Source organism: Pogona vitticeps, chromosome 6, assembly GCF_051106095.1.
Source record: "Pogona vitticeps strain Pit_001003342236 chromosome 6, PviZW2.1, whole genome shotgun sequence".
In the NCBI taxonomy this organism is placed as follows: Eukaryota; Metazoa; Chordata; class Lepidosauria; order Squamata; family Agamidae; genus Pogona; species Pogona vitticeps.
The window spans coordinates 99452105-99596283 of NC_135788.1; the positions used below are offsets into that span (position 1 = coordinate 99452105).

At 41.9% G+C, this 144179-nt stretch overlaps 5 protein-coding genes across 8 annotated transcripts; all 5 read right to left on the bottom strand.

Annotated features, from left to right (window-relative positions):
- Positions 1-1254: 1254 nt before the first annotated feature.
- LOC110079148 (all-trans-retinol 13,14-reductase) lies at positions 1255-15910 on the bottom strand. The gene is made up of 11 exons (XM_073004380.2): positions 15645-15910; positions 13599-13781; positions 12618-12847; positions 10888-11083; positions 9388-9585; positions 7366-7488; positions 6654-6792; positions 5119-5228; positions 4210-4376; positions 3284-3443; positions 1255-2192 (listed from the first exon to the last, which is right to left on the bottom strand). The coding sequence occupies exons 1-11, from the start codon at positions 15817-15819 to the stop codon at positions 2047-2049; spliced, it is 1827 nt and encodes a 608-aa protein (XP_072860481.2). The 5' UTR covers positions 15820-15910; the 3' UTR covers positions 1255-2046.
- Positions 15911-20304: 4394 nt separating this feature from the next.
- On the bottom strand, positions 20305-35831 carry LOC110079149 (all-trans-retinol 13,14-reductase). The gene is given in 11 exon segments (XM_020793986.3): positions 20305-20797; positions 22446-22605; positions 23059-23225; positions 24080-24189; positions 25653-25791; positions 27249-27371; positions 28310-28507; positions 29676-29871; positions 30297-30523; positions 32057-32239; positions 35026-35831. Coding segments are annotated over 11 exon segments (1809 nt in total). The 5' UTR covers positions 35186-35831; the 3' UTR covers positions 20305-20651.
- Positions 35832-49275: 13444 nt separating this feature from the next.
- Positions 49276-117120, bottom strand: MPP2 (MAGUK p55 scaffold protein 2). Of its 2 annotated transcripts, none has more exons than XM_020794073.3 (13): positions 116920-117120; positions 97219-97333; positions 80690-80790; positions 74481-74633; positions 71296-71445; positions 69034-69261; positions 59814-59945; positions 59546-59651; positions 57877-57945; positions 55271-55432; positions 53125-53327; positions 52738-52866; positions 49276-51101 (listed from the first exon to the last, which is right to left on the bottom strand). In XM_020794073.3, the coding sequence occupies exons 2-13, from the start codon at positions 97247-97249 to the stop codon at positions 50925-50927; spliced, it is 1641 nt and encodes a 546-aa protein (XP_020649732.1). In that variant the 5' UTR covers positions 97250-97333; positions 116920-117120; the 3' UTR covers positions 49276-50924. The 2 variants fall into 2 exon arrangements, with proteins under 2 accessions (XP_020649732.1, XP_020649730.1); XM_020794071.3 differs by having other exon boundaries at positions 80672-80790; positions 116920-117101.
- Positions 117121-121621: 4501 nt separating this feature from the next.
- On the bottom strand, positions 121622-130881 carry LOC140708079 (uncharacterized). 3 transcript variants are annotated; one of them, XM_078377966.1, is made up of 4 exons: positions 130840-130881; positions 129027-129228; positions 127053-127243; positions 121622-122027 (listed from the first exon to the last, which is right to left on the bottom strand). In XM_078377966.1, the coding sequence occupies exons 2-4, from the start codon at positions 129219-129221 to the stop codon at positions 121955-121957; spliced, it is 459 nt and encodes a 152-aa protein (XP_078234092.1). In that variant the 5' UTR covers positions 129222-129228; positions 130840-130881; the 3' UTR covers positions 121622-121954. The 3 variants fall into 3 exon arrangements, 1 of the variants encoding a protein (XP_078234092.1); XR_012088214.2 differs by lacking the exons at positions 129027-129228; positions 130840-130881 and adding an exon at positions 124791-124863 and having other exon boundaries at positions 121851-122027; XR_013537588.1 differs by lacking the exons at positions 121622-122027; positions 129027-129228; positions 130840-130881 and adding an exon at positions 128148-128214 and having other exon boundaries at positions 127104-127243.
- A 7079-nt stretch (positions 130882-137960) lies between these two features.
- Positions 137961-143155, bottom strand: LOC110079175 (peptide YY). Its single transcript, XM_073002923.2, has 4 exons — positions 142998-143155; positions 141550-141737; positions 140033-140131; positions 137961-138499 (listed from the first exon to the last, which is right to left on the bottom strand). The coding sequence occupies exons 2-4, from the start codon at positions 141735-141737 to the stop codon at positions 138475-138477; spliced, it is 312 nt and encodes a 103-aa protein (XP_072859024.2). The 5' UTR covers positions 142998-143155; the 3' UTR covers positions 137961-138474.
- Positions 143156-144179: the final 1024 nt, after the last annotated feature.

Below are 144179 nucleotides of genomic sequence, written 5' to 3' on the forward strand. Positions count from 1 at the left end.
TCATATTTGGGCAGTCTCTGCAGCCAAGTTGCAAGCAATCCCCAGCTTTCTAGTTCTAAACAAGCATCTTTGTCACCCCATCGCTCCTCCTCCAGATTGAGGAGCTGATCTGTTTCCGACAGCCCCGCAGATTAACCGCTATTAGTAGCACCGACCCTGTTCATCTGATAATGCTCCTGGTGCTGTTGGAAGTTGCAAGCAACCTCAGTTACCTCCTGGGGGCAAAAATCTTTTCTTTGCAGGCAAATCTGATGTAGTTGAAGAAGACCAGAGTATGGTCTGCTGCCTTTCCCCTCACTGCCCTGATGGGGCCAAAAAGCCTGCTTTCCGGCTCCCAACTACCTCAGTGCCCAATGGGGCAAGACATGGTACTTTGCTGCTGCCAACTACCTCAGTGCCCGATGCGGCCCCAAAAGCCTGTTTTCCTGCTGCCAAACTCCTTACTTCCATGTATAAGACGACCCTCAATTTTTGGTCTAAAGATTTTAGATAAAAGTATCGTCTAAAAGTATACACAGAAATAAGTTGAGTCTGAGTTGGGTTGCTAGTGTGACTTAAGCTGGGCTCGACAGCGAGTCGTGACTCATCAGTCCCCATTCCTGCAAAACAGAATAGGAACACAACAGGAAACAAACATGTTAAGCCAATTAAAATAGTGCGTAAAAGGGCTTTGCACAGAAACTCCCCTGCACCACCATACATACCCTTATTCTTGGAAAGCGATCATCATGATGTGGAAACAGGAGAACATTCCCCCATATCAGGTCCAGCGCAAAGTTGGAGGGAGTGTGTGGCAAAGTGCCCTCTGGAGGACGCAGTCCTTCTGTCAATGACCTCACTCCTGGAATTCTCTCACAATGGCACCAACACTCAAATGAGGGCTGAAAGTTGTGAAATGAATTTTCCAGAGTGCCTGATGTAGGCTCACATCAGAGCAGTGGGGGACATGAAAATATTGGCTTAGGCATCCAATGTGGGGAGCCTGAATTAGTACTGGTGGCACCAGAGCTCTGAAACTGTCCTATAACACCAAAGGATTACCCCAAGTAAGATTTTTGGAACCGCTAGCTTTTCACCCAAATGCTCATGCCTGAAAACTGAGTGGCAACTTTGGTAGGCAGACTTAAGTGTGAGAAAGCCCAGGTGTGTAGTGGTAAAGAGAGAGATATGAGGCCATGCTGTCATCTTAAAATGTATAAAACAAAACAATCCCTATTTCTCATTTCAAATGAGAAAAGAACAAGAAACACAGTATAGGAAATGAAGTGTTTATTTCTCCATGAGATGCATGGTTAAGCTCTAGAATTTGCCAATACAGTACTAAGATGGCAACCCATGGTTTTCAAAAGAAATAAGACAAATTCATGGAGCATAATGGCTACTAATCAATATGCCCATATATTACCTCCGCAATACTGTATAGAGGCAGAATGCTTTCCATTACCAAATGAATCTGCCAATACCAAGATGGCAAACAATTCAGATGGTTTTCAAAGGAAATAAGACAAATCCATGGACCATAATGGTGACTAATCATTATGACTACCATGTTTCCCTGAAAATAAGACAGGATCTTATAATAATTTTTGCTCCGAAAAACTCATCAGGGCTTATTTTCAGAGAATATTTTGTTTTTTTTCATGTATAACAATCTACATTTATTCAAATACAGTCATGCAGTCTTCTTCTGGTTGCTGCACAATGGCGGAGGGTGGCGTTTCACTTAACTGGGGCTTATTTTTGGAGTAGGGCTTATATTACGATAATCCTGAAAAATCATACTAGGGCTTATTTTCAGGTTAGGTCTTATTTTGGAGAAAACAGGGTATGTATTACCTGCACGATAAAGAGGCTGTGCAGTTCTGAACACCAAATAGTGGAGAAGAACAGCACAGGAGAGCTGTTTCCTCAAGGCCTAACATTGGCTTTCTTAAGGCATCCAATTCTCTACTAGGAGAACCAAGACCATGGACTAGATAGGCCTTGTGTTCCTAGGACCAACGTGTAATAGGTTGGTTTTTGAGAGGGTAGCTCCAGTTGAGATGACTAGGCCTCTTTCTTGTGGTTCAGTGTGTTCAGCTTCCTCTTCAGTTTGAGAAGGTCCAAGTAAATGTTGCGTCCAAGCACAGCAGAGGCACAAAGCAAGCCTCCATTCAGAGCCCCTGCAAGGCCACAGCAGAAGACATCTTGTCCTAGATTGTGGGGATGAAAAGATACACCTCAGAGAAAGTCGCAGGGTGTATTCACACAGATGCTAGTTTCAGTTTACTGAGGCCTTACATGTTCATTAACTCCTGGGCAGTTCCCAGTGAAAGAGGGACTGACATGAGACAGAAACCTGAACACTGATTCCTCTTTACCTGTTCATTCCCAAAGCTATATTTTAAAAGTGATTAATTGTCCCTATTATTGTTTGAAGAAAAAATAGTCATCATTAAAATTATAATTATAGAGAAGTAACTCTTTGCTTTCTCTATTCTTAAAAGGAAGTAAAAATTCCTTCTTGTCAATTTCCAAAAACTAAATAAACAACTGAATGAAACAAAACGGACTCCCTTTCTCCTCCTTTTCTTCCCCCATCAATACGCACAAATCAACAAAAGGCACAGCACAAGGCTGTGCTTGGACTGTGACATTACTGAAAAAAGTAATGAACGCAGTTACAGTTACATCATAAAAGAAGCAGCTACCTACACATTACAGTTGTAATGTAACTGTAGCCCTACTCAGGCATTCTGTCTAAAGGTTATCTAAAGACAAGAGGAAAACAGCGTATTAGCTGTTTTCAGCTTCGAAGCATCATCTCCTGAATATAGAGGCTCTCCACAGTATTCTGAAACCTGATTTTCATGATTAGTTTAGTTAACCATGTGATTGCGTAAATAGGGTTATAATTATAATTGTGTGTCATTGTTTCCAAATTATGGCATTCCCTCAAATGTATTTTTTTTAAAAAAAATTAGAAGTGGTTTACCCTCTTTAAGTCACTGTGCAGCTTACCTAAGGCTGCACAGAGGGTGGTGCATGTAATCCCACTAGCCATATACTTTCCCAGGATTCAAAACTCCTGACCCCTGACTTTGCAGTCAAACACTGCATATGCACTGATGTATACAATCTCTAGGTTATAGTTATACCTCCATTACTGGAAAAAAATGAATTATCTACAACTAACTAGTTAGCTGAAAAATGTAATGAAACAGTTGCAACAGTAACTAGTTATTTCCAGGCTGTGTTCCCCTTTATCTGTTTAAAACATGTAGGGGATGAAAAAGCCACAGACCTGTTAAGTAGAGATTCTGGACAGGAGTCTTGGGTCTCATGGCAGCCATAACCAGTGGATCAAAGCGGCACAGATCATGCTCAGCTCCATACATTTCTCCCAGAGGAGCAGCTAGATAGTACTGGTTGGTGAGTGGAGAAGCAGCTTCCATAAAGTCTATCTAGAAGTAAGAAGAAAATATAAAAAGAAAGGCAATTATTGTTAGGTTTTCAGTTTGGGGAACTGCAGAAATAAGTCCCAAATGTGGGCACTCTAGTAATGGCAGGGAGTATGTTGTAGAGTTGAAATTAGGGTATGATCTACATCTGTTTTGTTGACAGCTGATCTGTCTGTGGTGACACACATCCATTTGCATTACTGTAGTGTACTTTATGTGAGGCTGTTTCTAGAAAGTGTTTGGAAATTTTGATGGGTCCAAGTCTCCAAAATCTTGTGGCCAGATTGCTGACTGGAGCTGGTTAGAGAGGGGATAGAAATACATTGCTACAACAGAGACACTGGCTATTTTTCCAGTCCCAGACACAATTTAGAGTGCTAGTTATGATCTATAAAGTACTACATGTCCTGGATCCAGACTATCTAAAGGACCCTATTTCCTCATCAGAGCCTGTCCAGGTCTCGAGACCTTCATGACAAGCAAGACATTGGCAAGTTTGGCGAGGGCACAAAAAAGGGCCTTCTTGGTGGCTGCTCCCAAGCTGTAGAACTCCCTGATGAGTAAGTTAAGGTTGCAAGAGAAAAAAATGGCATGTCATAGAAATCCTCCCCCAGATGAATCCTGCCTCTAATAAATGTTTTGAGGATTTCTCCTCTTGAAAAAACCTGCTGAAATGATACATCCATTTTGTTATTCCCCCAAAAAAGAGTAGAGGCATTAAAAGACACCTATGCACTGCTCTCCTCAAAGGGTACTGCCAAGGCCTTACCTTGTCACTGAGCTGAGGGAACTTTGCCAGAGCCACATCTAGGAGCTGCTGGGCAATCTCCATCTTAAAGGCATCATATTCAGCCCCTCTGTTCTTCACACGACCTTCAGACCATTCCTCAAACCACTTGTAGTGAGCCATGGTGATAAGGATCATACAAGAGTGACCTATAAGTACCAGTAAATAGTTGCCAGTAACACCAAACAGAGAACTATAAAACAGATTTCCCTCATAGTATCAACAGGCTATACAATGAGTTGTTGTTGGGCTCATTCATTTTTTAATCCATGTTTGTTTTTCCTGCTTTTCAGTGTGCTTGTTCCCTACCATTTTCATATCAATCAGATTGTGAATGACACACACAAAGATAACTATTGCCATTATTTTAATAGACATTTTCACAACATGCTATTGCATCTTTCATTATTCCTCTGTGATGTTCCACGCATTACATATATATTTAATATAAAATGCACTCTTTGGCAGCTAAAACATGCCCTCTTATATCCATTTTGTCATGGTTAGTGTGCTAACAAGTTGAATTCTAAGAAGTGTACAAAATGAATAATTATTCTGCCATTCTGGTCCACGTATTAGTTTTGAGGATTAAACTGGCCACGTTGTTTAAAAATGGTGACTGAGGAAAGCCCTTCATCATTTCTATGATAATTAGACCAAACTAGGGCTTCATAACTGAACATCCCCTGTTTCTCTCTTTCAGTCTTCCTCATTTGTATTTTCCCATGACATTTTTCAGTTTGCAACTCCTTTGAGGTAGGGATCTATCAAACTCAGTCCTTGTCAAATGCCGTATAGATGGTGCTGTCTCTCTCTCTGTCTAAAAATCTAGTAATAACAATGGATGTCGCCTCTTTCCAATTTATTACTTTCTATCAAATAAAAAGATACCTGGGTGCCTTTTTTCATATATAGGATCCTTGGCTGATGGGAATGTGACGTACACCATAGGGAGGTTAGCACTCACTTCTTCTCTAGATAGGGTAGCATATTTTGAAGCACTGTAGATGATGAAAGGAGAAGTGTGAAAGTCCTCTCCGAAAGCAGCAGCAGGAAGCACAGAACAGTCATTGTTGGGATAGAAATTTTCCTGGCATTTGGGGAGAACTAGACCCATCTGGAACACCTGACAAGATTCCGGTGGCAGCTCCCTGTCATGTAGAAGGTTGCCAGAGAACCATCCCTCATCATCTAGTCCAGTGGACTGACAGGCAGATTGTCTCTTCTCTTACCGAAAGGGACAAAGAAAAACTCTGATCTCTAGCACTGCTGAATTTTGAGCTGGCAGCAAATGAAGCACTAGGGCCTACAAAAAGAGTTCATGTGGGCACATGTGGTTTTGGCACTGCATGTCACTCAACCCCGAACTAAGCTGATGGTAGTCGGCCTAGGCCTTTCACAGCTCACCAACACAGGCCTGCAGCTAAGTGTTATTCTTACATACGCCTTCTCCCACCTAGATCTATTCGAGTCACTCACTATAGCCAGGAAAGATGGCTGAGGGGCCTAATGCCGAGAGGGGTTCCAAAAAAAAGAACAAGAAATCGGGCCTTCTCAGCAGTGGCCCCTCAACTTTGGAACAGTTTGCCATCACAGATCTGCCTGGCACCCTTGCTGGGTGTCTTTAAGAGCCAATTAAAGAGCTGGCTCTTTAGGCAGGCCTTCCCTCCTACCAATACTTGAGTTTTACTTTTTTGCTTGGCCTTTTGCTTACTTTTCCATCTTGATTAACATTTATATTGTCGATTTAAATGATTGTTTTAACTGTTTTTATGCATGATTCTGATGTGAGCCGCCCGGAGTAGATGCAGTCTAGAAGGGCGGGATAAAAAAAGCTAATAATAAAATAAAATAAAATAAATAAATAAATAAAATAAATAGATATTCTGTACCAACTAAAGGTAGGCACGAACCACCAGTTTGGAGCTTCATGCTGGTTTGTTTGCTAGCCAAACAGTTGTTCGGTGCTTTCCAGCCCCACCTCCTCTGGCAGCCACCCACTCAGAGGCAGTGCCTGGAGGAGGCCGAGCAGGGAAACCAGGGTGTTGCCTCTTTCCAACCACGTCCCAGAGGAGGCATGGCTGGAAAGTGCCAGACACCTATTTGACAAACAAACTGGCATGAATCGTAGAACTGGCCATCTCTAGTAGCAACTGCTCCAAATAGATCTGAAGGGACAGGCTCAACTGTTCATAGGAACGTAAAAGAATTTCAGCAAAGTTTCTCCTAGTGTTTACAATGGGTTGGATGTACAATGGGCTGGGGCTGGAGGGACAACCCATGAGATGGAAGGGGTCTCCTCATGGAAAAGCAAAATATGGCCAGATCCCATGGCACTATGTGGAAATCTTACATGCATTCCATAAAAATTGGAAGGTGGGGGGGCAGGAAATTAAAATAAAATAGAGAGACCAGTTAATACTTACATGCCATCTAGGTCATTATGTTGATAAATCCAGTAGTTAGACGACTTGATCCCAAGCTCTTCTTTGGTCCCTCGAAGGCCTACAAAGACGATGAAGGACCCCATGCTGTGTTGAACCAAGCCAAGTTGGGACTGGATCTCTGAGTGAATTACAAAAACACATCAATGAAAGGGGCCGACACTAGAATGGATCACAATTACACTTCATTCACGTTCCTCCTGTAGCTTGTCATAAACAAGATATCATATCCAAGACACCGTTTATTTACAGAAGCATTCTGTTACAAGAAAAATGAGGGTAGTGGGAGGAAAACTGCTAAAGAAAAGCACAGAAGATTAATGGCTATCAAATTTAACACACACACACACACACAGCCCACGAAAAAATCATGAAAGGCATAGCTAAGTAAGTATGTTGACTTATTTTGACAGTTGACCTATTCCAGTGACAGTTTGCAGATGGGTTGACTACCTACTTGCAAACTGTCAATAAAAGAAACCATTTAATCTCTCTTGGGGGCAAAAGATATCCCACAAAGGCACTACAACTAAGAAGGCCTTTCCTTCATGTTATCACTTGCACACCTCCTTTGGACGAGGAATTCTTTGTAGACCCTCCAGTGTTGACTGAACTTGATGGGCAGGTTCAGGTAGACTTAGTCTTCCTACTCAGATACCTAGGGTTTTATAACAGACAACAGTGTTCGGTTTACCTGGTTTGCTTCTGATCTGAGGAGGCAGCAACTTCCCAAAAGTATTGAACAGGCCGGCATCGGAGATCACCACAGGAGCATACACTTTTACATCGCCACCATGTTTCTTCTCTATGCTCACTCCTAGAAAAGATTACTGTTCAGTGAGGAGAATGCTGGTGTATAATTTGGTACGTTTTATCTAGGCTGCCATGAGATGGAGACTTAAGACTACAATGATCATGGAAGACATGTGCCAATCAGTTAACAATTGCAGAAGGCCTGGGAAGTGACATACATTTCTTCTTTGACCAAACTTCCTTTTAGCTGGGAGTCCTATTCCTAGACTAGGATGGGAGTCTAATTCTTCAACCCTATGGCAGCAAATATTTGCTTAACTTTTGATCTCCTGGGTTTTCCGTCTCTTCCACTGCACGTTGCTAATTCCTTACATTCTGCTCGTGGGCTCCAGCTTACACCTGCCTATCTGCCTATCTGCCTATCTACCTATCTACCTACCCTTCCATCCATCCATCCATCCATCCATCCATCCATCCATCCATCCATCCATCCATCCATCCATCCATCCATCCATCCATCCATCTATTCATTATTTAAACTATTTTCACCCCACTTTTTTTTCCTTAAGAAGGGCCCAAGGTGGTTTACATCATTAAAAGACAATATTAAAAGCAAAAAATAGTAGGTATACAAATACTAAAAAAGATCAAACAGCTACCACCGCTAAAAGGCAGTTAACAAAAGCAACACGAAAAATGCATCCAAAGCAGTATGTATGTATGTATGTATGTATGTATGTATGTATGTATGTATGTATGTATGTATGTATGTATGTATGTATGTATGTATGTATGTATTTATTTATTTATTTATTTATTTATTTATTTATTTAATTTATATGCTGCCCACTCTACCCAAAGGTCTCTGGGCGGCTTACAACAATTAAAATTCAACACAATAAAATATAAAATGATTAAAATACGATTAAAATACAAATTAAAATTTAAGTTGCCATCATCAAGACCCACAGTTAATGTTATTTCAATTAAAAGCCTTCTGGAACAGGAAGGTTTTGACCTGGCGCCGAAATATCATCAGTGTCGGCGCCAGGCGAATTTCAGTTGGGAGGGCGTTCCATAGTCTGGGGGCAGCTGCCGAGAAGGCCCTTTGTCTACAAGCCATCCCTCTTACCTCCTTGAGGGATGGCTCTTTCAAAAGGGCCCCCTGGCTAGATCTCAATAGCCGGGTAGGCTCATATGTATGTATGTATGTATGTATGGATGTATGTATGGATGTATGTATGGATGGATGGATGGATGGATGGATGGATGGATGGATGGATGGATGGATGGATGGATGGATGGATTTTTATCCCACCCTTTTAGACTATGTCTACTCAGGACGGCTCACAATAAAATTATTCATAAAACAATGAAAAAACCATGAATAAGGTAACCATCTGTTTAAAAACACAACTCACCTACTTGACAAAAGTAAATACGAAACTCATGTAAGTGTGGTCATATCTAACTTTAGGAAAAATGGTCAATGGAAGAGGAAGAGAGACTGGGGGAAGAATTTTGTTTTTGTTTGCTTTTTTACATTAATTTACCAAAATGTGCAACTTCCTTCATCACTGGGATGGACAGAATTTGAGACTATTTTTAAAAAAGAATGAAATATGGGAGAAATAGAAGCCAAAAGATTTATCCACCCAAGCCCAAAGCTTTGAGTGCTTGAGTGCTTAACTTTAGGTTTTGATTCCTTTTACAGGAAATCATGTTGCTTATTGCAGATAGCTGTTCTGTGGTCCTCTCCACCCTGGGAAGGGCTGCGCCTACATAGTCTGACCAGCACAAAGAAGAAGAATGTTGTTTCCATAAGAACTTGGACTTGACAAATTTCTACCTCTTTAGGACAGAAAAAACTTTAAACATCTGAACAAAGAAATACAAAACAAAACCAACAGAGCTTCCTCCATTCCTAAAACATAAACCTTTCCAAATCCCTTCCAAGACCCACCTATAGCAGCACCGCTCTCCGAGAGCAAGATCTCAGTCACGCGGGCCTTCATGAGCACGGTGCCTCCAGATCGCTCAATCATGGGGATCATGTGGAAAGGGATTTCGCTGGGCCCCCCTTTTGGGTACCATGAACCACGTTGATAATGACGGACCAGCAGGCTTGTCATGAGGAAACTGGAATCTTTGGGAGGAACTCCTGTTTAGTGGGAACAAGAGGTTGAAAGAAGGGGGAAAGGATCTCTGATGTCTGAAAGAGAAACATTAGGAACTTCAAAGAGTCTTGTAGCACTTTTAAGATTAACATGGGTTATTTAGCAAGCATTTTCATGGATGCAGGATGCAGCTTTTTTCCTCCAATCCAATTTCTTTTCCTCCACTGCTAGGACTTCTACTCTTTTTTTTGAGAGAGAGAGAGAGAGAGAGAGATTGTAAACATGTTAAGCAGCATTTCTTTGCAGCTTGTTAAGGTAGATCTGCTGTACTCTGGATAGCTACAGCAGACGTTGCCTTACCAAACTCCAAACAAGGGCTAATTTCCTCCCCCCTCTCTCTCCTAACTTCTATGTGATCAGCTAAAGAGAAACCCAGCTTCCAAAGTGCAAATTCACAGCAGATTAATTTGTATTCTCCCTGCTGTGGAGTTGCACCCTACATCCTAAAATGTGTCATGAGACTATGTGTTGTTTTTGCTGCAGCAGACTAACACAGTTACCTCTTTGTAAAGAAGCACTGCATGCAGAAAGCTGGCAGGCCAGCCAGCCAGCCATTGTAGCACATGATACTGCTGAACTACAAACCTCATGGATGGGAAAGGATCCCCTGAATAATCCCCATGAGAACTGAGTTTGCTTGCTGGCCATGGAATGCTGATTGATTCTTGAGGCTGATGGAAGACTGAGGGGGCACACAATGTGTGAAGTGCTAACAAGCAGTATTCTACACTGCAACAATTAGTTGCAGTCTTCATTTCTAGTACATATTATTGGTTACTACCAAGTCATTTACCCTGCACTTGAAAGCACAGAAATCAGGTATGCGAATAATAGGATCAAGGGTGATCCCTACTGCATGTTCACTGAAGCTTAGACACAATACTTTTTGGAGTAAAACGCCCAAACTACTCTAGCCAGTCTGCTGGGTGAGGTATTTTGGGAGGTGTCGCCCTAATACCAAGCTCTTATCGACAACAACTCCAAACTCTGCTGTTCAACAACACACAACCATTTCTAAGGGCCAAAGCACAAGATTTTCATGCTCAACCTGAAGTACCAAGGATTGAACTTGGAACTTCTTCATGCAAATAGATACTTGTCTTGCTGAACTATGGTTCTGATGGGTTTTCTCGCAATCCTCCAATGATGTTAGCAGGAAAAACCCTCCATGGAGGAAAGTGACAGTAAGATAGGCAAATAAGAATATATGTGTTATTGAAAGCATGCCACCTCAGAAAAAAATAACCAGAGACAGGACATACATCCCCATCCCCTTATTTCCTCACCATAGAAGAAGTAGCTGAAGACGGCTCGCAGGTCCTGGCAGGTGGTTAACTGCTCCACAATCTTGCTTTGGCTGGAAGTTGCCAACCTGAAAACAGGTGAGACCAAGTGAACAAGGCCCCATTGGATCAGGAATGCAGACAGCCACATGGGAATCATCTTCAGGATGGCCAGCAAAGGTATATGCCGCCTTACAATCTTTGGGCAAGAGAATGGGAAAACTTAATTTAAAAATTTGTTGCATGCCTATTTGAGCTGAGCTGAGATGGGCTTTAAATCTGTGTTCCTAGGTTGTTTGTCTGTAGTCCTGATGCAGTGCATGGAACTGTAGATTCAAATTAATTTCATTAGACGGTAGTCATGGCCAATAGGAAAATCATGTCACTGTGACCTATAAGTAAAATTTAAAATGCATCCTGTAAAAGTGTTGATGATGAGGAATAAGATATTTTTTCACCTCTTATCATGGTGTCAGGCAGATAATACATATGAGCCTTATTGGTTTGCAATAGGTCCCTGTTCCTTAGGAATGTGGTGGCGCTGTGGGCTAAACCGCAGAAGCCTGTGCTGCAGGGTCAGAAGACCAGCAGTCGTAAGATCGAATCCACACGACGGAGTGAACTCCCGTCGCTTTGTCTCAGCTCCTCGCCAACCTAGCAGTTCGAAAGCATGTAAATGCGAATAGATAAATAGGTACCATCTCGGTGGGAAGGTAAAACGGCGTTCCCTAGTCACGCTGGCCACGCGACAACGGAAAACTGTCTTTGGACAGGCGCTGGCTCTATGGCTTGAAAAGCGGGATGAGGGCCGCCCCCCAAAGTTGGACATGACTGGACTGAAAATGTCAAGGGGAACCTTTACCTTTAGGTCCCTGTTCACTTCAAGAACCAAAATCAATGGCCAGAATCCTAACAAAGTTTATGTGAGGTTTGTGTGACTTGCTAACTGGCTAACTACAGCTACCGTAATTAATGAGTTACTGGAATGTCTCTTAGTCATGTGTCTCATCATGTCCCTGATTGCACAACCAAGATGCACCCTGGCGCCTTGTCAACAAACATCAGCAAGTTACACAACCTTACATAATAGGATTCTGCCCAATGGGTGTGTGTGCGCATATGCATACATATATGTGGGCATGCACCCAAAACACAATGATTGTGGTTCATCTGAATGCATTGAAATCAACTGGAAAATGCCTCTTTGGGGAGACTGAGTCATGTGCTAGAACTTTGACATCATGGAAGGTTATGATGAGTTAGCGAGAATCACAGCAAAACTGATAAGTATAAAGCTGGAGTCGGACATAAAGATGTTGGAAACTGTGTGTTCTGATCTCATTAACTTTCACTGACAGTCTCACTTTTAAAAGCCAGTTAGATACAATGTGTAAATAAATGGTTGTCTTAGAAAGTATAAGTTGCATATGAACTTCAAAGCGGGGAGTTAAAACCAAAATTGGATTTAAAAAAAAAGGGTTGCAAGTTGGATTGGGAGAAAGTGCAACAGAAGTGAGATGGAAACATTTAAAATCCCCTAGTGAATGTAGTAAATAAAATATGTTAAAACATCCCTGTTCCAAACAAAATAAAAGTTAACTTGTGACAGATAGACACGGCCACATGGTCACCTGATCAAACAGCCTTTGCAGTGATCTCCTGTGATGTTGGTCTTGAGCCCCCAAAGCTTTCAGGTACCCCACTTAGGTATAAAAACCAGCATTCTCTCTCACCGAAGACAGCCTCATGAATTTTTCGATGGCCTCCTTTTCCTTTGGGAACTGCCTCTCCAATTCCTCCACGAAGGCCTTCTTCCCAGAGTACAACTCGTAGTCTTTGTTCCCAAGGGTTATAACATCATAGGGATCTTCCAATTGAACCCAATCAAGCTGTCCATTGGTGAGCTGGTCCATGATCATCCTTGTCATGCTGTTTTCATGCACCTCTCCCACATAATGAATGCCTAAGGAAGGTGAGGACCAAAAGTAAGAAAACAGGAGGGGAGTTCTGTAGAGCAGTGGTCCCCAACCTTGGGCCTCCAGATGTTCTTGAACTGCAACTCCCAGAAGCCTTCACCACCACCTCTGCTGGCCAGGATTCTGGGAGCTGAAGTCTCAGAACATCTGGAGGCCCAAGGTTGGGGACCTCTGCTGTAGAGTGAACAATCATTTCAGCAGCCATTGATCCTTCCGTTTTGCCTATGGTTAAAGCCCCGTACATCTCATAACACACTAAGTGCATTATGAAAACAGTGACATTTTGTTCCATCACAGGCATTTTGCGAAGGCACCTTCTACATTTAACTCAAGGTCAAACTCTGTATTACAGATAGTATTCCATTAGAAGCTAACACTGTGTCAATTTTCCAGTAACTTTAAATGCTCTTTAAATGTACACATGCAAACATATTTTTTTTCAAAATATGCCTCTCTTTTTTTAACAGACATCACTTATTTGATCTGAAAACTCTGTCAAAATATTTTGGAACTACGAAGTCTAGTGGATAACTAAATCCCAGTCCAAATGTTCTCTTCTGGGGAGTGGGGGGGGGGGTCAGGTTGGCAAGCACTGGAATGTGTAAAGATTGTGAGTTTGTGAGATTGTAACTCAAGTACTGCTAAATTCTAATGTAAACAAATGCAGCAAGGCCACTAGCAGGGGCCACCTCCTTCTCACCAAATGATCAGCCACTTAATGCTAAGATGAATCCTTACCGACATCAAATTCAAAGCCTTTTTGTTTAAAGGTGTGACAGCATCCTCCGGCCTTGCCATGCTGCTCTAACACCAGAACCCGTTTCCCAGCCTTTGCCAAGACCACGGCCACAGACAGGCCTCCGATGCCACTTCCAATCACTATGGCATCTAGGTTGGATGGCACTGCATCCAGTGAGAAACCTAAGGAGAAAAAGACGATGGAGGAAAAGAAGAAGAGAATCAAAGAGCTACAAGTGAGGTTTTCTGTGGGATAAAATTAGTTCTTTATCAAGCATGAGAAGAACTGAAAGAAGGCATTGAAAAACATTGCATTCCAAAAACTAATTAAAATGAAAGAGGGGGAAAAAGCCCTGCAATTCATTTGAACCTTTGAGCATTTAGAAAACTTTAAAAAGATCTATTTTTATTAAATTATTTTAATAAAAATAGATTATTTGCAGAGTTAATGGGGGCAGCAAAACCCCAAACTGAAAAAAATTGGTGCTTCATTTCATTGTAGCAAAACGGGTTGCGTGAACCGAAGCACAAACCAGCCTAGATTGTGTTTTTTTCCGGTTCGTAGTTTGGTTCAGTCCCATCTCTACTCACTAACCATTATAACAACAATAATCCAGTAAGGTGGACTAGTATGGTGGACTAGTATTCAAAACAGGTGGCATCAATCTGAAACAAAAGGCTTGTTCTGAATGTTTTCATCCCAAGTGGCATGTGAAGAAGAAAACAAGGAGCTACAGAACAGCCATGAGTACAAATAATAATCTATGATATAAAAAGAATGCTTACATACAAGGTAACAGAATGTCACAAACCATTTATATACAGTCAAGATGAGCACTTCTGGACCGTGAACAATGCCAGACAGAATATGTTTGTACATCACTTTCACACATTGATAATTACAGTGTCTGCCATGTGGGTAGTACTGGATAGAATCTTAACAGGTTACGAACAAATGATCTTGCGGATCACAACTGAAGGAAAGTCAAAAGAGTCTGCCAGAAGCGAGCTCTTCATTGACACAGACTGACAAATCAAACATAAACAAACCAAATAGCCAAAATATATGAGCTAGATGTGACTAGTGGTGCTGTTTTGTTGATCTTCATTAGTAAGACAGGTGGCTGCAATCCACACAGCATGTTTTTGCAAATTCTCTTCTAATACCGGAAAAGATTTAGGTAAATAGAAGGCAATAACATGGAACATTAAAAAATGTTAAGGGAACAACAGTACACGGCAATAGGCTTGTACAATAAAGAATGCTGTACACCTTCTGTAAATTCCCGCAAGGGAAACAATATGCATGAAGTTGTGTTGTTATTTCCCTTCCTGGCATTTTCTATCAGCCCTTGTTTTCTTTTTTCTTCAATGTACTCATGAAGGTCCTGAGAGCTTTGTTGTGCTCTGCACACTTTGAACGGAGAAAATTTCAAGTCTCCGGGGCAGCTAAAATGATCAGGTAGCAAGTGAGGTGAAAAATTTAAGAGCCTGAGGTCCTGAAGATCTTCTACCAGATGCAATTAACTGATCAATTTAAAATTCTTACACATTTTTAAAAAATGGAATGAGCCATAGAAAAAAAGAAGAGTGTGTGTGTGTGTGTGTGTGTGTGTGTGTGTGTGTGTGTGTGTGTGTGTGTGTGTGTGTGAGAGAGAGAGAGAGAGAGAGAGAGAGAGAAGACAGATATTTTTCTGTTTTTTTCCCCTGTGTAAATGCAGCAGTTATTCATTTATTTATTATTGAATGAAATCTCAGCTGTCAGATTTCAGACAGTTCCACAGTCCAGGAGTCTCCATTTTCTAACCTTCCAGAAGTATCAGATTGCAGTTCCTAATACCCCCTTCCCTCCAGCAATCATCTGCAAGTCAGAGACTCTGGAAACTGGGAGGCAGCAACATTTGGAGATCTAAAGGCTGAGAATCACTAGTAGTTTTATTTGTTTTTTTAGTCCAGTCACATCATTTGATTCCTGCTCAAAGCTGAGAGTTTGTCTCGCTCAAATCCAGCTCGGTTCACATCTCTCATTCATGAAAGCCCACTTACCTCTCTTGAGGACCTTTTTGCGCACTTCGGGGTCCATAACTACTGGTTCGGGGGAGTGCAGAATCAGCTGGCTAAAGGGGTTCTTCCCTGAACCATGGATAAGATAGAAGTAAATAAAAGTGGGGATCCCAAGAATGACGAGCAGGAGCAGCAGCAGGAGCAGATACAGCCACATGTTTCCCTGCCTTTCTGTGTGTGAGAGTGAAAGAAAGCAGGAAGGAAGCGTTTGATGCTTCCCACACTATAACGCCTGCAACATACCATGTGACCATCCAGGCAATGGGCCAACTGAGAGAAAAGGTATTTACATAACCCTTTACTTAACAGGCCCACTTCACAGCGGTATAGATGGCTGCAGGAATATTTTACAAAGAGTTTTTATGCAATGCATGCTAGCTGATAGATGTTGGGGCTTGTAATGAAAAAAAGTTTTTTTCTGATGATCTCCTCATGGAAAAGGGAAGCAGTCAGAGAAAGCAGAGCCTGCCCACACTGGCATGTAGTTATGATATATAGAACCCTTATGGCACCCTTTGGCATGGGAAAAAAAAGGGACCTTGTCTGTTCGTGTTTCTACTTAGAACAGTCCATCGTTCCCTTTTAAGAGCTGACCCACGTCTTTTTGGCACAAGCACGGGCATGCAATCTTTTTGGCACAATTCATTGAGATGCAAAATAGCTCTTTGTTTAGCCTTCATTTGTTGTGGGGGAAGGAGGAGCACTGCAAATGGCACATCCTCTCCCCACAGCTCACCACACCCTTTTTAGCTGGATCCATCCTGTTCCCAAAATGGCCAGTCTGGACAGGGCTGACATGGCCTAATCACTCTTATTGATGGAGAAAAAACAAGGAAGAAGAATACCAAGCATGCCTCGAGAGGTGTAGTGGGTCCAGGGCTCACAGGGTGGCCACCTGTAGCAATATAGCCCAGGATGATTGTGTGGCCTGGGTAGTAGATCTTAGGGAGAGATGCTCTGACAAGTAACAAGATCTCAACCCATTTACAGCTTTGTAAGTTAGAGTTAGCACTTTGAATCTGGCACAGAAGCAGACAGAAAGCCCATGCAGTCTTGTCAGGATTGGGGAAATATGATTGTATTTAGAAACTCCTGCAATCAATCTGGCAGCTGCCTTCTGCACCTACTACAACTTCCATATTGCCTTCAAAAGTAACCACATACAGAGCACTAAAGTAAATTTTTCGTGAGATTGCCAGTACATGAACAAGTGCATCCTTTCCTAATAATATATCTGGTTTCAATCCACAGTTCTGGTTCATGATTAATTAGTAGAGCAAATCTGTTCTTTATGTGGACTTTAAATTAATCAGAAATTCGTTTAAATTATATTTTGGCACTAGGATTCTTTTAGAACTCTTCTTCTGCTTTACTCTGTCAGAGATATAGTGCAAAGCGGTGAAAGGGTGTTCACCCTACCTGCTGGTGATATCCAAGTCTCTTGGACAAACTGCCCTGTTACCTAATGGTTGGACCACTGTTCCATGGGGTGGTTGGAAAGGGGTAGAAAGGTGCCTAGAATGAGGGGTTGAATGTAATCTCTAATATGAGGCATGAAACATGTGGCAATGGAAAAAGGAACACTCTTTTCTTTTTTTTAAACTTTTAATCTTCACTGCATTTTAAAAAGAAATTATAAAAATAAGTAAATAATTGCCACAATATTAGCACATAGCCAAAATAACTTTCTACTGTCTCTTTCACAAAATACTAAGTCTTTAACATTTTTTACTTCCTTATTTTCCACCAGACATTTATTTTCTTCGCAATCTTAATAATACCTTTCTTAATTCTTATTTTACATCCATATTAACAATCTGCCTTACTTTGTTTTTACTTCTGTTGAGAGCAGTTCTGCTTCTAATTTAAGCCTAAGTCACTTGGTACAGGTTTGGAATCTTTCTTCCATTTCTCTCTGAGATAATTCTTTACTTTCCCCCATTGAGATTTGTGCTCCATTCTAGTCTTTCCTTTCAATGAATCTGTTAGTTTGCCCATTAATATTAGTTCCTCTAATTTTATTAAACAATCCTCCACCAAAGGTTCCTCCTTGTCTTTCCATTGTTTTGCCACTTGAATTCTGGCTGTACCTAATATGTATAAACAATTTTTTTTTCTCTTGTCTCGAGTTTAACTTTACCATATTGAACAAATAAGTTTCAGGTTTCATCTCCATTTTTATTTTTAAATCTATGGTGATTGTTTTTTCTATTTCTTTCCAAAATTTCCTAATAAATTTACAACACCACCACATATGACATAGTGTTCCTTTTATTGTCTTACATCTCCAACATTTAACTTTCTCATTTTTCGTCACCATTGCTAATTTCTCTGGTGTCATATACCATCTATATAATATTTTCATATAATTTTCTTTCAAACCTGTACTTATTAATAGTTTTTGGTTATCATTTCATACTCTAAACCAATCCTCTGTCTGAATTGTTCTACCTAATTCCTGCATCCATTTTATCATATTTTCTTTAATTGCTTCCTGTTCCATATTTCTTTCCAATAATAATTTATACAACTTTGTGATTTGATGATTTTCTTTCCCCCATATTATCTTGTCTAGTTCCGTAGGTTTTTTAACCAATCCAATTGATTTATTATCTATTTTCATTCTTTCTGAAACCACTGGCATATTATTCCTACTTGATTCATTCCTTGTTCTTAATCTTAGTTGTCCATCATCTTCTATGAGTAGATCTTTGTATGTTACCATTTATCATTCTTTATGTCAACTTCCTTTGAGAGAGCTTCGGGGGGGCGGACATCCACATTGCAATTCCACAATAAAATTTCCCTTTATAGTTCTCCCATACTCTTATTAATGATTTTCTTATTATATTATCAAAAGCTTTGTTCACTTTCTTTTTCCCATATCATAAGTATGCATGAAGTCCATATTTTAAATCTTTGCTTTCTAGTATTAATATCTTTTCATCCTCCAGTCTTATCCACTCTCTTAACCATTGTAGTGCTGCCGCCTCATAATATAATTGGAGGTTTGGGAGACCCCATCCTCCTCTTGTCTTGTCGTCTTGCAAGTATTTAAATTATTCTTGGTTTTCTCCCCTGCCAAATAAAATTTGAGAGTTGTTTTCTCCACAAATGAAATGGTTTGTTATTTATTATTGTCGGGGTATTCTGAAATAGAAATACGAATATAGGTCATGCCATCATTTTGATAATTGCTATTCTACCCATCAATGAAAATTTTAAGTGTTTCCATCTCTCTAAATTTTTTTCAATTTCTTTCCCTTTCTTCTCATAATTTTGTTCAAATAAGCCCTTTGTCTTTTTAGTTATTGTTATACTCAGGTATCTTACTTTATTCACTACTTTATAATCTGTTTTAATTTCTAATTCTTTCTCTTCTTTTCCTGTCATATTTTGTCAATATATTAGTTTTTCCTTCATTTATAATTAAACCTGCTCGTTCTCCAAAGTCACTGATTATTTCTTTAAGTTTCGTAATACTACATGATGGGTCTTCCAGAAAGATTACCATATCATCCGCAAAGGCTCTTACTTTAAAGTGTTGCTTCTCAATTTCTAAACCTTTAATTTGTTCCTCTTTTCTTATTTTCCTTAGTAGTACCTCCAATGTTGCTATGAACAACAGGGGTGAGAGTGGACATCCTTGGCGTGTTCCTTTAGAAATCTGACATTGATTAGTTTTCTCTCTGTTTATTATTATTTTTGCATTTTGCTTGCTATACATGCCTTTTATCCATTTTAAAAATTATCGAGAAAGGAACACTCTTTTCAATAGAAGTGGCATCACATTTCTCCAGCTGATTCACTGGTTGGTCTTCAGCTTAGCACTTCTCTTCTTGGCCCTATGAAAGCCATTAGCTGACTTTGGTTCTGAAGTTGTGAATTGGAGATCTCTCCTGTGAAGAGCACTAGATAACTTTGCCCATACAGTTGTAAATGAGAGGTCTCCCCACGTGACCTACTTCCCAGGGTTGTTGTCTGTACCATGGTAGCTGCCTTCAGCACCTGGAGGAAAAAAGATGCTAAGCTTTACCTAGCAAAGGGCAGCCTGAATGTTGCCATCAATTGCAACAGTCAAGATGGTCTACTCTACAGGATATTCTCTTGTGCTCACTACCATTCATACTTGTTGAAAAACAGCTCTGACAATTGCTTTGTGTTTGGGTAAGAAGTAGTTAACTGAAGAAAAAAAGAGTTAGTTTCTGGGATTTTCCCTTGTGTTGCATCACTTTGTAAATGGTAGTGAGTATAAGAGGGTATATTTTAACCATCTTGACTGCTGCCATTGGTATTGTCAACATTCAGGCTGACCTTTTTTATGTAAAGCCTGGCATCTTTTTTTTCCTGCTGCCAATGTGGGAATGATATTGTGCAGCACTACCAGGCCATCTCCTGGTGTTTTGAATTCTGGATACAGAAGCACAATATTCTACATTCATGAGGTTTTTTAAATAATTCAATATTAACAGTTCATGATCAGCACCACAATCTGTTCCTGGTCTAACTTTGGCAGAGAGGATTCAGCTTCTCCATCTCATGCTATGAATTATGTAATCTATTTCCTTTTCTTAAAATGTATAAAATAAAACAAAATGGCCCCTCTACCTATTCCCAAAAGAAAAGAACAAGAAACACTGTATAGGAAATGAAGTGTTTATTTCTCCATGAGACACATGGTTAAGCTCTAGAATTTGCCAATACAGTACTAAGATGGCAACACACGGTTTTCAAAGGAAATAAGACAAATTCATGGAGCATAATGGCTACTAATCAATATGCCCATATATTACCTCCGCAATATAGAGGCAGAATGCTTTCCATTACCAAATGAAACACAGTTGTTTCCTCAAGGCCTGTTGATGGGCTTCCCAGAGGCATCCAGTTATCCACTGGGAGAAATAAGACCCTGGACTAGATAGGCCTTGTGCTCCTAGGACCAAGCTGTAATAGCTCAGTTTTTGTGAGTGTAGTTCCAGCTGAAATAAATTAAGTATCTTTCTTGTGGTTCAATTTGTTCAGTTTCCTCTTCAATTTCACAATGTCTATGTAAACGTTGCGTCCAAGCACAGCTGAGGCACAAAGCAATCCTCCATTTAGAGCACCTGCAAGGCCACATGTGACGATATCTTGTCCTAGATTGCGGAGATGAAAAAATATACCTCAGGGAAAGTTGCAGGGTGTATTCACACAGATGCTAGTCTCACTTTACTGAGGCATTTTGAAGTCTAAAGTTCCTTGACTCCTGGGCAGTTCACAATGAAATATTAACTCATGTGAGGCAGGAACCTGAACACAGACTCTTTACCAGTTCATCCCCAAAACTATATTTAAAAAGTGATTAATTGTCCCCATTATTGTTTGGGGGGAAATAGTCATCATTAAAATTATAATTATAGAAAAGTAACTCTTTGCTTTCCGTATTCTCAAAAGGAAGTAAAAATTCCTTCTTGCCAATTTACAAAAAAAACACCACACACAAAAAAACCCAAATAAACAACTGAATGAAACAAAATGGACTCCCTTCCTCCTCCTTTTCTTTCCCCTGTCAATACACACAAAAGAGCAAGAGCCACAACAGAAGGCCATGCTTGGACTGTGACGTTACTGAAAAAAGTAATGAACACCATTACAGTTACACCATAAAACAAGCAGCCACCTACACATTACAGTTATAATGTAACTGTAGCCCTATTCAGGCATTTTGTCTAAAAGTTAACTAAAGACAAGGGGAAAACAGCGTATTAGCTCTGCCCCTCCACCAGTGTTCTCCTGAGGTGAAAGTGACAACTTGGAGGCACTTGAATATAGAGGCTCTTCACAGTATTCTGAAACCTGATTTTCATGGTTAATTTAGTTAACAATTTGATCGCCCAAAGGAGGCTGTAACTGTAATTATGTGCCATAATTTCCAGCTTATGGCCACCCTCAAAAGTTTCTCAGAAATGGTTTACTCTCTTTTTGAAACTGTGCAGATTGCCTAAGGCTCCACAAATGGTGAGGCATGTACTCCCATTAGTCATGTATTCTCCAAGTGATCCGGTCCTTTCTTAGCAAACCCATCAGGGATTCAGACTTCTGACTTGACAGTTAAATACTGCATACCCACTGATCCATACTATCTCTAGCACATACTTACTGAAAGAAAATACCATATTTTTCCATGTATAAGACTATACTTTTGTCTAAAATCTTTAGACTAAACATTGAGGGTTGTCTTATACACGGAAGTAAGGTGAGAAGAGAACAAACACAAGTGGAGGGGAAAGCAGGGATCAAAGTGATCCTGCAGGGCTTTGATCCCTGCTTTCCTCTCCACTTGCTAAGCCTTAGCAAAAGGAAAGCAGGGATCAAAGCGCTGCAGAATGGCTTTGATCTCTGCTTTCCCCTCTGCTTACTAAATCCCATGGGGCTTAGCAAAAGGAAGGGCAAAATTATCAATGCAATCCCGTGGCTGCATAAAGGGAAAAGGGATCAAAACAATTGTGCAGTGGCAGGATTGCTATGATCCCTTTCCTCCTCCTTTTGCTAAGCCCCGTGGGGTTTGGCATGAAGGGAGAAAGCAGGGATCAAAGTGATCCTGCATTGCTTTGATCCCTTCCTCCCTACACTTGCTAAAACCCACTTAGATTTCTTAATTTTGGGTTAGAAAATTAAGGGGGGGCGTCTTATACATGGAAAAATATGGTAATTAGAAGTAACTTGCTAGTTTTCAATAGTTATTTCCAGGCTGTGTTCCCCTTTATCTGTTTAAAGCATGTAGGAGATGAAAAAGGCACTGACCTGTTAAGTAGAGATTCTGAATGGGAGTCTTGGGTCTCATGGCAGCCATAACCAGTGGATCAAAGCGGCAGAGATCATGCTCAGCTCCATACATTTCACCCACAGGGGCAGCTAGATAGTACTGGTTGCTGAGAGGGGAAGCAGCTTCCATAAATTCTATCTAGAAGTACCAGGAAGATATAAAAAGCAGGCAATAATGAAACTAGTTTTTTTCCAGATAAGACAAAATGTGTTCTTCAGGACAATTTCTAAAGATAAATCAGATGCTTTTGAATAGCAGGTGCTGGACAGAAACTGCAAGAGGGGCCTCTTTTGTTCATGGCTTACTTGCAGGCTTCCTGGAAGCATCCACTCATTTGCTCATTTTGGGAAACAGTTTTCTGAAAAACAGTTTCCTGAGATACCCTGCCTGTGTCCTACGAAGGGAAATGGTTCATCTCCCTCTTACCTGAGAGCAAATGGAGCCTTCACAAGGTCCCTGCACCCCTAAGGAACAGTGGACTTTCTCCTGGAGACAATCATTGAAACACTCTTCACCACCCAGAAAAAGGGTAAAGAAGTGTAGCAATTTGTGCCCAACTTCTTCGAAAAGGGCATTTGTGGAGACCTTTACCTTGTCACTCAGCTGGGGGAACTTTGCCAGAGCCATGTCTAGCAGCTGCTGGGCAATCTCCATCTTGAAGGCGTCATAGTCAGCCCCTCTGTTCCTCGCACGGCCTTCAGACCATTCCTCAAACCACTTGAAGTGAGCCATGCTGATAAGAGCCATGCAAGAGTGACCTGCAGGTAAATCGAGGATTCATAAAATATAGCAATACATTTCTTGTCATCACAATATCCTGTTACAAGTAGGAGTGGCTGGATCTATTTCCCATCGATGTCAGTCCTGTCTGTTTTTCACTTTTAGATATTTCCTTCCATTTCCTCATCAACTGGATTTAAATAAAACACACAAATAAAGAAATTGTCACTATGACCAAACATTTTCACAAAATGTGTGTTTTTGTATCACTGAACAAATTACATATTTTTCTTCATCTATTAACAGAAACTGCATGGTGTGGCATATTTTTCAACGTATAATATGCATCATTAAATCCATTTGTCTGGATATTTTGTGCCAACAACTATATTGACTAATTCTGAGACGTGCAAAGAATTGAACATTGCTTTGCTTCTCTGAGCCACATGTTATCCTAGGAAGTGCTAATGAAGTCAGTTTGCTAATGACTCAACAAAATCCTTGAGAATTGCTGTTATAATTAAGCCAATGTATAGTTTAGGAAGGGATTACCACTCTTGAATTGGCCTCCTCAGCCACACTAGATACTGTTCCAAGACCTCAATTCAGAGCACATTACCATAGTCTTCTGAGACTGAAGGATGCCTGCTAGCTTAGGATGAAATAGTTAAACATCCTTTGTTTGCTTATCTGTTTCCTTCTCCTTCTTTTGCCAATTCCCTGGGTTTATTTTTTTAGTTTATGATCCTCTTGCAACAGGGACCTATCAAGCCTTTCTCTTCTGAATTGGCACATAGATGATGCCGTTTATTTATTTTAAATGCCAGACATAACAGTGTGGAGATTCTTTTTTCCAAACCCTTCCTCTCCAAATGTTGAAAAAAAAAGATACCTGGATACCGTTCTTCATAGGTGGGATCCTTGGCTGAGGGGAATGTGATGTACACCATAGGGAGGTGTGTGCTCACCTTCTCTTTGGGCAGATCCATGTATTTTGTGGTTCTGCACACAAAGAAAAGAGAAATGTGAATTTCCTGTGAAAAAGGTGGCAGCTATCATGGAACATGGGGTATTTAAATAGATCAGCGCTAAACCCATCAGTAGCTTCTGCCAATGTTCCTCTTGCAGTTCTGTGTCACCAAAGCCACTCACTTCTCACAATACTTATGACTGAGACCGAGCTTTTCTGGACTCTGTGCTACTACTGCAGCTTGTAAAAAGCCCTTGCCCACACCACGCGCGAGAACACCCCCCCCCCGTATGTGCACCCTTGCTGCTAGGATTCGTGCAACAAAGTACTTACAAATTGTGACAATGGCACCCTACTTTCTGATTTGTTGCAAATGGTATGATGGGAGCACATGTAAGTACCTGGCTGTCCATTCACCCCATTCCTGCCTTTTTGGTGCTCAGAAGTGCAATGCATGTACAAACCTCTTTGTATTGAACCAGGGAGCCTTGGTGCCAGCTGGGAATGGGTGAAGGTGGGTGCCCAGGATTTAAAGACACTTCACAAACAAAATCAGACCTGGGCAAAATGCGGCCCTCCAGATGTTGCTGAACTGCAAATCCCAACACTCCTCACTATTGGCTGTGTGGGCTAGGATTGCTGGGAGTTGCAGTTCAGCAACATCTGGAGGGCCGCATTTTGCCCAGGTCTGGCTGCAGAATTTTCTCTCTACTTAGTGAGATGAGAAGATAGGAATCCCTTCCTGTCTGCCTCCCTCCCTCCCAAATGCCTGTAGGTCTTATAGAACCAGTTGTATAAGGCAAAACATGTAGTAACTGTTCCATGTGGTTAGCCACTGAGTGTACAAAGTTTAATGTACATTAGGCACAGATTCACTACCCCAAAACCACGGCAAAGATACATGAAATTTTTCACCTCTCGCTTTGCCCTTGAGTTGGTCCCAGTTCTGAAGAACTCTTCCCGGCAAGGCCATAAGGATAGGTTCTAAAGCAGTGGCAGGCAGCCTGCCTTCCAATGGCTGAACAGAGACCTTGACCTAGTTTCAAACCCTGCTTACATCACCTCCTGATTTTTGGCCCAGTCTCTGCTCACTGCCAGCACAGAGGGTCTCCAGTTGTCAGCATATGACCTTTGACACATCCCTGAGGGAATGTGGACCTCAGCAGAAAAATAGTACCCCATCCTTATCCCAAAGGTTTAGTGGCATCTAGATTTAATGGAATCTGTAGAGGGATAGAAGGCCTCCTTCCAGTTTCTGTTCTTCTGTTTTCATTCGCTTCAAGCTATTCTCCATTTCCCCCTAAACACCTAATTATCAAATGCATACCACTGTTAAACTTTGCCATTTCTGCAAGGGTGTGATGCTTTTGTTCAAGACCTGTGAAGTAGTGGGATTCCTCAACTTGTATTTAGACCAAAGTTGCACTTCCTCACTTTTATGTGTACTGAAGAAATACATGTTTTAGAACTAGGTTTTGGGGAAGACCCTACTTACATGCTGTTCAGATCATTATGTGGGTAAAGCCAGTAGTTGCACGACTTGATGCCAAGCTCTTCTTTGGTCCCTCGAAGGCCCACAAAGACTAAGAATGAACCCATGCTGTGATTGACCAAGTTAAGTTGAGACTGGATCGCTGCATAAATTACAGAAGAGGATGAGCAAAAAGGTTCACAAATCCACCGAATAACAAAGTCACAAACTCCTCTCCCAACCACTTACCCATATGCTCTCTGCTTTGATGCAAACAGGATATGCTAGTCCTCACATCATTTATTTTTGTTTCTAAAATCACATTTACATTCCACTTTCCTTCCAATGAGATCAAGGCAGCACACAGGGCTCCCTTCTTCACTACTGAACCCACCCAACAACCCTGTGATGGAGGCCGGACTGAACGTTTATCATGTAAGCTTCACAGCTGAGCAGGAATTTGAATCCAGGTCTCATATGTCCTAGTCTAGCACTCTAACTGCCATGCAACACTACCACTTTTCAGTCCCTTGTTAGAGCTTCTAACACAGTTGGCAACAAAAACGTCAAAATTGAGTTACAAGCAAAAATAAAATAGTCTGCTAAAACAAGGGTGATAAAAACAATAATGTAACTTAATTTTTAAAAAAATCACTAAAAGTCTGCCAAAATAGCTGGTCTTGACTACCTACCTAAAAACCACACACACACAAAAGAGAGGACTGGTTAAACCTCTCGAGGGAGAATTCTACAGGGTGCTGCCACTAAGCAGGCCCTTTTGTGAGTTACCCCAAACTGCATCTTCCTTTGCTGAAGAGGAAAGCAGAACAAGACTTCCACTAATGAATTAATGCCATGAACAGGGTCACATGTGAAGGGGTGGTCCTGATGCCAGACGATTTGGGGCTTTACAAGTAATGACAAACCCCTTGAATTAGGTGCTGAAACAAATCAAAACAAGACTGGTGCAATATCTAACTAACAAATACTGAAAAGCATTCTAGTTGCTGTATTTTACACCAGCTGCAGTCTCAACACAATCTTCAAGTGCAATCCTGCATAAAATGTATTGCAATAATCTAATCTGGGGGAAGGCATCAGAGCTATTAGTTTTTGAAAGGTATCCTCCACACAGCCTAATGGGCAGAAAGACTACCAGTCCCCTCATGCCTTGTAGTTTCAAAAGAGCTTAGTCTCTTCCACCCATTTCCTTGTTGTTCATGTTTAATGGCTGTTGCTGCAGAAAGAAAATTGCCAAGGCACATGTGTGTATACTGAAACGCTTCTGAGCTCCTGGATTTTTTTGGCTAAAGCTACTAAAATTTGGGGGCTAATTCCTGATTAACGTTGGTAGTCATAGTGGGCAGGGACCACAAAGTTCTATGCCTAGTTGAGAACTCCATCAGCTTTTGTGAAGAAATGGCAAAGTAGGCAGAAGCATGCCTGGAAGGGGTGGCAGTGGTAGAGTTTAGGTTATCTTCCTTCTTCATATTGAATAGATCCACTCCTGGTTCACTTTGGAAGCAGAACTACACTAGAGGCTTCCCAGAAACTTTTTGGGTCCATGTGACTTAAGGGCTGGTGGACTTCACTGGGACAGACTAACAGTGTTTGATTTACCTGGTTTGCTTCTGATCTGAGGAGGCAGCAACTTCCCAAAGGTATTGAACAGGCCAGCATCTGAGATCACCACAGGAGCATAAATTTTTACATCGCCACCATGTTTCTTCTCTACGCTCACCCCTAGAAAAAATTACTGTTAAGGAGAATGTTGCATACTGATTTGGTATGTTTTATCTAGGTTGCTATGAGACCATTACTGTACTCAGGACTCCATTGATCATGGAAGGAATGTAACAATCAGCCAACCATTTGATAAGGTCTGGAAAGTGATACAGTATAAGTTTCTTCTGTGTTCACTAATTGGCTTCTAACCCAACCTTCCTTTTAGCTGGGAATCCAACTGGTATCCTGAATTGAGTAGCCTTTGTCTTAAATACTGTGGCCTTCCTAACTTTTCTTCTCAAGGATTTTCCTTCTCTTCTGCCGCAAATTGCTAATTCTTTATATCTTGTTCATGGGCTCCAGTTTACACATACTTGTCAAAAATACACAGGGAACTCCACAAGTGTGGCCATTTTCTAATGCTAGGAGAACTGTCCAATGTAAGAGGAGGAAGGATGAGGGAACGTTTGTTTCAGTTTATTTTTTACATAAACTTTCCAAAAATTGGTACTTCCATTGTATCTGGGGTAGAAATGTCTTGAGATTGAAATATGGGAGAAACTGTAACTAATAGATTCACCTATCCAGGCCCAGAGGCTTGAATGCTTAATTCTTGAACATCTAGCTTTGAATATATTCAGTCATGTTATAGCTGGATAACATGGTTGAACCATGTTACTGCTAGATAATATAGTTTTTCTGACTAGAATCCAGATAAGGCAACACAATCCTCCTCTTCATGCTGCAAATAATTACACCAGTTGGATTTGCCATTGGTAATGGAGAAGAATTTTGTTTTCCTTTCTATGTGAAGAATTTCATGATTTTCCCCCCATATGCAGAAAGGAAAGAATTTGAATTTTTTTTAAAAAAATCTGAATTTGGGGGAAAGCAAAACGTTCAGGTTTCCCCCATCCCTAGAAAGAAGCCATTTCCAAATCCTTTCAGGGACTCACCTATAGCAGCACCGCTCTCCGAGACCAAGATCTCATTCACATGGGCCCTCATGAGCACAGCACCTCCAGATCGCTCGATGATGGGGATCATTTGGAAAGGGATCTCACTGGGGCCCCCTTTCGGGTACCATGAGCCATGTTGATAATGACGGACCAGCAGGCTTGTCATGAGGAAACTGGAATCTTTGGGAGGAACTCCTGGGAATGTGTCAGCAGGGAGGAGAAGGGCAAGGGATGGAAAGGCAGAAAGATTGGTCCTGATGGTTGACACAATAACATAATAGGAGCTCATCAGTTAGATTGCTCCCATCAGCTGAAGATGAAGGGTGGGAGTTATAGCCCAACAATAATTGGAAGGCCATGAGCTGCCCACTCCTGGTAAAGTGCATAATTGGCTCTATTTACTGTAATTGTGTCTGAACAAGTGGATTATAACCCACAAGAGCTCACATTGAATTAAATTGGTTGATCACCATATTGTTTCTGTTTTTATTTATTTATTTAAATACATTTATTTATTGTATTTATTGTCTATAGATCCTGGCAATGTGAACGAAGAGAAACACCAGGATTAGGGGCTTCAGTCTGTTAATCTCTCCGGTTTAACAGCAGCTCTAAAAATTAGGTCATTCAGTTTATAGACAGTAGAGGTCACGACAGGTCAACTGTTTCTCCAATTACCTAGGTTCCATCCTAAGCATAGGTTTCTGGGCAGAATTTATTTCATCCATCGTCTAGCTAGCAGAATCCTATTAGAGAAAGACAGTGAAGGTGATGCAGTTGGGGATGTAGGAATTTGAGGTAATTACGTTATTAGAGTGTACCTAATCGTGTGGTGAGCTTACAGCCATGGATAAATACCTTTGGAGGGTAGTTGTTACAGAAAACTAAAGGGAAATGAAATGCCTGGAAACCACCAGTATTTCACACTGCAACATTTTGTTGCAGCTCCTGATATTTTGGGTTTTGCTGAAAAAATGTAATTTATCACTAACCGGCTGGTTAGAACTCAGGTGTGAATAATAGGCTTAGTCATGCTTCTTGTCCCGTATTCTTAACTACCTGTGCTTCTCCAGCATCAGGGCAAAAGTTTTTCCTAGTCCTCTTACAGGGATCACAAATAGAATTTAGGACCTTCTGAATATGAAGAATATGATCTAGCACTGAACTGAGCTATGACCCCTGTGAAGATATTTCACTTCCCTTAATGATGAATTGAGGTAAATCCCTTCATGGAGGTTCTGTGGTTCAATGAGAGACAGAAAACAACAGGAATGCTGGTGAAACCTGGCTTGTTGTGGAAACAAGGAGAGCAGACAAAGTTGCTTCCTCCCTCCGCCCCCGCCCCCCACAACCTTTTCCTCACCATAGAAGAAATAACTTAAGACGGCTTGCAGATCCTTGTTGGTGGTCAGCTGCTCTACAATTTTGGTTTGGCTGGTAGAAGTCAACCTGAAAATAGGTGAGACCCAGTGAACAAGGCCCGATCGGACGAGGAATTTTGAAAGCCACATGGGAATCATTTTCAGGAAAACAAGCAAAGGCATGTGCTTCAATGTAATCTGCAAGTGAGAGAATGAGAAAGCTTGGTCAAAAAAAAATGGCTGCACGCTCAACTGAACTGAGACTGCCTGTAAATCTGTTTGTGAGGCATCTCTAGTTCTCTCAGAAAGCTAAGCACTGTAGATTCAAATTCATTGCATTAAGTAGGTCCAAGGAAAATGACATTACCAACATTAAGGGGCACTTTGTTACTGTAACTGCCAATAAAACTAACGATCATGAAGAATCAGGTCTCTGTCAACTCTGTGTGTGGGATCCAGTTCATGGCACATGCTATTCTCATTCATTTGCGTGAGTCTCTATTTGTGTGAGCAACTCCATTTGCATGAGCAACTAAACAATCTGCGTGTATGTGTGTGCCCTCCACAAAGAGTATGCAGTTGAGTTCTGCCTTTCAAAATAACTATCCAGCATTCTCTCTCACCGAAGACAGTCTCATGTACTCTCTGATGGCCTTCTTCTCCTCTGGGAACTGCTTCTCCAACTCCTCCACAAAGGCTTTCTCGGAGTAGAGTTTGTATTCCTTCTCCCCAAGGGATATAATATCATAGGGATCCTCCAGCCGAACCCAGTCAAGGTGCCCATCAGTGAGCTGGTCTACGATCATTCACATAATGCCACCCTTGTGCATTTCCCCAATATAATGGATACCTAACAAGTATGACGAACAACAGTAAGAAAGAAGTAAGGACCATTTTGGAGTTGGCGCAAGAAGTTGACTACATTAACTCTAGCCTTCTAGGGTGTGGCCTCTTTCTACAACTGCCAAAACTTCATGTCCTTACGCATAAGATGCTTCAGGCCATGTGTATTATAGCTTTAACTCAGTGATAGCAGGGGTGATTATATCATCCGTATCATCTGCCAATTCCATCAGACTTCACTGTACTCTGTACCAACATTGGCACATTTTCTCATATTCTGATTGGAAAGAATTTGAGAATATAAAAAGATGAATATAGGAAGAAACAGAAACTGACAATTTGACTCACCAAGATCCAGTGCTCTAAGTATTTAACGTTTTAATAGCTGGCTGGGAAAGTCTGTCATGTTAGGGTTTAGAGCGGTGGTTTCCTATATTGGGTCCCCAGATGTTCTTGGGGTACATACAACTCCCAGAATTCCTGGCCAGCACAGCTAGTGGTGAAGGCTTCTGGGAGTTTTAGTCCAAGAACATTTGGGGACCCAAAGTTGGGAATCACTGGTTTAAAAGCTCTTAAGCTTGAACAGCTTCCTGGCAGACAAGCAGAACATGGCCCTCCCTTTCTATGTTAGCAATAGCTGTACCTATTGAATTTGACCAATACAAAAGATGACCATGTTTCTCTTCATTTGTTCTGAAAAAAAAACTGAGCAATGCCCACCATGTCTTCAAACTTTGGATGGCAAGAACCGGGGTTTTAACAAATCAGCTTTGAGGACAAAGCAAATGGACAGCTCTGCTCAAAAGCTTTTGGTCCTACTACCAGCAGGTTCCAGAACTTTTGTAATGGGGCAGGCTCATTCTGACGAAGCACAGTTTTGTAAAAAAAAGGTTGGGATTCAATATTCATTGGGTTTTGTTGCCATTGGATTCAGCAGAAACAGCAGAGACATCTGGGCAAGTTGGCAAAGTGGCCATCTGTGATCTTCCACAATATATAATCTATAATCTTATAACTGCAAAGCTCAAAGTGACTCTATGGATCATCAAGTCCAGCCCCTGTCAAGAAGGCACAGTGGGGAATCGAACTCCCAACCTCTGGCTCCACAGCCAGAAACCTAAACCATTGAGCTATCCAGCTCTCCACTGACCCCAACCTAGTGTTCTTCCAGGTCACAATGACAGAGAATAATCAGAGAATATGTTGCGAAGTAGCCTCTTTTCTAGATGGATAGGTGGGGAGTGAAAAAAAAAGGGGGGGGGAAGCCTGAGAAAAAGTATATTCTGACACATCCCTACACTTTAACTATTAAACATATTTTCTCTCAAACTGCATTTCTAAACACATTTCTCTGAAAATTTGCCTTCACATGAGTTATTTGGATATGCCATTTGTCCAAAGATTCAGAAAGCATAAAACCTGGTAGATGACAAAATTCCAACCCAACTGTAGCAACCCCAAAAACTGCTCTGAATGAATGTAGCTGGCTGGGATCTCCTCTTCAAACAGTGAGGCATTCCAAATTAGTGTCAACTCTTACCGACATCAAATTCAAAGCCCTTCTCCTGAAAAGTGTGACAGCAACCTCCAGCCTGGGTGTGCTGCTCCAACACCAGAACCCGTTTGCCAGCTTTTGCCATGACCACGGCCACGGTCAGACCTCCCATGCCACTTCCAATGACAATTGCATCGAGGTTGGGTGGCACTTTATCTGCGGAGAAACCTGGGGAGAACCAAAGACCTTAATCGGAGCTGTTACGTGGGACAAATCCAATTCTATATCAAACCTAGAAAGGACTCCAAGCAGGCACAGGAAACTGTAGCCTAAAATGCCAAGAACTGCATGGTTAATCTGCTACGAAAGAAAGAAAGAAAGAAAGAAAGAAAGAAAGAAAGAAAGAAAGAAAGAAAGAAAGAAAGAAAGAAAGAAAGAAAGAAAGAAAGAAAGAAAGAAAGAAAGAAAGAAAGGGTAGGTAGGTAGGTAGGTAGGTAGGTAGGTAGGTAGGTAGGTAGGTAGGTAGGTAGGTAGGTAGGTAGGTAGGTAGGTAGGTAGGTAGGTAGGTAGGTAGGTAGGTAGGTAGGTGACAGACAGACAGACAGAGTGGTAACTACACGACATAAGGCTTAGCCCAGAGAAGTTTGGTGGGGAATTGTCTCTTTGTTCAAACGGCACTCATGGGGGGTTTTTTGCTCTAATTTTGCTAGCTTTGCTTTTCTCCACTCTTTGGCCTGCTACCGCCTGAAGAGATAATCATGAGGGACCTCTTCAGGTTTGCAGTTCAGCAATACTGTCCCCGGGCAGAGGAAGAGAGGTTTGAAAAAGAACAAATTACTGTCACCGTTTGCAAGGAAGAATCTTCTCAACAGTTTTGATTTTAGCGCAGCTTGGCTCTCCTTTTGAAAGACACACAGTTCCTTTTACAACCAAATCAAAGGTAAAAATTCAGCAGGTGCCACATGCAGAAATGAGAAATGAATTGATGGTGGAAACTAGAGCTGGTGAAAAACTGTCTGCTGTGAAACTCTGAAAGGCACTGTGTCTTACAGGAATAATATATGCAGTTTCCAAGTCCAGAGACTTTCTGCTTTGCAACAGTCACTGAGATAAGTAGAGGGAGCTGCCTGAAATCAGTGAGATGTCAGTTAATTACTCCTAAACAAAGCTAATCAGAGTACATAACATTTAGGCCACCCAGAATAGACCTTTGGTCTAGATGGGTGGGGTAGAAATCTAATAAAAAATTTAAAAAATAAAATAAAATAGGCTAAAACCAAATCAGGGTGAGCAGCTTGCAACCCTCCAGATTCCAGATGTTCTTAGATGGCAGCTTTTATCACAACTAGTCACCCAAGCAGAGCTTGGAAACACTGCATACCTGGAGGGAAAACATTATAGTAATGGAGGATATGCATTTTCTTTAGTGTGTCTTTTAAACCTTAATACAAACGACCCAGAAAAACTGTCTGATCCAACGAGGATCATTGTACAATCTGTTCATTCAGAGTCAAGCAGAGAAAATGTCCTGCTGCTCACAGAGCCATAAATCAGACTGTGACCCTTGGAACAAATTTAGCAAACAAACATACGTGTTGCTCACTGGCCCCTGCGGGATGGGATTGACAGAAAGGAGTGCCAATGGATTTAAAAACTGCAGAGCAACCCAGGCTACTTCCAGCTTTTGAGACACAATACACACCAAGCTAATGGTAACACGTGTGAACAGAACAAGACCCAAAAGGGAATGAACACTGTTTGCATTGTTTTAAAAAAATCAACAAAAGCTTCTCTAGCCTTTTACTATACAAATGCACTGATTACAAAGTCCAGCTTTGCTGCAGTGTCATAAACCAGTGTTTCTCTTTCTTTGGTACTCTAGATTAGTTCCCAACCTTAGGTAACCCAGGTGTTCTTGGACTGCAGTTCCCAGAAGCCTTCACCATCAGCTGTGCTGGCCGGGGTTTCTGGGAGTTGCAGTCCAAGAACACCTGGGTTACCCAAGGTTGGGAACCACTGCTCTAGATGTTTTAAATGTCACTTCCTAGAACCCTGATCCAGCATGGGCCATAATCAGGGATTCTGAGAACTGTAGTCCAGAATCTATACACTAAGATCTAGAGATAAATGGATTTGAGTTTTTGGACTACATCTCCCAGAGTTGTTGCCTGGGGGAATTCTGGGAGTTGAAGTCAAAAATCACAAATCTGTATTGCTACTGTCATAGTTGTCTATGAACCTTTTTTTCTTCTTTATAAAATCACATCACATTTATTTAGTTTAATTGGCAACTCTTAAGTGGAGAGTGTGTGCCACACAGGCATCCAAATGAAAGCAAGTCAAGAACCATCTCAAAGATATCAGATCAAAACATTTAAGCATGGCAACGATACAGGTGTGGGGCTTTTCCCTGTTATGTGTGGTTATGTGTGGAAAAGGCTCCATCTGCTCACAACTGGACCTTTATTAGACTTTCTTTGCCCTTCTGGAAAAACATTGTGTTGTTGCTGTCACTGTCAACAGTGTGGTGCATAGTGTTTGACAGCATCAAAGACAAAAGTCCCTGCCTCAAGGTGCTTGCAAGAAAAGCAATAGGGAATCAGTTGAGAAATTCAGGGAGGTGAAGACAACTATATGTACAAACCAGCCCTTTTGGGGAATATAGTAACTCCTAGAATCTGTCAACCAGCATTGCCAGCTGTAGCCAAAAGGAGTAACTATCATTGGGCAGCAAAGAGACTTACAACAATGATGTACTGTTGCTTCTGCCAGAATTAGCAAGTTCCCCAGTTATTTCTGTGGCTCATACTTATACCACTATAGATTTAACATAGCATCATCTATTTCCTCCAGTGAATAGCAGTAAGATTTTTTTTTCTTTGTAGGTACATCAATGACAGAGTGCTGTGGCTTTATTAAGCTAAGTGTGAGGACCAAACCACAGGAGAAACTCATTTTGTCTGTGGCAGCTCCGTCTACAACCCAGCTGGTTTCATCAACATGAGCTCACTTACCTCTTTTGAGTACCTTTTTGCGGGCTTCATGATCCAGGACAATTGGTTTGGAGGACTGCAGAATCAGCTGGCTAAAGGGGTTCTTCCCTGAGCCATGGATAAAAGAGAAATAAACAAAACTGGAGATCACGAGAATGACCAGGAGCAATAACAGCCACATGGTTGTCTGTCTCTCCTGTTGTGTCTCAGGGAGAAAGAAACAGGAAAGAGTTTGGCACGTGCAATGCCTGACCAAAACCACCCACTTATATACCAAGAAATCAGCCAGGCCTCTTGCCAAATAGGAGAAAAGGCACTTACATAATCCCTCCCTTTCAGCAACTGCTCTCTGACTCAGAGTGTTACCTAAGTAACTGTCTGATAAATAGGCATTATATTTTTGTAAAGAACACTGTGACTGTGGTTCTTCAAGCTGTCCTTTATACACTCAGTTTATAGTCCTATTGGCCGATGTTAAGAATCCATTTTGCCTTTTATTCAGGATATGGTGGCTATTCAGGATATCCTCCATAGTTCAGGAAAAAATGAAGAAAACAACTGATTTAAACCACCAACTAATACTACTAATTTAGCTTTAATTTGGCTTCAGTTGACTTCACCTAGTGGATAGACCAAATTTTAACCCCAGTTCTCTGATGGGGCTGGCCACTTTTCTGTATTTATCTTTTTCCCTGGCCAAATAGGAACTTAGATTTTCAAAAGAAGGCAATATGTATGTGTTGGAAAGAGTTTTGAATTTTAGTTAAATTCCTGCAGAGCAGAAGTGCATGTATTCACAGAGTAGAATAGCTGCAAATTCTCCAGATTAGACCACCCCTTTTTCTCATCAACTGGCACTTATAGTCTCAATAACTCACTCTGAGACATTAGTTGGAGAAAGAACCAAATGTTTCATTTACTAACAGTTGAACAGATCAAACAGCAAATTGGGTAAACCTCCTCATGAGTAAACCAGGCAAACCCAAAGACTCAAGCCCCTTCTCACAAGAGAAAAAAAAAACATTGATCAGTGTGAACAGAAGGATTTATCAAATGAGAGATGAAATAGACCACTCTGAAGATAAGAATCTTTTAAGTGTGAACCAGATCACTCCACATTCCCCTGTGTGGACAGACCCTAAATAAGGAAGTAAGACTGACAACATGAGCTCTTGGGTGAGGTGAAAATGTGGCACTGCTTTTCATAGGAAAGAGATTTTCAGCCTGAGCACTGCTTTTGTCCATATTTAAAAAAATTAAGAAATAGAAGGCCAGAACAAAGCAGGCTGTGCTGGCATGACAAATGTATGTAATAGAAATTGGAAAGGCAATTCTGAGCATGAGTAGGCAGACATTACAAGGTTTTCTCAGGCTTACTTCTGAGGAGGCATGGATAGGGAGCACATTCAATGAATTCACAATCTCTTTCTGTGTGGCAGAGAATGACAGCTTCCATAACTGACTCTCAAAGGAAGCTGGATAAACCTCTCTCTTATATATACTATATTACAATATTTATAATTCAGAAGGCTGGTTGATTGGAGGAAAACATTCAGGCTTGCATCTCTGTGCAATCTTTAGAAATCTGGAAATCTGAAACAAAGCAGTTGCTTTATCAAATCTTTACTTTTATCTAATGGGACAACAGTCATAAACATGGCCTTTGAACTTCATGAATGACTTTGATGCCTTTTATAGCATACCCTTCTGCAATGTGGGTAAAGGAGCATTTGATCAAAGATCATCCTAGCCTTTTAACAACAACACCCCTTCCTACAGGATGTGTTTGATCCAGACGTAACTTGAATTATTGTCTTATTCAACTATCAAATGTTTGTTTTAAGCCTATGACGTGCAAGATGCTATACAGAACATAGATCAGTCCCTGCCCCAGAGAGATTACATAACACATATTGCAGGATCAGACACAATCAGCCCACATCTGTCTGCAGGAATGTGGGGTAGAAGGGAATCTATTAAGGGAAGGCTTGGTTCAACATAAGAAAGCCTCACAATGCTTTCATTCGATGACCAGGGACAGTGTAGGCTTTGGGTCCCAGCAGCTGATGAATAAGAATTCCTATCATCTCTACGATGGCTAGGGATGATAGGCATTGCAGCTCAAAAACACTTAGAAAACCCTATACGGCCCACCCCTTATGTACATGAGCCATAATTACAGAAGCTGCCAATTAAAGTAGACCAGTGTTGTATTTAACAGGCAGGCGGCAATAGGCTAAAACTAACATTTTCCTAAGGGGCGTTGATGAGTATGTGCCCAAGGTGGGATCTGAACCTGGGGCCCTTGAATTCACAATTTGCTTTCCTGAAACCTATTTACTAGGGAGTGGAGCCCTAATGAACTGAGTGATGTTTACTTCCAAGTAAGCACATTTAGGGTTGGGGTGTGCACCGCCATACCCTGCTACCACACGATATGCATTTGAGAGGAATAATAGCAAAACATGGGGGGAAAGACTTTCTTTATACTCCAGTTCCCAGAATGCCCCAGCCAGCATGATCAGTGGCAACACGAACGGTATGCTTCTGGAAATTGCAGTTCCATACCCACAAACTCTCTGTGGTACGGCACCTGCTCTGTGTGCAGAAAGGTCAACCTGAGAGACCCACAGTCCAAGCAAAAGCAGGATAGGCAACATGCACCCTGTGAGCTGCATGGAGCCCCTGAGAGCCCTGACATAGTCTCCTCAGCCCACCCATCTACTGGCACGCCACTTCTCTAGGTCAGGGGTTGTCAACCCCCGGTCTGCGGCCCAGTGACGGTCCATGGGCTTGCTGGAACAGGGCTACGGATATGGATCTCCACCCCCCTGCATGTTTGCATGGGGTGTGTGCTGTGCTTGTGGTGGGTGTGTCATGCTTGGGGGGGGTGTTACACTCATGTGCATGCATGCAAGTGTGACATGCCCCCTGCAGGTGTCACACGCCCCTGCAGGCATGGTGCTCACGCAGGGGTGCCCCTGCCCCCCCCGTGCATGGAGCTCGCTCCCCCCAGCCGGCCAGTCCACAGCCCCAAAAAGGACTGCTGCTCCAGATGGCTCACAACACAATGTAGACATAAAATAAAAACATCAAAGGAAAAAGGAAAAACCTAGCCCTCTAAGTCCACCTACATCGCTAACATTACCCTCATACCTACAACACTTTTGGGGGGGGGAGGCTGAAAAGTCCTCCTGTTTCTTCTAGCAGGCATGCATGGGGGACCATTCTACTATGTTTTTGGGGCCTCCCAACACCTGTGGAGTGGGCCCCCCACAGCCCCATTTTTAAAATTTATTATAATCTCCACCAACACCATTTTGTCTATTGGAAGGTGCAAGGAGATTTATAAGAGGTTGAGGTTGTGTCCTCTAAGATTCAGGGATGGTCATATGCCAGTTCTGAACCTCTGAGGTTGCCCACCCCAAACTAAAAAGATCAGATATCATGTGACATGGAAGACTATGGATTATGACTGCACCCAAGCCAAAGACAGATATTATAGACAGCCCACATTTAGATAGGGGGAAATTCTTAACTGATATAGGTTTTATAGTGTCACAGCAGGAGGTTCTCTCATTGTCTGTATGAATATTAACATTTTTTTTAGTGGTTCATCTTCAGGATTTGAGCACAGGATTCCTCTGAAGTCCTGTTCACCTCAATCATCTCTCTCAAAGATCAATGTCATTGCAGACCTGATCAGGGTCAAGTTATAACTAGGCTTCCTTCAGCTTTCGTAATATTTACAGGAGACCCACTGACCTCAATGGGACATCAGTTAATAGTTATTAAATGATACCGTGCCTGGAGTCAACCCAGAGAAAATAATACTGGGGCAGATGACCCAGAGTAACTGTCTGAGCACGTGATGCAAGGCAGTTTCCAGAACTCCCTGTAAAATCTGTTCATTCAGTGCCAACTAGACAAAAGGTCAAGCTGTACATAAGGGCAAACATCAGATAATGGCCAGAAGAAGGAAGAATTTCATAACAAGATAGACTTTTTTCTCATTGGCCCTTTAGTGATGGTGTGACAGATAGGGGTGACACTGGAAGTCCAAAACCCAGGAATGGTCTCGGCCAACCTCAGATGTTTATTGCCATAATGAAAAATGACTGCACAGCGCATAATAATAAGGCACATGAAAATGTGGGCAGCAGCTTGATTTTGTAAAATTCAGCAAATACGTTCCAGCTTGTTTCTATACAAATGTACTCTTAACAAAATTAAAACCTAGCTTGTCGTAGTCCACTCATTCCTCCAGATGTTTTAAGCATCAACCTCCAGCATTCCCACCTGCCATAACCAATAGTGAAGAATTCTGGGAGCTGAAGGCTAGCAAATCTGGGAACCCCAACACTAAGACGACTATCATGTCACTTTAAAAACAAAACAAAACCAAATCATCTTCGTTACTTGCTTAATTTTGCAGCTTTGAACTGAGAGAGAATGCCATATTTGCAACCTACACTGTTTTCTCCCCTTCCAGTTATTTTTGCTACCATCCAGATGATGTAAAGCTCATCTCACTTCATCTGGTAACTTTTCCCTTGGCTTTGAAGGGCTTATTCATGTTCTTACTCATCTTCCTACTATTTGTTATGCCTTCTCTAAGGGGAGCAGAGTTGAGTGCTATGGCGATCAGCATTGTTTGAAGTTGCTCCAGCGAGACCCTCTCATTTGGTACCTTTTGATTTTAGCAACAGAACAAGAAAGAGTGCTCTCGCCTCCAAAACAGTGGTTTACTGTTTTTAAGACAATTGTTTAAAATGTTCTAACACACAGTTGTTTTATTTAAGAGAACATTTTAAAGGGAAAGTTCAGACTTGAATCCTGGTATGACCCCATTCTCTTTTCCCAACAGAAAGGGGGTGTGGGAGATTTTCGCTTCATTCTCAAGAACTCTGAATTTCAGGATTATCCCTTGCAACCATCATCTGATGAGTGGGATTGGATAAGACATATGACCTAATAAGGGTACACCTGCAGTCTGGCATTCATTCTCCCAAGTCAATGGAGAGGACAGAAGCACCACCCAGCCCAGCTACAATCACAGCCCCCACCCTCTCTCTGAGAGTAACATAGAGGTTGTGCAAACAGGGATAGGATATCATTTTTCCTGTTCATTTTTTTTAATGAAGACTTTCTTTATAATTGGAATGTAAAGCACTTGTGCATAAAGAGATTCAGATGTTGGGGTGGGGGCAAATGACATTGACAAATCCGTCTGTCTGTCCGTCTGTCCGTCCGTCCGTCCGTCCATACATCCATCCATCCAGTGTTTAGAATGCTTAGACATCTGGCTTTGAATGCCTTTATATTCAACAATATTTATAATATTGATGGTCAGAGGGTTGCCTCTCCCCCCTCTCCCAAAGGACTCCTCTTCTTCATTGCAGGAAGAGACAACAAGGTTCACTCCAAGCTGGGAACAGGTGTATGTATAGAATTTGTATAGACCTCTGGGTAGTTTGGGCGGCATATAAATTGAATAAATAAATAAATAAATTTGACCAGGCAAATAGATGGGACATTTTGTTCCAGGGCTTTTGTGTTTTGTTTGGTCTCGTTTTTGAAAAATTTAGCAAACGACCCAACTGCGGGAAACGTATTTTGGGAAAATGGACTGCATACACCACAGCTGAGCAACTGTGGAGGTTGATATTGCATAGGATCTGACTTGCCAACAGACTCAGGAAATCCAGCATTCCAGGATGTCCCCAAAGTGGAATGAAATCTAACCTTACAATCTAAACAGAGAAGACACTAAAGCTTCTTGATTTTTTTTCTTTGAAATTTAATATAAGTTAAACAGAAATGTAACAAAAGGGGCCCATTTCATTAGTAGCTACAAGGATGTAACCAGTTCCACAGAAACAAAGAAATGTACAGCAGTGTCTGGGTTCTCCAAGATTACCTCCCTATACATATATGGTATAAAACAGCGTGCAATGAAAGAAAAAGGACAAATGTGTAAACATATGAACAGTGAAAATCCAGGCAACTGCCACCCAAGACAATCTGTCGGAGAGGTAGAAACAGATTAAGAAGCAGGAGATAGAATGTTATTTACTTCCATGCTTTTTTTCCTATTCAGAATGATCCAGGCCTTCTGAAGCAGAGAAAGGTTTGGCAGTATTCATATTTGACCTCTGGCTTACTCTGACAACTATGTGCTATATCACAATACCAGTCATGAGCTTTGTATTCTAATTATCTGCCACTAAAAATTCTAGGGATAGCTCAGCATATCTCACAAGAGAATCCTCTACTTAACTGGGATTAAGACCCATTGTACATGTTTGGGGGTTAGATCTTAAAGGGGCATCATTATAGATTGCACCGTTAGCCATCCAGTCCAGAGGCAGAAAAACTGTGGCTCTCCAGCTGTTGTTGGACTACATCTTCCATAATCCACTTCCACTGACCAAGCACAAACAGGGCCAATGGGAAGGGCAGTCCAGTATCACCTGGAGGGAAATGCATTACCCACCCATTTTCTGCGTTCTCGGGAGCTGGGATCTGTAGTACTTTCAGTAGCACTTGCATCTCAGACACTTGCCCATTCATTGCCCCCTGGCCTCTTTCCTTCTCTACTTGATGTTTTGCTCTCTTTTGTTGCCTTCTTACAAGGGATATACCCGTATTCTTCCATGTATAAGACGCCCCCATGTATAAGACGCCCCCTTTCGAACCCCATATTAAGAAATATTAACTTATTCAGCCTCTGGGTTTAGAACACTCGGACATTACGAGTCCCTGTTGCATCTGAGCCTACAGGCTCCACCTCCAACAAAGTGTATTTCAGTTGGTTTCTTCAGCATCAGCTGACATCAGTTCCATAAGGCTTGTCATTGGAGGAATCTAAGTCTCCTGACTGTAGGAAGCTAAGCCTCATGACTGAAGGAAGCCTGTTTACAGAGCCAAGGTATGGGCAGTTTTGTTCTCTCCTCAGCTTACTTCTGTGTATAAGAAGCCCCTCAATTTTTAGTGTAATGATTTTAGGAAAAAGTATCTTATACACAGAAAAATACTATATGTAGAAGCTGGTAATTTTTGTCACATTCTTTATTTGCTACATTTCTATCTCCTCACCCTGATCTATTTTCTCCACTGATCTCAAGGCAGCATTACATGCTATCCTCCATTGCGCCCACCTGGTCTTCACAACAACCCTGTGAAGTAGGTTAAGATGAGACATTGATGACCCAGTGTTACCAAGAGACTATCATGTCTTAGTGATGTCTCTAGTCCATAGACCTAGTCCAGCAGTGGAACCGCTACACCTCATTGGCACTCTTGGAAAGTTCCCTTTTTTTTTTTTACTCTGTGCACGCTAGAAGATTTTGGGAGCTGCTTTTCAAAAGGCAACTATTCCAAGTTCTGTAGAGCAAATGTTTTATTAGGGTTGCTGTCCTCACATCCTGCTCGTTAGCTCTCAGAGGAATGTAATTATTTTTGGAAATAAACAGGAAAAAAAACCCCTCAAAGACATCTGGTCCATAAGGGATCTCATTTTTTAAAAAAGGGATTTAAAATAAAATAACTAGATCCTTTCTTGTGGCACAAACTACATATTTCAGTGGCTGCCACTTTTTATTTTTATTTTATTTTGCTTTCTTAGGGCACATAACAACTACCTTTCTTAACATGCACATTAACATTCCCATGCACCCTACCTCTCCATTCCCTGCAGCAGCTTCAGGGCAGAAAACAAGTAATTGGGTAAGCACTGCAGAAGAGAAGGTGAGCCCGGAGGGCCGCATTTGGCAAACAGTGCGTCTTTGTAGAATAAATCAGCAGAACATGCAAAGCAGGCCATACTGTGTCCAAATCCCTACATTAGGGATAGGTTACCTGCCATCTTTGAAATGTTTTGGACTACAGTTCCCATCTTCCCCAACCAACTCAAGCAATGTTCAGCAATCAAGGGAGGTTGTAGTCCAAAGTTTATCAAGGGCAATGACTTGCCAACTCCTGTAGTATACTCAGCCTCCTGAAAAAAACCAGATGCAAAACGCAATATGTTTCCTAATGCAACTAACCATTGATCCTTGGATTAGCACCAGAATTATTGTGGCAGGGCAGCAGCTATAGCAGAGAGCCAGGACTGCACCTGAGGTTTGCATTGACCAAATTCAGCTATAACATCCTCTGTAGTTTAACAGTAGTAGCTGCACAGGAAAAAAAAACATATAATTTCATTCTGATTGCTCTTTAATAAATAAATAACGCAATAATTATAAAGGATAAAAATTAATTCAGGAAAGCTTGAGCAATGTTTCCTTCTCCCATCAATTCATAAAATTTCAGCTGGGCTAACTGAACAGCAAACAAGAACTAATCACAAGAACAGAATAGAATCTACTGAAGCAAAATCTACAATATATACTTTAAAAGTGAGAAATAAGTAAAGTCATTATCTTCTAAAAAGTGAAATTAGTCAAAGAAACAAGACACCTTTTCTAGCACACACAGTAAATGGACACTGAACTGTTGGTCTTTTTAAGAAAAATACTGGTAAAAGTATCACAAGGGGAGGAAAACAGAATGGCGCCCAAAAACAATTGCACGATCAAACAAAATAGTAAAAAGAAGGAGAGGGCAGTTCCAGTATGGGCCTCTGTTTCACGATATATACGTTTCAAATAACTATAAGCAAAGAGACATTTATAAAAGCTAATGGTACCAGGAACACATGGGAGGGAGCAATATCCCCTCCTCCCCAAATCCACAGGAAAGAGTAACCAAAATACAATCACATCTAGAAACTGGGAATATTCTCTAGATCTTGTGTTTCTGTCATGATTACATGTCTAGGTTCCTTTTCTGCCCCAAGTTGTCAAAAAGGAGGAGAATTTTTAAAAAGCAGTAGTAACATTTCTAGCCCTTGTGGTTGTTCAGACAGTTAATGCTGGAAGCAAGATTTACATGTACATCCCCCAAGGATAAACAGACAAAGCTCAGATGTGTCCCTGCTAGGGATGTGCTGAATATTGGAATATATTTCTTGTAGGTGATACTGGGTCTTGCTATGCCGAGACACCTTATGGAGACTCCGCTGTTTGCTACGAAGATGTCCTGGGTTTCCATGAAAATGAGACCACTCGGTCTGTCTTTTTTCTGTCCATCTACCGGTTTTCACCTTTTCTTTTGTGCAATTCTGTACAGTTTAATGCTCTTTCTATGGAATGTTATGCACAAAAGGTGCCATTTTGTGTATGACTGTAACAATTCCACACAGATTCATTTTTTTTAATCTGGAAAAAAAAGGACCGTGAAATATCAAAGAAATTGTGTGAGATTTCTCAAGGGGTAGGGGAACGGATACAGACGTCCCAGTGGAAGTAGAAAAGGATTTCCCCCCCTTTCTCTGTTTTTTCTTCTTCTTCCCCCACAAAGAGCAAGAGGTTCCAAGGTTCACAACCCTAGAGTTAGGCATCCTTCAGTCTCGAAAGACTATGGTAATGTGCTCTGTATGGAGGAATTGGAACAGCGTCTAGTGTGGCTGAGAAGGCCAATTCGAGAATGACAATCTCTTCCACACTGAAGACAAATCCAATCTGTCCCCTGTCCAGCTCCCTGGTTTCACAACCCTAGGTCATGCTTATTTAAAGGACATACTGATGGAGAATTAAAACTACAGTGGTGCCTCGCAAGACAAATGCCTCAGAGGACAAAAAACTTGCAAGATGAATTATTTTGTTAATGGGGTTGATGACTCGCAAGATGAATGTTCCTATGGCTGTGCTTCACAAGATGAATGTTTTCCATTTTTTGTTCCTGCCTCATGTTTGCTGATTTTAAATGTTTTTCTATGATGTTTAAAAAGTAAAAGTTTTTTGATTGAAATTTTTGAAATCATCTGCACAATATGTATGGCTTTAAAGAGCACTTAATAAACCCTTTGTAAACCAAATTTGACTTTGTTCTGACTTTTCTTGCCCATAGGAATGCATTAATTAGATTTCAATGCATTCCTATGGGAAAACGCATTTCGCAAGATGAATTTTTTGCAAGACAACATTAACTGCAGAACGAATTAAATTCGTCTTGTGAGGCCACTGTACTGGAATTGTAAGGGGTTCATGACCAGGAAGGGGAGAAGAGAATGGGAAAGAATAATAGGAAGAAAAGAAAAATGAAACATGTTTAGCACACTTTCCCCAATTATGACCGCAGGAAAGCTTAGCCAAGCATTTCCACCTGTCTATGCCTACACAGTTTAGGGAATTGTGAAGAATGTTCTGACTTCCAATTTCTCCTGAAAAATACCCATTTTGGTACGCTGATTTTTGTTCAAAAATGACTTTGGTCCCTGTATACTATGTACATAAACCTGTGACCTAAATATCGTCTTGCGAAACGCGATTCCCCATTGGAATGCATTGAAATCTATTTAATGTATTCCAATGGAAAAAACACTGTCTTGCAAAAATCATCCATAGAAAACGCCTTGCAGAATGCGGTTCCCCACTGGAATGCACTGAAATCTATTTAATGCACACCAATGGGGAAAAATCATCGTCTTGCGAAAATCGTCCATAGAAAACGTCATCTTGCGAAGTGCAACAGCGATTGCAGAAACCAATCGTCTTGCGGATTAATCGTCCTGCGAGGCAATCGTCTTGCAAGGCACCACTGTACTTGGATGAAAGTCCCTCCGAATTCTAATATTATAGCCACCAGCAATACAAATCCATCAACTTCATTACACCATTGCAAATCATGCTCTTTGGGTGGTGTGCACTGCAAAGTCATCATCAGGTTTGCAGAGCTGGCCCAAAACATTTGCTGCTTAAGTGGGCAAGGGACAAGATTGTGCCAATTATGCATTGGTGAGAGACAGACAGACAACAGAGGCAAAAAAAGGACAGAAAATGCATCATTAAGGAAACAAAACAGAGAGAGAACAGATCTTCATAAAATTTGAAGATTTTAAAAATATTGTAACTTTAAAATAGTTACTATAATTTAAAAATAAATAACATTATATCTCATGATAATGGGGAAGACTGTAACAAGATGGCTTGTGTATCTAAGCCTGCTGTTAGGTACTTATTGTGGATGAACTACCTCAGGGCTTGTATTCGCGAAGGCTTTCACGGCCGGGATTTAATGGTTGTTGTGGGGTTTTCGGGCTCTTTGGCTATGTTCTGAAGGTTGTTCTTCCTAACGTTTCGCCACTCAGTGCTGTCCTCTGAAGATGCCGGCCACAGAGACTGGTGAAACCAGTCGGGAACAACAACCTTCAGATCACGGCCAAAGAGCCCGAAAAACCCACAACATTACCTCAGGGCTTGTTTTCCATTCTTATTACAGTTATAACTATTTTTAACTTACACTTGGACTGGATGACCTTTCCAAGAAAGAACCCCTTCAAATAGAGGACCAGCACCTGTAAAGATGGGCATATAGCTAACAGGAACAGCACTCTAGCCAACCTAGAGAAGCTGACTGGACTCTAGGCTGAGATACAGCTGGACAGTAGCAATGAGAGAGCATTCTCCAGGCCACCTGAGGGCAGCAGACCCTTTTAGGAGTAGATGCGGGACCCACCGTTCTGTCTTCCAGTAGACTCAGAAGGAAACATCCAGGGAGTGCTATATTTTCTCAAGCAGTTGCCTCACTCTACATAATGGAGGGGCTGGTCCTGCAAGTACACAATGCATGTTGAAACTCCTCCATTAAATTTCGTCTAAATTTTGAAAGACTCTGTGTGTGTGTGTGTGTGTGTCTGTGTGTGTGTGATTTTGCCTCAGATTATTATGAAACATCTAGAGAACAATCTTGAAACAACTTGTGATGGGTTGTATTGAGATCCATATAAACAACAGCACAAGTGTTTTTGAATTACTGTCCTTTAAAAAAACACACACCAGTTTTCACTTCCAATATCTGTTTGTTACAACATCTGATTTTATGTTTTTGGTCCTTTGTTACTTGGATATTGCACTTAACAACAGTTGTATGCCTAAACTGTTATGTACCCAATGTTTCAACCCATGAAAGGTATGTCGGTTTAAAAAAAAAAAACCAAATACATTTCTCCTCTACTTTCCCTTTGCAAATGTAAAATTCATGCATGTATAAATTTTGTGGAATATAAAAGGGCATAGAAAGCATCTGGAAGCCACTGATGAGATGAGATGGGAAGAGAAATTCGTATGAAAAGCCAAGGAGCAACATGCTTGATATAGGGTTGCTGGCAAAGTGAGGGTTGCGAATCATATTAATCCGATTGTATTTGGAGGGATTTTCCCACTAAACAGGTCCTGGGCCAGAAATGAGGAGGCCAAGAGTATCTTTTATAGAGCCCTCCATTATTTAGCAAATCCCGGTAGTAACATATACGCATATTTGATGGCAGTGCTCCAAACAATGGCAGATGGCTAGGTCTACTCAGTCTTCAGATTTTCAATACTAGGTTAAGGGCACTGTGGGAAATTAAAATTACAATGGTTAATTCTGGCCTCTTGGAGCTGCTCTGTGTGCCAGGGCAGGGGCGGGGGCGGGAAATATCAGCCAGATACTGATATTTGCCTTGGCACTAAGTAATTAGTTACTGTTATAGTTGTAACTTGAAGCCAACTCTTCATATTCTTATTTCTCAAAAGTAACTATATTTCTTCCTATTCTTCTGGAGTAAAAAACACTCACCTCACACCTAACTTGTTGTCAACCTAAAATTCACACTGCAATATGAGGCACAACACCAGCTTATATATGAACCATGTGATATTCTTCACTCACTATGTAATGATACCACATTCTTGCAACTATAAAAGTAGTTACAGTTACATGGCAAAAGTGAAAATCATCCTTCACTATGTTATAGCTGCAATGCAATTTAGTTTCCCCTTAATTACTAGGAAAAAGGAATTACAAGCAACTTATTCTTTGTAACTACGTAGTTCCAAACTCTGAAAAGACCGAATCACAATGAAAATTGTAACTCAAATACATCATATAAATAGACAACCTCACTAAAAACACTCAAATGCCTTTTCCCCACAAAAATGGCTGTCTTTCTCTCACCTCTGAAATATGGAAGCACCATATCCAGTGTATAGGGAGAAATGCATTTGTAGAAACCAAAAAGAATTAAGGAACTCAGTTATGTGGTTTTCAGATGGCACAGACACCCACCAAAGCACCCACCTAACACCAGCAAAATGAAAGGTCCCTCATCTCTTCTCCATATCCTAAATTAGAAACATCAGGAAGAAAATTCTTAATTGTGTGGCACATACAATTCTGCTGTCTGACACTTTGCCTTTGCTTTCCTGACATATATTGTCTGAGGTGGCTTTCCTACCCTGGGAGGCAAGACCCAGGGATAACAAAGGGTCCAGGTTTCAGAAAAGAAAGACGCTGTTGCTCCTTCTATCCCTTCTGAGCTGAGACAGTCCAAAAGTTTCAGGGAAATGACTTTTCATTTGCGTTCCCTCCACTAGTACTATATCCACCAGGAAAATAGAACCAGCTTTAAAAAACAAAACAAAATTAAACCAAAACAATTCACCATTCCCAATAGCAATCGTTCACAATTTACTGACATAACCAAAATAAAATTAAAAACACTTGCAGGCTGGCAGAGAAACAACTGAAAATTCTGCCAGCCTGCTGATTTCTATTTCAGCCAGAGCCTGAACAAATTACCTGTAAGAGCTACAATCTCAGAATCCCCCAGACAGAAAGGCTGTGGGGGATTCTGGAAGTTGTAGTCCAAAAACTAATATTGAAAACGGTATAGGTACAGAGCAGGGACAGAATGTTCCATGTGTCTCCATGCTTCCTCCAGCCTCCTCGCTTATCAATATGGAATCCTGTGTACTCGCCTGCATGCAATTCAAACTCGCCATGAAATACAAGGTCACGTTGATGCACCGCCATCCCCCCTCCCCATATTTAATGCAATACTAAGTGCATTTTAACATCACTTGAAAATATTGAAGCCCTCTAGTTAGCTTGGGTTCCAGCAGGTGGAGTTATTGCTATACAAACATCTGCTGAAATAAGTACTGATGGTTGTAAGAAACAGGAGCGGCTGGAATAGTGGAGAATAGCTGAGGTGAGTTAGGAGTCCGTGATGCAGCTGATGCTCTCTTCTGCTTGATACGGGAAACAATTCAGCGTCTACCTACTTGCCCCATTCTACTCACAAAAAGTAACAAAAAACTAGTTCCAGTATCTTTCTGGCAAGTGGGGAATCTAATCTGACTGAAGCGAGAGATGGGGGAGTGTGTGAATATTGTGTGGACAAGCTTTCTGTCTTTGTGTAGCAGTGAAAAAATGAGTCCAAAGGTTCGACCCTCGCTCTGCACTGGCTTGTATTGCCATTAATCAGCTGCCATAGTGTGTGAGGTAGAAAGTATTGGTCCTGGCAGAAGGAGGGAGAACCTTGGAGCCCAGAAGCACTGCAGGTAGCCTTGTGGTAACAGCCAACATGGAGAGGAACCTGAAGTTTGGATTCTCTGGTAGCCCAATGGAATCCCTCCAAAGGTTCAATAGGCAACCATTACGTAGACGGTAATCTCTATTGCTCTCCTTGCCAGCCGTGTGGCTTTCCTGTCCTCTACTGGGAGGCTAATGGGATGGAGAACAACCTCTCAGCTGAACACAGGTGGGTTTTTTTTTAAAAAAAGACATTGCCTTTGAACTGCTGGATAGCTCAGTGGTTTAGGCCACTGGCTGCAGAGCCTGAGGTTGGGAGTTCAATTCCCCATTGGGCTTGATGATCTATATGGTCCCTTCCAGAGCTGCAGTTCTGGCATTATTATTGTTGTTGTTGTTGTTATTACTAGGCTAGATGATCCATTTGTCTCACCTGCTGTGTCTAGAAGCAGCTCTCCAAGAGCCCCAAGAAGGGAGAGGTCTTTGGAGAGGCCGAGGAAGATCCAGGTGGAATATATCTGTTTTTGGAGATCCTTCACCAAAAGTGGCCAAAAATAAAAAGAAGAAAGCAGTAATTTGCAATGGGGGATTCCATCTTCACAAACATTCTCCTAGGATATAAATATTACAATAACAATACTTAAAATTTAGCTTCGTTTTACAGACAGTGAAACTGAGGCTAAGGAACTCACTTGCTATGTATGTGAATGTGTGCATGTGTCATTACCACAGGATGAATCCAAGGCTTTAGGTTCCAGACCAATGCTTCCCCGGCAAGGCCACCCTGTCACATTTTCCCTCCTCACTAACGTTTTCCAGACGTGCCTACAGTTCTCCTTTAATATCCCAGAATGTCTTGCAATGGCATTGCACAGAACTGGTCTTGAGGGAGGCGAGGAATGTCTGCCCCCCCCTCTCACTCTTCCTCCAATTTTCTCCATGGAAAAGAAACCTAGGCTGGCGATTCTTTTGGCAATATTAAGATTGTGGTCCATCTCTGAAGCAGTGTGGGGTGTTTTTTGGCAGTGGGCTAGCTGTGATTGGAAGAGAAGCTGTCTTCCTGCCTGTCTGACATCAGGCGAGTCAGTAACTGAGACGACCAGGAGTATACGTAGCAAGGCATTGTGGGTACTTGGTTGCCCTGCTTAATCCAGCCCCACTAATCCTGTGTCCACCATACTGAGTTCTTCATTAAAGGGCTTCTCGTTGTCAGTAAAGGAATGGGGTGGGAAAACAGGGCACCATCCACTCATCTGTGGCAGTAGAAAAAGAGTTCTTTGTTGGTTGGAGGCTTCCTAGAGTGGAATGAGGAAGCACCTTCCCTTCAGAATTGAATAAAGCCATCTTAATTTCACCTGCATTGCTTGGGCAAGCCAGGTAGGTTTTAACAGTAGAAGGGGCAGAGCGCAAGCAGCAGACACTTTTGGGAAGGAGCAGGCAAGCAATCTGGATTCCTTGGCCAAGTGGGGAAGGTGGGAAAGCCAAGGCTCTGTGGCTCTGAGGGAAAAGGGCTCGCTCCTTTAGTAAACCCAGCTGACGGGGACCCACTGAGGCTCACTCTGCAGCTTCTCCAGAGCCTCCTGCAGCTGCTGGAATGTCCGTTCCATGTTGTCATTGACCAAGCAGAGATCGAAGTAATGCCCGTAGCCCCGATGGATACGGCAGCTCTCATCGACTGTCCGCTTCAAGTCAGCATCCTAGTTATGACATGGGGGAGGGGGGAAGAGCAAGTTGTAAGTCACAAACTGCAGCCACAGTTGAACCTGAGACTCGACTACTACAAACCTCTGGAAGCTTCAAGGGACGTTAGAGAATGAGTAAGATCAATCACTCATGGCTCCACCCCCAAACCTTCCATTGAAATCTCAGCCATCACGCCCAGGTCTCCACTGAGAGTTCAGCCCCCAGCTTCTCATTGCTATCCTTGTCTCCATGATGCTGAGGTTTCTGAACCTCTGTCCAGTTGATCCCACACTGTTCTATTCCATCTTTCATAATCATCAGCTGTGTGAGTGACTTTATATAAGACTGAGACAAGCGGAGAATAGGTTGGTTAAATGGGTCAATTGGAAGGGACTGGAATGAGCACTGGAAGGACAGATCCTGAAGCTGAGGCTCCAATACTTTGGCCATCTCATGAGAACAGAAGACTCCCTGGAAAAGCCCCTGATGTTGGGAAAGTGTGAAGGCAAGAGGGGAAGGGGATGACAGAGGATGAGATGGTTGGACAGTGTCATCAAAGCTACCAACATGAATTTGACCAAACTCCGGGAGGCAGTGGAAGACAGGAGGGCCTGGCGTGCTCTGGTCCATGTAGTCACAAAGAGTCGGACACGACTTAACAACTAAACAACAAGGAATGAGCTAAATAAGGTCACTTGAAGTCTATAGAGGTCTGATATGACTTTTGGCATGGTCTTCACAACCATATGTTATACACACCTCAAGTGACCTTGTTTGGCCTCCCTCCTTTAAAAGGAAGCAAGAAAAGAAATTCCAGGAGGTAAGGTAAAGGTTCCCCTTGACACTTAGTCCAGTTGTGTCCGACTCTAGGGCGTGGTGCTCATCCCCGTTTCCAAGCCGTAAAGCCAGCATTTTGTCCAAAGACAGTTTCAGTGGTCACATAGCCAGTGCGACTAGACACGGAATGCCGCTACCTTCCCACCGTGGTGGTACCTATTTATTAACTCGCAGTTTTACATTCTTTTGAACGGTAGGTTGGCAGGAGCTGGGACAAGTGACAGGAGCTCACTCCGTCACGTGGATTCAATCTTACGACTGCTGGTCTTCCAACCTTGTAGCACAGAGGTTTCTGCGGCTTAACCCACAGTGCCACCATGTCCCTCTCCAGGAGGTAGCTTCCATTTAAAAAAAAATCTAAAGGGCAAAATGCATCAGCGCTGCCATAATAGGCTTTAAAAACAAACCCTTGCTTTCTTTCTCTGCCCCTACACAGAACAGCAGAGGAAGTTTTAATTTCCCAATCTCGCCTGCACTTAAGAACAAGTAGATAGAGAGAGAGCCAGAAAGGTGGAGGTTGAAATGTTCTGAGATGGAATGGTTTGCACTGGCACATATGTTGTGTAGTTGCAGGGAAAAGGACAAACCAGCCCATCCCCAGAGCAGACCAAACAGCAGGACAAATGCCCATGTAGTCATATTCTTAATCAATGTGAGCAAAGACTTTACCAAATATTCTTTGCCTCCTTTCTGGGAAGTGCAAGGTGTTTGAATATTTCTTTCTCTCACAAATGTGAGAATCTTCGGCCTGACCAGGCTTACTTCCTCCTCGCCTTCTTTTTCAGGATTCTGTTGCCAAAACAGAGAACTTACTGTGAGCTGCTTGGTGGCCACCCCACTCTCCAGAGCTGCTTTGTTCATGGCTCGTAGAGTCTCAAAATCTGGTGCTTCGATGAAAACAACATAGGGGACGAACTCAGCTGTCCTCAAAACCTTCACAGCCTGCTCGAGGAAAAGACAGAGAGAGACCCCCCGCTGCCATCACTACCATGAGATGCACAACTATGCATTCAAAAAATGTATCCATTTTTAAAAGGCAGAAAGAAAGGACTCCATAAATCTTTATCCTACAGCAGAATGCTCTTGAAGATCTAGCACAACAACCATGTACTGTATCCTGATTCTGATATAATCAACCAAAGGAAACTCTTTTGAGAACCACCATCCAATGCAAACTTTGGAGAAGGTAGGAAACACTACCTGTGGGTTGACATCCAGAATGCACATCTTGCCCGACTCAACTACTTCATGGATAGAGTCGATCTTGGTTCCATACAGGTTCCCCTCATACTCGCCATGCTCTAAGTAACGGCCTGCTTTGATGTCGCCCTCCATCTCACTCCTAGTTACGAAACTGTAGCTCTGCCCAGACCTCTCCTGCTCCTTGGGCCTCCGGGACGTGTCTGCAATTAGACTGAAATGAGATCCAGACTCCAAAATCCACAGGTGGGCAATACTTTTATTAGGATCAAGTGTAAATGCACTAAATATGCAAGCTTTTGAGCTCTATAGAATAACCGTGTCTCACATATGGCTACCCTTTTCAGGATTTTGGAAGTAAAGAATACACAGAAGTGGTTTACCAATCTCTTATTCTGGGGGTGCCCTGGAACTGCACAACTTGCCCAAGGCCACCCAGGCTGGCTCTACACACAGGAGGCATGTGTGGCATCAAACTCCCAACCTCCAGCTCCACAGACAGATACCTAAAGCGCTGAGCTATCAAGTAAAATATTAGGGAGGGGAAAGGGGAGAAAAGGCATCCAAATGCACAGCCAAGTATTTGAAATGCAATCAAATCACTGGTTGGAAGATGGGGCTTTTCAAGTCATGTATCACATGATGTCTGGGAAGGAGACAAGATGCAGATCCCTCTTCTGCAAACAAAGATAATAAAAAGAGGCATCTGTATTGTTGTTTAGTCACTCAGTTGTGTCTGACTCTTTTGACCCCATGGACCAGAGCATGCCAGGCCCTCCTGTCTTCCACTGCCTCCCAGAGTTGGGTCAGATTCATGTTGGTAGCTTTGATGACACTGTCCAACCATCTCATCCTCTGTCGTCCCCTTCTCCTCTTGCCTTCACACTTTCCCAACATCAGGGTCTTTTCTAGGGAGTCTTCTCTTCTCATGAGATGACCAAAGTATTGGAGCCTCAGCTTCAGGATCTGTCCTTCCAGTGAGCACTAAGGGTTGATTTCCTTTAGAATGGATAGATTTGTTCTCCTTGCAGTCCAGGGGACTCTCAAGAGCCTCCTCCAGCACCACAATTCAAAAGCATCAATTCTTCAGTGGTCAGCTTTCTTTATGGTCCAGCTCTCACTTCCATACATCACTACAGGAAAAACCATAGCTTTGTCCCTTGTGAAAACCAGGTCCTTTGTAAACTTTAGCAAAGTTTTTGTAGGGTTTCTACTAAAGCTCACATCAGTAAATGCAGAGGCATATTGTTATTGTCTTTGTTTGCAGAGAAGGACAAGCTGTATCTTGTCTCCTTCCCAAATGGCTTTCCCACAGGTCATGCAATAACCTGGATGATTCTCTGGTGCACAAGGTCCCATTTTCTAACCTGGAATTTAGGTTAGATAACACTTCACCATAGCATCAGGTCGATGATCAAATCACAGCCTTTCAGAAATCAAGATGGTCACTATCTCCCCCTGCTGATGATGTGAAGTCAGAACATGTTTATGGTCGTCAGCTACAGTTTCTGATAAGTTAAAATCACTGATGTTTGCTCGCTGTCTCCCAGCATTTTGGAAGTTGTTTCTGAATCTTTTAGATTCCATACTGTAGTTACAAAATCAATTAACTTTTCTATCCAAAAAGATAGATCTCCTTCCAAAGAAACAGACCATGAAAAGTAGCCCTGAATGCACTCACCCTGACACAGTGCAGTGAACAGGGATAAAAAGAAAGAAATAGATTGGATTTTCAACAGAAATATCCATTTTGTGGTCACCAGGACTGGCAACAGTATGGATCTCTGGGAATCTGTACAATTCTAAGGCTTGTAAAGCATTTCTGGTGGAGCAGGGAGGGAATGCACACAAAACCATGAATACAATGTCCAAAATGTGCACAAATCAAAATGATTACGTTTGAAAAATTCACCTATGAACCCCCAAACACCTGTGAATTCCCATGCAAGAATTAAAAAAAGAAGTAGTCTTGCAATTCAGAATTGAATAGCAATAGAACAAGAGCACAGATAAGCTACTGAAAAAATCAACAAGAACGAAACCGACCCATGTCCATGTTCCTAGCCGGGAAATAACAGGAGTAAAATTATCCCATTCGTATAAACCCACTGGGAACAAATCAAAAGGTCAAGATGCCTTAACTCACATGGGATGGTAGTTCCATACTGCGACTGGTCAGACATGATAAGCTTATTCTTCAGACTGCGACGGCCCACTCCCTGGGCACCGATGAGCACCAAAGTTTTCCTGCGGAACGGAGGCATGCGGGCCACCTCTTCGTAGATCAGTAGTTCATGACGGTCAAACTCTGTGCAGCATGGGAAAGAAGTCACCATTAGTTTGATTGCAGAGGGGCTGTGGGTCATCTTAACCTCCATCATTTGACAGCAATGATCTGCCTACACAAATCTAGCTTTCACAGAACATTCCATATCTCTCCTAAGACCAAAATGGCATGTTGGACCCAAATCAAACTTGAGTAAAATTTCAAAATTTGATTCCCCATCCACACTTCTTTTGAAATCTGACTTTGAGAACTGCTGGTTTAGCTCGGTGGTTCAGGTCAGTGGTTCTTAACCTTTGTTACTCAGATGTTTTTTGGACTGCAACTCCCAGAAGCCTTCACCATCAGCTCTGCTGGCTGAGGTTTCTGGGAGTTGCAGTTCAAAAACACCTGAGTAACAAAGGTTAAGAACCACTGGTTTGGGTACCTGGCTGAGAAGCCAGAAGTAGTGAGTTCAATTCCACACTGCGCCTCCTTGACAGAGGCTGGATTCAGTGATCCATAGGGTCCCTTCCAGTTCTGCAGTTCTAAGATTATAAAAAGAACTGCTGGATTGCTTAATGATTTAGGTATCTGACTGTGAAGCCAGAGGCTAGGAGTTCAATTCCTCACTGTGCTATTTTGATATGGGCTGGACATGATAATCCTCTGAGTCCCTTTCAGCTCTGGAGTTCAAGATGATGATGATGAGACATGCTTTTAAAAAGTGACCGCTTAAAACCATTTTGCCAAACTGTGTTCTAATTAACCCTTTAAATCGATTCCCAAAACAATAAACAATTGACCATCAATAAGCAATGAAATAGTTGACGTTTTTAAATCTCAAAAATAGCTTGAGATGACTGCGAACATATGCAAGCAAATGTGCGTCCCCCCCCCCAAAGAACAACACTAAGTCTTTTTCAGGTTTAATTAATATTCTAGGTCTTTGTTTTCAAAATGAGTGTCTTTAGAAGCATGTTGATGTTCAAATGTAGCTGTTCCTTGATGTTAAGTAGAGATTTGTGTGTAAACCACAGGTGGACATACTCCAGACCTTTGAAGGCTTGTATATATCCATCCCTTTGTCTGGAGTTAATCACACCCACTTCCCACTGACCCCAAACATATATTTCTTTTTAAAAGCTTTGTTGCAAAGTGTCATTCTTAGCCTTAAAAATCATTAAGAAAAAAATAGTACATAAACACTACTAAGTGACTGGGGACACCATTACCAATTATGATGTTATTTGAAATGGACTGCCATGATGCCCTTATTACCTTCCAAATTAATGGACACCAGGCAACACTGTTACATAAAATATGCTGCTTTCAAACACTGCTCTGAACTTGCTAAAACTTATCCATGCTAAACTGCTTGGCAGTGAATAGAAACCTATTAATTACCTGTTGCAGGAACACAGTTGCATTTTCTTGAAATTTATTTATTTATTTTATTTATTTATTTATTTATTTATTTATTTATTGTATTTATACCCCGCCTATCTAGTCATTTCGACCACTCTAGGCGGCTTACAACATAAAGGATAACAAGTTCAATGAATACGGATTAAGTTCGTAAGTCGAGGTACCACTGTATACAAAATTCCTTGATTTACTAGCTGATATTTGAAGACAAGCCACAGATTTGAGAACCGGATTGGCTCAGATGATTAAATAAAACAGAAACAACATAAGGTTCCCGCATCTGTATACGGTCCCTCTACTCTTCTGTTGCTCCTTTCTCTGCATGGGTGGGGAATCTCCTTTAAACCAGGACTGTCAATTAACCATGGTTAATTTTAACATCCTGTGTTTGACAGTTTTCTAACAAGCTACAATATGGTTTGCGTTGGTTTTCAAATCACAGACTGTTTGGAAGTCATTAAACACATGTCCCAGCTGAAATATGGGAAACTGGTTAGCTGCAGCTTCCTGGTTTGTCATGTCAATTCACATTAAAGGGATGGACAAAGTAGATGTGAGCCAGGATTTGATCATTAGGATATAAAAGAAGGAGAAGCCTTTTCTGTGGTTTTTTGTACATCAGCTCTGGAAGGCTCACCTGAAAGAAGCTGTCTTTACAGATGCAAATGAAATTCTATCATGATGGGCTTAAATAAAACTAAAACTATGAGGGCTTGTAAGTCTATTTCATAACAAGAGCCCCCAAACTCTTTTCCAGCATGCATTTTTGAAAAATCCAACCTAGAGAGCCATTCCCTGCTTCTCTGCTGTCCATCTCCACTGCGCTTTTAGCCATCCTTTGCTGCTGCCTTCTGCCATCTATCTAAATATGCTCCTCTTTCTCTCTTTTTACATTGAGGATAAAAGCAGGATCAAAGGGTGGAGGGGAGGTCACTGCATCATGTATCAAAAGCACGTTGGGATGGTGTAGATTACTGTGAATACAGTTCTGCTAAGGTTCTCCTGTAGCTACATTTGCAGCTGGATAATGTAAGATAAAGTACAGCAGAGAAACGTCTTGCCTGCATTCTTGGTAGTCAGATACATCATCCTTTTCTTCTTCTTTCCACTGAGGCTTCCACACAGGGCACCTGTCAGGTAGAGAAAAGAGACACTGAGTCGCAGTGGAGAGAGGAAAGCTTGTTATTGTGTAAATAATGCCGTAGTGTAAATAATATGAACTCCACAAAATGATGATGGCTTCTGCTTCTTTGCCCAGACTGTTTAGGATTAGAAGCACAGGAGGGATTTTGTCTGTTTCTTTGTTATATGTCGATCAGCCAGTCTTCCTGTGCTTGGGCTCTGTCTCTATGTGTTTTATGGATATAATGATAGGCATCCTTCAGTCTCGAGAGACTATGGTAATGTGCTCTGTATGGAGAACTTGGAACAGCGTCTAGTGTGGCTGAGAAGGCCAATTCGAGAGTGACAGTCCCTTCCACACTGAAGACAAATCCAATCTGTCCCCTGTCCGGCTCCCTGCTTTTGCTGCTTTTGTGACTTCCTCTTTACCTCGGCCTGCTGGGCAAGGGTCTCTTCGAATTGGGAGAGGCCGTGATGCAGTGCCTGCCTCCAGGCTGAACGCTCAGATGTCAGGTTTTCCCATCTGTTGAGGTCTATTCCTAAGGCCTTCAGATCTCGCTTGCAGATGTCCTTGTATCGCAGTTGTGGTCTCCCTCTGGGGCGCTTTCCCTGCACTAATTCTCCATACAGGAGATCCTTTGGAATCCGACCATCAGCCATTCTCACGACATGCCCGAGCCAACGTAGACGTCGCTGCTTCAGTAATGTATTCATGCTGAAAATTCCAGCTCGTTCTAGGACTACACTGTTTGGAACTTTGTCCTGCCAGGTGATACCAAAAATCCGTCAGAGGCAACACATATGGAAGGTGTTCAGCTTCCTCTCCTGCCGTGCACGAAGGGTCCAGGACTCACTGCAGTACAGGAGTGTGCTTAGGACACATGCTCTATAGACCTGGAACTTTGTATGTGTAATAAATACTTTCAATTTATATTGTCCTTGACAAAAAAAAAAGGATGTCTTGGTCCATTGAGAAACCCCTGTTAAGAAAACTATGAGCCATTTTGAAAGTTTTTACTTCTGAGAATGAGTGAAATGCCCAGTTTGTTTGTTCCGTTCGTTCATTCCGTTAGTTCGTTCATTCCATTCAATCGTTCATTCCATTCATTCGTTTGTTTATTCCTTCCTTCCTTGTCAGCACCAGCAGTAAAAAAAAGAGGGGGGGTTGCATGTATGTGTGGAAAAACCCTTGTATTTTGCACAAAACCTTGTATTCTGCATGACAGACAAGATATTTTGTGCAAAATAACATAGACTGTACCCCACTTTCTCAAAGGCTATTCCAGTTTTACCAGCTAGAAGTGTCTTCGTTAGCCAGGGCTGCTTAAGACATTAAGTGCAAAGGACAAGGTGGCCATGTGCTCACCCACTCGCCCTGCCTGATTCAATGTACAAAAAGCCAAACAGATTAGCAAGGGAATGTTAGCTCAATCCTGGTGACAAGACAGCATCCTCCACTACACCTGAGGACAGCAAGGAAGGTTAGGCAGCATGGGGTACACCCAACAGCCATACTGACTAGCCCTGTGCATTTTGCACCTCTCAGCATCTGCCAGCCAGCAGCTGTTGCCTCTTTCTGCCTAACAGTAGGATCCTCTTTCACTTTACCTGAGGATGGAGTGACTTCAAGGTCACGCTTCACAAATGCCTTGCGCTTCTCTTCCAGCAGCTGGCTTGGGATCAGGCCCGCACTACCACCCTCCACATGGCACGCCTGCAATGAGAAAGGATCATTGAAACACATGGGGCAGGGCAAGACTGGGATCGTGAAGAGGGTATCTCCTCTCACATACACACAAACTCCTCTTAATTTCATCCATCTGCAATCTCCCACTGAGCTTGATGCTACCCACAATCAGTGGACCCGAGTCCATACCTGCCACCAGTTGGGATCATCCTGGTTGACAATCTGGAGAAGGTCTCCGGCTGCAAACTTAAGGCCAGCTTCTTTACATGGGATGAGGTTGTCAGTAGCAGGGTCGTAGTCAAAGTGGGCCTTCACAAAAACCTACAGGAGGGGAGGGAAGAATGTGTGAAGTGTGTTGGGAAGGTTTGGAGAGGGGAAGAAGAATCAGAAGGCTGGTGCAAGAGACCATGGGACTGGCCAACACTGGATCCCTAGGAACTTGAATGCCACTGTGGATGAATGTGTACTAAAAACAAGGAATTGAGAACATGGAACTTGATGGAGAAGTATTTCTTGATGGAGTTACAGAGGTCTGGGAATTTCACATTTTCTGGGTTTTAAACTATTACACCAAAAAAGTATCATGTTACTTATTAGTTGGTTGTGGAAGGAGGATGAATAGTTACATTTCATTTATAGCTAGTAAATGCTAATAGTTGATTCATCTCAGTATTTCTTTTTTTAAAAAAAAATACACGTGGTCAAAAAATGAATACACACCAGCCAATGTTTTTCAGCTGTAACTAGAAGCAAATGGGTGGCAACACTGGCTTGGCTGAGCAGCCCCCGTGCAGCTAGGAGGGTATGTTGACTTCAGCCCTAGCCAACACAACAGCCAAAATCCTGTTTGAGTAACCATACAGTCAAATCTGATTATGTCATCAGGTAAAGTTATATGGACAGGATTTGGGGCAATGATAAGGAAGGCCAAAGGTTGCAGACCAAGTACATATGGAGATATACACTTTGCCCAAAGCTAATTTAAAGCGTGGAAACAGGGGAGAGGTTATGCACAGACATACACATAATGCGTCTGTATATTTTTCAGCCAGGTTTTAGCAAAGCCCTCAGAGTATAAGGCATCAGGGCATGGTGGTGCTGTGGGTTAAACCACAGAAGCTTCTGTGTTGCAAGATCGGAAGACCAAGCAGTCGTAAGATCGAATCCACGTGATGGAGTGAGCTTCCGTCACTTCTCCCAGCTCCTGCCAACCTAGCAGTTTGAAAGCATGTAAATGTGAGTAGATAAATAGGTACCACCACAGTGGGAAGGTAACAGCATTCTGTCGCACTGGCCATGTGGCCACAGAAACTGTCTTTGGACAAAATGCTGGCTCTACAGCTTAGAAACGGGGATGAGCACTGCGCCCTAGATCTGGACACGACTGGACTAAATGTCAAGGTGAACCTTTACCTTTACCTAGAGTATAAGGCACTTGAAACAAAGGGCTGTCCTCTGACAAGCCCAAAACAGAGGACTCTTCTCTGTAAAGCAGTCCAAATGGCCACCCTATGGAGGTAACTGTTACTATAAGCCAGTACTTTAAAGACATAATGCAAGTTCTGCTATTTAAAAAAAACATTTAAAACTACATTTCCTTGCAAGAATAAGGCATGGCATCATTTTCATTAGCGATAAACGAGTGGTTACCATGGGAACATATTATTCTTATCAACACCACCTTCATTGTGAATTGAAAAGGAACCATCCAGTAGTCGAGGGCAAAGCCAGAAAGCTGTCAGAAAATCTCAGCAGCGAAAACATGGTTGGCACAGTCTTCATTTTACCAGTTGCCCCTCCCTGAAACAATGAATCCTGGTAGTGGAAGGCTCCAAGTGTGTGTGCCAGGAAGGAATTCCCTCTCCCCCGCCCCTTGTTTTTAATCACAGACTCTATTTATTTGCATCCGCAGGAGCCACAAACCACTGACGTCTCCTGGGAAACTGAAGCCTGTTGGTAGGAGCCATTTTGCTGGCTCGCATTCCCACCTGTCCCCATTGTGGGCTGAGGAGAAACACAGACTGATGTTTGCTGATGAACTCACACAGGCTGGGCACCTGTTCAGCAGTAAAGAAGAAAATCCTGATGGGAGTACCGTATTTTCTCCATACCCATTCCCCTGCAACCTGGAGTTACTTTCTATAAGGAATGGTGTTGGGGTTCAAATGCACCAGCACACAGAGATGAGAAATGTTCCTTTTAGGCCCTACAGTTGTTTGTGGGAATTCTGGAAGCTGTGGTCCAAAAGAGGGATATTTCTGAGCAATTCCTGCAATTTACACATGCTGTGATCTGGAAAGTGAGTGGGGATCAGCACTGATTCTTAGGGAAAGGAAGCTAGCACAGAAATGACCCAAGACACTTTGATGCATGAGACATAGCAACACATGTCCGCTCCCCATCCCACTCCACTCAAGCTATGCAAAAACGATTATTATGGAACCCAAGGGAGAAAAATCCCACAAATGCATGGCCAGGAAAGATGCTTTTAATAATAAATTATATACCACGAAGAGTTTGCTGTCCTTCCCAAAAGACCTGAGCAAGCCATCTCACCCTGATTTATGATAGAAGGTTTGTGCAGATGCTAAAGGCAGGGTCCCTCTTAGGACTCAAGTTAGAACGATCATCATTATAAAAGCTGAAACTGCAAGGGAGGCATGTGATAGGAGATTAACTTGAGGGCCATGGGAGGCATTACTAAATACATTTTTACAAATGTAAAAGCTTTGTTTCACTCAGAGTCAAACTATATCCCATGTTGTAAACACATGTAACTAGAGCCAGATGAAAAAGTGGCTCCCACTTTAAAAGCCCGTTTGGAAGGCTGGGGTCATTGTTGAGATCTGAGAAGCATCTCTGAGTGATGGTCGCGCGTCACCTCTTCCCTGCCTCTTTGCCTGTTTTTGACAGTACCCTCCAGCAGGACTGAAGTGAGAATGATATGCTTTGATGAGAGGGAAGCCACACAGAAAATTACTGAAAAGTTAACTTAGGGCAAAGAAAAAGTTAAGCATATACATAAAATACATTTTCCCTCCTTGTTTTACTCAGTCTCATCTTCTGCCCTTCCCAAGTGCAATGGTAGTTAAATCCAAGTTGTTGTTGTTGTTGTTGTTGTTGCTGCTGCTGCTGCTGTCAGAACTGACTTATATTGACCCTAACAAGGCTTTCAGTGTAAATGAGATGATTAAGGGGTGGTTTTACCAGTTCCACTCTTCCAGTGAGTTTTAATAGCTGAATAGTATTTGAACCCTGGTTCCCAGAGTCTTACTCTGTCACTACACCACATTGGGTATCCCATAATAATTATGTGCCTTCAAGTCAATTCTGACTTACAGCGACACTTTTCAGGGTTTTCTAAGCAGAGAATACTCAGGTGTGCTTGCCATTCCCTCCTTCTGAGGATGCCTTAGGATGGTACATCTTGCCCAAGGCCCCACAGGCTGGCTCTGTTTTCAGGAGACAGCACGAGGAATTGAACTTGCAGCCTCTAAACCACTAAGCTATCGAGCCGCCTCTTACATCTATTTTTGCCCTACTTAAAGTAGACTGATTAAAATACATGAGGATTTGATTTGAAGCCACAATCAATTTCTGACCCGTCTATTTTGGTGGGTCTACTCTAGGCAAGACTAACAGCAGGGAGTCTTGTGGCACCTTGAAGATGAAGATGGTGCATTTGGTGTAAGCATCTGTGGGTCAACTTCAGATGCAAGATCCTGGAAGTTTTTTAGGTATGGTTTTGAACCATTGGCTACAGTTACCAGTAGGTTTTTTTCCTCCCAAGCAGCCTTACACAGGGAAGCAACACCCTCCCCTCCACTGCTTTCTCCCATCAGGCTGTATCTAGCCGCCATCCATTTTATATGCTTATTGGCGTGAAATAATCTGCTTTGCTTCCACAAAGGAGCAGGATTATATCCAAATGAAAACAAGCCTTCCCCATCTCCATTACCACTAACGTCACTCTCCCTTTCCCGTGCAACCCTCCCCTTTTGAATCAGCACAGGCTTTGTGGCAGGGAGCTAGCTGTTGCTAACACATTATACAATCTTGTACGCTCCCTCTTTCTTCGTCTGGAGCATTTCTATTACTTCCCAGAACAGCTCTGATTCCATCATCCAAGAGGACACTGCAGCATTCTGCACCCACCACGCACGTATGCCTCAGAATCACGTCATCCTCCGATTTAGTCAAATTCTTTCCTGCCTTTCCCATTTCATGCTGAATCAGAATACTGAAAACCGGCCCCGTGCAATCTATGTTTACAAAGTATATACACAGAAAGCAGTGGAGTGTAAGGAAGCTGTGACCCTACTACGGACATGTACAAAGGGAAGCACCCCTTGCAAGAGGCTTAGAAACAGAATCAGGAATGCTTCTCCCCAGCCAACATAGCTAATGGTGCAAGTGAGGAATGATGGGAGTTGAAGTCATAACATCTGAAGGGCTACATGCTCCCCCCCCCCGTTGTAAAGCAAGAATCAAGCATTTCACTGGGTGTCTTGATGAAATGACAATAATACATGTGCTGCCAAGCCAATTCTGACCTATGGCAACCCTTTTCAAGATGTTCCAGGTACAGAATACTCAGAAGTAGTTTAGCACTCACTTCTTCTAGGGGTGCTTCTAGGGGGGACTGGGCAGCCTGCCAAGGCCACACAGGCTGGCTCTTATCCCTGTGTGGAATCAAACTCCCAACTTCTGGCTCCACAGCCAGAGACCTAAACCACTAAGCTATCCGGTCAGCTCAGGGAAGATCTATTCTGAGTGTCCATATTTAGCATAGTGGCTAGCTAGTCCAGGATCAAAGACGGCTTTCCTTTCATCTTTGACTCTCTTGACATGAAGAGATACCTTGATAAGAAATTTGCAAGTCCTGTAAGATTCCTGTATCACAGCAAATAAATTTTTTGTTGTCCTTTCAAAGTCTCCATATCTGCTTGCTCCCAAACTAAGCCTACAATCTACCAAAATTATGTCAAAAAAATTCAGAGAGGTGCATAATCTGGTAGGCAGCGGCATTGTGGCTGGCATTTTATCCTGAAAGATGGCAACAATGTCAGTTTGTGTCGAAATTCACAAAGATCAAATTCCTCAGACATCCCTAGTTACTTACAAGTGTCCTCCTATTTTCATCTGTGAATTGATGGAGAGTGTAAACTGTAATTTCACTCAGCATGCTGTCTAACTTGCTTCATTTCCTCATGTCATGTTTATGTTAAAATTAATAAATAGCCTTACAATTGCTCATAAATGGACCCAGCATGTTGCCTGACTTAGGCTGCAATCCTACTTTGACGGATAAAACAGATGGGTTGGGCAGCATTGCCATTAGGAATGTTTCTATACAACATGGCTATAGCAATGCAATCTCTCTTTTATGGCCATGGATCCTTTTGTATAGATTTGAAGTTTGGTGAAGTCCTTAGAAGTCTGTGCTAGAGCACTCTGGTGCAATCCTTTAAACTATAGTAAAGAATTCTAACTGCCTCACAAACCTACATATCCTATGATTCCACAGGAAGGAGCCGTTACAGGTAAAGTGGGATCAAACTGCCACACTGTGTAATATTGATATTCTATAGGAGAAATTAGGAAGTCAATAACATATCCAGATGCCATGTTTGCACAAGAGAGGGTCAATCACCAAACCAAAGCAAACTGGTTTGCACATTCTAGAGACGTGAAAAACATAACAGGATAATCAGATGTCCTTTACTGCTTAAGTTGGCTTTGCTTATAATTGTGACGCTCCCTGTAGCATCTGTTTTGACCCATGGTTACCTATTTATCTATTTTATCTTCTTATCTATTAAGTACTCTATTAAAATATAGGATTGTACTGTTCATTAGGTAACACTTCTGTGAGAGAGGTACAAAGGCCAACGTGAGGGTAGCCTTAGGCTGAGTGAAGCAACAGTAGCAGATACCACATAGCTTGTCCTCAACCCCCCAAACTACCCTGCTGCATGAGGTAAGCTGGAGGACACTCTTAGCCAGTGTTGAGGGGTAAAAATACAACTGCAAAGCTAGCTTCTATATATGGGGGAGGGAAGTTGTCAGATGCCAGAATATCTCTGGCCAGTTCCGCTTATGAGGTAATAAGCTTTCCCGCCAGTTAATATTTGATTCTTTCCTCTTCTCCTTTTTTTCCTCTCCATCTTGAAGTACTGCTATTTGATATAATAATTTCTTTTTGTTATATTTTTATTTGTTGTTTAATGTGTTTGTAAGCCGCCTAGAGTGGTCGCAAGACCAGATAGGCGGGATATAAATAGAATAAATAAAATAAATAAAAATTGATTCTATTTTTTCCTCATATCATTCAAAAGAAGGGGACCAAAGAAAGCAGAACTGGTGTTCCCTGAGAAGTGAGAACCAAATGGGTTGAAGCCCATGAGGAGCAGCTGAGGTAAAAGCAATGAGTCCTGAGTAGAAGAAAATGCTTGTGGCGATTTGGGGCTCCCTGAGAACCGGGTTACCAAAGCAGTATATGACACAAGTCCACAGGGCTTTTTTTCCCCCATGTTCAGGGGACCATGAGTGGGCCACATGTAATTGAGTTGACATCTGCTTATTAAATTCTTACGCTGCTTTGCCCAAACCACCCAAGCATTCACTCACTTTTGAACCTTCCCGCATGATGCAAGAAAGGGGTGAGTGTGATGGAGCAGAAGAGAAAAGCAGCTCAGCAACAGAGGAGCTGGGTTATGGGGACATTGTCACAAGGACAGGCTGAGGCAGCAAAATTTTCTCTCTCTCCTATTCATCACCCGCCAACAGAGGAGGAGTTACAACGTTCAGCTTCAGTTTGAAGAAATTAAATGAACAAATAATGCTGATGGCTTGTGTGTTACTTTCATGTGTTTTTACCCATTATTTCATTCTATTTTCACATTAAGCTATGAACAGTGGTTCCCCCCCACCCCCTAAAAAAGATGGATTGAAAGGTGTTGGTTTTCTCCAAATGTCCATTTAAATTTGCAGCTATGTTTAAACTATGAAGAGCTGAATAATATTTGGAAATGAGAAAAATCTATTGGATAGCTAAGTTCCCGCTTGCGTATTTGCTGGAAAGAAGGACCAGTTGGAGAAACGTGAGGTAGTTTTCTCAGGTAGCAAATATTTTTTGGGAAAGCAGCTGGTGTAAGAACTTTGGCTTCTGAGCAGAAAAAGTGAGTCAAAGTGTTAAAGAACAGGGACCTGACTTCCAACACAGCTGGCTTCCATAGGGTGCAGCACAGCAATGGTTCCCAACCTTGGGTCTGCAGATGTTCCTGGATTAAAACTCCCGGAAGCCTTCACCTCTAACTATGGTGGCTAGGATTTCTGGGAGTTGCAGTCCCAGAAGATCTGGGGACACAAGGTTGAGAACTACTGAGGTAGAGGAGACTGTCTTGTCACCAGCACTGAAGTGAGACTCAGCAACCAATCCAGTTGGCTTTTGTACATCGAATGAGAAGGGGTAGCCACCTTGTCCTTTGCCTCAAATAGGAAAATGCTTAAATCACTCCCATCTGAGATCTGCCAATCAGGATATTCTGTAATTTAATGAGTTCACTTCTCCAAGAACTCAGTCCATTAAAACTGGGTTTCATCTGCCACAGCTTTCTCCAGTCTTCTATTCAGAAAGACCAGAAACCTGAGATCAAAGCCGTGTGTTGATTCCACTATAATTGTAAACAGAGTAAAGAGGTTTTTTAAAAAATGGTTGACCCACTATTCCCAAAGGGTTTTTATTTTTTTTTTAAAGCAGAAAAATATTTTACAGATTCTATACAGTCCATCCAGGTAAGCTCCACCAGAGGCCTAAGCTGTATGCAGTTCAGCCTTTAAAAAAAAAAAGGATTGTTTCAGCCCCTGTTACTTAGCAGGCTACTGCTAGAGTAAGATTGCCAGGTCCCGCATCTCCTTGTCCTAGGTGGGACTGGCTAATGCAAGCTTATCTGTAGTTCCCACAGGGTGCTGATCAAGGTGCTGACTTTGGATTTCTGCTTCATTCCACTCTATTACCTTCTTGCCCTACAGACTATCCCCAGTTGAGACTGTCAGTTTTTATCCAGATGGCATGCCATTGGTGCCAAGGATGTGTGGGAGAAAAGCCAGCCAAGGGCACATAGAAAAACAAGTTGATCCATATTTATGGAGTCTTTTCTGGAGATTCCTCATAGTCTAATACTCTGTATATGGTTTTAAAAAAATTGTGGGCTTAGCTATGCAAAATGGGAATATTGTTAATATATGTCATTATTTTGTTTTGTTTTGTTTTTATTCCATCCTTCTAGCAAACAGGAACAAAGGCAAGTTTTAAAAAAAGGGCCAATGTGGCTTTGCTTTAATCAGTTTAACCAGCAACTGGTTCAAATCTGTCAATTAATTAACTTAAGATTGCACTGATTAACTTAGAATTTGTAGGGCTACAAACTGATGAGACATCTGTTTATTGCTGGAGACTATTTCAATTCTAGATGAGTTTCTGTGACCGTGTATGACAAAGAAGAGGTTAAAGATAGTCCTTTCTGCTAACAAGAAGAAATGGCTTGCATTACTGAAGCATAAACTATCATACATTTCTCGCCATAAAGGTAAAGGTAAAGATTCCCCTTGATAATTTTTTTTTGTCCAGTCGTGTTCCACTGGGGGCGGTGCTCATCCCCGTTTCCAAGCCATAGAGACAGCGTTTTGTCCGAAGACAATCTTCCGTGGTCACATGGCCAGTGCGACTTAGACACGGAATGCTGTTACCTTCCCACCAAGGTGGTCCCTATTTATCTACTTGCATTTGCATGCTTTCGAACCACTAGGTTGGCGGGAGCTGGGACAAAGTGACGGGAGCTCACTCCGTCGCATGGATTCGATCTTATGACTGCTGGTCTTCTGACCCTGCAGCACAGGCTTCTGCGGTTTAGCCCGCAGCGCCACCACGTCCCTTCAATTTCTCGCCATAGCTGGATAAAAAAAGCACCAATATTGACATTTTCACCAATATACATTCATTGAAAGACGAATGATAAACTGATCATGAATCTATTAATTGGTTGACAGTCCTAATATTATTACAAGATAACAAAAATGATTTTTGGAAGAAAATCTTTCTGAGGAAGCAATGGGGAAAAAGTACATCAATCAATCAATCAATCAATCAATCAATCAATCCAGGAATGGTGGGGAGAAAGAGGTAATGTAAATGAAGCAAAAATGTCCAAACAAGGCCAGATGCAATCTGCTAGATGTATGTTGTCCACCCTATTGTAGAGAAACAGGTGGATGAAGAATATATTCCTTTCAGTTATAGACAAAGAACATATTCTACTTTTGCTGTAGTAAAAGGTATGGGTAGCAATTAGCAACACCATATTTGGGAGACAAGGTGAAAACACTTGTTACAAGGAATGTCTCCTACCTGCCGTGGCGGGTGGGGCTCCTGGTAGCTGGGCAGGATCTTGAGCACAACACTTCCACTGGCATTTTTTAACACCTCCTGGAGTGCACGTGGGTCACTACCTACTTCTTGCCCATTCACTTCCTTGATAATGTCACCTACATGAAGCAACCCCTGCTGGTCAATCATGCCCCCATGCAGGATTCGTGCAATGACCAGCTCGCCACGTTCTACCCGGAATGTCACACCCTAAGGGAAAAGAAGCAAAGAAGGAGTAAGGGTGGAGGAGTTATTCACATTTGATAACTAGGTATGATGAGAAAGATCTAGTATGCATTATTGACGTTCACTGCATTCCCCTGCAAACTATGAGAAGAATAGTTTTTCTGTCATTTATCATCCCAGGTTGTGTCCTATGCAGTGAGGTGTGAAATGTTTTCCAATTATGTGTAGTAAATATGAGACTTGGAAAAGGCTAAGAGGGAAAGGCGTGGAACCCACCAGGTTTGTCTAAGTATCATACTTGCATATTCATTCATTTATACTATCAGGGGTTTGAAAAACCTGTGGTTCCTCCAGAACTTGTTTACCTTCAGCTCCCATCAACTCCATTCAACATGGCCAGTGGTCACAGACCATAGGAATGGGGGGGGCAGGTGTCACTGACATATGAAGGACATAGGTCCCCCTCTTTCATGGATTAGATGCTGTTTTGAAAAAAAATATCATCCACAAAGAGATTTGGAAAACTGGTCTCAGGATGGGGAAGGTATGATGTCACAGGCATCAGCCAGTCAGTGCTGTGTACACAGTTTCTGCAACAGACTCTTAGAACTAACTTCTCCTTGAACAAACAGTGCAGACAAAAACTTCATGCTTTGAACAAAATGTTGTAAACATTCTTCCAGAGTAAACCCCTGCTGAGAGAAACCCAAATCTGTATGCACTCTAGATTTACAATGCTAGAATGCTATCTCCTTAAAAAGGAAAAGCTTTACATCTGTAACATTAAGTAGAATGCCTTCTAATTGCAGTTTGGCAGTTTTCACCTTAATAAAACTATGGAGCACAACATGTTAATTATATGGATATAAATACCAATCAGTCACTTCAAATTACTGGGGAATGGTGGGGAAGCATGATATATTTATACCATTATTCTCTGTGCTAAAGTCACCTCTCCCAACTTCACTCTGAAATGTACACACAAAAGCAGGGTAATCCTGCACCAAGAAAGCCAGGTTCTTTAATCTAGATAAATTATGGGAAAGGAATTGTTTACCAAGACAAACAAGACATTATGCTAAGCATGTCATGTGCACAGCAAGTTTTTCAATGGCTAGCAGGCACATGTACATATTTGTGGGGAATTTTTATCACAGCCACAGCACGTGGGAAAGGAAAGTACATCCTTTCCCTCCCCAGCTGCACCACACCCAAAAACTGCACATCAGACTGCTGCAAGGGGGGAAAAATCCTTGGCATCCATTTTTCTTTTGATTTTTCTTACCCAGACAGGCGCCAATACTTCACCCACTCCTTAAACTTTCAGTCTCTTCCCATTTTCTTTCTCCTTCCCCTTAACCTGGTTGCTACTTGCACTCCACAAAACCCACTTTGGCTCAGAAGTGAGACAAACTATTTCTTGACACAGGGGAGGGTACCTCTGCTTCATTCCAGGGAATCTGATTCAATCAAGGGGCATTTTCCCCCATCCCAAATTTCAATCAGCCTCAAATGAATTTTCTAGCTGATGTCAGTCTTTATCAAAATCTTCCAAGTCAATGTAAAAATAACTAAGACGTTTGTGAAATCTTAGAAGACTTGGGATTTTTATTTAGCATAAACTTGTAGCCTACTTCTTCAAGTGTAATAGTCTGGACTCTGGAGTAAACTGGTTTAGGCTTTGAAGAAGTCAGCTTCAGTCTACCAAAGCATATGCCAGATAAAACATATATCATTTAAGGTGCCACAAATCTATTTATTGGGTTTCCTTCAACAGACGAACATACCTACCCCTCTGAAAAAAATAAAAGCAACTGTATTTGCTCATATTAATGGTTGTTATTTTTGCTCTTCCACCTGACCCTATTGTTCCCCATGCACTGTGAAAGCCAAATGGAACACTCCTTGAGAAGGAGCATCTCTTTATGTTATTTTCTACTCACTATGTACACTGAAACTACTCCATCAATCAATGTTTTCTGCTACAGTTCTACTGAATACTCAGTTATTAAAAAAATATACATCCAAGCCAATAGCATTGGGAAGAAGCTTGCTCACCAGGTGTTCCCCGGCGGTCTTACGGATCCCCACCATGCGCACTGCATCTGGTGGCACTGGCTGGTTGTTGAACATGGGGTCCAGGACAGGACTGGGTGGTGGAGTCTCGTAGCTTTTGGAGGCAACAGAATCGTGGGTTTCCAAGAGAGACTGAGAAAGGAGTGAAAGAGGAGACTGTAATTCGCAGAAGATCAGATAATTTCCCCAATTTGGGCATCCTTCCCATTCTTCTGGAAAATATTTTTAGATCAGGACAATCCTGGGTCTCCAGATGTTCTTAGATTACAACTCCTGACCAGCACAGCTAGTGGTGTTCTACGAGTTTTAGTCCAAGAACATCTGGGTTACCCAAGGTTGGGAATCATTGCTCTAAAGTAGTGCTTCCCAACCTTGAGTAACCCAAGCGTTCTTGAATTGCAATTCCCAGATATCCAGAGCCAGCACAACTGGTGGTGACGGCTTCTGGGAATTGCAATCCAAGAACACCTGGGTTACCCAAGGTTGGGAACCACGGTTCTAGATCAACATCTGAAAGAGTCACCTGTTGTGGTAAAGAGGGACATGACATGCCTATGCTCCCACCTCAGATATCCTAATTTACACTACCTAATTGGTAGAATTTTTACTTAGTGACTAGAAGCCTTCCAGTGCTGCTGCTTTTACTGTTCCTGGTAAGACTAGCAGGGCTTTACTAAAATAAGACAAAGAGGAGACTCTCCAAGAGGCATGTTGTCCAGAATGCCTTAACCTTGGAGCTCATACAACCAAAGGCCACCGGTCCTGACCATTTAATAAAGGTTTCTTTGTGCAACAACATCAGCCTCCTCTCCATACCTTCGATGTTCAGCGGCTTCCTGCAGAGTTTGCAGTAGCCCCACTCCTGCTGGAAGTTTCAAGCCTGACCCAAATTACTTTGGTTCTTTTGTTGATTTATTTCTGCTTGTTGGGCAGGGTGAGCGAAATGTACTCCCGTCATTGGCTTTGCTGGCTGAAGCTGATAGGAACAGCAGTCCAAAAACATGTGGAGGGCCACAATGTTGTTCACCCCATTGCAATCTCTGTGTTCAAGCAGCAATCCAGGACTTACTTTCCACCACCCACCCAAAATACAGACCATAAGAGGGTCATGTGCCTTTCTTTTATAGAGGATATTTTTCAGTTTGAAGGACTGTCCAGTTCATGCTCATTTTAAGATAAAGAACCATGAGAAGGGACAGTAGTGATATTGAATTTACCTAAACAAAGATAGCATGCTGGACAGCTGAAAGAGCAGGGACACAAGGCCAGTTATTTAGTTTTTTTTCTTACTATTGTAAAGTGTCTTATATTTTTATATGACTCTTGAAATTTACATCTACATCTATAAATTAGCACACATACATCTTAATGCATATCTGCATCTTCTTTCTAAGTGATGCATTCCTCTTTGGGTGCTATGAATAAGTGACAACCCCAATCCCAATCTGAGCAGCATGCACTGTATATCTGGGACTCTTGGGGAAAAATCAGACCAGAAGGTTATAAATCCATTTTTTTAGAATGTGACATTTCCTTTTCCTGAATTCCTTTTATGCCATATAACCACATCCTCATCATAAACTTCTTGCATTGCCCGAAAGCAGTACAAAAGAGAAAAACAGTCAGATACGTCAAGGTTTAATCTATACCTGTGTCAAACCACCATGCTGCAAAAAACATATCTCTTCCCAAGTTATTGGGAAGCCAGACCAAAGCAAGAACTGAACAGCACTTTGTTCACAGTTAGGGATGAGTGAATCTGTCATGCTTGATTTTACTCAATTTTCCTAGCTTCAAAGTTTGTTCTGTCTTGTTTCTGTACTAGACTTTAATTCCTCCCCAACCCAAACACACACACACTTGTAGTGATCTTTGTCAGTACTTTCGTACTCATTTCTTTAAAATGTTCAAACTTTTATTCATATTTTTTCATGCTCTTTCACAAACACAAGTGTTTTAAAGCAATTTTCCAATGGAGAGCTTTAAAAATTTTATTTTTGGAGATTTTAAACGTGTGATTTTTGTGTGTTTTTTTTTTAAACGTATTCAGATGAAAATAGCAACCAGTCTGTAGTTAGCTTTGGGAAGTGCAGATTTCATAAACACAAATTAAAATCAAATTCCAACCTATCCGTCACATATGTATGCCAAAAACGTATGAAAGATGAGAACATTAATAACCCACCCCAACTCAAAGGCTTAGGATGGGTAACATTATTGTAAAAACCAATACAGAAAAAAAACCATAACCCCCCCCCCCAAAAGATAACCTAACAGCAATACAGCCAAGCTTAATACAAAAAGCAAAATGAAACCTCATTCTTCAGCTAACCCTCTCTTTATGTGCCAACAACCAGCAAACGTCCTACGAAGGTACACACAACAGCATAAACAGAATGAAGATCTTATATGTATACAGCATTTCAAGCTAAATCAGCTGAAAACTGTACTGAAAACAATGAATCATAAGAGCATCGGCACCTTGACGGGAGACAGCTACCTGCTGCATGCAAACTTACGTTTCTCATTAGAGAAAGATGGATAGAATCACAATGTTATTAAATGATTCATAGCAACAAACAAATGCCCAGACCGCTGAAAAAAAGGTGCAATGGGGCCAGATCCATAACAAACCCCACACATTAGTGTTGTTTGGCTGAACAAGACCCTACTAGATTGGTACAAAGAACATCATTTCCCAAATTATAACTCATTCCCCACCGCCATCACTCAATTGGACAAATCCTCAGATTTCTCATTTTGAATAAAGAGACAAAGAATGCTCTCCACTATTTGTGCAAAGCATTCTCCTCTCTCTCTCTCTCTCTCTCTCTCTCTCTCTCTCTCTCTCTCTCTCTCTCACACACACACACACACACACACACACACACACACACACACACACACACACACACACACACACACACACACACACACACACACACACACACACACACACACACACACACACACACACACTTATTTTACTGACAGCTACACTCCAAAAGCAGACCAGGCCAATGGTAAACACACCTCATGCAAAACCCAGATTTACAGTCAAAGCAGCATAAATGTTTTCCATAAATCTGGGCAGGTTTCCCATTTTTTCTTATCCCTCTCTCCCTTCCTTGTATCCTCCACCCTCTTGGGAAGGAGTCATCTTCTACCTGGAAGTGCGGTTCCTGGAGGATGCGGGCCAATTCTGCAGCCGTGCTATCTTGCTGGGCGATGCGAGTGATGTCTTTAAGGATCTCCTGGACCAGCTCTAAATTGTTGTCTCTCACGGCTTCCAGCTTTGTCTCTTCCAGACGCTCGTGGGCCTGCAGGGAGAAATAGAGGGAGGCAGGCGGACGGGCAGGGTAGTGAAAGGGCGAATGGGAGGCGTGGATTAGAGAGGCACACATAAACAAACAAAGCCCCCGCTAACCCTTCACCCTTCCAATTCGGTCTTGTGATCAGCCATAACCCGGGGTGTTGGAGAGCTAAAGGCAATGCAGACTGTTGGGAGTCTTCTATAAATTCTCTGAGAATGCAAGATCATGAACCTAAAATGAAATAAAATGAACATATGGGCTTACACAGATGATCCAAAACATATAGCCACAATCAGGAGTGTGGGCTGAGCCTGCAGAAATCGATCAATGCTTTTCAATGTGAGAAGAAGAATAAAGAGTAGGAGGTACACAACAGACAACATGAAGAAAAGGGATTTGAACTATTAGACACACACAAGACACAGGATGCTTGCTCAAACATACTATAAAGAGTATACTCAAACAAATTAGAGGCTTTCCCTGGCCTTCAGTGGAGCACAGCCAGAACTCAAACAGGTCCTTGCTCTGAAAGAGATGAATAGCTGCTTCAGATGAGCCTCAAGGAAGGAGAGGCAGACACAAAAGAGAAGGAGCTAAAAATAATAGACTCTCAAGCAGAAGCTTGGCATTACCAGTGGAGTCAGCAGGAAGAAAGGAGTGGCGGGGTGGCAGGGAAGCTTTATGAGTCAGGTCTTGTTTCCGGAACCCATTTTTGTATTCCAAGCCAGCATTGATATTTTTTGGCAGAAAGAGGGTTATATTTTTTCAATTATAGCTCTTAGAGAGTTCCTTTTCCTGGACCTCACTAGTTGCAGGGAGGGGAGGCCATGCAAATCAGGACCGATCCGATGTACTTTGTCAGTTTGGATCCTGAATCCATGGAACAGATTATACTTTGTAATATGCACAGGTTCCTGTGGGCAACTCACGATCCAATGAAAGGAACAATCTCATGACTTTTTAGCTGAAAACAGGTTGGGGAAGAGTGCCCCACAGGATGGAGCAGATAAAAGTTGAGGGGTTTGGTTAGCACTGCAACTCCCAGTTCCCCGTTCCCCCACCCTGCAGGCTACTTAACCCCTCTCCCTTCCTGCTATTTCCCTATTCAAAACACATCTGTTTCCCATATTTGGATGGTGTGAGGGGACAGAGATATGGGCCACAACATTTTTCTCTCAAGAAGAAAAGAAGCTATGAGGGTAGGTTCTAGATTGAAAAAATGTAGGTGAAAGGGTTAACTGGCCTGTCTTATTGCTCCTGATTTCCAACTCTTCCAAGTGGTTTCTGGTAAAGTTAAAACAGGCAAATACCTCCCCCCTCACAACATATAGAATACCATCCACACATTTTGACTAATTTGGCTTAACCAGGGGTAGGCAAGCTGAGGCTTCTCAGATGTTTTGGACCACAACTCCCATAATTTTTGACCACTGTTGATTATGGTGGCTGGGGCTAATGGAAGCCAAAGCCGAAAATGCTTAGCTGGCAACTGATTCACAACCCTTGTGAGTGTGAGCATCTTAGACAGAGAAATACAAATAAACTGAAGTATTTTTTTTATTATTTATTTATTTAAATAAATCTATTTAATTAAATGAATAGATAAATGTAGATATGGATAAAGAAACAAAATTGTAATTTAATGAAATGTATCTTTTTAAATCAACTAGGTATTATTATTATTATTATTATTATTATTATTATTATTATTATTATTATTATTATTATTATTATTATTATTATTATTATTATTATTATTATTATCAGAACTAATGTCTTATCATTTTCTTGAAATCAGGGAGGATGGGTGAAGTGCCAGATGCCTGAAAGTGAGCTAATGTTGTCTTTATCTTCAAAAATGGCAAAAAGGAGGATCCTGGGAACTGAAAACTAGTCAGTCCCCGGGAAAATTCTGGAGCAGATAATAATAATAAATGTTTTATTATGGTCGTTTACCAGCAAAAGTAAGCAGCATTATTTAAATTAGGAAACATAAAATCAATCTAAAAGCACTAAAAACATCTATATACATATATATATAACTACATTCATAAAGCGCTCTCGCACAATACTGTAAAGAGGAAATGCTACAAATAAATTACTGAAAGATCAAAGTTTTAGTGTTTGCTCAGAGGCTCAGGATCTATAAGTGGTTAATTGATGAGCATGAGAGAACAAATTAAGGCTTACAGATATTTGTGTGTCGCGTTTCAATATAAAGGAAACCACGGCTCATGTTAAAAATCTGGAGCAGATTATAAAGTGGTCACTCTGCAAATATCTTGGAAACACTGCAGTAATTCTAGAAGCCAACACAGATTTGTTAAGTACAAATCCTGCAAGAATAATCTTATCTCATTTTTTGATCAGGTAACTTCCCTCGTGGATGGTGGGAATGCTGCAGTTGTAATATACGTTGATTTCAGCAGAGCTTTTGACAAAATGCCCTATGATATTCTTATTAACAAGCTAGGTGTGAATTGAATTGAACAAATATCAGGTGGATACACAGGTGGTTACAAAACTGTATTCAAGGAGTGCTTATCAATGGCTCCTTCTCAAAAAAGGAAGAAATACGGTAAATGGGATACCACAAGACTCAGTTCTGGGCCCAGTGCCTTCAACATTTTTATTAATGACTTGGATGAGAGAGTTCAGGGAATGCTTATCAAATTTGCAAATGACACAAAATTAGATGGAAAAATTAATACCCTGGAAGACAGAAACAGATTTTAAAAAGATCTTGATATGCTCAAGCATTGGACTGAAAACAACAGAATGCAATTTTATAGGAATAAGTGCAAAGTTCTACACCCCCAAAAAAGAGAAACCAAATGTAAAGTTACAAAATGAGGGATACTTGGCTCAGTGATACTACATGTAAGAAAGATCTTGGAACTGTTGTAGATCACAAGTGAATATATGCCAACAAAGCGATGAAACTCCAAAAAAAAAGCCAATGCCTTTTAGTTATTTTAGGCTGCATTAACAGAATTGTCGTCTCCAAATTGTATGAAGTACTAGTTGGTCTGTTCAGTCGGTTGCTCAGTATATGTGCAGTAAAGAAAGCAGTATGCACAAGTCTGTAACTTCAAGGAACTGCACACAAATAAATGTCTTTATTCTTTCTCCTGCAAATGTCTCAGAGTGAGTTATTAAGTGCCCGTTAATGAGAAAGAAGTGCAATTTGAGAAACTTGCAGCTATTCTCCTCTGTGGGTCTCTATATTTCTACTGCATAGCAAAAGGAATTTTACTAGAAACTCTGCAATAAATAGTTCTCTTGCTTCCTTGCAGAGCCTGAAAAAATACTGCTTTCCAATATAATTCTCCAATTTCTTGGCCACTGTGGCCGACACCCATGCTGGATGAAGGAGACTGGGAGCCAAACCCTACCTCTCATCATTTTCCAAGTTCTGCAGAGTAACAACACCATCCTGAGCACAATGGATCTATTAGGGTGTTGGGAACTATATCCAGAAAGGTAATTATTCAAGCTCTGCCTCTCCATACACCTGGAGCCAAACGATCCATGGACCCACCTGTTTGTGGACCAAGATGCTCAACAGAATCAAAAACTAAGCATTATTTATAATTTTGATGGATAAATCTTTTTCCATTATCCCATAAACCAGGGATGAGGAACATCTGATTTTCCAATGTTTTCAACTCCCATTTCCACATTTCCTTACCATGAACCATGCTGGATAGGATGGAAGGAGAGGGTGGTAGGCCAAAATATGTGGAAGCTCAAAGATTTCTCACTCCTGCTCTGCATTAATTCCAAACTTATTCTCCAGGTACAGATCTGTATTTAGCCAAAATGGTACCATCCACACAGAAAAAGGAAGAATGTGAGCACACTTCAGAAAAGCTTAAGCTTCACATTGGTACAGTGGGGTCTTGACTTGAGAACTTAATCCGTATTGGAAGGCGGTTCTCAAGTCAAAAAGTCTGTAGGTCAAGTCTCCATTGACCTACAGTGCATTGAAAACCGCTTAATCCCATAACAGGCCGTTTTTGTTCCATTTTGGTTTTTTTCTGGTCTGTAAGTCAATTCTCAGGCTGCAAGTCAAACCTAAATTTTGCGGCCAGAGAAGTCTGTAACTCAAAAAGTCTGTAAGTCAAGCCGTCTGTAAGTCAAGGGTCCACTGTATTGTTTCAAATAGAGGAAAGAACCTTAAAGGAAAATAGCTGCAATGCAGTGGAATTGACAGTGCAATCCAAATATCTATATATTCAAAAGGAAGTCTCACTGAGCTATTCCCATCTAATTGGTGTAGCATTAAATGTTTCACCTATGGTCTCATTTGAAGGATAACTAATTATAATGATTAAGATCATTATAGAAACAAAATTATTATCCTGTTGTTTATCAACTACTCTGGATGCAGTGAAGAGTAGTGTACATATCTTTTAAACACACCAAATGGATAAGACAATTTCTTTTCTGGTATTCTGCTTCAATTTCAGACACTCAAGGTGACCTATAATGAAAAAATCAATCAACACAACAAAGAACAGAAAACTAAGAACACATACAACAGCAGAGGACAGCAGATAATACATAAAACCAGAGAACAGTTGAGGCAGAGGAGGATGATTATCAGTTGATGTGTGATGTGCAATGGTTTTAACAACAACAACAACAAAAACACTGCAACATGAGATGGAGAGCATACTAATGGGTAAGGCCAGTCTTGCCATTAGATGAAACAAGAGGAGAGAACGTCTTCCAAGCTAAGGGTTGAATTCAGTTTCAGAGAGGTTCTAGAGGGAGCTCAGCTCTGCCTTCCAATGGTGAATGCAGAGCAAAAATTAGGACCAACACATTTCAGCTTATAGTGCTTACTGCCATTAACTAAGACTTGGGAAGGGTGCTTCCACTGTTCAAAATGGAGACAAGATAACCTATCTAAAAGCTGGAAAATAACCAAAACATAGTATCATGGAAAATGGGATGTGGCCCTCTGGGGAAATCCAGAGGAACAAACTGGGATCCCAGGAGGGCTGGATTCACCCATGGTTTCCGTTTCTCTAAGACAGAGTGAGGTAACTAACTGCCTCAGATGATATCGGGAAGCAGCACCTGCCTCTGGATTGTTTCTTCTAAGCATCTTATCTGCTAATCTCACCCCTTGTTGAAAAATGATCCAAGGAAACTTGAGCCGCCAGGAATCTGTGCCTCTATCTTGAACTGGGTCCCCCTCCAGGCCTTGGTTTCTAAGAAAAGCACTTGGCACGTATCCAATTTCATTTACATGCCATCTTTCTCTCAATGGCTCACAAATTACTAAAAAAAACCCACCCAAAATGATTTTTTTAAAAATGGCTGAAATATTTTTGCTAAGCATAAAATGCACGACAGTAGGCCCACTGAAACAGTGGGGATTTGATGCATCAACCCCTCTGTAAGTCCCATTGATTCAAATGGGTCTATTCAAGTTGTGGCTTCACTTTAGCATGTAACTAGAATAGGGCTATTTGAATCAATGGAACCGATAGGGGAGGAGACTCACCAAATCCCCAATGATTCAATGGGCCTACTCATGTAACTTATTATGCTAAGCAATAGGATTTCAACCAATAAGTTAGTGCATCCAAGCTATAGTACTCAACAATAAGGACAGATCTTGCAGCTAAGCTTTGGCAGGCCTTGCTCAACTATTGTCCTGGAAAATACAATAACTGTCACACCTCCCAAGACAGAAAACCAGTTCTGGGCTAGCTAGACCTTAATGGATGGGAAAAGAGTATTTGTGTATTTGTGCAGGCACGCAAGAACTGTACATAAATCAGTGGAATTTTAGATATGGGTATAAGCAGCAGCAATTCCCTCTGGGAGAAAGGGAAAGAAAGAAAGGGAGTGTAGACTAGGTGGTCAGCTGAACTATTTAGCAAATTATTGCTATATTGTTATTTAGCTATTATAGCAAATTATTCATTACAACCAAGGTGTAAGCAATGTAGCAGAAGTGGATGGAGCTGAAGATGCAGGTTCTGTTCGGCTACTGTCCCTTACCCAACTACCCCATTTAACTGTACCTTAGCCAATGATCTTACTATTGGACTCTCCATGAGGCCACGGAGAAAGATGAGATCCAGATCTCCAGCTCCCATAGAGTTGGGAAGATCGCTGAGGTTGTCCAAGACCTGCTGCATGGCTGTGTAGAGAAACAAATATATTATCATAACTACACCATCCCTATTATTAAAATATTAAAAAACAACACGGAAACAGACATGGGCTACGTAATCTATTCATTCCCATTGCATCCAACAGACAAGAATGGTGCTGGTGGAAGGGAAGAAAAAAATTAAAAAGGCAAGAACCAACTAGAACAGAAAACAGAGGGGGGGGACCAGGAATATTAAAGAATTCACAGCCTTCCCCTTTAATTTGCACTCCTTACATGGGGGTGAGAGGGTGGGCAGTCAAGCACTGTGCCTAGTCCATGTGGATACACAGAGCATAAACAATCTACTGACATTTGTAGGCCTGGGTTGGACGTGGCAGACAGCCACCGACATCTGCCTCATCCCCAGCTAACAAACGCATTACTGTAGGATATCATAACCTACATTTTGCTTTCAGACAGTTGATGAGACAGGCAGGGAATTTTCAGAGAAATAGCCCCATGGAAGCCAGACGTTAGCACCGAAGGATTCTGAAACTCTCCCAGAGACATGTTTCTTGTTTAATCTCTGCCTAAACCAGACCTCAGCATCTGCTTTGCATGGAAGGTTAGCTCCAGATTTATGAGGATGCTTGGTTTGCCTGTTCACGTCTGTCCTGCCTGTGGCACAGTGTAGTCTCATCCTTTTGTCCTTTTCTTCTCCTCCTTCTTATCTCCACCTGCGGTAAGGGCAGATCAATGTGTCTTTCTCAGAGGGAGAAAAAGGCCACCGCCAATGCAGAGTAGTGGTGATACAGTACATCACTCGCAATTGTTATTGACCACAAGGCCCTGAACATTGATATTACACCACATTGCTCAGGACATTATTGATAACTACAGAGACAACCATACAGTGCTTACTGAAGGAAAGTCAACAAAGGTGTTTGGTGATGGTGTTAGCAGTGCGATCCTTGGGTGTTTCTGTGCCAATATCAGGCTTGCTTTTATGCAAGCAGTTTTGGTATGCTGGATCTAGTTAGGTTCTCATGCTGTATTTCCACAGCAAATATAAAACCACATTTCAGTTGCCTGGATTCTCGACCAGAAAACTCTGGAATACAAGCATTCTGAGAGCACACAAATCTATGAAATGGCAGCAGAATAAAGAATTTATCACAATACAGTGGTGCCTCGCTTAGCGATGTTAATTCGTTCCGAAAAAATTGCTGCTAAGCGATTTCATTGCTAAGCGAAACGCAGTTTCCCATTGAAATGCATTGAAAACCGGATAATCCATTCCAATAGGAATGAATTGCCGTCCTTAAGCGAAAATCGCCTTAGGAAACATTGCTAAGCGAAACGCGGTTCCCCAATTGAAATGCATTGAAACCTATTCAATGCATCTCAATGGGGGGGAAAATACAACAACAAATTTAAAAAGAGTCAGAACAAAGTCAAATTTGGTTAACAAAGGGTTTATTAAGTGCACTTTATGATTTCAAACATTTTAAACAGTAAACTTTAACTTTATAAATAACAGAAAAACATTTAAAAAAACAGCAAACATGAGGCTGTTTAAACCATCGTTAAGCGAAACAGGGAACCCAAAATGTAATTGCATGGTCCCAACCATCGCTAAGCAAAATCGCCCATAGGGACCATCGCTAAACAAAATGCAAAAACGCTCCGAAAAAGTCGTCGCTAAGCGATTTCATTGCTAAACGGAGCGCCCATTAAGCGAGGCACCACTGTATAAGGAACGACAGATTGTTATCAGGCAATAGTCAGAATCTGATAGCCAATTTATGCTTGTGTAAGGGAAACTACATGTTTGCTTGCATATCTCTCCATTTCTAATTATAAGATTCCATGGGGGACGGAGGAGTGCAAGATGAGAGGGGGAATGGCAACCAGTAATTGTAATCCATTCCTTCCAGTCCAAGACAAAGGAAAATGGCAGATTTTGCTGCATGTTAAGAAAACAAAGCATGCAAAGTGTGGTTCTGGGGGGAAAAAGATACGTCTTTTCCAGGATGTAAGGAGGGGGCATATTTTTAAAGAACAGCTTTAAATTATGCATTTTACTATAGCCACACACCTTCCCGTGAATGTAAATTTTTAGACTTGGCCACCAAAGAGGTAGTTAGGTGCAACGTATAGTTCACACAACAGTGCACAGTGAGAAAAGAAGTACTGTTGAGCATATTAAGCTGGTACAGCCATGCGTACAGAAAGGGATAGGGTGTGTGCATGTGAGAAAGGGAGTAGATCAATCTAGTTTCAATGTGACCAGGTAGATATAACACATCCTAGTAAAAAATGCTTTGCCCATTGCGAGTGAAAAATTAGAGACTCTTTGGCCAAATCAGTGCAGCAGGGAAATCTATCAATGCAAAGGAGATTTCCATTTAAGACCAGCTGTAGCATCCATCCCTGCACAAGACAGAAAATCCTTATTCCCCCTTCCGTTGTTTCTTCCTATAACCCACCTTTCCATCACTTCACTCACCCACCCCACTTCTCTTTTCCTCCTACACAACTCTTCCCTTTTCCTCTCCTGCCCAGGTCACTTTTCTCATGACTCACCCACACAGGTGTTCTTTCTTTCCTTCCCTCACTGACCAATGTGATTTTTCTTTCTGTCCCATCTCAAGGCAATTTCTTTTTCTTTCAGTATTATCTTCTTCTCTACCCACTTCCTCCATCTTTCTCTTTTCTCAATGTTCTGTGCCTTCTACTATCTAGATCAGTGTTTCCCATTCCAAGGGTCATAACCCCCAAGGGGATCACAAAGTATTTTCTGGGAGGGGGGGTCATGGTTCGCTTTATATGTCTTTGTTAAATAATTTCTTCCCTGACCTTTTGGGGTGGGAGATTAAAGTTAGTGTGTATGTGTATGCATGAGAAACAGGCCCTTTGGGGGAGGAAGAAACCTCTACTTTCTGAGACGGGATGATGTTACCCCTTTAAAAATGCCATTTTTTTTGCAAGCATGGGAAAGGGAGTCACAGGTTAAGGGGGCCACAACTCTGAATTTTGGGAACCACCTCTTTAGATCCTCATCCATCCACATCTCTCTCTCTCTCTCTCTCTTTCTCCTTCCATGGAACAAACGCACCAGATTCTCTTTTTCCTCTGCCCACAATCCAGTGATGTGTATGTGTGTGTATGCACACTTATGTATGTGCTCTTACTCTCCCCAGCTTTATTTCTTACTAGTCTTACAAGTCTGCCTTTCCTTCCACCTTAGTACCCTGTTTTCCCCAAAATAAGACATAACCTGAAAATAAGCCCTAGTATGATTTTGCAGGATGCTTGTAATATAAGCCCTACCCCAAAAATAAGCCCTAGTTAAGTGAAACCCCGCCCTCCACCATTGTGCAGCCACCAGAAGAAGATGACATGACTGCATTTGAATAAATGTAGATGGTTGTACATGGGAAAAAACATCCCCTGAAAATAAGCCCTACTGCATTTTTGGAGCAAAAATTAATATAAGACCCTGTCTTATTTTCGGGGAAACATGGTACTGATCCAGTCAACCCCTCTGCTTTCCTTCCCTTCCTTTGCCAGAATGCAGGGGCTTCACTGTCTCTCACTCTCCCTTCTCCCTCTTACCTTTTCAAAGAGCTGTGCTCCTTGCAGAGGGAGGCACCAGTCATGTTCTGCCTCTGGGCAAGAAAAACTGACTACAGTCACTCTGAAGAGATGAGTATGCCATGCTGGATTGCAACTTCTTATCTGCTGGTTAGGGAAATCTGCCTCCTTGTCACTGGAGGTGGTAATGCAGGCTACAGGCAGACATAAATACAGATGGGGGTATTCGTATTGGTACGAATACCAATACCCCTGCACAGCTAGACTTAACAAGGGACTGTCCACTCATGTGTCCAGCAGTAGCAGCAGCCTCAGTCAGCCTTCCAATTGCTCCTGGAGCATTGCTCTCTTTCCGTTTATCTACCCAACTCCAAGCAGGGGGAGGGAGGACAAGCCTCCCTGCACGGCTGCTGAGTGGCTACATGAGCGGAAAGAGAGCGGTGCTCTGTGAGCGATGAGGAGGTTGACCGAGGCTGCCGGACATGGGAGTGGGCAGCCCAGCCCTTGGGCCCAGACCCTCATTAAGTCCAGCTATGCGGGGGTATTCATATTCATACACAAATACGAATACCCCCATCTCTAGACATAAACAAACAAAAAACCAACCAATCTAGTTTGCAAACAAAATTACTGAAAGGTACGAAGCCCTAATATCCCTTTAGTATGCATATGATGTTTGTGGTGTCTAAATTTCCAAGTCTGAGAGTTACAGGGGAGACAGAAACACCCACAGAGGCACATCTATTCTCCTGTATTAGTATAGATAAATGACCCACAATGAGCATGACAGAATCCGCCACAGACAGAAGCTTGTAGATTATACAGGACTCTTCACTCAAAAGATGAAGAACTCTGTGTAACAGGTCAGCTTGGATATTTCAACCATAACAGAAAGTAGAGGGCAAAATGTTCCCCTGGCACAATCACCAGGGTACGCTGGGACGTAGAGGGACGCTACCAAAAAAGGCATTCCTGTGAGGAAATTCACACTCCTCTCCTCTCCCTGCACTGCCTTCACAGTTGTCCTTTGCAAAGATAACAAAAGAGCCTCCTCCTGATGCTGCAGATGCTGTGGCAACTGGCTCTGGGTACCACTGCCCTTACAGATCACTCTCAGTTCAGTTTTATAATGGAAGCAAAGGTGAAGTGACGTAGGGAGCTGCTCACATTTTTCTCCTCCTCCATCCTCATCTCAAAATGTTGAAACCAAACTCCCTAAAAAACTAAACAATGAGGAGCAAAAGACAGACACCCCCCTCTCTCCCTCCCACCAGCCTGCAATTTCCATCTCTTAGAAAGAGGGAGAAAAGCAGATCAGAAGAAGAACATCAAACATGCCAAAGAGGCCCAGCTTGTAAGTTCTCTGATGCTGCCTAACAGATGTAGCTTGAATCCTAGGTTGATAGCAAATGAAAACGGCTGATAACTTATACTGGCTAATTACCATCTCTTAATTATCTGCACACATACTATGAACACTATTTAATCTCCTGTCCCCAGCCTGTGTGCTAAAACCAAACTTCAGCTGCTCCCAGAATTTAAAGAATTTAGAATGATGGAAGGTTACAAATGTGACTGGAATTCTACTGATGTTTGTGTAGGATTTGCATACGTTGTGGCACCTGTGGCTAATTGACCAGGACCCAGGGCGCATCTTGGTAGCACAATCAATGTGTGAGCAAGACATGCAACTGACACATGTCCCAGAATCTCCTTATGCAACCACTAATCAGATTCTGATGAATACCTTGAAACTTTGAGCCAAATGCAGAAAATTGACATGAGCAACATTAGGTTTTGCTTTGTGTAACATAAGGCTAAAGTGAGACAATCACTTACACTTTTTGGGGACGTTCAGTGGATTGGAGCACCCAGCTGCCCACTGTGCTAGATCAAATCAAATTTGAACTTGCTCTAGCAGCAGAAATGATAAGGGGAGCTATTGTACTTGAGGCATACCATGAGAAGATAGGATTCCCTGGAAAAGTCAGTAATACTGGGAAAGGTTAAGATAGCAGGAAAAAGTGAAGACCAAACATGAGATGGATATTGACTCAGTAAAGGAAATATAGCATTATGTTTGCAAGACCCAAGTTGGACTGATAATGATAGCCCTCTCAAAAGTTACTAATTTTAAGGTTGCTGTACATCAGAAGTGACCTGATGGCACAGAACAACAATAACAGTAATTTGCTAGGGTTCTGAAAAGAGAATTGCCTGTTGACTCAAGTGAGAAACAGAAGGACCTCTCTCTCTCTCTCTCTCTCTCCCTCTCTCCCTCTCTCCCTTCACCCCCCCCCCCCGTCATGTCTGTGAGCTTCACATGATGTAGGATTTTTGCACAGAAACCATGAGCGCTCTAATCTCTTTAAGATTCTAACAAATTCTCTGGTGTTTGGGAAAACCCCTCCCTTTCTCTGGCATTTGCTCTCTTACATCCTCGTTTCTGTGGCAACAAGGGAGGGAAGAAGAGATCTACATTCAGAGTTACGCTAAACCAGGATGGATGAAACACAAATTTGGCAAATTTAGATAGCAAATGACACCGCCCATGGTCCTGAACCCAAACCCTTCAGCAGACCACATCTATCAGAATATACGCTGTTGCAATAGAGACTAGCAATTCCATGTCTATAAAGCCCAGGTGACAATATTTAACAGTGAGGAAAGAGCAATGCCAGCCCTACCATGAGGCACAGGGAGGCAGCAGCCTACAGGTGTTGAAGAGGAGAGCTGCGTATTCCAAATGCTTTGTCATGTGGACTAATCTTCTGCCCTTCATGTGTAATGAAGGATATTGTACTGTCATTAAGGCTGAGGTCAGATTTAATTGCCAATCTGATCTGCTTCTGTACGAGGAATGAGGAACAATGCTGCAGTGTTGTAATTTTAGGCTCTGGACTTAATGGTGTTACTGGGGAGGGTTTTTCTTTTCTTTCTTTTTTTTAAAAACGTTTTTTTTATTAATTTTCCAATCTATCTACATTGTTTGTGCTTATCAGACATCGTGTTACATACTTGCTTACAATTATTTGTTTTTTACATCTCAGTGTCTTCTGGATTATCCCCCAAAATTCCGACCATCTTTCAAACCATTCATATACAGATTTTAGTATATAGTATAGCTACTATCATAATATTGTTCTCTTATTATATAGAATTCTCAAGATCTTCTAATAACATTCTTATTGAAAGTAGTTCCAGATCCATGATCCAGCTTTGTATCTAGTTTAGTTTGCCTAAAATAAGAAATCACTTTCGATGGCAATTCATAGAGCTTGGAAATGTGTTCTTTCTTGCCTGCCTGCCTGCCTGCCTGCCTGCCTGCCTGCCTGCCTGCTTGGACTACAAATCCCAGCTGGAGTATTCTGGGAGTTGTAGTCACACAAAAAAGAACTAGTCCTAGCTTTTATAATGTGTATTACCCTGTAAAGGGGGGGGGGAATGAGTATGTCAGAGAAGCCAAAAGCAATGCCCTCAGAAGACTAGACTCCATTACTAGTCTGGCCTTCTAGTAGGGTCACCCAAGGCAGAACAGTCAAAGCTAAGACACCAGAATAAGATCCATCCACCCTCTTCAGGATTTATGATCACATCAGCAGAAGAGAATGGAGAGTTCCAATGCTGATGGGGGCAGAAAAACTCCTGAAGGGCAGTAACTGGGCACCAGCAACAGTAGAATATGACATTGGTGGAGGGTCTTTCACAGACAATGGCAGTGACACAGCTAACTCTTGTTAGTATTATACAGCAGAAGGCAATGGTAAACCCCTTTTAAATATTTCTTGCCTTGAAACTCTATGATGCGACAATCCAAAACAGAGGTACCAGTAACTCATTCATAGGCTCTCCATAAATTGGAAACAACTTGACAGCACACGACCACCACCACCATCACCCCATTACTTGCAGATGCCTCAAAATATGGTATGCCAGCCTTGCTGCACTGGTGGATCATCCTGCCTAGGGATATGCTGTATGCACCTCTGCCCCAAAAGTCTGTCTTGACAACAGCACTGCCTAGATGGGGACAGAGTCAAGGCAGTGCAGATTGCAGCATGCAAGGAGCCAGATGGTTAGCTCTTGTCATTTTATAATATGGAACTTGGCAAGAATGGAAATGTATTGGCTTTGCAACCTGATTACTTATCAATACTACCCAGAGCAATTTTTGAAAAAAAAAACATGTCTGCTTTAGGACCACACACACACTTTCTCCTGTGTCTTACTTCTTATGACCCGAGGAAGAATATTTTGGCAGGGGAGGACCTCCAGCAGATTTCTGGGAATAAGAATGAAGAGGCTCCAAAGCCCACCCTGATATGAAAAAGGAACACACGATCGATAAGAATATTTATTGCCATCTTCCAGAGACCTCATTGAAAAAATAGCACTGTGTGATCAATACAAGACAAAAGTGTTTTTGTTTTAAAACAGAAAACTTTGAGTCTCTTGTTAGCTTGCCTAGAAAACACGACTATTGTGCTTCATTTCCTATAACATTAGCAGACCAGTGGAACAAAAGAGGGAACACATCAAAGATACACATACTATATCAGATAAGGTCTGAAATACACATTTGTCTGTGTGTGTCTCTCTCTGTGTGTAAGTATGCACATTTGCACACATGAAGATACATTTTTCTGGCTTCCCAGATGGCCCCTGCCAGGAGCCAAGACACTGAGTTCTGTATCCTGATATTATTGTTAATATTCTTAGGAGCATTGCATTCTTCAATACATCTCCACTGTTCCCATTCTATGATGGGTAAATATGGGGGCAGGGGGAGACAAATCAATGGGATCTGAGCATGTTTAGAGGACAGAATATTGGCAGGGTAGATGTCAGGACATGAAAAGTTAGAGGGGGAATAGAATCAACTATCCTGAAAGGCTGGAAGACTAACTCCCCAGCAACCAGAACAGCAATGCTGCCTTACTGTGCCATATGTTACCACCACTGAACAGCAAATCCAGGATTCTATCATTGACCTGAACAATGATAGAAAGAGCTGACCTTATCTACATAAAATCAGATCAATAGCTCCTCTCATCCAGTCACATGTACCATGACCGACAGACAACGGCTCATTCACAAGACTAGTCTAGATGAGTTTTTTTTTTTTTACAAAAGGACAACTGAGGCAGAAAAGCGCTGGCTGAGACTCCAGTTTTTCCTCTATTGTATGGGCTTTTTAGTAGCAGCAGGAATATCTTTAATTCCTCTTTCTTGCACCACAGAACATAGCAATTTTCCAGCTGCTACCCCCCCTGCATTGAACAGCATAAATAATCAGTCAAACACTAAATTAAAAAGAAAATAAATATATGTTTATTCGTTGCTTTCTGTAGATTCCACCAATGCATCAGACGTGAGCAGAAAGGATAAAAGGTTAAAATAATTAACGGAAAAAAGAGTTCTCTCTCAGCCACATGGACAAGAAGTGGCCCATCCTGCATGCAGCATTTTACTTAACTCACATGTAATTGGTCATGCTGAGATCAACTAACTCTGAACAAAGAGCAATAAAGTATTCTAATTAGGTGAAGTGAAAGGAGGGGTCTTTTTAGCCCAGGAACAGGAGGGATTGCTAATTGGTCCATACAGAGGCAGGCAAAGTTCCTTCCTCCCACATGACCATGTGTTACATTTGCATGCAGGATTGTAACCATTCTTCAATCCTTTTATGTAAATGGTTGTTAAATAACAGTGACTTTTTAGCCGCAAGGCCAAGCAACTGGGTTCCTCTAGATGTTTTTGACCCCAAATCTTATTAGCATGGCTAGGATTGTGGGAACTGTCCGACACAGGTGAAGAGTACTCTGTTGCCTAAACCTGCTCTACCTGAAAAACTGGTACCTTTTTGAAGAGTTCTGTTAAGTGTGTACTCCACCCATGATAAGGGGAGTCTGCTGGGATCCTCTGTCATCACTGTTAATATCCAAAAATTAGAGTCTGAAAAGGAGGAGGCTGCTTTATACAACAAACTGTCCCTCTTCTGACTGTTTTTCTTGTATGTTGAAAGGGAGAAAAGTGGGGAAAGTGCTAACACTCCTCATCATGTGCAGAATACACATGTTTAGAAAAAGCCTAAGCAAAGCTAGTGTTACCAGCACCAAGAAGCATCATCATAATTACTTATCTATATAGAGAAGGAAGTACCTCCTGGATGGGGCCGTGGCATATCACACCAGGTTTCAAAAAAGCTCATTATCATCACTCTCAATTGTGCTCACCCTTCTGCTTCACCAGAATGCACAGCTGCGAGAAAAGGGGTGTGACCCTCCAGGTGTGTGTGTGGGGGGGGTTGCAGCTCCTCTAATCTTACACCATAGACTGAGCTGGCTAGGATTGATTGGAGGCATGCATGGGCAAAAACAACAGCCTTGGAAGGCTGCAATTGCCCTTCCCTATTCTCCAATTTCACACCCAGACATTCTCAAACAATCAATTTACAATTTGCCAGTCAAAATGCAGATCCTGGGTGGTATTGAGATGTGACCCAACTCACAAACAATCAATCAATCAATCAATCAATCAATCAAACAAACAAACAAACAAACAACACACACACACACACACACACACACACACACACACACACACACACACACGAGCCTCATTCAAGAGTGGCAAGAGGCAAAGGAACTCCCACTGCTCCACAATCCATTCTGTGGATTGATTTTTTACTTGCTCTTTGCTGGAGTGCTGCTATCTATTAGAGGGTGCCCTTAATGAAATCCTGTACAGCTAGACATAAATATGTCTAGAACTTCCAGATAATCAAAATATCTCCACCAGACTGGATCCCAAGCTTTGGATTTCTATGGGTGAAGATTGGATTCATTTTGGGTTGTAATTCATGCTCACACTGTTTTAAGCCAAAGTTATGTAAACACACAAATTTTCAGATGTCTCTATTAATTGAATATCTTGGGCTACAGGTAATGCCTTATTTCAACTTTCCAGGTGATACACTTTGTGAGTAGAAAATGTCAATGTAGCCCAGCATGTAGGTATTTCTATTTAGGGACAGTTTGTTTAGGGATCACTACACAAGAATTGCTCACTGGATCTCCCTCCTCAATGGGCCCACTTCCTTTTCTCCTGTGGCCCCCAAATTGCTTGGGCCCAACGTACCCAGTTACCAGGAAACAAAGGAGCAAGGCAACTATAGATGTTGCTCTTTTTCTTTGCTCCTATCACTGCTTACTTGGGTAGAGGAAAGAAGCTAATAGGTAGTGTTGGGAATATTTTAATTCTCAATGCTTCTATCTTCAGGAAAGAGACATTTCTCTGCTCAGTGCTTCTACTTCTATGACAGATATTCCTCAGTACTCCACTGCCCTTCTGGTACAGCTTTTGATCTAGCAAGTGTGGTCTAAAATTATTCAGAATGCCCTTCTTCAGGATGACATCTTGCAGTGCTTATTGTGAAAACATTTTCATTGTCATTTGCCTATGTGCTTGAAACCCACCAAGAACACATCTGTCTTATTTGGTAACTGTTGAATTTCAGTCTGTTGATTGGTGAAGGGATGAATGCCTGCAACATAAATTGGTGGAAATGGTTACCACCCTCCATCCTGCCCATACTAGAAATCTGCACTCTAGCCTCTTGTTTCTTTGCTCTTCTCATCCTAACAAGAGTACCTCCACCAGCTGGAAATAAATTACTTTGACTGCCTCACTCTCTGTGCAATTACTTCACTTCCAAGACCCCACCAAGAGAATGAACATGTAGGTGTGTACTAGCCACAGCCACAATAGGTAGAAACAAGAAAAGGATAAAAGAAAGGAAAAGAAAGGAAGAAAAGCAAGGAAAATAGGAGATTCTTCTGTGGTCAAGGCTTTTGTATATTTCCAGAGATTCCAGCTCCCAAGTCAAACAAGGCATTTCAGTTCTTAGAATGGCAGCTCCTTTAAGAGATAAAAACACATCATTTATTCTAGAATGAGCTTTCTTCGCCTCTGTGTTGCAAACCAGCTTGCTTTTGCTTTGTGAATGGTTATCAGGAGATAAAAATAAATTTCATTTGTAAGTTTTGTTTGCTTGGGAAGAAAACCTTGGAGGAAATTATTTCCTTAGCTTGTCTTCCGGTTTTAACATCCTGACAGAGACCTGGTCAACTTTTAGGTCTCCCTCCCATGCCAGTGTAGCTTCTTGCTTTAGAGCTGAAAGGCTAGGCTTACATGCTTCCAGATAAAGTATCCATTTGTGCATTACCAAATAAGAAAATATGTGACACTCAGTGGAAGACAACATAGGACAGAGATTTGTATTTTAATAAGCACATGCTAATTTATATGTAGAGATGTGCATTGGGAAATAGCAACTCTGATTTAAATAGAAATTCAGGATATCTCATTATAGTGGGAAGACCATGACCACACAGCCCTTATGCTGCCTGCTGAATCTCCTGTGCTGTGCTCGTTGTTGACTGACAACACCAAGGCCTCCACCTGCTCTCCCTTCTTACGGTTTTTTTCCTTTAATCTTAATGCAAACTTGAGCTGATCAGCCCTTGAGAAGAAGGATGTTGTCAAACAGAGGAATGACCTAATTCTGCTGTAGGGCGGGGGTGGGAGGAGTTAATTACACCCAACTAGTTACTTACAAACTCTCAGTAGGAGCCCAGACAGCAGGGAGAGATACTGACCTCTTCTTTCGTTCTTCAAATAAGAGGAAGGGGGGGAAAACACCTGTCCTTTTCCTCTTCTTAATGTCTGCTAATTTGGATGGATGCTGGAGTTCAAGCAGGGAATGACAGACTGAGGAGTGGTGGGAAGACAAAGTGGAAGTGCATTGGTGTACCTGGTACATCCTGCCCAAGGACCTCCAAAACCTGGTAGCATCACGAATCTATGTAATGCCTTAGTGTCCTTGGCCATCTATTGATGTTCATTGAAAAATCTTTATGCCTGTTTCTTTATTCTCCAAAATTCAAACAGGATAGGTTTTCCTGAATAAAAGTAGCGACTAAATGTGGCGAGGCAATCTGATAAACAGTTCTGAAGTAGGCACATAATGACAGAGTGTTTCTGCTTATATTTGGGAGGTGAAATAATAATAATAATATTTTTTAAAGTTTCAAAGACTTCAATATAGCCTGTTAGAGACACCCATCCACTCAGAGATTTAACTTCCCATAGAAGAAGCTAAACACTGGAGAATAATGGTAGCACTCGCACCAACCGCTTTCGAGCAAAGCAAGTGGAGATAAGGAAGAGAGAACATGGAATGTCCACTCTAGCAGACAAGAATAAGAGAACCACATTCACATTGGAATAGATCGTGGAAATTCCTTGTTTGGATCCTTTCAGAATCCACTATGCTGTCTTGGAAATTCTGAGAATCATTAAAAAATAAATAAATGAATCCAGGTCTGCAATAAAACTAGAGAGCCCAGCATATAAACTTCATGTGTTGATTTTGAGGCTGCCTGCTCAGGGGCATGATCACATACTTTCATCCCAAGTATGCCATTAACTGGCTTAAGCAATGCTGCCAGGATAACAGCCTGTGTTTGCTATGTAGCAGGTAGATAGAGGGAGGTTTAATTGGGCAGTCAATGGCTTAAAGAATAAGACAAGGAGCAGGTAAAAAATTGACAAATGAGCCCAGAAGCTTGGAAGCAGAATTCTTGCGATTCTCGCAAAGCGATGATTTTCGGCCAGCTGATTGGCGGTTTCAAAATGGCCGCCGGGTAAAAAACATGGCTCCCCACTCTTTTCTGGGATGGATTCCTCACCGCACAAGGAGCAAAAATGGCTGCACTATGGAGGATCTTCGCTGGACGGTGAGTTTCAAGCCCCTAGGAATGCACTGATCGGGTTTTAATGCGTTTCAATGGGCTTTTTAAGTTCGCATTACGACGTTTTTGTTCTACAGCAATTTCGCTGGAACGCATTAACGTTGTAATGCGAGGCACCACTGTATTTGAAAAGTGCTGTCATATCTCCCTTCACTCTTCTTTTCTCAAGTCTAAACATCCTCAATTCTTTCGGTCTTTAATCATAGGACTTGGTTTCAGCACCCTGATCACCCTTGTTGCCCTCCTCTGAACTTGTTCCAGTTTTTCAGCATCCTTCTTGAAGTGCGGTGTCCAGAACTGGGCACAGAACTCAAGATGAGGCCTCACCAGTGCCAAATAAAGCGGGATTTTCTTAATCTTGCAGGGAAGCTGAATGTGGTAGTGCCTAGAAGTAACCAGTTTCAAATAATCTGTTACATGTAACCAGTTACTTATAATTACATGTCAAGTAACCAGTGTATAACTATATTATATTACAACTCAGTCACAAAGGGACTACTTGCACACTATCCAAAAAGGTAGGGCTGCTTTGCATAGAATTACATACACTAATTTATAGCCATATCTGCAAAATCATAGATTATTGTTATAATATAAACAGAAGGACAACACATCACATTAATGATGTTTTTAATGTTTACTTGCTTTTAATTAGTGTACCGTTTAATTGTTTTTTAATGTTTTACTGTGTTTTAAATTCTATTCTTTTAACATTATGAGCTGCCTTGGGTCCCCTTATCAAAAAGAAGGTGGCCTATGAATAAAACAAATTAATTAACTGACTGAGTCATTAATTCATTCATTGAAGTGGGGAAACTGTGAACAGATAATCTATATTCCTGCTGCGTTTGCTCTCTGGACACTAATAACAAATAATCAATTTCAAGTGTCCTGATCTCCTTTCTAAAGATTCTTTAAATCACACTTGGAGTGGAATCCTTTTAAAGGAGACCTGTGGAAGTCTCTGATTAGCAATCAGTGAAATTTTCCTCCACCCTGAGAAATTGGTAGTTCTTTGCAGAAACCTAGTTTAGCCTTTTTTTAAAAAACCAACAACTACTTTAGCAAAAAAAAAAAAAAAAAAAAAAAAAAAAAAAAAAAAGGAGGCAGCCCTCCCTTATTTCTTCCACATACTCATGCATACACTCATAAGAAACACTTAAGAATAGAGATTGGGAAACTACCTTTCAAAAAAAATTTGTCCTTGTGGCTTAAAAACTACACTAGTTGTTGTGCATACAGTGTTTTAAAAAAAGAACACGTTGCATTTCTTGTTACTCCCACCCCTTTTAACAACATTCCCTATACAGTATTTCTCTCGGTATTTTACTATAGCAACAAGCAGCCCAATCTAAAATAAATGAATACAAAATACAAAATAAATGAATACAAAATACAAAATAAATGAATACAAAATACAAAATAAATGAATACAAAATACAAAATAAATTGATACAAAAGCCAAACATGCCTGGATTACATTATATCATGGGAGAGCATATTGACACCACCACACCCAGTTCTAGATTTCCCTCACTGGTTTGTCTGCTAAGAAATCTCTAAACATTTGCCTCCAAACTCCTGAGATTTATATGTGTGGGGTATTCTAGCTGGACTAAAACTCTCAGAACCCTCCAGCCAGCATGGCCACTGTAACGTGGCTGAGCCACTCTGAGATCACCTCCTACTCAGGCCTCTCAGAATGCCCACCACGCCACTAAACACTCTTGCTGCCACCAACCTTTCCTTTAAATAAAAAGGACAAGGGTTTCTTTCAAAAATAAAAACTTGGTTTATTGATTACAAAAATAAAATATGAGAATCACAGAAAGATAATCACTTTGCAAATCACTTTCTTATTTTAAATCAACCTCATAGACATTCCCTCACTGACACTCAGGCACGCAGGCATCTTTCTCTCTCACACCAGATCTCTCCAGATCTCAATTAATCTCCCCTCACACACTCTTCACACACCCCTTTTATACCAGCTCCTCCCCTTCAGTTCCACCCTCCGTCACACCATTGGCTGATGATTTACTGCCCAGCTGTGATGGACAGGTGAGGTCATGGCTGCCCGTTACAGCCACCAATCCCAGATTCTTTCAAACACTTGTCTCCAATGCTACTGTTCAATACACTATGACTTCCCCAGGGACAACACGAAACAGTTATTTTCACATGAGATCTGGTGCTTCACACATTCATACTGAAAATCCTGCTAGTGACATTTTGAGATTTTTCAAGACCTTTAAAAGGGAGTCACAGCTGTGATATGTCGGCCATCTTGGAGGAAAGCCCTTCTACCATTACCGATCATCAGTTTACCACAAAGGGAAGTCATTGGCTTCCATCACCCCATACTTCACCAGAACACAGTGTAAAAGAGGTCATTTCTCCACAGCTTAATGCAATGGATAAACACATAATTCCCAGGCTATCCTGTGGGTTCCTCAAGTTAGAAAATTGCAACAACAAAACAATCTGGACATATTTTATAACATGCACAGCTTTGAAACATTCTCTCTCTTTTTTCAAAGTCTCTGAATCACTAGCTAGCATGATCTATGAATAAACTGGCTGGAAGATTATGAGAGCTGGAGTCCAAAAAAAGCAACATTTCAAAGCTCAGTGAAAATATGGGTCACTTTCCAAAGACGCATGAATACGTGTGGCTATGTATGCAGGTTTGCTTGCTTAGATCAAGCTGTTGCTTGTTGTGTTCAGAGACAATTATAAATGTATAAAATCAAATAAACAACCAAAATGGCTGAAACTTTTAGAAATGGCCTATTTCTAGCACTTGGGGTAAAGCAAGTTTATTTTGATTATAAGGCATAACCTATTATGTACACACATATCCCTATAGGTGTATACAATGGATTAGGGTTACATTTCCAGCAGGGTTGTAAATATGAGCATTGGTTTCCCCTAATCCCCCCAGATGTTTTGGATTTGATCCCCATTTCCCAATAGTTAAGTAGGCTGGGGATGATGGGACCTGTAGCTGCAGATTTCTGGAAGGTTGCAAGTCAGGAAAGAGATAGAACCAGGTCCTTACCTGTCTCGGAGTTGGTAGAGGCGACCGGCATCTCAGTGGTTGGAGAATTTTATTCAGTGCTGGGAACCAAAGTGGAGAATAATTCTTCTCTTTCTGATTCTGACTGTTAGTGATGCTGCAGAAAGAAGGAAGACTAAATTATCTAGGAAAGTTCAGTACATGTGGCCAGTAGCATTTCTCCCAAAGGAGACCATCTCACTTGAGTATATCAAATTCAGATACAAATTCAGATCCTTGTCAGCCTCTGGCTGTTTATACAGAACAGACGGGGTCTCCGCAGCATTAGCTGACTTCATTTGGTGAACGAGTGCTTTCATGCTGCCATGGATCAAACCACAGCAATCATAGAAAGACAGTTCTCTGCATTTTAAAAAGGAAAACACTGCTGGACTCTTCAGCCCAATTTGCACTGTCAATCACTAAACAGAGTGAACTTGTGGAAGAAAGGTGGAATTACACCTCTTAATCTCTCCCCACATTTTAAGTGTTTCACAGAAAAAGCTAATAGAGTCTACAACTCGTAAAACGAGACACATGTTTGTGCAATTTGGGATGGGAACTCTGATTGTGTAATTGTCCCCATCACACTAAAGCCCTAGTCAGGTTTAGACTGCAAGGAGTGCCCTGGTACCTCATCAATTAGATGTGATTAGCCATGGCAGGTTACACAGACCTTATGGAAATACCAATAAGATTCTATAAGGTCTGTGTAACCTGCCATGGCTAATAAGATTCAATGGAACTTATTCTACAAATGGTTTGAGTCATCAGACAGCGTTTGAAGAACATGCATTAAAATGAGAACTTAAATCTGGAAGGCAGAAAATAGTAAAAAGAGCAATTTGGAATTTTGATATGGCAATATGTATAGAATGGATGTTAGTATGTCATTGTTTCTCCTCTTCCCCTTAACCTCAATCCTCTTTTCTTTCCTGTTACCCTATGTTAAAAATAAATTATGTTAAAAAAAATTCTAGGCTAAAGATAATGGCTAAATTGCTCGTTCCTGTCAACTTAGGCTCAACAGGATAAAATCTTTTAATGAGTAATCTTGAAGCTCCACAAACTTTTCTCACTTCCAGCCGAAAAACAAGACTAGCAACTCTTTCTCCCCCATCAAAGTCTATGTAAGTTGTGTGAAAAGTTTCTAATATATTTTCCCTTAAAGAAGCAAAGAATACATAGGGCAAACACAGAAAGGCTGTCTGAGAACTTCACAGCCTACATAGTGCTTCACATGCTTAAGTAATGGAGCAGCCTCCCTAATTTTGAGATATTCATCCAATTTGTGCAAGTGTATAAACTAAGCAATTTTGCCTCCGAAAACAGATAATTTGGTACAGAAATGGGAAACTCTTGAGCACAACTTCTCATCATTGCGGGAACACTGTCAGAAGCACTAAGAAATGCTTCACATCCTTTCTCAATAGAGAAAGAATGCTGAAATACTCTGTGCTTGCATATGATTAAGATACAAACAAGGATTTATCACACAGATTGAAAAGGGAGAGCCTTTTGTTGCATGTAGGACCTCCGTGAAGGGACGTGGTGGCGCTGTGGGCTAAACCGCAGAAGCCTATGCTGCAGGGTCAGAAGACCAAGCAGTCATAAGATCGAATCCATGTGACGGAGTGAGCGCCCGTCGCTTGTCCCAGCTCCCGCCAACCTAGCGGTTCGAAAGCATGCAAATGCAAGTAGATAAATAGGGACCACCTCAGTGGGAAGGTAACAGTGTTCCGCGTCTAAGTCGCACTGGCCATGTGACCACGGAAGATTGTCTCCGGACAAAAAACGCTGGCTCTATGGCTTGGAAACGGGGATGAGCACCGCCCCCTAGAGTCGAACACGACTGGACAAAAATTGTCAAGGGGAACCTTTACCTTTACCTTAGGCCCTCCGTGCAAGCAAGAACACAGGGTAATCGACATTCTGGCTCTTGTGGAGGGCGCCCATGAAAAGAGCAGGTTCACCTCAACAGACATTTCACTTTTGTGTGAGGAAATGGAGAGAAGAGGGTTGGCATATCCTCCCTCCTCAGGTGTGGAGTATGAACATGAGGCTAACATCTGAATAGCACTACACAGACATTCTATATATAAAATTATTTACAACAGATCTTGGAGAGGTTTTTCTCTTCTTCTTCTTTTGGACTACAACTCCCAGTTGGAGGAATCTGCATTGTAGTCAATGAAAGTAACTTTTCTGAGCTCTGGTTTACATGTAGAAGTTGGGGGAGCAGAGCCAATGGCTCTGCAGAGATATTGAAAAGGTCTGAATGCATGAATCCAGTAATTCTCCATACATTCGCCTTGTGCATTTGCCAAAGGTGAACAAAGGGTTTGTTATCCCAAAATGACACCTATTTCCACCATCAGTTTCAGAGCTTGCTCAAGACATTCGCTGCCTGAAATATATGCTCTGTTCTACATATAGAATCTGACAAGGTTGGTAAAATAAAACTTACGGTTAAACTAGACAGGGCTGAAATATGTCTGAATGTTATAGTGTGAAATTTTTTCACCCCCTGTCCTGTACCTTGTAAATTAGCTTGCTTTGTGACTGGTTACTGATAGATATGCATGGATTGCATTTGCAAATCTAATTGTTCAAGTATGAAATTGTGTGGGTATGACATCAACATGCTGTCAACTTCTAACACCATTCTACACACATTGTGCAATTTGATCTTATTTCAGAATGGGGAAGAGCACCATTTTTACCACACCTGTGGAGAATGGATTACATTTGCAGTAGGGTTGTAAATATTTTCTCATCTCATACTAGTACTTATGCATGAAGCTAAAGAACTTCAAAATTATTCTCCAGGCCCACAAAAGTATATGATGTTTTGTTACACTTCCAACAATAAAATAAGAAGGGGAACGGGATTTTGTACAAAGCAAGCAAATTTCCTTTAATCTAAAGCTCTAATTGAAATAACACAACTTATTCAAAATGACAATGTTTACTGCTCTGTTTTATGGACTTGCTGCTTTGTTAGATGCTTCGGTGAGCTCTCCGTTGTCGGTTTTTAAACGTATTTTTCCATGTATAAGATGTCCCCATGTATAAGACACACACACACACACACACACACACACTTTTCTAACCCAAAATTAAGAAATCTAAGTGGGGCTTAGCAAATGTAGGGTAAAAAGGATCAAAATGCTGCAAGATGGCTTTGATCCCTGCTTTGTGCTAAGCCCTGCATGGCTTAGCAAAAGGAGGGGGAAAGGGATCAAACCAATTCCACAACTGCACAATCATTTTGATCCCTTTCCCCCTTATAGAGCCACGGGATTGCTTTGATTCTTCTCCCCACCTTTTGCTAAGCCCCATGGGACCTAGCAAGCAGAGGGGAAAGCAGGGATCAAAGCAATCCTGCAGCACGTTGATCCCTGCTTTCCTTTTGCTAAGACTTAGAAAGTGAAGGGGAAAGCAGGGATCAAAGCCCTGCAGGATCACTTTGATCCCTGCTTTCCCCTCCACTTGTTTTTTTCTCCTCAGTTTACTTCCATGTATAAGATGACCCTTAATTTTTAGTCTAAATATTTTAGACCAAAGTATAGTCTTATACATGGAAAAATACGGTAAATGGCTTCTTGTCAAGGATAATTTAGTTGTGCATTTCCTACTTTGGCAAGGGGTTGGACTTGAGGACCTTTGGAGTCCTTTCCAGCTCTGTAATGCTATGATTCTATTATTTCTAAAGATCAGAAGCACTGGGATTGTTTATGTCTTTTTATACAATCAACCAGTTTTTCTTTGCTTGCTTTGACTCTCAGTGCTTTGCGTCTCAAAGACAAGGAACCTGGTTTTATGGAGACCTTGAAAATTAAAACAAACACTTTGTTTCACTTTTTTATGGAGCCGAGGAATCATCCAAAGCTTGAAAATTCCACAGTGAGACGTTCTGTCAAGTAGAGACAAGCCTAAATTGACAAGACTGGAACATTTAGTGGGTATTCCCGCATCCCTACTTAGAGGGCTGATGAACAAGGTAGCTCAGAAATCACTGGGAAAAAGGAGGGGGTGACACTCCACCCCAGCACCTGCCCCCTGAGATGACATCACTCTTTTTAATGTTGGAGTGACTCTGGTCAGGATCTGTAATAAGATGACTCCACGGTGCCTGCTGAGCCTTGGCTTCACACAATTAAACCTTCAGAAGAGTTCTTGTTCAACCACCTGCTCTTATTTGCTTCCCGGTGTTTAGTTCATACCACTATCTCACCGAGGCCCACAGAAGTCTCTTCTCTAGTATTATTTTTGCTGCTGTTTGTGTAGTATTCCAACATAATGCTTTTAATGCCACCGTTTTAAAAGCATATTTTTATTCTGTTGTGAAATCCTTTGAGTGCCACTATACAGTATAGAATAAAATGCACATTATAAATCACAATATGGAAATTAGCAGTGCACCCTAGACAGTACTGAAAAGTAAGCCCCATTAGGTTCAATGGGATTTACTTCCCAGAATGTGTGTATACAATTGCCTCCTTAGTTTTCAAGGTGATGCAGTCTTTCATTTTTCTGTTTGTAAGGTCATTAACATTTAGTTGCATCAAATACAGGTCAAACACTTGACTGGATTTCAAAGTTATTCATTCAGTGCCAATTTTCCTGGAAGAAAACATTTCCAAAACAGTGGTAGCACAGATTTCCCATGGATTCATAAACAGGTTACATTTTTGAAAAAGCAGACACTAGCTTTCTTTCACTCAATGTGCTCCTAGCTAGCAGATCCTGCCTATTCAAGACCTTTTATTTCTACGCCAAGTAACTTTAGAGTATTACAATTACCCATACTTATCAGAGGAATGCGAAAGCTTTCGTTTAAAAATGAAGGAAATTGTTATTTCACTTTTGTCCCTGTCATCCTCACTGCTGTGTCATATTGAGATTACTATCCTTGCGATTTGCTCTGGTAACATAATTAATGTAAAAAAGAGCACAGTAGTCACATGACCTCCTTTATATAGGGCAGTCTTCTGTTCAAAGGTATCCTCTGTTTGAAGGACTGTTTGGTCCATGGCCTTCCCTCCCTCTTTTTCTTCTGTCAGCAGCCAAAGACCTTTCTTTTCAGGCAGGCTTTTAAGCGATAAGTGTCTCCGGAACATTCTTCCCGCCCCCTTTTTTTTTTAATTTAGACCTTTTTTAAAGAAATATATTCAAAATTATTTCTAATCCTGATTGCTGTTTAATTGTTTTTTAATATATAGTTTTGTATGGCTCTTTTAACCGTTTATAATGCCATTAATACTTATTACTTTATGAGTTCAATTGTTGTGAGCTGCCTTGGATCCCCTGTGAGGAAAAAAGGTGGATAATAAATAAGTAGAAAGCAATCAGAAGAGAGAAACCAGCAGGGACTCCTTGTCGAGTCCAACTTAAGTCACGTTGGCAACTCAACTCAGACTTGACTCTGGGGGTTTGGAGGGGGACTTGGGACTCAACTCACGACTCAGACTCATTTGTCCAAGTTGCATTGTCAAGTCCCTACAGGCCTGCCCACTCCATCAGCTTACCTGCCACCACTGCTGCCGCCATCTTCAGAGATAGCAGACCCAAGCTCCATTCCTGGAGCCATCCAGTGCCTTTTGTCCACACATGCACTGGCCATCTGATAGACTGGTGCATGTCCAGAGACAGTAGTCTGGCTCGGGGAAAAGAAGTCAGCCCGCTGTCTCTGAAGATGGCAGCGGCAGCAGCAGATAGGCTGTGGCAAGCATAGGAGGCCCGAGTCTTTGGGTCCCAGTCCTGAGTCCCAAGCCTTATTGGGGCGGGGGAGGAACAAGCAACTTGAAATTCAAATTCAAAGCCTGGGACTCAGGACTTAGTACCAAAGACTCACACTCGGGCTTGGACCTCAGATCCAAAGATTTGCCAATATCCCTGAAAGCCAGGACCTTGGAAATTGCCTGACAAGCACTGAAAGGGCCATCCAGTCAAAGCCAAGTATAAAGTTAAAAAAAACCATAAGGCAGGAGATTCTGGGACCTTGAAGTTGATCAGCTGATCAACATCCTCTACACTGAGCTAAGTTATATTGTATTTCTGTCAAAATTATAATTCATTTTAAGGGTGCAAATACACATATATATGTACTTACACCCCCTTCACGGATTGCTGCCTTGGCGTGGTGAAGGGGCTTGAGTAATTCAGAGAAGCTATGGGCTATGCCGTGCAGGGACACCCAAGACGGACAGGTCATTGTGGAGAGTTCTAAGTAAACGCGATCCACCTGGAGCAGGAACTGGCAAGCCACTCCAGTATCTTTGCCAAGAAAACTCCATGAACAGAAACAAAAGGCTAAAAGATATGATGCTGGAAGATGAGCCCCTTAGGTCGGAAGGGGTCCAACATGCTACTGAGGAAGAGCGGAGGACAAGCACAAGTAGCTCCAGAGCTAATGAAGTGGTTGGGCCAAAGCTGAAAGGATGCTCAGCTGTGGATGCGCCTGGAAGTGAAAGGAAAGTCCGATGCTGCAAAGCAAATTACTGCATAGGAACCTGGAATGTAAGGTCTATGAACCTTGGTAAGCTGGATGTGGTCAAACAGGAGATGGCAAGAATAAAGATTGACATCCTGGGTGTCAGTGAACTAAAATGGATGGGAATGGGCAAATTCAATTCAGACAATTATCATATCTACTATTGTGGGGCAAGAATCCCATAGAAGGAATGGAGTAGCCCTTATAGTCAACAAAAGTTGTACTGGGATATAATCTCAAAAACGATAGAATGTTTTCAATAGGAATCCAAGGCAGACCATTCAACATCACAGTCATCCAAGTGTATGCACCAACCACCGATGCTGAAGAGGCTGAAATTGACCAATTCTTTGAAGACTTACAACACCTTCTAGAACTGACACTAAAGAAAGAGGTTCTTATTATAGAGGATTGGAATGCTAAGGTAGGGAGTCAAGAGATAAAAGGAACAACAAGAAAATTTGGCCTTGGAGTTCAAAATGAAGCACGGCAAAAGCTAATACATTTTTATCAAGAGAACAAGCTGGTCATCACAAACACTGTTTTCCAACAACACAAGAGGTGACTCTACACATGTACATCACTAGATGGGCAATACCGTAATCAGATTGACTATATTCTCTGCAGCCAAAGATGGAGAAGCTCTATACAGTCAGCAAAAACAAGACCTGGAGCTGATTATGGCTCTGATCATCAGCTTCTCATAGCAAAATTCAAGCTTAAACTGAAGAGAGTAGGAAAAACCACTGAGCTACTCAGGTATAATCTAAACCAAATCCCTTATGAATACACAGTGGAAGTGAAGAACAGATTTAAGGAACTAGATTTGGTGGACAGATTGCCTGAAGAACTATGGATGGAGGCTCGTAACATTGTATAGGAGGCAGCAACAAAAACTATCCTAAAGAAAAGGAAATGCAAGAAAACAAAGTGGCTGTCCAACGAGGCCTTACAAATAGCAGAGAAGAGAAGGGAAACAAAATGCAGGGGAGATAGGGCAAGTTCCAGAAAATTGAATGCAGACTTCCAAAGAATAGGAAGGAGAGACACGAGCGCCTTCTTAAATGAACAATGCAAAGATATAGAGGAAAAGAATAGAAAGGGGAAAACCAGAGATCTGTTCAAGAAAATTAGAAATATTAAAGGAACATTTTGTGCAAAGATGGACATGATAAAGGACAAAAATGGTAGGGATCTCACAGAAGCAGAAGACATCAAGAAGAGGTGGCAAGAATACACAGAGAAATTATACCAGAAAGATTTGGATGTCCCAGACAACCCAGACAATGTAGTTGCTGACCTTGAGCCAGACATCCTGGAGAGTGAAGTCAAGTAGGCCTCAGAAAGCCTGGCTAACAATAAGGCCAGTGGAGGTGATGGCATTCCAGTTAAACTATTTAAAATCTTAAAAGGTGACGCTGTTAAGGTGCTACACTCAATATGCCAGCAAGTTTGGAAAACTCAGCAGTGGCCAGAGGATTGGAAAAGATCAGTCTAGATCCCAATCCCAAAGAAGGGCAGTGCCAAAGAACGCTCCAACTACTGTACAATTGCACTCATTTCACATGCTAGCAAGGTTATGCTCAAAATCCTACAAGGTAGGCTTCAGCAGTATGTGGACCCAGAACTCCCAGAAGTGCAGTGGGGTCTTGACTTGAGAACTTAATCCATATTGGAAGGCGGTTCTCAAGTCAAAAAGTCTGTAAGTCAAGTCTCCATTGACCTACAGTGCATTGAAAACCGATTAATCCCGTAACAGGCCGTTTTTGTTCCATTTTGGTTTTTCTCTGGTATGTAAGTCAATTATCAGGCTGCAAGTCAAACCTAAATTTTGCGGCTAGAGAAGTCTGTAACTCAAAAAGTCTGTAAGTCAAGCCATCTGTAAGTCAAAGGTCCACTGTACAAGCTGGATTTTGAAGGGGCAGAGGAACTAGAGACCAAATTGCTAACATGCGCTGTATTATGGAGAAAGCCAGAGAGTTCCAGAAAAACATCCACTTCTACTTCATTGACTATGCAAAAGCCTTTGACTGTGTGGACCATAGCAAACTATGGCAAGTCCTTAAAGAAATGGGAGTGCCTGACCACCTTATCTATCTACTGAGAAACCTATATGTGGGACAGGAAGCAACAGTTAGAACTGGATATGGAACAATTGATTGGTTCAAAATTGTGAAAGGAGTACGACAAGGCTGTATATTGTCTCCCTGCTTATTTAACTTCTAGGCAGAATACATCATGCAAAAGGCCGGACTGGATGAATCCCAAGCTGGAATTAACATTGCCGGAACAAATATAACAACCTGAGATATGCAGATGATACCACTCTGATGGCAGAAAGTGAGAAGGAATTAAAGAACCTCTTAATGAGGGTGAAAGAGGAGAGCGCAAAAATTGGTCTGAAGCGCCACATCAAAAAAAACTAAGATCATGGCCACTGGTTCCATCACCTCCTGGCAAATAGAAGGGGAAGATATGGAGGCAGTGACAGATTTTACTTTTTTGGGCTCCATGATAACTGCAGGTGGGTATAGCAGTCACGGAATTAAAAGACACCTCCTTCTTGGGAGGCAAGTGACAAAATAACAAACCTAGACAGCATGTTAAAAAGCAGAGACATCACCTTGCCGACAAAGGTCAGCATAGGCAAAGCTATGGTTTTTCCAGTGACGTTGTATGGATGTGAGAGCTGGCCCATAAAGAAGGCTGACCACTGAAGAATTGATGCTTTAGAATTATGGTGCTGAATGAGACTCTTGAGAGTCCCCTGGACTGCAAGGAGAACAAACCTATCAATTCTAAAGGAAATCAACCCTGAGTGCTTACTGGAAGGACAGATCCTGAAACTGAGACTCCAGTACTTTGGCCATCTCCTGAGAAGAGAAGACTCCTTGGAAAAGACCTTGATGTTAGGAAAGTGTGAAGACAAGAGGAGAAGGGGACGGCAGAGGACGAGCTGGCTGGACAGTGTCATTGAAGCTACCAACATGAATTTAACCAAACTCTGGGAGGCAGTGGAGGACAGGAGGGCCTGGAGTGCTCTGGTCCATGGGGTCATGAAGAGTCGGACACAACTTAACGACTAAACAACAACAAATGTACTTACACAAATTCCATGAACATCTGTGTTGTTATCTTGCAGCAATGCTTAAATAGCCACCCTACTTTAAAAGGAAACAAGGAATTTTCTGGTTGTTTCAGAAATAACTCAGTTAATTTCTAAGGCTATCTGAAGTGAGTAACGTAGAGCTCACTGATCATAACTTCGTAATCCTGTTTGGTCATGAAGCAAGAGAGACTAAGAATTCATTACCTCTTAGTACAGGTTAAAATGGGGGGGGGGAGGAATTGCTTCCCCCCCCTTGTCTTTTTGAAAATTGGGGGCACATGTTTTTTTCTCTAGTTTTCCTCCAAGCCTTTACATCTCTATATTTCAGCCTTTCATATCTTACGATACAAGGCTATTGTGAAGTAAAAAACTGGAGGTGGGCGAAAGCCTTGGAGAAAGACGGGGAAAGAATGAGAAAGAATAAATGAACAACCACTTGATTGATTGTTACTGCTTTAGAAGGTATTTGCATTCATAGTCAGTTATTATTCACCGGGAGAAGACATGCCTTAGTAAGAGATCTATAAATAAGCAAATAAATTAAAAATGTTGCTTGCCAAGCCACACTGGTGCAGCTCTATATCATTTGAAAGAATGGGAGCAACATCCTCTGTGTTGTCTGCCAAGACACTGTGAGGAATATTTCAAGAAAAAATATTAATAATGATAATAATAATTGCATTCTGTAAAGTCAATAATGTCGTACTGCAACCCTTTCAAGGGCTTTCTAGGCACAGAATACAGTACTCAGAAGTGATTCACCATTCCCTTCTTCTGTAGGCTTTCTAGGGCTGCCGCTTGCCCAAGGCTACACAGGCTGGCTGTATTCCCTCCAGGAAGGAACACCAAGGAATTGAATTGTTAACCTCTGGTTGAAAAATCTAACTTTTCTTCAAGCAGGCTACCCTAACATGAGGCAGAGCTTGCCTCAAACAACAGATATTGGGGGGTGGGGAGGGGAGCAGTGAGGAGTTGGAGGAATTAGTTCTGCGTGAAGCGGTCGGCCGTGTGTGCCACATGGCTCCCTAAATGAGGTCTGATGGTGAATGCTGCCCCATAATTAGTGTTTAATTAAAATTCATCTACTAGGTTATTTGGCCATTGTACATGGAATGAGAGGATCACCATCTTGTTCTTTACTTCAGATGACAAAATACCTTGGCCAGATCCTGCCTTGCTGCCACAGATGTGAAAATGACATTTATGGTTGTCACCTGTTTTATCTTAGTAGTAAAGCTTGAACCCTACAAGGTAGATTAAGCTGAGATGTGTTACCAGCATGCTTCTTGCCAAAATAAGGATCTGACCTTCGGATTCCCTGGCTGTAGACCAAGGTCTGAACCCAATCCTCATCCCAACTACAGCAGACCTCCTGACTTCTTTGTTAACTAGTATGTCAACATTTATGTAAATCCCACTAATTTAGTGACTCTACTCATTTTGGACTAACAACTGGATTTATGTCTGGTACAGTCCCGTACACATTCTTGCTATTTTCTTAACAATGCATTATTGTTAACATGTGTTAATGTATTGGTAACACAATGCCTTCTTAACATTTTTTTACATCTAAAACCCAGAAGTGGGGCCCTGTTCATTCACTGACACTAAGAGAGATGGTATATAGATCAAATAGTATTATGTAACAGGTTTTGGAACAATCCTTGCAAACATGAGGCTGGAGAAAGAGAATCTGAGGTAAACAAAACCTGCCATTTCATCAAGCCCATACTACTTTGAAGCTTCACTTTCTAAACAAGACTGTTAAAATAAATAGATACAATTCAAGGTAATTGCCTTGGTTGGTCTCCCATAGTGTGTCCCATTATTAATCCAGGCCTCACTGACAACTCAGGAGTAAAATCTCAGCTAGGCCTATTAAAAGCAGAGGGAAATAATCAGCCACAGGACCAACATGCCAACAAGCTACAGCTTCATCAATAAATGAGGAATCAATATTACACTAGGGGAGAAAGTGGCTCTTAGTGTGACATCAGATATATTCCTTTTCCTAATGAAAATATAGACTAGATTGTTGTGTGGAAACTGATGGCAGTGCTGACCTCGGGATTTGAGAAAGGGGAGGCTTTCAGCTTCAGCCACCAAAAACTAAAAAAAGGCAGGACAAGGATATGTAAAATGAGAATTCCAATAAGTTAAAATGGGTCTTATGATGTTCCATCCAAAGAAGACATGTGAAAATCTCTCCTTCTCAATTGTCTTGTATTTCCCCAAACTCCACCTGCATTTTCTTCCTGTCCTTGTTTTGCATCAATTTTTGAGACATCAAAATGTGATCATACCGTATTTTTGACGCACTTTTCCTTATCTCCATATTATAGAGCGCTGGCGTGCATTTTTTTATCTTCAAATATGCACAATATTTAGCTGCCCACATTTTAAAATGTTTATGTTTATGTATTTTTATTTATTCTATTTATTTATATGCCAGCTATATCTGAGAACGGGACCCCATGGCAACTTAGAATATAGCTAAAAAGAGAAGGAACACAATTAAAATGTACTACAATGATAAATATTAGAACAGAAGGCAACTCATTCTGTTATAAAGATACAATTAAAATGAAAACACTTTAAAATCACTTAGATATTTGCAGCACACTTTATTTCTCCAAAATACACTGTAAGCCATGCCAACATGTGAATTCTCCAGGTGAGGTGTGGTTCTTCCTGCAATGACTTGCAGGTGGTGTGGAAAAAGCTACTTTCTTTAAGAGTGTCAAATCTCATTAAAAAATCCTTTCCATTAGTAGCCTACAGTGGGAAGCTGCTAGGGAGCTGATCCCTCTCCTTGTTTGGGGTATTCACAAATGGCCAGCATTGTCCCTCTCTGGAAGTGGTCCTCCCTATAGGATGAAACAGAGTCTATTTGTTGAAGGAAGAGAATGAAAATTTCACAACTGATAGCTTCTCTTTAGGGCCATTCCCAAGACACTTTACTGTCTGAGGCAAAGAATGAAGGAATGGCCTGCCCCCACTCTTTCCATTTACAAAGTATTATTGGCTTTGGCATGAATCTTTCATCAACACTTGCCCTAGGACAGTATAGCTTTTGGATGCTAATGTGTAGACAGAAGTCACTTCAGGCCGTTAAGAAGCAGATAGCCAAGGAGAGGTATTCAACGCTTAAGGTGGCCACTTAAATTTTTCCCCAAAAGAGAAAACACACCATCCTAAAATGAAAATGAAATTTGACAGGGATTTGCTTGACGCTTGCATACAGTGGGGTCTTGACTTGAGAACTTAATCTGTATTGGAAGGCGGTTCTCAAGTCAAAAAGTCTGTAAATCAAGTCTCCATTGACCTACAGTGCATTGAAAACCGATTAATCCCGTAACAGGCCGTTTTTGTTCCATTTTGGTTTTTTTCTGGTCTGTAAGTCAATTCTCAGGCTGCAAGTCAAACCTAAATTTTGCGGCCAGAGAAGTCTGTAACTCAAAAAGTCTGTAAGTCAAGCCGTCTGTAAGTCAAGGGTCCACTGTATCTAATTCAGATAATATGTGCTGTCAAGCTGATTCCAGCTTATGGCTTATGGTTACAGGGTTTTTTAGGCTCAGAGTTCTCAAAGGAGGTTTACCATTCTCTTCTTCAGGTGCTCCAGGATTTTGAAGCTTGCCTTGGGATTGTACAGCTTGTCCAAGGCCACATAGACTAGCTCTTCTCCTGGAGGCACAGCTGGTAATGGATTTCCCAACCTTTGGTTCTGCAGACAAGTACCTAGTTCACTAAGCTATCTCGGCAACCTGATTCATACAGATACATTCAAGTCTAGATGTAATATCAATAAGCATCATTTAAATTGACATATGCAGTGCATCTGTGGAAGATCGGGCCCAAGTATCCAGTAAATAATGCACAATTACCCAACCAAAACTCTGCCCCCTAAGCTTCTTTATGGGGTTTTTTTTGTATGGGGCATATGCTACAAACCACATGCCTAACAAATGCCCGTGCTGTCTGCCAGTGGACAGAAGGAGTGTTATGAAAGATTAATCCGGCCAGCTGTTTGTGCTGTGAGCATCGTGGCAAAATGGCAGAACGGATGAAACTATTTAACTGTGTTTAGGGGACAAACAGAGAGCAACAGTAACTGGAGCATGCCCGCACATGTGCACAGACATACTGTAGTATTATTACCTATTGGAAAATACTAATCTCATCCTTTAAAAAGCACTCTTATTCCTGCATGTAGAGAAACAATCATACCTAATCATTCAGCAATCCCCACCAAGTCCGGGATACATCCGTGCATAATTATCAGCATTGGCTTTCCTTCTTGATAAGTTGGAAAAAGACATGAATTTATCTGGAAATCTTCACCTTCCATGAAAGGAGTTGGGAAAGCAGCTACAAGCTGACCCCACCCATGGAGGGAATGGGGGAGAGCAGCCTGCTAAGCTGTTTTCTGCTGCCAGCCAATAAGCCTATCATTACATTTCCTGTTATGTAATGCGGTACTACTGTCAGCCTGCTTGTAGCTCAATGTTTGTGACTTTCTGTTTTCACAGAAAACAAACAGATGCCCCCTTATTGTCAGTGATTTAAAAATATATATTCAGAAGCGCACCACATAGGACCACTTTGAGGATTAATATGACAGAGCTAAAATAAAATGTCAGAATCAATGCAAAATTTAAGCAATTTAGCTGTTTGACTTTGCATCTTGAAAATGAAAATTTAGAAAAAAAACCAGCATCGAAATCTGCAGCTCTTTCTTCAGAAATTTTAAAACATATTGTTAAGCATCAAGTAGTTAAATGTGTTCTCAAAGGTTTTCACAGGAGGAATCCGATGGTTGTTGTGGATTTTTTGGGCTGAGAACACAGCCAAACAGCCCAAGAAAACCCACAACAACCATCAAGTAGTTAGCTTATTTTTTTCACCGTAACCCTCATTCAGCTGTATCAATAACTGGAAGTCTTCAGACAGGGATGTTGAAATTACAGTATAAATTTGGGGGGAAAATATGACACTAAACATGTCCCTAAGTTGGAAGAATCCTCAGATCTGTTTCATTTCTGGTATAACACACATCTAGTAAAGCACACTGCATAAACACACACCAATTGTATGCAGAAGAAACAACACAGAAATCATTATGAATGATTAAAAATAAGAATTTCTATACATTTTCTACATATGATTCTCTATCATGTCAAGCATTCCAGGTCAAAAATCTGAAACTAAAAAAAGAAAAAGAAAAAAAATCTGAGGCTGTTTCCTAGTGACTCTGAAATTAATCACAGCATCCTGATGATACTGACCTCTTTTGATTTCACAAGTTTAGTAGAGCCTGGCTTTATTTATCAGGCATCTCTGAGTAGGATGAGAGGAGACCAAGTGCTGCTGGTCAGAGTTGATAATATTTGACTTGATCGTGCAAGGGTCTGGTGAACAACAAGGCTCCTTCCTGAGTTCCTATAATCCCTAACATTACTAATTAAGAGTACAGTTATACTATAGAAATAAATCAGGTGATGAATCAGGCTTTTTGAATCCAAAGTCATGTGGCAGTCACATGGTTTTTGGGTCGGTGTATACATCCTCTTGGGGAAAAGAATTAATCTGTTTTTAAACTATGTTGTGTATCATTGTTTTTAGAATCATTGCATTTGCGGCTTTGTCCTGCACCTACCCACCCATGCACTGACTGCCTCTCACAGACACTATCCACTGGTGCTGTGGTGTTATTTATTTATTTATTTATTTATTTATTTATTTATTTATTTATTTATTTATTTATTTATTTATTTATTTATTTATTTATTTATTTATTTATTTATTTTCTTGCAATCTGGCATAGCACTAGTATAGAATGACAGATAGATAGAAAAAGGAGGGAACCAGGACTGAAACTGACCACAGACATTGACTAGGCTAAACATAAACAATCAGGAAAGGTTGAAATGGGCCAGGGACACTGACTAGGCTTGAAACTGACCATAGATATTTTGACTAAATCAGCACTTCTAGGCTTGCAAAGGAGGGAGACAGACACACTCACAGGGGGTGGAGAAGAAGAGAGAGCACGAAAGCCCGCCAGTGAGTGGAAACCCCACAAACACAATTTACATTGACAGAGGCATTCACATATGCCAAAATAATTGAAAATAAATCAATTTCACAAGCAATTTAGGATAACAACCCACATGCAGAGGAGGAAAATAGCTTACTTTCGAACAAACAAACAAAAAATGCTTCCCAGACCCCAAAAAAATATTTTAAATATGCTAAACCTGATTCAGATACAGGGCTTTTTTCCCCCTGTATGTGCTCTTTAGTTTCCCAGAGAGTACAAATTCTGCATCATTTAACATGGCTCACTCAGGACAGGACAGCCAAGGCACAAGTTCATGGTCTTCTCTGGGGAATCAGTAAAAGAAACCTCAATTTTGATGGCTGGTTTACCACATTTGAAGGGATGTAGTCAACCTTCTTAATGTGAAATGAAGTGATAGAGGGGTGGGCAAAGGGCACCTTTCCTGATTTTGTCAAAAAAAAGGGGGGGATGAACAACTTTTACAGGGCTAGGGCTAATTTTATTCTCCAAATGCTACTGCAAGCTCTACCATGCCTGCTATCAGATTCAAATTCAAATTCCAAAATTATCTAAATAAACCTTGCTTATTCGTTATCTTTAATCTCTATAGATTGAGAGCAAAGACCAAAGTCCAGCTGAAATGCATGCGGGAGTTCCTCTTTGCCAATGATGCAGCTGTTGTTGCCCATTCTGCTGAAGACCTCCAACAACTTATAAATTGTTCTAGCAAGGCCGGCCAAGATTTTGGACTAACAATCAACCTGAAGAAAACACAAGTCATGGGACTGAGCATGGACTCACCTCCCTCTTTTACCATCTCTACACAAGAATTTGAGGTTGTTCATGTACCTTGGCTCAATGATCACTGACAATCTCTCCCTAGATGTCGAGCTGGATAAATGCATTGGCAAAGCAGCTATCATGTTCCCTAGACTCACAAAGGGAGTATGGCTTAATAAGAAGCTTGATGGCATATACCAAGATCCAGGTCTATAGAGCCTGTGTCCTGAGCACATTCCTGTACTGCAATGAGTCCTGGACCCTTTGTGCACAGCAGGAGAGGATGTTGACCACGTTCCATATGCGTTGTCTCCGACGCAGTTTTGGTATCACCTGGCTGGAAAAAGTTCCAAATAGAGTAGCCCTAGAACAAGCTAGAATTTTTAGCATGTATACATTACTGAAACAGCAGCATCTACATTGGCTCAGGCATGTTGTGAGAATAGCTGATGGTCGAATTCCAAAGTATCTCCTGTATGGAAAATTAGTGCAGGGAAAGTGCCCCAGAGGGAGACCACAGCTGCGATACAAGGTTATCTGCAAGCGGGATCTGAAGGCCTTAGGAACGCACCTCAACACTTGGGAAACCTTGACATCTGAGTGTTCAGCCTGGAGGCAGGCGGTGCAGCATGGCCTCTCCCAATTTGAAGAGACACTTGTTCAGCAGACCGAGGCAAAGAGGCAGTCCCCAAACCAGCAAAATCAGGGAGCTGGTTAGGGGACAGATTGTATTTGTCTTCAGTGTGGAAGGGACTGTCACTCTTGTATTGGACTTCTCAGCCACACTAGACGCTGTTCCAAGACAGAGCACGTTACCATAGACTCTCAAGACTGAAGAATGCCTACAGAGATTCGTTATATTTGCATCTTGCATTTCCTCTGAGGAGCTCGAGGCAGCATACAATTCTCCTCCTTCACAGTTTATTTCCACAACAACCCTTCTAGGTAGTCCAGGCTGAAAGAGGATGATCAGCCCAACATCATCCAGTAGGTGGAACAGAGAGATCTCCTGGGTGTTCGTCAACCTTTTCACCCACTAAACTATACTGGATCTCTTATGCAATGTATCGCGAAGGCTAGGACATCTGTCTCTTTAACACCACAGAAAAGGCACCCTTCACAAGCACAGGTTGTCAAGTCATGGTTCTCAGGCGGGGTTAGCATAGTTGTGCCACCCACATCTCTTTAGCACAATGATGAAAACAGAGCTATATGACCTTTGGTTTTCCCAGAAGCCCCAGCCAGCAGAGCTCATGGCAAGACATTGTGGGAGTTGTGATACTCCAAAATACTTCAAAAGATTCCCTATCCCTGGTTTAAAGGTGTGGGAACTCATGCAGGCCTCTCTTGCAGGTATCCCCTAAGATGACACTTCTCTTACAGGTATCCCCTAAGATGACACTTCTCTTGCAGGTATCCCATAAGATGAGGTGGGCATGGGGCAGCCCTCTAGATCTTGTCAGGCTGCAACTCCCATCAATCCTAGTGAGCATAGCCAATGGTGAGGAATTTTGGGACTTCCAATCCAACATCATCAGAGGACCACATTTTGCCCATCTCTTTCCTACTTTACACAGATGTCACTAGTCTGTTATTTTCAATATTTAATCTTTAAACTTGAGAGGGGCTTGTGATAAATGTTCTGAATGTGCCATTATTGCAGGCATTCTTTCTGTTTGTCATGTGACAGAACATTCTGCAAATGCTCAAAAGCATTGCTGATTAGCTCCAGCCATCATTAAGCCTTAGCATGGAGATCAATTTCAATGATTAAGTCTTGGCTCCAATTAAAATAAGCAGGAGATTATTCTTTAGCAAAACAAATTACAATCGCATAAAGAAACCTAACATGAGACTATGACATGAGAAGAATCACACAGTAGTTAGAGAGCTGGACCAAGATTAGGAAGACTTGGGTTCAAATCATGAAGCATTCTCTATGATCATGGATCAACCACACTCTCTTAACATGTTATGTGCTATCCAGATGCATTTGACTTACAGCATCCCTAACAGGGTTTTCAAAGTATGTGAGATGTATAGGGAGTGGCTTTAGCAGTGTCACCTCCCAGCAAGTTTCCATGGCCACCATGCAAGGCTTTGAACCTAGGTCTCCTGAGTCTTCCTACCTCACTGCATCCCATACAACACACTGGTTCTTAACACAGCTATCTCTAAAAATTACTGGGAACTTAGAGGGGATTATAAAAGGGTAGGATCTTTTCAAATTAGAAAGGGAATATTGGACTTTTATTTATTTAATTATTAAAAGCATTGCTGTTAATTCTCCTACTATACAAAGGCTTTTACGTCAATGAAATCTAATTTCTAGACCTGACTTACGTATTTTCAGGTCCTCTGATATTTTTTTCTAAGCATGTGTTCCAAACTAGGGTGAGAGGGAGTCAGAATGGAGAAGATGCCCTATTTCAATCTATAGATGTTTTACGAATGAGGCAAGGGAGGCACTCCCCCTAAATATTGGGGTGACCACTCCCCAGTTGACGGGGCCACCTGTGTCCCAACCTCACCGCTACTAAAACACCGGGATTAAGAGAAGCCCTGTTACATCATTACAATAACAATATGAAGATGTTCTGCCCTAAGAGCAGAGCTGTGTCATGCTGTGGAATAAAACCCGAGCCTTAAGGGAATAGGATGATCTGGGACGAGCATCAACCATTTTGTTCCATCGAACTATGATGTTTGGGAATCAGGAAAGACAACTTGACACATGCCAGGCTGATCAAAAAGCAAGGAGATGAAACAGGGAACAACGAGGAACGGCAATTACAGCAAATATTTATCGCCTAGTAGGGAGTAGAAAAGAGCACCAAAAGGCGGCGTGGTTGGGGAAAGAGAGAGCGAAAGGAGTCGGTGTAGTTTTATTTTAAATAAAAAAGCGATCTTCAGCGTAAACTCAGAAATGACTCTCTTTCCAAGGAGAGGGAGAGGCAGAAGGTGTGGGAAAGCAAGGATCAAGAATCATCCCGCGCCAGAAACGAAATTGCTTCATAACTCCGTGCTCCACCGGGGAAACAAGTGCGGCCAGGGCTGAAATTGACAAGCCCGGGATCGGCGCCGGGAGCTTGAGAGATGGAAGGATGAGGGTGGGAGGCGGAGGGAAAAGGAGGGAAGAGGGCATCAAAGCATCAGATTGTATAACCATGGAAACGCGCGCCTTCTCTCTTTTTTTGGCCACAATTAAAGGGGGAGGGGATGATGGACGGAGGGAAGATCTGCCGCAGCCACACTCACCTGCTCGAGTTGCAGAACCCTCTCGGAGGCTGGAGCGGAATCTGCCCGGGATGAAAGAGAAACCCTGACCTCCAAAGCCCCCCCCCCTTTCTGCGCGATCCGCGGTTGTGGTCTCGGGAAGAACACTAGGGCTTGGCTCCGGATCGGACTCGGCTCCCTTTCTCGGCTCGGCCTCTAGGGGGGCCTTAAAGAGGCAACGCTGCCCGAAATCGGATTCTCTCTGGGTCCCACCAGCACATACACGCGCCTTCCCTCCTCCTCCTTCTCTCTCTCTCTGCCCAACCAGCTCCGGCTGGCGTCAAAAAAGGGACTTTTTCTTGTGATCCTCCTCGCGCGAAACTCGTGGAACTGCAGCCCTGATGCAGTCAGCCCGGGATCAGCCGCTTGAAACCCCGCTGAAATGGTCGGCGGGAGGGAGCGGCGCGTGTTCCTGCAGAGGTGGTTGGACTGCAACTCCCATCAGCCCCGAGCAACTCAGCCGATGATGGGAGTTGGAGTCCAGCAACATCTGAAGGGGCACATGTTCCCCACTCTTGAGCTGGGGGGGTTGTTCTGCTGTCCCATAAGGAAGATTTTAAAAAACCGCTGGTAGGTTTTGCCACCCCTTTTAACTTCTCCACCAAAGCTCTTATTATACCACTAAGAGTGACAGATAAATGCTCGTCCGGTGATGCTTCTCCCGTTCCTTTCCCTCCTAACTGGGATGGACTTCATCTGTTTAATTTCTGCCTGTGATTTAGTTGTTAAAAACAGAGCTAAGAAAGAAAACATAGCAACTCTGCCAGTTGATAGAACCAAAAATGCTCTTTAAAAAAAATCCGTTTTATCAATGGAACCTCTCCGGTTTAATTTATGAGGTTTAAATTTAAAGTCTTTTTTAAAACCCGCAAAAGCGACGGGGTTCTTTCCAATGTGTATACAGCCAGCATATCCTGGTCGGTGCCACTGTGTTGAACAGAAGCAGCTCCGAAATAAACATCCCGGAGCTTACGGGATCAGAGCGCAGGGTCTTTTTGATTGGCAGGGGCTGTGACGTCAGCTGTCACCTGCTATCAGGCTTCCCTGCTCCTATGATCCCAGGTGTAATCCTGGATTTTCTCGGTCAGCAATATATATGGTCAAGAGCTCTGTGAAATGCAAAGTATTTTAAGACAGCTTGCTCCTTAATGAGCAATTCGCACATATTAGTTTTATAAAAGACTCAACTCTATGGAAGACAAAAACTGCCAGAACAGGGTTACTGATCTGGATCTAGGCAGCACATGTGGCTTTGAGTTCCCTTTAAGGGCAAAGGTCCTGGAACTGTCCTGATAAATATGCATAGTTCAACATTAAATAATGTGCCAGCTCAGCCCACCTTCATTCAACTAAACATCTGGGGAAAAGGTGACCGTGTGGCCCCTGACCCTTAGGTACTGAGAGCCTCTAAAATACAATTGTATGGAGCAATTCTGATCCGTCAATCAACATGGGTAGTTCTTGCCCCTAAGCAGGGTTGGTGGTATGACTGTATTTCCATCGCCCTTCAATATGTCACAGTGATCCAACCCCAGTGTGTGCCCAATTTGTGCCCCAGGCAGGTTGGACTGCAACTTCTGTCATCTCTCACCATTGGCCATGCTGACCATTGCTACAAGGATCCGGAGTCCAAACACCTGCAAGATCCTAGAACGGGAAAGGCTGGCATGGTTGATTCCCAAATTAGTCGCCTGCTTGGTCTGGAGCTTGGTGTCAATTTATATATTACGGAAAGCATGTCATTGAAGGGAACTCCTTAAGTGGTAAATGACATCTGGTTGTCATAGCATCCCTTTATGCCACTTGTAGTTTGCAAATTAGATTGTTTTGTTTTGCGCTTGGTCACTGAGAGCTGAAAACATAAACATGTACTTGTTTGTCAGGAATAAAAAAGAGTACAAATATTTTAAGGCAAAAAAAAGGTCAGTTTCAGAACTGAGTTCTGAAGCTGCCAGTTGGGAGTCAAAGAGGTGTTTTTACAGGTAGTAATCATCTTAGAATGGCAGAGCTGGAAGGGACCCTGTGAATCATCAAATCCAGCCCTTGTCAAGGAGGCACAGTAGAGAATTGAACTATCCAGCAGTTCTGGATAATCCTTAACACAATACAAGGCCACTAGCAGCTGTAGTCTAAACATCTGGAGGTCACCTAGTTGCTTATCTCTCTTATGCCAAGTATACCACATTGTCATCTGGTATTACAGTAGGACCTCCTATTCACTGGATCACCATCTGTGGAGTCACATATCCGCTGACTGAACATTTTAAATTTTAAAAACACAGAAATACATATAAATACATGTTCCACAGTGAATTTACTACAACTAGCCACTAGAAGAGACAATGCTATGTATAGTGTTGACTACTTCCACCGTTTTTGGCATTGGGGGAGGGGCTTTGGAATCTCTCCCCCAGGGATACTGTGTTCCTACTGTACAAAGTATGCACTGGTCATCAGCTTTGCAAAGGCTTCTCTTTTTAAATTACTGTCAAGTATTTACATAAAGAGAATGGGAGAGAGGCTCAACTATGGTTTAAAATGTATTCTCAAAGGCTTTCATGGCTGGGATCTGATGATTGTTGTGGGTTTTTCGGGCTCTTTGGCCATGTTCTGAAGGTTGTTCTTCCTGACGTTTTGCCAGTCTCTGTGGCCAGCATCTTCAGAGGACTGGAGTAGGAACTCTGTCCATGCTCTGTTGCTGTGGAGTTCCTACTCCAGTCCTCTGAAGATGCTGGCCACAGAGACTGGTGAAACATAAGAACAACCTTCAGAACACGGCCCAAGAACCCGAAAAACCCACAACTACGGTTTAAAACATTCTATACTTTTTCAGTGGCAGCCCCTACACTGGAGATATTTCCTTGATCTCTTGGTTGATCTCTTCTGCGCACGCACTGGTTGATCTCTTCTGCACACGCATACACACATAAGGACACACATGTGCGTGTGCACACACACAGAAAGAAAGAGAGAGAGTAGCTCAACCGGCATCATTTTCATGAGCAATAGAATTTTGGTGATTATTGTGAGGGAACTTTTTTCTTTTTTGACAACTTAACTAAATGGCACTCCCATGATTACTATTCTGTGTCAGCAGTTCTTAACCCATTGTTTTAATTTGAAAATCTCTAAGGCCACTAAAGAGGTTTGTTTGTCGTTTTGTTCTTCAAATCAAAATACATATTTTAATAGTATTTCTCTCTCCAGCACAGACATCCTTGTCAAAATCCATATAATATCGTAAAACAGAGAAGAACCCCTATAACTGGTATGTTTGAATGTGGTGGTAGGAGAAACCAGTACTTCCTTGTGAAAATCACAAGTCCCCTGAACTTGGTCATTCTTAGCCTATCCAGCACTGACAAAATGGTCTCTGTTTTGAAAACTGCATTCAGTTACAGCAGGTCTCTTCACATTGTTTTTTCTTACCCATCTCTTCCTTACACAGAGCAAAGGATTAAATAACCTGTTACTGTAGTTCCACCTACTGGCCATATATGGGAAGTGGTGCTGAATGAACACAATGGTTGAAAAAATGGAATGAAAATGAAGGGGGCAGAGGTTGGAAGGCCTCTCAAGATAATTTCCCACACTAGATGTTTTTTGCAAATGTTCAAATTTGTATTCCCTAACTGGATTTTTTTCCTGTAGATCCTAATTACAGATACAGCTGTAGTTAGGCTTCTTCCATAATTTAAAACAACAAAAACAGCACATGATCTAAAAACAGATGTTTGCCTCAACAAAAATAACTATTTTAGTATCTTTCCTAGTTTGATTCTGAAGTAACCACAAAGTTTCATGTTCTTAACATCCCAATATTCCACCTTGGATTGCACCTCAAAATCGTCTTCTCTCAACATTCTTCATTCTGTTTGTGGGCGAGAGAAAGCAGGGGTGACCACTTGGCCCGTTGTTTTCCATGCTGAGGAGAAATGTATTTATTTATTTATTTGTTCGATTTATATACCGCCCATCTGGTATATTCTACTACTCTGGTTGGTGGGGATCAATTCTAGGGATGGCATAGCTTCTTTCTCTTTTCCTGGGGTGGTAGCGACGAGGCAGTGGCAGCAGCTAGAGTGCTGGCAGCTGGGTCGCCATTTTGAGGTGCAATCCTATCTAGCCAAGATGGCCGAAGGACTGGTTGTGTTGTAGGGCTGTAACTAGAGCAGGACAAGTGAGTCTGTACCCCCAGGGTGCCTAGACTTAAAGGCGCCAAAATCTGAATGTGAGTCTGTCTGTTCATGATTGTTAGGAAAATATATGGCAATGCCTCCTTGTTCTTTTTAGTTTTACCTCTCTTTAAAAGCAGAAACTTTGTTTTGGGAAGGCACCACATTCTTTCTCTTGATGGGAATCATAACTACATCTCAGCACGGAGTGGGGAGTGGAGACACGGTCACTTGCTCTGGATGCCAAAAGTTCTAGTTACAGCTCTGATGAAGCCTGCTAAGGCTGTGCTGAATTCAAACACCCGGTTGTTATTGTTACCTGCTGTCAAGTCACCTCCAGTTTATGGCAACCCTATGAATGAGCAATCTCCAGAATGACATGTCTCCAACAGCATTGCTCAGCTGTTGTACTCTCAAGCCTGTGGGATCCTTTAAGGAGTCAATCCATCTAATATTTGGTCTTTCTCTTTCCCTGCTGCCGTCAACATTTCCAAGCACTATTGTTTTTTTCCAGTGAATCTTGCCTTCTCATGATGTGCCCTAAGCATGACAGCCTGAATTTTGCCATTTTTGCCACCAGACAAAGTTCAGGACTGATAGGACCCACTCATTTGTCTTGAAACTTAATAGGGGGAACATGGCTGCACGCTTGATCTCAGTGGTTGTACAGCCAAGAATTCCTAAACACAGCAAAGGCTGGTGGGAAAGGCATGAATTCAACACAAACTGGTTGCAATGTGAATCTACGTAAGTTTATTACAAAGCTTTGATTCAACCGTTTGTTGAAAAGGAGGAAAAGCAGGATTCAACAGGTCGGATTGCATGAAATCAGGAGGACAAGATCAAACAGTGGCCAGGATTCCACCGGGTTTGCTCAACATGGACTGCTTGCTCTCATCTATTGGCGAGATGTCCCTGGAAGAAATGATGGACCAGTCAATAAGATGGTGGGAACAGGAAATGCTTTAGCTCTCCTTTAGGCCACATCTATGAGGTGCATGATGCTGCTTGTAGGTCTGAAACCAACCCTTTGGCTTTATGTGCCAGTGGTCTTGTCCTCTTCTGGGACATTCTCCCAGTACTGTACCCCCAGAAAGCCATCTAGCCCATCCATCCGCCCCTCTCCGCTTCGTAGCAACCAATCTCATTTAAAAGTTTGATGGAATTATAACAAATAAAGTGACTTTCAGATTTAAGCTTCTAGTTACCATGAATTCCCTCTGCATATTCTCCAGTATTGTGGGGCCACCAACCTCCAACCAAACACCAAGGTGACACTAGGATGCTTTAAGATAGCAACCACGACGGCAACACAGTAACTGCAACTGTGACCAAGAAACAGAAGGACAACAACCTTAGGGGAAGAGAAGGGTGCCCTCCCACTTTGGGGGGGAAGTGGCCAATGACACCACTAATAAAAATTCCCACCCTACCAGAAACTTTTAGGAAATTCCTTCTCCTTACGGAGAAGTTTGATGATATCTTTCCCCCTCTTCCCCCAGTTCTCTGCCTAGAAAGAGGGTGGAGAACTCCAAGCAGTCATTTGTGCATGGCTATTATCCTAGTTCAGTGGATTAGGTATTTGGCTGCGGAGCCAGATGTTGAGAGTTTGATTGTTCGCTATGCCTTCAGGCAGAACAGCCAGCCTGGGTGACCTTGGGCAAGCTTCAGAGTCCCAGGGCACCTCCGGAAGAAGGGAATGGTGAACCACTTCTAAGGATTCTCTATCTGGAAAATCCTGAAAAGGGTCACCATAAGTCAGACTCAGAATTCACATGATGGCATGTGATAATGGCACATGATGATGATGATGATGATGATGATGATGATGATGATGATGATGATGATGATGATGATGATGATGATGATACTCCTATCCCATTGCTAACCACTATTCTGGAAAAACCTTACTTTATTAAAATAGGTGTGTATTTCTTTGATTCAACCAGCAACTAGACGGTTGTTAATTACTGTCCTGTGCTAGCTGTATTCCATATTTCTCCTCTGAGTGCCTTAAAGAAATTCTGCATAGATGAGTCTGTTTTCCCTCAGTTGCAGAGGTCAGATCTTTTGCAAAATTAAATTGCCTCATAAAGTGAGAGGAGCGAGGAAAATAATTCTCCAGCCTCCAGCCATTGTTAACTTAGGCAATGGGGGATGGATATCAAATTTTAAATGTCCAGGACAGTAGAGAAAGTAGAGGAAAGGAAAACAGAAGAATAGTAACCAAATATAATTTATTGTCCTTCATGGATTGCTGCCTTGTCGTGGCGAAGGGGCTTGAGTAACTCAGAGAAACTATGGGCTATGCCGTGTAGGGACACCCAAGACGGACAGGACATAGTGGAGAGTTCCGACTAAACACAATCCACCTGGAGTAGGAAATGGCAAGCCACTCCAGTATCTTTGCCAAGAACGCCCCATGATCAGAAACAAAAGGTAAAAGACAAGATGGTACATTTAAAAAGCTGACTAGACTTCCAGTTTAGTCTCAAGGTCTACCAAGACAAGGTACTGGTGCCATATCTAGAAGGAAGACACATAAGGCTCCTCCTTCATTCTAGCAGAGGCTTGCCTCAGTTCACTTTTGGAACTTGCTCTTGCTTTGTAAGTGAACAAATGGGAGATGGCACACCTTTGTTTGCATGTTTGATGTCTCCTGTTCTGAAAGATTTGTGTGCCTGGAAAGAAAATGTAAAGAAATATGCCTTGTCTTAACATTTGGTCTAACACTTTGATACTGATATTAAGATAATGTCCTCCACCACACCTAAGGACAGCAGCCCAGTTTAGGGGAACAGGACAGGTTGCCAGTGTGGCACTTAAAGCTCAAGGTAAGGCAATTGCTTAGGGGTGCAGGAGGAAGAGCCAGGTAACTGCAGCTACTATCCACTAGCAACTGCTGCCTGAGACAGTTGACTCATTCTGCCTAATGGCAGGGCCAGTTTCTTCAAATGTTTACATATTTGTTGTTGTTTAATCATTAAGTCATGTCCAACTCTACATGACCCCATGGATCAGAGCACGCCAGGTCCTCCTATCTTCCACTGACTCCCGGAGTTGGGTCAAATTCATGTTGGTAGCTTCAATGACACTGTCCAACCATCTCGTCCTCTCTCATCCCCTTCTACTCTTGCCTTCACACTTTCCCAGCATCAGGATCTTTTCCAGGGAGTCTTCTCTTATCCTGAAATGGCCAAAGTATTGGAGCCTCAGCTTCAGGATCTGTCCTTCCAGTGAGCACTCAGGGTTGATTTCCTTTAAAATGGATAGGTTTGTTCTCTTTGCAATCCAGGGGACTCTCAAGAGTCTCCTCCAGCACATATACAGGAACATAAACAGGCCAGCCAGATCAAACCAAAGGCTTCTCTAGTCCTTTTCATGACACTGGCAAACCAGATGACTCAGGAACCTCAGAAGCAGGGTTTGAAATCATGCAGCTGCACTGGTGACATATGACAGAATCTGGAATCCCTGTTTTTCTGCATGGGACAAATGACAGCTTTTTTGGGGGAGTGGATTACAATTTACACTGCTAAAATAGCCTTGAGAAAACAGTTCACATTTACACACACATATTCAAGCCCCAACCAATGGCCAGTACACTAGCTGCTTATAATGTCCAGTACTAAAAATGTAATTGTAGTTTAGGGCAACTTCTCTCAAGGAGAAACTTACTTTTCATGCATAACATTCCAAACTTGAGTATGGATCTTTGCAATGTGTCCGGCCACTGGATCTCTTACCAAATCTGAGTGAAGATGAAAACAAAGGCTTGTGAATGAGATTTTCACTAATTAGGATACAAGAATTATTATGCCATTACTCTGAATGCACTAATCTCATCCGATTGTGGGAACTAACCATTATCAGATGTGGTAAGTACTCGGGTAGAAGATTTCCAGGATAACCAGCTAGAGCTAGAAAGGGAGGGCTAGGAAAGGATCCTGGCTGGAACATTGCAGAGCCATTGAGGACGGTTGCAGTTGAGATAAACAAAGGCACATGTAGATCAGCGTATGGCTCGCTATTTGGATTGCTTTTGGTGCTGTTTGGTTTGAATCAAATTATGGCATCCACATGTGCTTTTACTTGGAGCAATCCATCCCACCTCTTTTTAGAGTCGTCCAGCAACTTTTTGGCACAGTGGTAGGTGTGATTGGGAGTTATCTTGTTCAGTAGCCCATGCCAATGGTTAGTTCACACCCAAATAGAGCTCCAGATGACGTTATCTAAGGTGACAACCGTGTGACATAGTTGGTGGGATAATGAGTATCCCCTCTATTTTTATCCACTCTTGCGTTTAAAAAATTGTAAACATATTTTCCTATTGATGCAGTGCTATTCTGGACAAATGAGATACATTGGTGGTATTATGTGTACCGTGCTAATCAGATGCATTGATATTTCTCTATGTCACTTATTTTATTTAACAAAATTAAAGAAAGTTTCCAACGCCTACTGAATGATGGCCGTGGGAAAAGGAGGGGAAAGGGATGGGAACTGGGGGTTGGACGTTGGCATTAATTGAAAGGGAGATAGATTGGAGTGGTCCAAAAACCGATCTGGACCTTTTTCATGGGAGAAAAAAAATGTTAATCAGTTTGAACAGAAAGATCACTCAAGTGAATGATAAAATAAATCACACTAAAAAGAAGAACCTTTTAAGCCTGAACCAGTCTGCTCCAGCTTCCCCCATCTGAATGTACCCAGAGTTAGAAGGAACATGATACAAGGCAGTTTAGTATGTCACTAGATTGTTTTCCAATACAGTAATATCTCCATACAATACTTTTTGAGTCAGAATAATTTTTCTTTAATACCATTTCGCTCATCCCAAAAAGCATTCTGTATGAGTGATTTTTGCCACCTCTCCAATACTCAAATTTATTCTTTTCTTTTAAAAAATCTCATTTGGACTAGGTTCTTGGGGAGAAGGAAAGAACAAAGTATTTTCTCCTCAAAGTTTTCGTGTCTCTGGGACTTGGCATACAGTTAGACTGATAATAAGAACCGCTGTTGAATCATGTTTTGCATATTAAAATCAATTCTTAAAATCCTGGCTACCCGACACATAGTGAAGGTTTTTTGAAGAGGCTGGCAGGGTTTTTTAAAATTTAACTCGCTTCTGAAATTGATTCTTTTTTAATTGCTTCAGGCAATGTGAATGCCATTGTCATATTAAATTACTGCCTTGTTGCGGGTGTCAGACATCAGGGACACTGTGTTTGTCTAAAATATTTTTAAAATATCTTTTTCACTTTAGCAGTGCATCATTTAAAATGTATTGTTTGAAAAAAGAGAGAAATGCAGGCAAATGTGCTGGTTGATGAAATTATTTAAAATCTCACATGTAGTTTCCCTGAGCAGTTTTATCAGAGTAATAATTTGCGAAGTGAACACACACAGAGAGATACAAAAACTATGTGACTGTAAATTGATTTAAAATGCACTGGAGGTGAAACAGATACAAATCAGCAGTGTAGCCAGGCGCTTATATTTGCATTCTTGGATAGAGTCAGAGATCAGATCTATAGGACACCAAACAAAGCTTCAAAAGGTTACGTTTTCTAAACCAACCAGGTTCTTGTTCAAAAGTACACATATCATTAAATACACAACAAACATGGTTGAATGACAATTGTGGTTCAGAACAACAATGTTGAATACACATAATTTCAAATTCACACTTTTAAAAGGTAAGCATTAAAGCTCTGAATCTGATCGGATGAATCTGTTAGTCTCTACTTCTCCTACATACTGAGGTTCTAAATCTGAAATTCTTTGCATCCTTATTAGGAAGATATTTGCAAACCTTGGAAACTTTAATCAAAATCAAGCTGAAGCACAATTCTCACCCAGCTATAATCATCTTACAACTCAAGACTCTGAGATAAAGAGGCATACAGTATATATGAATAGTAAACAAGTTCCATTTACCTTGGCCGGTTGATTGAATTGAGATATTGCTGGGCCTCATTGTAAAACTGCAACAGTTCATCCACCGATGCTTCCTTGCCAGGGAACTGAGGTGCATCATGTACAGCCATGCTCCCAAAATGGCCAAGAAACATGGCCAGGAAACAAGCGAATATAACTACAGTAAGCCAACGTCTAGGTGGAGCAACCATCTACGTTGGGAAAGAGAAGAAAAGAAACAGAATGAGAAAACCAAGGATGGAGATCAAGCCTATGAAGAATGGTTGAGGGAGCTGGACATATTAACCTGAAGAAAGAAGACTGAGGTGATATGATAGCCATCATCAAATATTAGAGTGGCTGTCAGATGGAAGGTTGAGAAAAACCTGCCTTCTGCTGCTGCAGAGGCTAGGACCGGAACAAATGCATTCAAGTTGCAAAAAAAGAGATTCTGACTAAACATTAGGAAGAACTTCCTAATGGTATGAACTGTTCAACTCTGGAAGGGATTAACTCAGCAAATGGTGGACTTTCCTTCATTGGAGGTTTTTAAACAGAGTTTGGACAGCCATCTGATAGGAATGCTTTAGCTGTGGGCTTCCTGCATCAGCAGGGGATTGAGCTAGATGAGTCTCGGGATCCGCTTCTACTCTATTGTTCTTTGATTCTACAAATCCCATCCTGGAAGGCAACAATGAACAGGTCACCATGGCTGCAACCCTTTAGCCACATATCTGGGAATGAGATTTATAAACAGGTATGTACAGCCGTGAGACTTTCTTCTGAGTAAGCACATAAAACATTAAGCTACTAACATATTTTTCTGTGTGTCTCTCTCTCCCTCGCCAGTTAAGTGATAAAGGTAAGTGTTGCCTTACACTATGAAATAATCCAGTGCAGCCACCCACCCCCCACTTTCAAAAGTTGTCCAAACCTGTGGTACTGTCATGGTAAGGAGACCCCATAGGATCAGGTCAAATTACAAATTATTCTTTCTTCTTTTCCCCCATGAAGCTACAGGTGACAATACCTTTGGGAGTAATATTCTCAGCAATCGTGACTCACAGAGAAATAACCCAAGGTTTCTCCCCACACCACCTCTATCCCCATTTTCACCCTGAGTTTGCAGCAAGCGGGAGACAGGAAAGATGCTGGCCTGGGTGTCTTCTTTGGTGTCTTCTCTCTATCTCTTTCTCTGCCAAACTCAGAGCATTTTTATACCTCTTTCTTTCTCCTCCCCCTCCCCCTTTTCCTCTTTCCAACCACCCCATAGCTTGGGGTGAACATTTTGACAACTCCACACTCAACAAGCGCACCCCTCCCTCCAAAACCATTAGAATGGCAAGTACTGGATTCCATTTTGTGTCCGTTGGCAGGGTTAAAATGCTTGTGATTAATTACTTGTTTGTCTTCCATCAGTCTGAAGGCAAAGTGGAGAAAAAAAGCTACTAACAGCTAAAAAAAGCAACAAATGTGTGCTGTGTGCTCATGTCAAAGATACATGGTGTGACTGTGGATATAATGAATATATTCTACTTCAGATAAAGTACACAGATTATAGAAAATCACAGATTATAAAAAGAATGTTCTTGATCCCATCCTTTGCTTTTAAGGACCCCAGTCCTTTTGAACAGCTGGCTAAACAGAAAGGTCTTTGCCTGGTGCCGAAAAGCCAAAAGTGTCAGAACCAGGTGGAGCTCTATAGAGAGGGCGTTCCAAAGTTGGGGGACAACAGCCGATAAGGCCCTATTTCGACATGCCATCCCCCTCACCTCTTTCAGGGATGGCACCTTCAGAAGGGCCTCCTGGCCTGACCTTAGAGGATGGATAGGCTCATGTGGAAGAAGGCGGTCCTTGAGGCAACCAGGTCCTAAGCCATTTAGAGACTTATATGTCAAAGTAAGCACTTTGAATTGGGCCTAAGCAGCAACCGGCAGCCAGTGTAAATTTTTCAGAACCAGCGTGTTTATGAGTCCGTGCGGCAGCACCACTTACCAGCCGCACAGCCTGGTTCTGTGGCAGTTGCACTTGCCGGACCATCTTCAAAGGCTGCCCCACGTATAGAGCATTGCAGTAGTCCAGTCTGGTTGTTACCAGTGTATGTGTGATTGTTGCCAGGCTCCGCTCATCCAGGTAAGGGCGAAGTTGATATATTCTCCACAGCTGTAAGAAGGCATGTCGAAGATACATGGTGTGACTGTGGATATAATGAATATACTCTACTTCAGATAAAGCACACAGATTATATAAAATCACAGATTATATTAAAGAATGTTCGTGATCATCTTTCATCCAGGAGACCCTGGAGCTGCTCAGCCACCACACATTCCAACACCTTGGCCAGAAAAGGAACGTTCGCTACTGGTCAGAAGTTGATCACTAGACCTGGGTCCAGATTAGGTTTTTTAGGAGTGGGCAAAAGATAAGGGGCGGTCTTATTTTTTGTCGACCTGGCATTTACCAACAGCATTTACCAACAACAAAAATTAATATAAGACCCTGTCTTATTTTCGGGGAAACATGGTAGAGTTCCATCCCACAAAAAAGTGGTTTCCTGAGAAGAAAAAACTGCTATTGATTCATCAGCTTGCTGAGTGACTGACGGACCAGTTTTAAAACTTATATCCTGCCCTTGTGGTGTTTAAATCCCACTTAGGGTGGCTAACACCAATTAAACCTAGTCATAATGTCAAGTCTTTAAGATTCCAGGAGACTCTTGCTGTAACAGTTTCTCACCTTTCTTACTTATCACCATTATATATTATTTTAAAATCTATAATATTAATGAAAGAGAATGTCTGCTTGCACATTTTTCTCTGCAGTGGCTCCAAGGTCATGAAACCCATAGGCTTGTAACTTTAAGTGGATACTGAGAGGACCGTGGGGTTATAATCCCCCAAATATTTTTGGGTTATTTTGCTTTCTGTTTTTGTTGTTTTGTATGTGTGTGTGTTTATTGGCCCACTTAAAATCTGTTTGTGGCCTGCATTATCATCTTCAGTTGCTAGATGAAGACAAAACTGAAGTTATGTCTGGGAAACCCATTCCTTCACAGCAGGGCCTATAGGCAACTCCATATGCTGATTTTCTCCGTAGGGCTCTGAACTCTTCAAACAATTTAAAGAGAGATGGAGGGATCCTGCTGCCTTGTAAAGGGGTAGAGAAGAGTGACCAAAGTAGAGGCTGAGTGAGCATCAGGTTGGAGGAAAAAGGAGAGAAAGACCAATAAACTGAAAAACAGTGAAGGGAGGGAAAAGAAGAGAAAGAGCACTGGTGGAGGAGTGAGGAATAAGAAAGGAAAGCTGTGAAGAAGGGAGGGGTGCTATTACATAAATACTTTATTGTTATGGCATAATCAGAGATGCTGACCAGGTTAAAAGAACTGCACCTTCGGTTCCAGAACTCAGTAAAGCCTGTTAATCCACCAGAGGATAACACACAGGACATTGTGGGACTAAATGATATCGAGGAGATCTCCCCAATTATGCTGAGGGGTGCTATTGTGTTTCCCTAAATTATAACGGTCCAAAGAGTGCAGCCCCTTTATGTTGGCTCAAACCCTCATCCTAGCTTCCCTCCCTCAAGTCTTTCTTTCTGGAGACAAAACACCATCTTTAGTTCCTTAGCTCTTCTTAGCTCATTTCCCCTCAACTTGCCCCCCCAAGGACACATTTCCCCCTAACGTCTGGTTTAAATTTTCATTCTGCTTTGTTGCCACATACAGTTAAAAGCGCAGCATAGAGAACTATTGTTCAGACCTAAAGGGAGGAAGTTAATCTTTCACGGTGCTGTCGGATTACTTACGTACCTTTAAAAAATGTGAAGGACAGCCTGCTTTGTATGATTCTCCTTCTGCCACCAAGAAAGAACCAGAGAAAGAAGGAAATAACGCTAGAAATTGTTTTGCTTCAGGGTTCACACTGAACCAAAATGCCTTTGTGTGGTACTGTAGCTCTATTTCAGTATAATGCAATGCAAGTCTATTTAGAAGCAACTCCATTGAATTTGAGGGACGTGCTGGCGCTGCAGGTTAAACCGCAGAAGCCTCTGTGCTTTAAGGTCTGTAGATCTTCAGCTGTAAGATCGAATCCACGTGACAGAGTGAGTGCCCGTCGCTTGTCCCAGCTCCCGCCAACCTAGCGGTTCAAAAGCATGCAAATGCGAGTAGATTAATAGGGACCACCTCGGTGGGAAGGTAACAGCGTTCCGTGTCTAAGTCGCACTGGCCATGTGACCACGGAAGACTGTCTTCGGACAAACACTGACTTTATGGCTTGGAAACGGGGATGAGCACTGCCCCCTAGAGTCGAACACGACTGGACAAATTGTCATGGGGAACCTTTACCTTTACTTTACCATTGAATTTAGTGAGGCTGATTTTCAGGTACATTTGTGAAGTCAAAGCCTTAAAGGTCAAACTAGACATAATGATATAAAATGTATAGTTTTGAAGATACATACCCAATCTATTTACAATCAGTGTATCTAGGCTATTTGAGAGACTATGTTTCGTCGGTCTTTCAAATCTTTGGGGGCGGCCTTTCTCTTAGTCCCATTCCCCTCACAGGTACACTTGGTGCAAACACAGTCCCTTCTTGGTGGCTGCTCCCAGGCTATGGAACTCCCTACCGTGGGAGACCGGCTGGCCCCCTCCTTCCTTTTCAGGTAGGCTTTTAATATTTAAAGTCTGTAAACTGCTGGTGAGGAAGAGGGTTTTTTTATAAGTAAGGCATTACCTCTGCTGGAGGTTGGTGGGTCTGCCTTTCCTAATCTCATGACCTCCAGAATTGTTTGGCTATGAGCCCCATCACTACACAGACAATGATCCTTCTGGCTTGGCATGATGGGATCTATTGTCCCGGCTGAGGAAGGCGGAATTAAATCTGTCAAATTTAAAAGCCATGCTACAACACTTGGAGGTGAGGTGGATCCCTGCCCAAAGGGCTTTTGGTTCATCCTCCATCAAACAAACAATAGCGATTGGAGAAGAGTGGGAACAAGGCAACAGAAGAGCATAGTACAGTAGAAGACTTAGCAGTGTGGCATGAGGCACTGGTGATTTGTATATGATTATGTCCAGGAGGCAGAAACAGTTGGATAAAGAGATGGAAGAATATAAGAGAAATGGTCAGGGAAAGAGACGAAAGTGACTGCTGGCAGACACTGTGTGTGGAGTGACTGGAGGTAGAAAAATAGATGTAAAGGCAGATAACAAAGGAAAAACAAAGACAGATACAGTTCTGTCATTTTGGCAAACCACATCTTCCTTTTTCTACCTCTGAGTGTTAAGATAATCAGGGGAGGCTTTTCTCTCAGTCCCACCACCCTCACAGGTGTATTTGATGCAGTCAAATGACTGACTGACCAAAGGGATTTTTTTTAAGGAGGATTATTGTATTCTGTTATTTTCCTTGTGCTTTTAATATTGCTCTGATTTATACGTTTTTGCATGATGACTGTTTAATTCTTTTTTTAATATTGCAGTAATTTATTGCTTTTATTTTTAACTCTGTTTCTTTTAATATTGTAAGCTTCCATGAATCCTTTAAGAGAAAGGCAGCATATAAATATTTCAAATATATTAAAAAATAAATAAGTGGTTCCTGTGCTCTTTCTATGCAGATGGTAAGGTTTTTCAATATACACCTATACATATTTTTGAACATTCTTGCAAATAGATGCATTAATAATGGAGACAATGTGCACTGGTGTGCATTTTAGAAATGCACCCAGGCGTTGACATTCTGAACATTTTCCAAATGCTCTTATCTTGTCAAGTACATTTGTTTTTCCACAGAATGCATAACAATCCATGTAGGAATTTCTGAATACTGATTAGTTCCATATGTGGTCCGGGGTGGGCTGAATCACATCAATCAGTTTTTAAAAAGCTCTCAACACAAGAAATTTATCAGACACACCTAAACCAAAGAAGCAAGAAAAGAACATTGGATTCTGACCCGTTCTCTCCCCAGCGCCCAGCTACTACCCAATTTCCTCCCCTACACATCCCCAGTGTGATCTTGTTAAAAAGGTGGAAATGATTAGGCAATCCCCCCCACACGTATATACATCAGGTCTACAACATGGCTTATTATTTTGTTAAAACAGCCACATATATACTACTTAATCAAGTTTTGGACAGATGCCTGTGTTTCTCAAATTTGTCCTAGAAGAAAATGTTCATTTTATTATATTAATTCATGGGGGAAAATATTATTTAGTCGGATTGGATGCAGATTCAATTATATTTAAAGAAGATCCATTGAAATCAAAGGAACTTGTGTTACTCATGTCTAACAAGTCTCATTTACCAAAATTCCATTGCAAAATTATGCCTGTAGAAAGCAAGCAGTGTAACTCACAAATTCTCCTCATTGTTGATTTATTGATGTGACAGCTAAATTAGCATTGGGGCATGGGGGTGTCAGGAAGCCACAGTGTCCCACACTCCTGGATGTTGCCTGCTATTTTTCAGAATTAATCATATCTGAATCACACCTCCAGTTTTCCACTCTCAGATAATTACATGTCACAGGTTTTTCCCTTTTTTATATAATACTGAAAAACATATAAAATTCCCTACTTCCAATTTGGGTTTTTATTTTTGGTTTTGGTTTTGTTTTACTTTTATGGTCATCATTACAAGAAAAGTTGTTGCACTATAAATGCAATCAACTGTCTTACAACATATATCCAGAAGATGGCGATGCATTATGTATTATATATACCATGATGACTAAAATTAAGTGATCTGGGTCGCTCTTTATTTTGCATGCAAATTATGTAAGAATATGAGTATATAGGTGTAAGCAAGTTCAATGACTTATTTCTGCATCCCCAAGTAAATGCAAATTTAATAGAGAACTGTGGATGTTCCTTTTTTAATTAGCAGTCAAAGTTAGGAATGAGTGTGTATCGGGAATAGGCAGATAGTGGTGAGTAGAGATGGGCATGAACTGGTATGGCAATGAACCACAATCCACTGGAAAAATGAACCAGTTTGTGGTTTGTTTTTCCGATTCATTCCATCTTGTATTCTGTACAGCTGCTGATACTACAATTCACAAACTGGCCTTTAAATTCATCATAAATTCATCCATCACAAAGGTAAAGGTAAAGGTAAAGGTTCCCCTTGACAATTTTTGTCCAGTCGTGTTCGACTCTAGGGGGCGGTGCTCATCCCCGTTTCCAAGCCATAGAGCCAGCATTTTGTCCGAAGACAATCTTCTGTGGTCACATGGCCAGTGCGACTTAGACATGGAACGCTGTTACCTTCCCACCGAGGTGGTCCCTATTTATCTACTTGCATTTGCATGCTTTCGAACCGCTAGGTTGGCGGGAGCTGGGACAAGCGACGGGCACTCACTCCGTCATGTGGATTCGATCTTACGACTGCTGGTCTTCTGACCCTGCAGCACAGGCTTCTGCAGTTTAGCCCGCAGCGCCACCACGTCCCTTCCATCACAAAGACGCAGCCCTAAATCTCAGGGGTTGGGCCTGAAATCTCAGGGAATTCCTATTCCCTGAGATGTTGCAGGCAACACATGGAAGAGAGCAGGAAGGAAATGCTGGTAGCTCAGAGCAATGGTCCCAGACATGAGTAACATCCAGAACACCACTGAGAAGGAAATGAAATGCCTCCTCGAAGAGCAGTGAAGGAGGAATGGAGGACAGGTGGACATGTGGTGGAACATCACAATGACCAATTGAATGATTTTATTTATTTGTTTGTTTGTTTGTTTGTTTGTTTGTTTGTTTGTTTGTTTGTTTGTTTATCCGGCTTTTACCCCACTCATTTAGATTCAAACAGATCTACTCCGGGTGGCTTACTGTCCAAGCAATATAAAACAAGAATTAAAAAAGACAATATCCAAACAAAAAAAGAGAAGTAAGCAAAGTCCAAGATGGGAAAACACAGGGAACTAAGTGATGGAAGGGGGAAAGGCCTGCTTGAAGAACCAAGTCTTCAGCTTGTTCTTAAAAATTCCCGGCAAGGGTGCCAGGCAAATCTCAGGGGGCAAGATGTTCCAGAGGTGAGGGGCCACCACCGAGAAGGCCTAGTTTCTACTTCTCTCCTTCCGGGCCTCTCTCGGGGTCGAGCCCCTCAACCGCCCAGCCTGGCTAGATCGAGTGTCACAAGTAGAGCTAAGTGGGAGCAGGCGCTCTGCCAGGTATCAAGGTCATAAATCGTTTAGGGCTTTATATGTGAGCATTAATACCAATCATGTTTATGGCACTCAGTACAATGAAAAAAAGAGCCCGAAAAAGAAGACATTGGACATTCTGTTTTGTAGAACTGGGAGACTCTTGTTTTCAGGAACAGAAAAAGAAAAAAATTACTGGGGGTGGGTGGAGTTGGCTGAGACCAGAGACTGGGAAAGCATTACCTTTTTGGACTGCAGTCCACAGAATACCCTGGTCAATGGAACCATGACCATACTTGATGAGTAATTCTGTTCCCAGTCTGCTCTTCCTATGAGTGTGTAAAATCAGAGGCAGCTCTGCCCTTAGAAAAAGTGCAGAGATAGGCAACATCCTTTCTTTTAAACTCCATCCTCCCGCAGCTGGGCCTTAGGATTTATGGAATCACAGTCATCTTTGCAAACGTGAGGGGATCACCTCAAACAGCAGGTGTTGAGGGACAGCAGTGGTAGCCCCAGACAGTTCCTCCTGAGCCTCAGATTAAATGCTGTGTAGAGGCTGCCCAGGCTGCCCTGCATGTTTTATGACAGCCAGCTGCCGCCAGGCATGGTGAGGAACACTGTCCCATCACAAATACTCAACAAAGATTCATCTACCCATCTGTTCAGGATTAGATATGAACCAAAGTCCATTTGAAATGTATACGGTCATGAGTCTAGTTCTCAGTGTCTTAGCAATAATCATGTTCTACTAGGCATAAGCTTTGGTGGCTTGTCGTCTATGTCAGGAAGGATAAAGGTTGTTCATTAAAGCTTGTGCCAAACCACAGCTAGTAATCTTCAAGGTGCCACAAAGTTCTTTGATGTTTTTGCTGTGACAGACTTATACATGCCCTTTCCTTCCAACATATTCATCTGGAAAGTGCGTATCACGTCGGTCCTTTTTAAAATGTGGACCAAATGAAATTTTCCCATCTACCTGCCAGCTTCCGTGAACCAAATGGGGAGGTGCCATTTTCTCCACCTCAAGGAGCAAATATCTTGTACTGGTCCTCTATTAGGTTTAGGGCCTTCTTCAGCACAGTTAAGAAGCCCAGCAGGGTCCGTGTAACAAATAACAGAGGAAAATCTTATAATACAGATCCCATTAGACTTCTAAACTCATCAAGGAAGGCCCCAAAACTAACTGAGAACTGAATGTACTGGATTTTACAGAATAAAGCATGTTCATCTGGCATTCTGGGATTTCCCCCCTTCCCTTTTTATTACCTTTGGTGAATGACTGCTAGTTTTGTTTTATTCAAAGGCTGTTCCTGCCACCGTCAGTCTCTTTTTTCCTTGCTGGCATGAAAAAGTTATATTTTATCAGAGAAGTTTCTCAGTAATGCACCAGAATGACACTTCAGGAGCATGAAGAAAATGAGTATGTTTAATAAACCAGTGAAGACTAAGGTGGTGCCTATCCACTAATTTTAATACTTAAATATTTAAAGGGATTTGAGAGAATCTATGTGGCATAATGGTGTTCATCTTTGACTGGAGAAACCCATGTTAAAATCATCACAAAGTCACTCAGTCTAGTTGGCCTACTTCACAGGGCTAAAGTAAGGGACAGTGATATATGTCTGATTGAGATAACTGGAAGGAAGGCAGAAAATAAATGAAAATAATTAAAAAGGAAAGTTCATTCAGCACATGAAGACATGGCTTACACATACAGCACAGTGATATGGCTGAATGGATTGTAGTACTTCACAAGTGGGGGAGGGGTGCTTTTAGATCCTCTCCTGTATGAAAAGATAGAAAGTCGGGAACACAGGAAGGCAACTGAACTAGCGTATTTCTTTTTTTTGAAGGAAACTCGGTGTGTTGGGAAAATGGCATTACAGACTTGAAATATAAAGTGGTATGGTCCACATTGCTGCCCCTAAATTGTACTGCCTCCTTCTCCTGTGAGTATGGAACAGCGCAAGCATCAACATGTGCTAAATTATGGGAAAGTTAAATAACAGAAGCCTCTTAATGTAGCAGGATTTTTTTTCCAGATTTGGGAGCAACTCTTGTGAAGGAATTGCGAAATTCCTTTTCTATCAAGGTTTTCCAATTGACGTTAGAGAAGGATGTCCAGGTGGCACTTTTATTGTTTGATAAGCTGTACAAGAATGGGAAGTAATATTGGATAGGTCCAGAGGTGTTATTTCCAAGTTCTGCACTTTGTTTTGGTAACTGTTTTTGTATTTTGTTTTGCCTAACAACTTAAAAACATGCCAGTTGAGATTAAGGTTGGGAAATCAATTGAGCTTCTACTCTCTGTCCGGACTTTCTCCCACATAAATATGTTTTTAATGTCCTTTTCACCCAAAATGTAAGGAAATGTGTGGTAAATACTTCAAAAAATTTGAAATTAAAATCTACCTTATGTATGCTGGGGAAATTGAGTAGATACAATTATTACAAGTATAGAGAAGTGTTCTATATGTGTTCTGTATTAAAGTTGACAATAACCTCAGAAGATAACAACTAATTTAAAAATTAAGCACACTTAATTTTGTGCGAGCAAAGGAATTCAAATCTAGACTTTTAGAAGATAAACACTGAAAATCTTGATCATGGATAGATCCACCAGCTTTGATTTCCTTCATATTGGATTTGTTTCTTTTTGAATTTCTAGTTGTTTCCATTCAAAATACGAAGAGATTTGAGAATTTTGGTAAAATCCTGTAAAAACTAAACTGAAATGAAATTCTTGCTTGTCCCTATAGGGAAAGGGGGAAGGAAAACGCTGTTGTCTTCTCCATTAAACTTGCTTTTTATTGTGGATGTAGAGAGAATTCATCAAATATACATACATTCACATACACATTCACTCTTACTCACACATACATAAATGATGTATAAAATAAAGATTGAGCCAGAGAGTGGGCATAATAGGGTCTTTCACTGATAAGTCAACAAGGACGTCACTACAAATACAACCTAGGCCACCATCAAAGAGACGAACACCCCACCTTGCCCCAGGCACAAAGATCTTTTACAGCATCCCCAGCTGGCTTGTGGGAAGGAGACATGGCTTCATTGTACTGTTGTAATCTGAAGAAGAGGAGATGAAACCCAGGAAGAGAATTCTGAAGCTTCTGTATCTCACAGAAGATTAAGGTAGGGATAGGACATGTCTCCTTTAAAAAAAGACTTCAGCTCATCAAGACTTAATTGTTTTAAAAAGTGCAAAACAACACAACAAGAATGAAACGTTTAAAAAGAGACAGACGGGGCGCTTTGGCTGTGGCAAAGGAAGAGTGTCACCACATGTAGGAATCGTCGTACCTGTGGGGAAAAACAAAACAAAAAAGATAATGTTATGAAAGAGCTGGAGAAAGGAGCAAAGGGACTGTCAGCTCGAAATCAGAGCTTGGACGAGTTACCCTTTTTACTACATTTCCCAGAATCCCCCAGTCAGCATGGTCACTAATGCTCTTGAGCATTATGCTGTAAAAGGTAACTTTTTCTAAACTCTGCTCAAAATCCCTCCTTCAAAGACAAGGCCATCTGTACCTACAAACCTAGAGCATTGCCATACAGCAGTGAAGGTGCCTTTCAAACTATATTTCATTTTCTGTATATCTTCTTATAAAACATCCTAACTGAGCTGAAGAGAGGGCTGAACTCAGAACTTCTAATGCAGTCCATGATGGGTGGGGCAGAAGTAAAGGAGGAGAAGGTCTTTTCTCCACTCCCTGGCTTGCTTTTTTTCTTTCTTTCTTGGTATATCCCCCTCCATTGAAACTGAGAGGAAGGAATTAACAGCTGTGGGGGCTGCTATAGATTTACATGGCATGCTTGCTAGCTCATCCTCAACATGCCTCCTTTTCCCCATCTCTGACATCCTAGTTTTGTACTACAGGTTGGCTTGGCAAACATGAGATAGGTGAGCTCACATTCAAATGCAAACCAACCTATTTTGCCACTCCTGCATCATCTTCGAACAGCCCATCCATTAGGCCAAGGAACTTCATAACACTTGTGGTTATTTTCTTTTTCCTTTTCCCTCCTCCTCTTCTTTCCTTTTGTGTCATATTTTGTCCTGTCTTGTAAGCCTGAGAGCCAATGTGGTGTAGTGGAGAGAGTGATGGACTAGGACCCTGGAGAACTGAGTTTGAATCTATGGACTCTTGCTGGAGAGTGGCAATAATAAAAAAAACCACTCCTTAAATATCTCGCACATCTCTTGAGAACCCTACTAGGGTCACTGTAAGTTGCATGAGATCTTACAGTACATAACATAACGTAAACCAGAAGATAAGGATTCACTTGTTATTTTCTGTTGACATATCAACTGCCCTCAGAGGCTTTTTTGTTGTAAAACAGGCTATAAACGTTATATACCAACATATATTTCTCCTGTATCCATAGTCATGAAAAGAACTATAATGTGAGATTTCTAGGAATCTTCTGCATATGCCTGCAGTTCAGCATGGGGTTGGGATGAGAGGAGAGCATGCCTAGCTATGTCCAGAATCTTGCTTCCCTCAGGAATGAGTAACCTTGAGGTTCTTGGACTCAAATACATCTCTTCAAGGTCAGGTAGGTTTTCAGTCAGGTTGCACTATTAGAAACACTTTTGTTTTTGCATATTAAGTACTCAGGTCATCCATTTCCACCGTAGCAGGGTAATATAGAAAAGAAAATGCATCTCGGAGCATGTAAAGTATGTTCACCGCTTACGGATCAGGGACTGCTGTTAGCAAGAGCAATTTCCAGATCAGAAACATGTGGGTTCTGGACAGGACTGGTGATCATTTATACCTGGTGGTACATTTTGGTGGTCATTACGGACACGGTTCTGACGCTCTGACTCACCGTGATCTGGTGTTGTGGTCACTGCTGCTGCTGCTGCTACTACTGTCTCCAAAAATAAGCTCTGACATCAAGGCCTCTGGGCTGGATCGCTTGCCATACCTTGTGGTCAGAAAGGAATTAGTTAATGAATGTGTTAAGACAATCCTATTTCACCCCTTAGCAAGAAGAGGGGGCTGCCTAGAAGAAAGGCTGGTGAGTACACAGAACAGGACTTCCTCTGTAGTGTTAACTAGATTGTGGGAATGGGCTGGTTTCACCCATTTGGAATTGATGTGACGCTGCTCTTCCACAAACTGGCAATGCCCTGCCTGCAGTTCCCCATCATGCTCACTGCTGGGACAAAAGAAGTTGGGGTGTTCCAGAGCAACAGGGTCACACACAGAGCCAACCTAAAGAGATGAGCTTTTGCTCTAATAGCCTCCTGGATCTGGTTTCCAATTAGGTTTCTAGGAGACGAGAGCTAATGGGCTGTTCCAGGCAACCCACACTAATGGAGAAGGTGGTTAATTGGGCGTTTTACAGCTGGGTTCCTCATTCTCTACTTAAAATGCTGCAGGATACAGCAATCTATGGGTGCCGAGAGGTACACTCTGAATGCACAATTGCACACAGACCATGGGTGTACCTAAGAAGATCATGAAACCAACAAGGGGTCTGACAACAGACAGAAGGCTGCAGATGGGCGCATATATAATCCAGGGTTGTCAATAGAGGGATAGAGGTCTCAGCAGAATCAAACACTGTCTTAACCCTCCTCTCTCTCTCTCTCTCTCACACACACACACACACACACACTCTCTCTCTCTCTCTCTCTCACACACACACACACACACACACACACACACACACACATACACACACACACACACACACACACACACACACACACACACACACACACTTGATGTTGCCTTCACCTGGAGAGTGTTAGCCATGCATTCTTCAGATGGATGCCTGGCAGGGTAGGCAGCTGAACCCACCCACCACCTACTTCCTCTGTGCAGCAAACACAAAGATCTCCCATTCTGTGCCAACATCGAGGAGGCAGGTTGTGTATATGTCCCTGTGGTAAGTCTGATTTCAGTTCAAAGAGGGCATCAAAGAAAGGGTTGCATCCCTAAGCAAGACATTTCCCTGCCTGAAGTCAAATGCAAAGAAGATGTCTCCTCCCCTCCTCCATTGTACTATGGAAGCACATCAGACTGATGGTGAACAGTGCTTATGATGGAGGCAGCATTCTTCACCTCACCTAAGGGCAATGGGGCTAGTTTAGGGCAACCAGGACAGATTCTTTGGGATGTACTGCTCTGTCCTTCAATAGAAAGGAAGAATTGGGGGGGGGGGTGTTGCTCCTGCCCCTTCTGCATCATCTAAGATCTACCATCTGTGGCAACTGCCTCATTCTGCTTCATGGAAGGGCCAGTTCTGAGTTGGAACTGGAATGCATGCATGTGCACATTGCCCACAGGAAAATGGCATCTCCACCCCAGTTCCCAAACCCACCCCAGTGCACACACCTCTGCCTTGTCACCAAGTTGATGTAATGCCGAAGAGCCGAAAAGTATTTGGCCATCTCTTCTGGGGAGGCATCATCTCCAGGACTCTCTGGCTTGGGAGGGTAGGCATCGACTAAGGTGCCCAGACAGAACAAGATGCACAGAGTCACGGCAATCATGAGGGGCCAAGGTTTCACTGAAACAACCATCTAGGAGAAAAAGAGAGGAAAGAACGTAAATGGCCAGGTGGACTAACCTAAGCTAGCCGAGGAGAGCTCACCCTAGCACTGAAGGAGACTCCAGAGATTGCCCAGAAAAGCCAATGGTCTCTTAGCTGTCTCAACATCACAAACTTTGCAGATGCTGGCAAGAATATTTCTGCCTTGCCAAAGGTCTGAGAGTAAAAAGACACCCCAGGTTTCAGGGTAAAGCTGCCTAAGGGATGGAAAATATGTGACCCATCAGATGATACTAGAATGCAACTCTCATCATATTTCGTCATTAGCTAAGTTGGCTAGGACTAATTACATTGTGTATTCCACCAACATCTGGAAACCACCTGTTTCCCACTTCTGGCTGAAATCAGAGTTGAGGAACCGATGGCCTTCAAAACTTTGTGGAAATGCAGCTTTTCATTATTACTGACCATTGTCCGTGGTAGCTGGAACAGATGGGACCTAGAGTCGGCAACATCTGGAGAGTCAGAAACATCTGGAGAGCTACCTTTGTCCACCCCTAGCCTGAAAGTACCACAGAATACCACACACTAGACAATGCCACGTATTTTACCCAAGATGTGTGCAATAAAAACAAAGCAAGTGTTTAACATGCTTGTCTTTCATGGTCCAACAGGACATGATGGCAATAATTCCATACATTTAAACATAGAACTGCACCAGTTATAGTAGCAAATAGATATGGGGATCTGAATTTAAAAGCAAAACACAAGCACAGGAGAATTGCCACTTCCCACATTCTGGTTTACCCCCTAGCAATTCTTCTCCCAAAGGTCCAGGAGCCCCACACACACACACAGGGCGAAAGCACCTACCTATAAGATGCTGGAAGAGGCAAATGCAATTTTGCACTCCTCACTTCACCTATATACTCATCAACTTTGAAATGTTACTCTTTTTAAATACAACTGACCATACTGGCTGGGGTATCCTAGGAGTTATGCTGCAACCACATTATGCCTCCCCCCCAAGATCTGGGCCTGTTTACATATGAAATCTGATGTTTCCCCTTTTTATCCTGTTAGACCCTATCGTGCTCCACCACCTGCAGAATTATCTCCATTGTGTTTTCATCATCTCAGCCCTCATAAGTAACAACAAATGCAAGCTGAATTTTAGAAATTACGCATTTGCTTCCTTGAATCCCTCAATCTGTGCAGCTCCTTCCCTCCAAAAAGAAGAGCATCAGAGCAAAAGGTGGCACTCTCTGATCCTCTGTCTCGAGCTACTTACGGTGCAAAGGAGGTAGAAAGAAGTACAAAGCTGTATGAAAAGAGATAGTAGGACTTGGCCAGCTTTCAATGATCTTCAGTTTGCCGCCTCCTCCTTCTCCTGATGCCTTTGCTAGCAGCTCCTGCAACTGCTGGCTTATATCGTTGCAAGTTGGGTGAATCGGGGGGGGGCGGGGAAGAGACTCCTCCTCTCCCCCCCTCCCCACCTGCCTCCCTCCCTTCCTCTCTCCGCCACTCACTCACTCATTCATTCATTCACTCACTTACTCATCATTTGCAGATCAATCCAATTCTGTATCAGCCCACCTTGATTACCTCTGAAAGGAAACCATGCTGCACATACTAAGGGAACCAAGAGGTAACATAAAGGAGAACTGGATGAACTTTTGGAGGGGTAGAGTGGGCAGGCAAGAAGTAAAGAGAGATAGGAAAGATTGTGATAAACTTGAACAACTAGAGGTTTTGATTATCATTTATGGTGAAAGGGTGGTAAGAACCGATCCATCCATAAGCAGTTGTGCTTACAGTAAGAGTGAAGACATAGATTATAGTTTCAGAGTTAAGAAATCACAGTGCCCTCTGAAATGGATGCAAGTTTAAGATCATTCATCATCCACACCAGAAACAGGCTATATTCATATAGTAGCAGATGTAATCTGCCATCACATATCACAACAGCCATAAACATATTAAAGATCTTAGAATGGATGGCCACTTCCAGATTTCAAGAAATAGTATTTGCCATTTACCCAAAAATGGTATTCTCCACCCCAAATGCAGTTTATTTGTACTCTGTAGAGTTTTCTAGAAGGGCAATCCTCCATTTCTCTTTCCCAATTTATTGGAGTAATGGAAAAGATCTGTGGGGCCAGCAAGGGTGGATCTCCTATGAAACTAACAAAGCTTAAGCCTCAGGGCCCCTAATCCTGAAGGGGCCCCAGAAGTGACTTTAGTCCACATTTAAAAAAAAGCAGTGATCTGTTGTGGTGCAATCCCATTGAAGAAAATAATTTCAATAAACCAGGGTCATTTTTGACTGCATCTGCTATGACTGAGAATCCTTAGAAATTGACAACGTCCTGGTATTTAGAACAAATTTAATTTTCTTTTCCCCTAGTGAGACTGTCGCAACAGAAAACAAGAAGTAGTTTTGTGGCTCGTTAAAGACTTACAGGTATATATC

Bases quoted from the DNA above. Each gene is read 5' to 3' on its own strand.
- LOC110079148 (XM_073004380.2), bottom strand. From the start codon at position 15,819: ATGTGGCTGTATCTGCTCCTGCTGCTGCTCCTGCTCGTCATTCTTGGG. The intron at 11,084-12,617 runs GTGAGAGAGAAT...TCTTGCCCAAAG, and splicing joins AATTCATGAGGCTGTCTTCG to ATTGTAAGGCGGCATATACC. The intron at 3,444-4,209 runs GTAAGGCCTTGG...TCTTACTTCTAG, and splicing joins TCCCTCAGCTCAGTGACAAG to ATAGACTTTATGGAAGCTGC.
- MPP2 (XM_020794071.3), bottom strand. From the start codon at position 97,249: ATGCCGGTCGCCTCTACCAACTCCGAGACAG. The intron at 80,791-97,218 runs GTAAGGACCTGG...TTCTCTACACAG, and splicing joins CTCTACCAACTCCGAGACAG to CCATGCAGCAGGTCTTGGAC. The intron at 74,634-80,671 runs GTACAGTTAAAT...TTCTCCCTGCAG, and splicing joins TAGTAAGATCATTGGCTAAG to GCCCACGAGCGTCTGGAAGA.
- LOC140708079 (XM_078377966.1), bottom strand. From the start codon at position 129,221: ATGTATCTTCGACATGCCTTCTTACAGCTGTGGAGAATATATCAACTT. The intron at 127,244-129,026 runs GTAAGTGGTGCT...TTCCCAACGTAG, and splicing joins AGAACCAGGCTGTGCGGCTG to ATGGTTGCTCCACCTAGACG. The intron at 122,028-127,052 runs GTAAATGGAACT...CATTTCTTCCAG, and splicing joins AATTCAATCAACCGGCCAAG to GGACATCTCGCCAATAGATG.
- LOC110079175 (XM_073002923.2), bottom strand. From the start codon at position 141,737: ATGGTTGTTTCAGTGAAACCTTGGCCCCTCATGATTGCCGTGACTCTG. The intron at 140,132-141,549 runs GTGTGTGCACTG...TCTGACCACAAG, and splicing joins AACTTGGTGACAAGGCAGAG to GTATGGCAAGCGATCCAGCC. The intron at 138,500-140,032 runs GTGAGTCAGAGC...TTTTCCCCACAG, and splicing joins GACCACAACACCAGATCACG to GTACGACGATTCCTACATGT.